General features: G+C 45.6%; 7 protein-coding genes across 8 annotated transcripts; 2 read left to right on the top strand and 5 right to left on the bottom strand.

Annotated features, from left to right (window-relative positions):
- Window positions 1-28,608: 28,608 nt before the first annotated feature.
- On the bottom strand, window positions 28,609-66,491 carry lrrc49 (leucine rich repeat containing 49; the record flags this gene model as incomplete). Its single annotated transcript, XM_079997980.1, has 14 exons — window positions 28,609-28,824; window positions 29,059-29,212; window positions 31,807-31,916; window positions 32,478-32,663; window positions 33,075-33,309; window positions 42,127-42,222; window positions 43,616-43,791; window positions 45,339-45,422; window positions 48,611-48,758; window positions 51,458-51,519; window positions 61,329-61,472; window positions 64,294-64,360; window positions 65,100-65,303; window positions 66,316-66,491. The coding sequence occupies 14 exons, from the start codon at window positions 66,489-66,491 to the stop codon at window positions 28,609-28,611; spliced, it is 2,058 nt and encodes a 685-aa protein (XP_079854106.1).
- Window positions 66,492-74,752: 8,261 nt separating this feature from the next.
- larp6a (La ribonucleoprotein 6, translational regulator a) lies at window positions 74,753-80,518 on the top strand. The gene is made up of 3 exons (XM_079997564.1): window positions 74,753-75,170; window positions 76,603-76,801; window positions 78,522-80,518. Exons 1-3 carry the CDS (start codon window positions 74,926-74,928, stop codon window positions 79,626-79,628), a joined length of 1,551 nt encoding a protein of 516 aa, XP_079853690.1. The 5' UTR covers window positions 74,753-74,925; the 3' UTR covers window positions 79,629-80,518.
- Window positions 80,519-82,210: 1,692 nt separating this feature from the next.
- Window positions 82,211-87,743, bottom strand: tm2d3 (TM2 domain containing 3). The gene is made up of 6 exons (XM_079997043.1): window positions 87,599-87,743; window positions 87,118-87,219; window positions 86,273-86,433; window positions 85,832-86,006; window positions 85,441-85,516; window positions 82,211-83,673 (listed from the first exon to the last, which is right to left on the bottom strand). Exons 1-6 carry the CDS (start codon window positions 87,702-87,704, stop codon window positions 83,508-83,510), a joined length of 786 nt encoding a protein of 261 aa, XP_079853169.1. The 5' UTR covers window positions 87,705-87,743; the 3' UTR covers window positions 82,211-83,507.
- Window positions 87,744-89,055: 1,312 nt separating this feature from the next.
- On the bottom strand, window positions 89,056-106,494 carry tars3 (threonyl-tRNA synthetase 3; the record flags this gene model as incomplete). The annotated part of the gene is made up of 19 exons (XM_079997005.1): window positions 89,056-89,663; window positions 90,983-91,097; window positions 91,387-91,459; window positions 92,668-92,772; window positions 94,069-94,169; window positions 94,266-94,343; window positions 94,940-95,077; window positions 95,431-95,593; window positions 96,441-96,607; window positions 98,941-99,039; window positions 100,118-100,264; window positions 101,372-101,450; window positions 101,635-101,699; window positions 101,855-101,972; window positions 102,085-102,209; window positions 102,529-102,652; window positions 104,083-104,270; window positions 105,117-105,212; window positions 106,159-106,494. 19 exons carry the CDS (start codon window positions 106,492-106,494, stop codon window positions 89,515-89,517), a joined length of 2,466 nt encoding a protein of 821 aa, XP_079853131.1. The 3' UTR covers window positions 89,056-89,514.
- A 751-nt stretch (window positions 106,495-107,245) lies between these two features.
- ulk3 (unc-51 like kinase 3) lies at window positions 107,246-122,280 on the top strand. Of its 2 annotated transcripts, XM_079998054.1 has the most exons (17): window positions 107,246-107,356; window positions 107,906-108,032; window positions 108,594-108,734; window positions 108,964-109,084; window positions 109,676-109,771; window positions 109,965-110,108; window positions 110,655-110,737; window positions 111,549-111,704; window positions 112,020-112,125; window positions 112,260-112,300; window positions 112,524-112,626; window positions 113,084-113,148; window positions 113,310-113,388; window positions 116,528-116,568; window positions 118,234-118,281; window positions 118,389-118,452; window positions 120,822-122,280. In XM_079998054.1, the coding sequence occupies exons 2-17, from the start codon at window positions 107,928-107,930 to the stop codon at window positions 120,836-120,838; spliced, it is 1,410 nt and encodes a 469-aa protein (XP_079854180.1). In that variant the 5' UTR covers window positions 107,246-107,356; window positions 107,906-107,927; the 3' UTR covers window positions 120,839-122,280. The 2 variants fall into 2 exon arrangements, with proteins under 2 accessions (XP_079854180.1, XP_079854181.1); XM_079998055.1 differs by lacking the exons at window positions 116,528-116,568; window positions 118,234-118,281; window positions 118,389-118,452; window positions 120,822-122,280 and adding exons at window positions 113,633-113,709; window positions 115,996-116,042.
- Window positions 122,281-125,246: 2,966 nt separating this feature from the next.
- On the bottom strand, window positions 125,247-128,384 carry LOC307227786 (growth arrest-specific protein 1). Its single transcript, XM_079997223.1, has one exon. The coding sequence runs from the start codon at window positions 127,920-127,922 to the stop codon at window positions 127,140-127,142; it is 783 nt and encodes a 260-aa protein (XP_079853349.1). The 5' UTR covers window positions 127,923-128,384; the 3' UTR covers window positions 125,247-127,139.
- A 5,265-nt stretch (window positions 128,385-133,649) lies between these two features.
- On the bottom strand, window positions 133,650-139,330 carry cplx3b (complexin 3b; the record flags this gene model as incomplete). Its single annotated transcript, XM_079997606.1, has 3 exons — window positions 133,650-133,874; window positions 135,013-135,100; window positions 139,173-139,330. 3 exons carry the CDS (start codon window positions 139,328-139,330, stop codon window positions 133,650-133,652), a joined length of 471 nt encoding a protein of 156 aa, XP_079853732.1.
- Window positions 139,331-144,179: the final 4,849 nt, after the last annotated feature.

Genomic DNA, 144,179 nt, shown 5'->3' with positions numbered 1-144,179 from the left:
ACACACACACACACACACACACACACACACAGTATAGGCAACTATTTACCTGTTTTTCTAGTTTCAAGGAGTTTCCTGATCCCTGTTTTCCACTTTGAATCCGTTCATCTGCATCCTTTTCAATGTCTTTTTTCTTTTATTCCTTATATTCCTCTTCACACACACACACACACACACACACACACACACACACACACACACACACACACACACACACACACACACACACACACACACACACACACACACACACACACTCTTAAAGAAGCGCTGACAGCGAGGGGCTGAGTGGCAACAGCCCCCGCTCAGAGCCGAGCGGCTGCAGACCCGTGGTGGAGAAGGGCTCTTTTCAGCAGCCCATCCGTCACGTCACCTCAAACATTTATCTCCAACTGCCTTGATTTGCGTCTGATCTGGACAGATCTCATTATGGAGGCGGTCCGCAGCGCCCGGAGGTCAGGCGGGGCCCTCAGGACAGAGCCCAGGCGCTTTCCTCGGAGCCCAGGTCCGCCCCAGGTTCAGGGCCCGCCCCGGCCAGACTGAAGACTCCAGGATGCCCCGGGAGCATTCTCCCTGAACAAGTGGGTCAGCTCCGTGCCGACCGAGGCTCCAGCCTTCAACTCCCACACGTCAGAGTCATGCTCTACAGCGGGAGGCCACACAATTACTCTGCACTGTCTGGATCTGGTGCACAGGCCGAACAAAGAGGTATTCAGTTGGTAATTGTTATGTATGCCATTTGGGGAACATGTTTATGCAAAGATTATTGCATTAGCATTATTGCACAACGAAATTGACAAACAAGCCATAGTGCCATGCTCTACCCTGTTAAGCTACTCTGGGAATTGAACCATAACCCTAACAGTGTTAGTACCATGGTGTACCCTGTAGATTTACAGTGTTAGTGCCATGCTCATTGTGCTAGGCCATAAGCTCCACGAGGGTGTACCCGTCCCATCGAAAAAACCCAAATGAAACACCCAATCTGAGCCAGGCCTCGCGTAAAGACTTCCTGGAGCGCTTCAATTTGGGGTCAGGCCCAATTTTACTGCCTTGGGTCATGGATCCATGTAAACACAGAGTTCTGATTGGAACAGACAGGACCCTATGAACAGTCTGAGAGACAAACGAAATGCAACAAATAAATGGCCCCCCCAGTCCGATATACTTATATATATACTACATTTAGCCTGTTATAAGTAATAGGAATTACCACTGAAACTTTTTGAATCCACCCATGCGTTCATAAAATGTACTTGGCTTTCACGCAAGGGCCTCAAATAAATTGGAGGCAGTGCTTCAACAAACAAAGCACTTTTTCCTCAATTTGGTTCCATTGGAACAGCTGGACCTGAACAAATTTGTATAGAATGAACCATGTTGTTTTTTTGTTTTTTTTGTTTGTTTTTATAAATGGGTGCCACTTTCTTAGGGTTTAGTTTGAATTGGTTCCATTCGTTCTTGGGTCAATTCAGGTGCAGCCTAGGCTTTGTTTGGTACCGCTTATTTACCGGGTTATATTAAGATGCTTGTAATAAGAATTAATAGTTAATAAGGTCCTTATAAGAAGCTTACCCGCAGGGCCTGTTGTGTTTGCTCGGATTTTTATTATTATTATTATTCTCCTTGGCATTTTCCGGGCAAAAAGTGTCTGGAACACCACGAGTCACATTAGAACGCCTCAGACATCTCGTGGTTCAAGTTTGATCCATAATCGATCTACATTCCGAGGAAGAATATGTGAAAAACCCACTAAAACATTGCCATACCTTGATTCGTTTGTGGCACGGGTGCTTTGTGACATCATTATCCAATTTGTTATATTTGCAGGGCTGCACGATCAATCGTATTTTCATCGTCATCGCGATATGAACATGCGTGATAAACACATCGCAAAAGGCTGCCCGAAACGCTGAAAGGATGAATGATAAAAATCATTGTATTAAATAAATCTATTTTTATCCATCTGAGACAGCGCCGCCATCCGCGATCTATTTAATAGTGGACCCGCTCTGTGTGGAGACTCGGACACGGGGCCGACGCGCGGCTCTCCGGTTGAAAAATCAATGGAACTCGGATAACTGTAACTGATAACTTTTTTATTTAAAAGAGTTGTTTTTTGTTGAGTTTAGAAAATAATTGTGTGGTTAGTTGTGTAATGAAATGATTGAATTTTTCTGTGTGTTTTCATGTCACAGATGCCAAAGAGAAGCTGAAAGTCTAAGACAAAGAAGCAGTGGGCAGAACGTCCACACTGTGTTCCATGTCAACTCGGAAATTTGTAATTTGGTGTCAGTAGGATGTGATGCTGCGTTTCAAGGGAACTCTGAAAACTGTAATCCACTAAGATGACTAAGATGGACCCTGCATATTGCTAGCTGCAGCTATATTTAACATTATTGTGTTTATAAGACTATATAAGTGTTAATAATAGCATTCATTAGCAGTTAACTATGCACCTATTAACTGTTAACAATGCTTTTATTATGTGTTAATAAGACTATATAAGTGTTAATTGCAGCATTTATTAGCAGTGAATAATAGCATATATATTAGCAGTTAACTATGCACTTATTAACAGTTAACTATGCTTTTAGAATGTGTTAATAAGATGTGTTAATTACAGTATTTATTAACAGTAAACTACGCTTTTTGGAGCTCCCCCATCTGGAATGAGCACTACATGCAGTCAAGGCTGATAAAATGTGAATATAAAATACATATGTAAATATAATATTTTCGCGGCGAAGCACAAAAATCCACTTAAGACATCTCTTTTGAAAAACTGGTTTAGTGTTTGGTTGTCATCACTTTCAGGTAAATGGCAGCCGCATGCTGCCACAAAGCGAACGTTCTCTAAAACATCACCTCAAACAGGCCTTTGAAAAAAGAAAAAGCGCAATCGTTAGTAAAATTACAACTTCTTTCAACATTGAGGTCAATTGTAAAATACATTCTGAAAACATTTTATAAAACAACACTGATCACATCAGCACAAGTTGGAAACAGCAACGGCGCTTCACTTCCGCGGTGTGACGTCAACACGCGACGGCGACCAAGATCAATGGAAAGCAAACATCAGCATGTGAGTCACAATGTTCAGCTCACATGAGAAACAATACAATACACACAAACACGCGCAGAATCCAAGGCGCTTATTACGGGCCTTCCTGATTGGTAGGCGTCGCCGTCACTTGTTGATGACGTCACACCGCAGAAGTGAAGCGCTGTCCACCTGCTCTGCTCTGTGGAAAACAACTTCATTAAACCGTTCTTCTTCTTGTTATAATTATTATAATTATTATTATTATTATTATTATTATTATTATTATTATCATATTTTGGTATCAAACTGGTTGTTGGTGGCGGTTCCAACTTGTGATCAGTGTTGTTTTATTTTACATTTTCAGAATAACTTTTACACTTTAGCTCAATGTTGAAAGATACTGTCACTGTACTAATAATTGCAGTATTTATTTTAAAAGGCCTGTTTGAGGTGATGTTTTAGAGAACGGTCTCTTTGTGGCAGCATGCCGCTGCCATTTACCTGACAGTGATGACAACTAAAAACTAAAAGGGTCTTTCAAAATAGATGTCTTAAATGGATTTTTGTGCTTCACCGCTTAAAATATTGTATTTATATATTTATTTTTTATTCACATTTTATCAGCCACATGCAGTGCTCATTCCAAATGGGGGTTTATTAACCTTAATACTGTTCCCGCTATAGATTCGGTAGCTGCAAAAAGCATAGTTAACTTCATAGTTAACTGCTAATACATACTGTAATTAACACTTATAGTCTTATTAACACACTATTAAAGATAGTTAATTGTTAATAATGTAAGTGCATAGTAAACTGCTAATAAATGCTATGAGTAAAACTTAGTCTTATTAACGCAATAATAATGTCAATATGCATCTTATAAGGACCTTATTAACTAACACTTGTTAAAAGCACCTTAATATAAAGCGTTACCCTTTGCTTTAAACGGACGGGTCCAACACAGGTCTGCGTAGGAAAGTCACATTTTGGAATGGTGAAACCCTCTTTCACACAGGTAATGGAAATCCGTAGCAACCATTATTTGAACGGATAAGGCTTTTCCACCTCAATTAAGAGACTAAAGGGGGCAGGAGGATTAACAAAAAAAAAAAAAAAAAAAATGGCTAGAATTGTCTCAGCAGAGGCAGGACTTGTAGCACCACACCTAAGCTGCTACCTTTAACATCTCTGCCAAACACTACTGTATTTGTGTTTCCAGTCTTATTTCCTGTTTCCATAACCATTTACTCTTAGCTTCCCCTGCCAACACTTTTAGAACGTGTTGGATAACTGGATCAGCAATAGTAGAGCGCGTCGAGCATGGCGCGCGGGGGGGGGGGCAGAAGAAATAATGATTTCTCTGCATCTGGGATAGATATTTGCTAGCAAAGCCAGGCAAGGCCGGGCTTGCAGGTCCCAAGATTGTTTCCTTACTGTAATGAATTTGACTGTGGAAGGCAGGGCCGAGGCAGAGGAGAGCTGGGTTAATGAACAAAGCAGGTGTCTGTGTGGGGAGGTGCGGTGGGGTGGGGTGGGGGGCGTATGTGGAGCTATTTGTCTTTGGTCTGTTTCACTCATAAAGCCAGTTTACCATGAATGACAGACTCACCCTGCAGATTGGGAAGAGACTATGTTATCAGCGCACTTCCAAAACTTCAGGGGCCTCGAGGTCGCACTCGAGGTCCCGGTTGAGGATGCGAGGCCGGCGCGCGAAGCCTGCGGAGGTGTTATTCAGCAGGAAGGCTTCGGTTACTAGTGAAAGGAGGTGTGCGGAGGGGTTGATTAGATGCCTGTGACCGAATTGAGCTGCGCGTAGCGGCGGGATAATCCCTTCCTCTCTGCGTTTGAGTGCAAGTAGGACAAAGTGCAGCCTCTACAGTGGCATCAGCAGGGATGATGTAAGACGATAGCGGATACAAATAGGAGCTAGAGTCCCTGTGGTCTACGCACTATTTTTTGCCATCATCTGTTATTGTGAAGCGCGGCGCTTTGTCCGACGGACCGGCGGGGGCGGAGGATAGAGCAGATAGGTTTTATGTGAACTAATTTTTTTGTTTATCTCTTTATACACCTGCCTGCTGATAAAGCCGTTGGAGGCAGAGAGATAAGAAGCCAATTTATGAAGGGGGTCGACTCCGGCCAGCAGGCCACCAGGCTCAACGGCCCTACGTCACGCACTCGGAAACACAGAAACGCACGCGTTCCTACGCGTAAAGATGCACGCGCAGAGACACTTTTCAAACCGTGACGATGTGCAAAAATATGGAAAAACACAGTCAATGCCAAAATATAATAATAACCATTTCAAATATTCGCACGCAGCCGCAGATACCCACCAGCATGCAAACGCATTCAGCAACACGTATAAAAACAAGACGGGGTGAAATGTGGTCTAGACAACATGTCGCTTGCTTTCCCTCCCTTATCTCACTCCCAATTAGCCATAAATTCCGGGCGCCAGGCGAGAGCTGACCACACAGCGAGCGCGACATTCCAAACAAACCATTTCGGTGTAAAATGTTCTCAACTATCTCTGCAATTGACAGCCACCCAGATGGCAACCGATCAATGTAAACAGCACCCCCCCACCCCCCAAAATCCGAGGAAGGCTCGTCTGACTGCAGAAGGCTAAAAATACAACCTTGCAGCCGTGCAGTATCCCCTCATAAATCTGCCTCTACGACAGACACTCTGCATCCTGGACCCGCGCTGCATAACTCACAACCCGCTGCGTTTCAGCCTCGGCGCTGCACGAGCGAGGTCCCAACGGGCAACGGCTTCGCAGGCTCCCGTCCATTCATAAGTCTATTACCACGTCAGTTCACCTCCAAATTCAGATTTACACACACATTTCTCCCGTCAAACGTCTTTTGCCATCCCGGACAGAGATCTGCTGAGGCGGAACTCCGAGACGTCGGCGATCGCGCGTTAAGGTCCATTAAAGCAAGACGCGCCGAAACCCCCCAATATTTCTGTATTCACCGGGGGAAACTTTTTAACGCAAACAACCCTCTTTTGAACGCGCTCTGATCAGGGCTCTCTGCGGCAGCCGCCCAGAACTGAAACCTCAGCGATAAAATATGAAAATCGCAAGCGTCTCAGCGTGCAAACGGTTTCTCTTTTCAGTGCTGACTCCGACATTCAGACTGCCAGCTCAGCTCGCAGTGTGAAAACGGACGGAATACTAACAGGAAATGGAAACTTCAAAACACGGAGCCAAACACAAGTATTTTTCTGTGATTTGGTTGCGATTACGCAGGAATAATCGAATGAAACAAAGTCAAAGCTGCCAGGAACTGAGAGGCGGCCGCTTAATTTGCCCATTTATGTCCTAGATCTGGAAATCAGAGTACTCTTAAAAATGCATCACAAAAGGTTATCCTCCAGTTTCAATTCGAGAGTAAAGAGTACACACGGCTGCAGCCATGGTATTCATTCTGACTTGCAGTGTTCTGATGTCTGTCTTGAAATTTTAGCCCAATTGGTCTTGAGTTGGATTTGCCGCTGTAAAGTCTCAGCCTTGACTTGGACATGGACTTGACTCAGACTACTCCCTCCAAAGACTCTCAGCTGCCCGGTGTAAGAGCAAAACTCCATCATATAAACACCACACTCAGTGGAATATACATCGCGGGACGGTTTGTCATTTCGTTTGGCGCAGCGGGCAGGTTCCAAGGGCTCCATACGTCGCTCCGGGGATTCCTTCTGAGAAAATGCAGTTTTATTGAATACAACTTATTCTGAGGAAATTATGGGAATAAATGTAGAAGACAGAAGGCAGAGGGGCAGAAACAGCAGAGGGCTGGAAACACATCAAATGCGGATCCCGCTGAAAACCGACATGTTTCTCTCTCTCAGCATGAAGGAAGCAACATGGCCCCATTCAGAGGGTTAAACACTCCCCTGCCTCCCGGAGAGAGACTTTATGAGTTGTGGACTCCAGCCCAAAGAAGGGGCAGCAGGGCAGAACAAGTGTGCGGCCCCCAAATCCGGTGCACTCAAGCTTATGACAGCCGAAAAGGCGGAGCGGAGCTACCAGAGGCCGGTTTGGGTCAGAGTGGCCGGCGCAGGACAAAGTGCATCTGGTAGGGGCCACGGGGCCCGTCAAGACAACAAGCAGCTCTCATCCTCCTCTCCAGAAGCCAAAACTACAAACGGCGTCTCACGCTGGAATGTGCAACAGCAAACATCCTAAATAGTCTAACGGCTTGAGTTGAGGCTGACTACGAACACGTTCACCTCCTGCGGATCTATGGGGAAGCAAAAAGGAAAACCTCTTGAGCAGTCAATGAAGTGGCACAAAAAACAGGCTCTCTAGAGCTTACTGTGTTACTGTTGTGCTTTGCCCCATTCGTAAATAATAACGTTTACTTTTGTCACCGTTGCAGAAAATGTTCTTGTATCAGCTGAACAAGCAGCTCCAGTGTAGTAAGTTATACACTAAATCGGCTTCATGCTAAATTATAATAATAACAAATTACAATAGAATTCACTATACAATTTTTATGAGCTTCACTAACCCTGAATTTGTGGTGTGGTGCAGACAATCACCAACAAATCAATGAATGGCGACCTCGACTATGGAATCTACCCCGCACCATGAGACAGATACAGTAATAGGAACCCTGAGTGCAGCGGTGGTGTGAGTTTACATTCCTGCATGGCCACATTCAAAAGCACCTTATAGTGAAAGTGCAAAGGTCAGAAACACAGCACCTTTTGTCCGTAATTGGTCCGAGCATATGTCCTATATGTGCAATTACTGAAGGGCAGGTTCTGTTGACATGACTCGGTAATGATCTGTGGAGAATGGCGGAGGACACGCTGCGGGCCTGCAGCTCGCTGCTGTCAAAACAGAGACAGGGGGCCGGTGTGTGCCAGGTCAGCCATATATCAGAGCACTCATCCCCCTTTTAACAAGTTAGCTAATCCACCACGCCAAGGGAATGCATAAAACAGATGAAGCCATCAGAAGAGCTCAGCACGGCGCGCCCCTCGTCAGAGGAGCTCGGGTCTCGGAGCCGGACAGCGTCTCAGGCAGGAGATAACCGAGGGCAGGCGGCGGCTAATAGCCCAGCCCCGTACACGAGCCTGGGAAGACCCTCCGCATTAGCATCTTAAGCATCTTATTCATTTTCGCTCGTAGTAGATTATGTCATACAGTCGCGACACATTCCGAAATGTAATACCGCCTTTCCCACGAGTAAACCGATTGCTCACAGAATGTTAGATTCAGAGTATTTTAAATGACTGGTCCATTGGTTAGAAAGTTGGGATCTGTTTTATTACATTTATCAATCATGTCCCACCAACCCTGTGGCTCACATCAACGACAGTCGCCTTGAAAAAACAGAACAAATATACGAAAATAGGAACCTCAAAGGACAGCCAGACATATTATTGCACCAAAAAGTAATTGCAACTTCTTATCAAACGCTTCACGTCAATGTCATGATGAGCAACACGTTCACCTTCCTCATCTTGTTCTGAGGCACACGCTGTACTTTGTATACCAATGAGCAATTTAAAATTGTTTTTTTTCCCCTTCACTGCTTTGATTTGACAACTTCTCCATTAGAAAGACAGAATAACCAAAGCAATTAGACAGTGATGAATCACACATACTATAGGTTACGCACCTATTAGGGTTTGTGAGCAGATGGCACTGTAGTGCACGTGTAAAATAACAATGTGAGCGAACACGGACGCATTCATAAAAATGGCAAAGCAAGGCTTCGGTAGCTGCAGATAGTGAAGATTTGACAGTTCGCCAGTAAAAAGCGGCTGCGTCGAGTGGAGGCTTGTATCTTAATTATCTCCAGAGCACTTAAAAAAGGCTCCGAAGCCGGCGATCGGGTCTGGAACAGCATGGGCTGGATTAATTTCACCCTCGCCCGGGACCACCACCGCCAGCGGAGAAGTGCGTGTGGTCAGTGGTCGCCCTTTAAAAATACACACACCCTTCTCAAATGCACTTCCTTGGCATAAAGGGGGAAAACACACAGTTGAGTGAAGCCCGGGCCATAAAGGAGGCTTTCTCTTGGAATCCACCTGAAATGAGCAACCATGTTTAAAAAGTGCGCTTTTTTTTCATGGCTCAGATCGGGGGGTTTTCTCCTGAACATAAAGGCTGACCCACATACGAGAGAGCGAGGACCCTCCGGACTGACGGGGGAGTCCATGATTTAGCTTTTACTGCTTAAAAATGGTGGACCACCGCTACCACACTGTTATGTAAACTTCTTAAACAAAGACTTAGATTACAGTAGAACGTAACATTTATCGTGCCATTTTAATGAAGAAACATCATGGACAAAATATGATTCATGATTCTGGGGCGATAATATACATAATATTGTCATTTCGGTAAATTGGTATAGTAATTTCCTTCTGGATTTGAAATATAATATGGTATTATAAATCCTAATCTGGCATAAATCCCATGGAATTCAAAAGGCACAACTATAACTAAAAATGACCCTTAACAACCGATCAGTACCGTAGTGTGGTGTGTGTGTGTGTGTGTGTGTGGGGGGGGTGGGGGGGTGATACCTGAAGACCTGGGAGCCCACAATGCTGCATTGTCAAACTATGACCAATAAAAAAATGAAACAAATAAAAAGATAGATTTAAATAAAACATTTAAAACAATATATAGGAAAAGTTGATCCTATAGCCGTCCACAAGGACAGAATCATTTGAGAGGTCAATTTTCAGTAGGTTAGAATTGTAGGCCACGACGCAGTTACATAATAAAAATTTACATTTGTGAGATAGATAGATAGATAGATAGATAGATAGATAGATAGATAGATAGATAGATAGATAGACAGACAGACAGACAGATAGATGATAGACGGATAGACGGACAGATAGACGGATGGATAGATAGGTAGATAGATAGACAGATAGACAGAGAAATAGACAGATAGATAGACAGACAGATACTGTTTACATCACCAGGCCTTCTGCAGCGTACAGTGAAACTAAACACATTAGGGCTAAATGCAGGTGTTGTGATTGTAGCGTCGACTTTTAGCATTGTAATAACATAAATATGTTATTACAATATGTATACAAAGTTATTATTATGTCATCACAATATGATATATCGAGTAACAGTAAAGCCAGAAGGGTCTTTGAAGAATTTTGCTCTCCAATAAGCTCCGACAAACAGATAAACCGCTGCACGATTCTGACAGTTGGATCAACATGTGATAGTCTCGCTTCCCCCAGCCCCCAATCAAGCCCCCGGTGCCGCTCAGCGGTTCTGAATCAGCTCCTTGGACTCTTTTTTTTTTCATGCTCTGCTGAAGGAGGGCAAGTTGTGAGGGGAAGAAAAGTCGCACATGCGCACGCACGCGCACGCACACGCACACACACGCACGCACGCACGCACACGCACACACACGCACACGCACGCACACACACACACACACACACACACACACACACACACACACACAGAGCGCTGAGCGTGGAGAACAGTGAGGGACTGTTCGACCGCCGAGCGAGAAAATAAGCACCGGGCCTCGGAAATGGAGCGTTTGTCAAACAAGCAGAACCAAGTGGATATGTAGAAGGTTCCCTCTACTGTATTTGTTTTCTTCTATCATTATTATTTCCAGGTAGTTTGGGTTTAGTCCAACGTTTGGACAAAGTTGGAAAGCTGAATCCCCCCCCCCCCCCCCCACGCTCTGAGGGACCACACAACAGCGTGAGGCTCCGCGAAGGAGAGGAGACAGAAGCGGGTTCTCTTGTCAAGACTGACGACCACCGTTTCCCCGCTCACGTTTGAAACACATTCAATACAGCATCACGGTCCGACCTGATCCGGGAACCTACGCTGAGCCCGCACCGCCGTAATGAGAGCGTAATAAAAACAACAGTTCTGCGGTTTCCCCCGTGACTTAGGACCTCTGAAGAAATTTTGAAAACATGGGAGTTGCAACAAAAAACTGTGCTCTTGTCATCCCACAGGTGGTCCACAGGACAGAGTTATTGCAGCAGTTCTTGATGATTTAAGAATTAATAAAGAGCTGCATTGCAGGTTGAGAACTTGAACTCCACTTGCAGACTCAAACTCTGTCCTGGATATAATGGCATACAAACACTCTGTGTTGTATGCCCAGCATGCTGACAGCACAGGTTAAAAAAAAAAAAATAAATAAAAAAAGAAAACATGGGAGTTGCAAGTAAAATGATATTGCGGCGAGAAGGCGCAGAGGCACAGGGAGAGACTTTTCAGGTACTTTTCAGGTACTATGTCTCTGGCAAGATTTACAGCAGCATCCCACAGGATGGGACCTGACCTGCAGGATTCCCTCTGTGGAAATGAAAGCAGAAGTTATGTTGCCTCTGGTGTTTCCTCCGGGGGGGGGTTGAGGTTCATTTTACCCTCACTTAAGTATTCATAACATTATGTAATCCACTTTCACAATCGTGAACTGCGACAGAGTAGAATCAGAATTTTATCCAAATATTTCATCTAAATTAATTTATTGTACTAAGGTGGTGGTAGATCAGGCAACTGGGCCCCAATCATATTGGATTTATTATATTATTTTTCTTTTTTTTCTTTACACAAGTAGTTCTATCTGCAGTTTACAAAAGGAAATTCAAGGACTTTTAAGTACTTTTTCACAACTTCAAAATATAATTAATTTTCAATGTGATCCTTATTAATTAAAGTATAATATAATGTAATTATAATATATAGTAATATATTAGTATATGTACAACGCCTGCATATATGTATGGAAGTATGTATATGTATGTGACAAATAAACCTCTTGGATATCTATGTATATATCTATTATTTATCTAATTGTAATCTACCATTATCTCTATTTCCAACCAGGCTGGATTAAATGTACATTTCCTCTTGCACATATTATTGTAATAGCAATTCTGGAAAAAATGACATCACGATTTGAATCACAAAACCAGAGGGAAAATCACATGTTTGGTCGCGTTTTATTTTCAAGGGCTTTAGCACAAAAGGGGCTATTTTCAAGGAATTCAAGTACTGACATTTCTGAGTACGACATTCGAGCACTACAAGCCCCTCCAGGACCTAGTTAGGACCCTGAGTTGAGTACAATTTCAGTAATGCAACAGTTTTAACTTGAGTAGTTTTCAGTGCTGACTATGAAGCACCGTGATAGAATGCCTCCCGCTCCCACCATCCCTCCATCCCATCATTCCACAGGCACCCGCGGTGCTTCCACAGGCCGCTGCCCGCAGCAGCCGCAGAGCGGAGTGGAAACCCACTGGGTCCACATCAAAGCCCACCACGCCCCGAGCGCGGTCATCGCTCCTCCACGCGGTCGCCCCTGGCAACCGTAGGGAAGCCAACGCTGTTTTTATTAAAATAATACAACTTTTATTCCCTTGGATTTTTCATAAATGACTTTTATGTGATGTACACTTTGACGATGTCTGACAGTATGTGAGTAACGTCTTCCTAAATTACTGGCCCAAATTGATTTCTTAACGACCAGCAGCCTTATCAGGTTGACGCTGGTAATTGATTAATTTATCATTCAGTGTGAATAAAGGTGTGTGGGCTGCAGATCCTTTGTGAGGCGGCGTTAATTCATCACGTTCAACAAATTTTACCGATCGCTGTCGGAACATCGGCACGCTGGAGGACTTAAACATTTTATTTGATGTAATAGAACGATAGGATCTGCAAGAGGTCTCAAAGATGTCTTCCATGTCTCCCATAATAGCGACTACAACCTCAACACATAAAAACAGCAACCTTTGTAATTTTAGCTTTGATCGTGCAGCGGGGACTCCTCTGATTAATTGCCATGTCCCCCTTGTTAAAAAGTGGAAATTACACCGAGGCTGAAAATAGGACTCAGAGGGCTTTCTGTCTTGATAAATTCTTAATATGATAAAAAAAATAATAATAAATGTGGCCGGACTGCAGCGCCTGGGAAGCAGAGGCGGCGGGCGGAGCGAGCCCAGCGTGACCCGCCGTGATGGAGCGAGGCCGGAGACACGAGTCCCAGAGAGCACATTTTTTGGCTCAAGTTCATTCGGACTCGGGGCTTTGAGTCACGCTGGAGACGCTGACTTATTCCTTATTTCTAATTAAGTCCTGATCAAAGCAGGGCCAAAACGAGTTCAGAAAACTGAATGAAGATCCAGTCGGAGGACGGTTACACACGCACGCACGCACGCACGCACGCACGCACGCACGCACGCACGTGTTTAACGCAGGCCTCATGAACGCCTAGGTGCGATCAGTTTATGTATCAATCTGAAGGTGATCGATCCAAATAGGTCCTTTGTTGATGTGCAACATCTCCCACTTCAGCAGAGGATTTACTGCTGGGGAATATACTGTTGGTGCTCTGCTGCCACCTGCTGTTGCAGACCATAATGCCATGATGCAGTTGATGAAAATACAAAAGGGAGCAGCGCCAAGCCTTTCTACACCGCCAGTGAATCGACAAGAAAAAAAAAAAAAATCACCAGCTTCAGTAATCAATGAGCTCCTATGGTAAAATGAACTTTCAATGAAGAAAAGCAAACATGTACTCCGCAAAAATACTTTTAAAAGACAGCATCACACTTTTAAAGACCCCCAACAGATCACAAGAGTTTTCGCCTCAAACCAAACAACTGCCGGTGACGACCCTCAAGACAAGACATTTCTTCATGAATCTTGACCTTGAATTTCTTAAATTAAGGTTCCTGAGTCCCAGTGTTTTAACAGAGCATAACTTCATGGAGAATGTTCTAGATATTTTAAATATCGTTGAAGGTTTTTGCGGCGGTGCATCACGCAAAAACGTGATTTTCAGCCGAGGGAGACCCGTGCAACCCGAGAGCGCCGCCACATACGATCGAGAGCTCAGCAACGAGGAGCGAGGTCGACAACATTAGAAGACGCGTCTCACCGTGCACCGCCCCGCCACGCACACCGACGTCTCGTTCTGTCCGCACGGCGTCCCGTCGATCACCCGGTCCGACTTCCGCAGGAAGAACCTGAATCCCGCGGCGCGGCAGTTGAGCTTGCAGTGATGCTCGGCGGGAACTAGACCGGGGGGGAGGAGGGGGTTGAGAGAATCACAATCAAAACCTTTTACCGAGAACAGGACGCGTACTAGTTCATACTAATATCAGCCCTTTCACGTTCCGTTTAAAAAAGCCTTGACCTTTCCATGAATCGTTACACAGCCTTAAAAAGGGTTGAGCTACAAAAGCTGCGACTTTTTGTCGATGTTGCCAAGTGCATCCTCGTGTCCTAAACCAGGATATTGAAAAATCAGGATATTGGAAAAAAAAACCTTGAGTTCCTTAAGCCAGCTGTTTCTCAACGCAGCTCAGAGGGAGCGCCCGTCCTGCAGGCTGGAGCCTCGACTCGCACATTTCTACACCTGATTCAAATCGGGGCCAGATCCCTGATCGGGAGGAGGCGCGCAAGACGCCGCCCTCGTCTTTGGCCTTTCAGACTCCGATAACACCTTCTTCTCTGGACACGCCCCTACGGTGAAGCAGGCACGGCGAAAAGTGAGATATATACGTGACGTATAATGATGAAAACACACGCGAGATACAAGCCCTTAGCGAGACGAGAGACGGACAAGTCTGTTCATCATTTTTGTGTTTTAATCAAAAATATTTGACAATGTAACGTTCATTGCTCTGATATACGATTGTATAGCCGTGATGAAGAAATGTCACTGTGCCCAGGGTAAAGTAGCTGCTTATAAAACGGTGTGTGTTGAAACTTGCCTGAAGTATGATGTGGGCGCAGTTTGCTGCGTCAGCACAATTTATATCACGTCGGCTAAGCCGTCAATCACGGAGAATCGCATCTATACATCTGTCTGTTGCTATGGTTGTCTGGAATCTGACTTTGCCGTAACGTCTCATCCGGTGAGCCTTTCTAAACCGAAACGGAACAAAAACAAACCAAAAAAAAATAAAATAAATAAAACACGTTTCCAAACGACACGTGACCCAAGTCTGTTTTTAAGGTTCTTCTTTTGTTTTTCCCCTCGTCCGGCGGCTGCCAATGCCGATGCAGAAACCCCTCTTTTGTTGGTTGGGTTCAGATGCTCCATGGATTAGGTATAATATGAGCCCCAACGGCAGACATCACTTTAACAGATGTACGATTGTTTAGCCGACGCGCTGTTCAGGACGGGTGTTGGAGCAGCCCCGGACCCGGAGCCGTTCGGTCTTTGACGTACATCTGCATCACGTGTGGAGGATGACGAGAGGTGAAAAAACCCATGCTCGTTTTCGACAGGGCGTTCCGTCGAAACGCCAACTGTTATGTTCATCAGCGCTCTTCACGAAACGGCATTTTAGGCTGTGTTTTGACGGTTGCTAGGATACCTCAGGTGAGCGAGGGCGATCTGTTTGTAGGAGCGTACGCCGGGGTTTTGAGGGATAGCTCGGTTCTATAAGCCTTGCATCACACTTCAGTTGGTATATTCCATCGGAATGAGGTCGAAAAGACAATAGAGAGACACTAAGTTGTGCCTTTGGTGTTTATTTCACACTGATCTTTGTTTTTCATGTTTATTTCACTTTTCCATTTTGCTTTTCAGATCCCACTATCTATTCAATCTATTTTAAATCTATCTATCTATTAATCTATTAAATCTCTCATATGCCAAATTGAACCTATCTTTAGGATGGAATAACAAAGTAGGACTCTTTTTTTTAACTTACAGACAAAATACACTGTATATTGCCATTTGAAAAATATATATATTTCAAAGACTCATGTAATAAAGAGTCTGAATTCTGAGATAAATTCCAGAATTCATATGAGATTATGCTCAGGATCCTGAGAATAATAACATTTGAAAAGGGTTTATTTCTCATACCTTCGGTGAAGGGCTCCCACTCGTAGAGTCGGCCCATGAAAGGCTGGTTGTTGTATGAGGCACATTCAACGGCTCTGATGTGTTTACTGGACGGAGGGCAGGCCTGGGGAACGAGCACACACACACACACACACACACACACACACACACACACACACACACACACACACACACACACACACACACACACACACACACACACACACACACACACACACACACACACACACACACACACACACAGAGAGAGAGAGATTGAGAAGACACGACAAGTAACTTCTCACTTATTGCTTAATCTTAACCTGGACGTCAACCGATTGGGAGTTGAGACCTGCTTATCTATTTTAACCTGCTGGGCGTAGTCCAGACCAGACTACATTCTTAACGTCGACAAATTACATTCCAAAGATTCCAAATTTTACGAAGGCCGGCCAATAAAAGTCAACCTCTGACATCATTTCATACACTCCTCTGTCCTAACAAGCCCCTCGTCCGCTTCCGCTTGGTCTAAACATCTGTTAGTGGACACCTGAGATCCAGACCATAGTTAAACAGAGAAATGCAAAATGAGAAACAAGTCTATTAATAAGCACAAAGCTCATCGTGGCTTCTTTACTGATACGGAAGAAGGGTTATTGGGCTTGTTTGGATTATAGTGATCATGTGATCCACCAAATTATAGTCTGCAGCCTGGAGTGACTAGCACGTGTCTATGTAATAATATTATGATAAGCTATTGAATAAAGTAATGAATTCAGATTGTGGGTTCATTGTAGGGCTAGGTGACAAAATCAACAATCACCATATTTTACACCTCAATGTCGATAATCTGATGATATTTTGGGGATGACGAAAGGTGGTTTCATAAGATGTTTATATGGCAGAGTTATTTGAGGAAGAATCATTGGTAATGTGGATATTATGACCAAGCAGGTAGTAGGGATGTAACGGTATACTGTTTTTAAGGTATACTACGGAATCAAGCAACCATGGTTCTAAACCATAAGCCTTTCCCTGTAATACTTGTGGGGATTGTAAACTTTAATTCACCCTCATTTTATGTTGCCACCGCACGGTAGCAGACGGCCAAATGTTGTTATAATCCATCCAATGAGTCATTTTGCCAAGTACATGTTCAGCCAGAACTGCTTTACGCCAATATTTTACGACACGGTGCTTGACGTTGTAAAGTGTAAACAAAGATGGCGGAACGCGACGCTTGGCGAAATTACTCATTGGATGGATTATTACAACATTTGGCCGTCTCCTACCGCGCAACGGCAATGTAATGTGATGTGAATTAAAGCTTACATCTTCAACTTTTCAAATAAGTCGGATTTTGATATACACGGATCAGCCACAACATTAAAACCAGTGACAGGTGAAGTGAATAACATTGATCATCTTGTTCCAGTGGCACCTGTCAAGGGGTGGGATATATTAGGCAGCAAGTGAACAGTCAGTTCTTGAAGTTGATGTGTTGGAAGCAGGAAAAATGGTCAAGCGTAAGGTTCTGAGCCACTTTGACAAGAACCACATTGTGATGCTAGACGACTGGGTCAGAGCATCTCCAAGACGACAGGTCTTGTGGGGTGTTCCTGGTATACAGTGGTTACTAACTACCAAAAGAGGTCCAAGGAAGGACAACCGTTGAACAGGCGACAGGGTCATGGGCGCCCATGGCTCAGTGACTGACATGGGGAGCAAAGTCTAGCCCGACTGGTTCCATCCCACAGAAGAGCTACTGTAGAACAAATTGCTAAAAAGGTTAATGCTGCTGTGATAGAAAGGTGTCAGAACACACAGTGCATCACAGTTTGCTGCGTATGGGGCTGTGTAGCTGCAGACCAGTCCATGCAGAGTGTCCATGCTGACCCCTGTCCACCACCCAAAGCACCTACAATGGGCACGTGAGCGTCAAAACTGGACCATGGAGCAATGGAAGAAGGTGGCCTGGTCTGATGAGTCACGTTTTCTTCTACATCATGTGGATGGGCGGGGTTAGGGTCCAATCCCATCGAGCATCTTTGGGATGTTCTGGAACAACAAGCCCGATCCATGGGGGCCCCACCTCACAACTTCCAGGACTTAAGGGATCTGCTGCTAACATCTTGGTGCCAGATACCACAAGACACCTTCAGAGGTCGTGTGGAGTCCGTGCCTCAACGAGTCAGAGCTGTTTTGTCGGAACAAGGAGGAGCTACACAATATTAGTGATTATGAGTGGCGTTTTGTGGTTGATCAGTGTATATGTTGGTTATTTTGCCTCTCCGTGAATTTGAGGGCCCTGACAAGCACCTTCCTGTACTGTGCCATGTCAGAGGCTTTAATATGTATTAATTGAATATACGGAAAACTATGGGGGGGGGGGGGGGGGGGGGTTAATATTGTGAAATACCGTACACCGCAGTGTTTTGGTAGATACTGTACTGTGTCATACTGTTACATCCCTAGCAGGTAGATACTTGATTAGAATAGCTAGAACAGTCTATGAAGTTCTGAAAATTGCATTACTTTACTATAATACAGCCTCAAAGACAGCATTTAACTAGTTCATATATTACGATCGCCAAAATCCAAGACAATATCTAGTCTCATATCACAATATTATACTTATATATCCCCCAGGCTCTAGCTCATTGACAGCACAAATGGATAAAGTTGGGGTGACAAAGTACAGTGCTTAATTGGGCAATACCCCACTGACCTGCATGATAATTCACATTTATCTTTTCTGTGCCTATTTCCTGGGCGTACAAATTAGTCCCTCATTTGATGCAACATGTCTTACATTGCTGTTGCACATCTTGTAGCGGGCGTGTTCCCCTGCACAGGCAGAGGTGGGAAGGGGGTCATATGGTCTTTCTTGGTGCTGCTGGGGTCCAGGGGGTTTGACGGCAGAATAAAGCTCCGGTCGCGGCTGTGGCTGCACCTGGGGCTGGTTGGCCGAGCCAGGCTGGTAGAGGGATGCCCAGACTGGGTTTGTTATGGGCGCCCTGGGCTGCTGGTAGAGTCTGTTGTAGGGATGGGGGCTGTTGGAGACGTCCCAGTTGTTTGACCTGTGGCCCCCGTGGCCTCTCGTGGCAGGCTGGTAGGCCTCTGCCGCAGGGGAGCGCCTCTGTCTCTTGCCCTGAGTTGGCCCCGACCTCTGTCCTGACTCGGCCTCGGGCTGAGCAACAAAAGGTGTCCCCCCATAGCCGTATTTCCCTGGAGTGATGTGGCCCGTCCTCCTGAAAGCACCCAAATGGACACGTCAAAATTCAAACCGGCTGTGGCTTAGCAAATGAGATGCAGATGGAGAACAGAACAGAACACATATAATTCAACTTTTAAACAAAGGTAAATGTGTTGGCAGTTGAAAATAAGAAAAGTGGGTTATGCAACCGCCACAGCAGACGTGTAATCAAATGACAGGTGATATTTGAAAACAGAATAGCCTGTCAATTTAGATCTCTTTCAAAGTCATTTTTTTTTTTTTTTTGATCCGAGTGCAATCTTTGACGAAGGAAATGTCAAAGCAATCTGAATCAGACCCGCTGTGCACGGACTACTGATAAGCATTTAGCTCCAAGAGAGGAAGCTGGGAGCTTCTGTTGCTGTTTGGCTCCTCAGATTTCAATCCCACCATCCCCATTACTCAACTGTCAGCGTTATTTGTTTAAAGTCTTCTTAGACAAGACACGCAGGGAGGGGACTGCAAACCTGCCAAACGCAAGCCGGGCCTTTGAATCCATTCATGGAAGACTAGCTTAGTAGCTTTCCACTGAAGGGGCTGCAAACGGACCGCAGTGCGAGAGCCAGAGTCACTTCTAGATGAGGCTGCTCAGCATGCAGTGCAGCCGTGCAGGCTCTCCAAGGGTCATAGACACCCCACAAAAAAATAGCACTGCATATATCTTTAAAAGGAAAGATAATGGATTTTTTGGAAGGATTGTCATTGCGTAATCATCAAAGTTGTTTGTGATATTATAGTATTAAATGGATTTGTGTGTGACAGTTTAATCTAGTTCCAATAAAGTTTTCTAATTGGTTTGATGTTCTGAGAAGTTCCCGAATTGCTTGGTAAGGAAACTAATCTAGTTAAAACTGAAAATTGAACATGAATGAATTATCGATTTGGAACGTGCACTAGTCCATGTTTCACCGTCTACATTTTCTCCCAAAATTCGTTCTTCAAGCCCCGGCACGAGTCCCTTCGCCGGTCTAGAGCTTTCCAGTACCTGTGGACACCGGGCCTGGGCTCCCTCTGCAGAGCCCTCAGTTCCCCACGGCTGCTCCCGTTGGGGTAAGGGTGTCCACCCGTGTCTCGGAGCAGGGGAACCATCACAACCTGCCCCTGTTGTGGAGGGCGCCCGCTAGGTTCCCTGGAAGGAAATTTAGGCGCGGGCGGAGTATACACCGGCAGGCACGGTCGGGTCTGCTCCTGTACTCCTCCGCCGCAGCTCCGGGAGCAGGAGGTCCAGGGTCCCCAGGCCCCCCAGGAACCCTGAGCGCCTCCATGACCCGCCATGGCTTCCTGTTGGGCCTCTGCCTTCTGAGGGACCTTCATGGAGACACAGCACACCGGATTAGCCATACAGTACCACAACACAGACAGGAAGGAGGGAATGCAACACAGACAATGGATATGCAAAGGACAGTTTGAAAAGCTCCGTCAGGAAGGCCTTAAACTGTCAAGAGGCTGCCCTTCTGAAAAGCCCCAAGTCGGTGACCTCATCTCATCAACATGATTCCCCTGCCCTCTCTGTCACCGTTTATGAAACAGACCTCTGTTCATGGTTATAAAGCTCTGATTTGGCAGATTAGTGGACGCCTTTTAGTGCCCTATCCCCTATTGGCTACCTGCATTTCCCACTGTTGACTCTATCCCTCTGTGTGACTGTGCCAGGGACGTATTAGTGGTAATCACTGCGCTCTCTATCGAAGGAGGCTGCCAGGGCCGGTCCGGTGCCAGCCGCTCCATGCCAAGCCGGCTTTAGACGCCGAGCTGCATGGAAATCCCGTTTTTCAAGGAACACTTTGTCTCCATTCAGCGCGACCTCTCCGAGCAAACACATGGCAGTAGTAAAAGCTCAGCTGCCTTTGACTTTTGGAGGATGGAAAGAGAATACAGAAGCAGTGGGCAGATTTGGCAGCCAGCACCTCTCCTGTCAGTCACCAGCATGCAGCTATTCAGAGAGGCCTCAACCACCCCCCACCGCACCTTCACAACCCCCCTACGACTCCAGTCTTTGTAAGGCAACACCACTGTCATTACCGGGGTCAGCCACAGGTCACACAGCTGGACCCCCATTGGAACCACAGGGGGGCTCCTACAACCCACGCTGACACCTCCAGGCAGCCCGAGCGCCCCCACCAGCCTGCGCCTCTTGATTGTGCGGCTGACATGGCCGTTGGGCTCATCCACAGGCTACGGTTGTAAATCTTGGTTCATCATTCCTTTCACTGCGTCTGTCCAAACACACTCCTCTCTTTCTTTATTGCTCGAGAGGGGATTTGCAGACAGCAGACGTGGCCTCTTGGTGTTCCGGGCGGATTTTCACTTTGCCTTTTCACAAGTGCACAGATTAACACCGGGGTCAGTTTCGCCCCGCGGCATTCCCGCCAGCTGATTGCAGGTTGACACATTCGCACCAGGACAGATGTGGCGGGGATAAAATGACTTTAAAAGTTGGAACACTTTCCGCTACCGCTTCAGACACCATAAACCGAAGATGAGAGGTCTGTACATCCTGTAAGTGTTTATGCCGGGATCCCAAGACACGACCGTGCATGCCATCTTCGTGGATTTGCATTCCACAAGGCTGTGCCAACCGCAGGACAAAACGAAAAAAAACAAGAAGCAAATCCATCGCCTGCAAACATCCAAGGGAGGTCTCTCGGTTGCGAGGCTGAGGATGCTAAACAGACCACATCAACCGGAACACAAATAGCTCCCCCGCTCCCCCACAGCAACTCACCTTCCTGTGGTCTGTCGGGAGCTGGCAGTCCAGAGGCTCGGACCACAACAGCAGAAGTGAACAGGCTCTGCGGAGGAACAGACGGAAGCAACCGTGGCTTTACTCTTTCACACCGCTTATTCTTAATAGAAAAAATTAAGGGACACACATCACAGAGAACAATGTCTGTGATGGCGGGGGGGATCCCTTTCCATGGATAGATAAACAGCATGAGTATCGGGCCTCTCCAATACCTCAGAATCCAGACCCAGGCTTCCCTCATAGTTCCTGGACTGCTGCGGCCGGACTGTGGGAAAGATGAGAAGTTTCACGTGGACGCCGTCGCATTTTAAAAACGCCAACGCTGTCCCAGGGACCACACGGGCGGGCGGCGAGCGTCTGACTCGGGGAAAGTACAAGCGGCTGCTCACTTCACTTGACCATGTGTGTTGTTGACCTATGACCCCCAGCGCCCCCACCCCTCAAAAGAGACGCTCCCCCCTTACAAAGCCTGAATCCACTTCCAGTGCACTGTGCGTCCCCAACACAAAACCCTGTCTCATATTAACATATATAACATAATTACGATTTAAATTAATGTAAGACAAAGAGATATAGCAACACCTGAAGGTAACGCGTTTGAAAGACAGAGGAGATAACTGAATAACTGAGATTGTAGATAGATATGTAGACAGACAGACAGACAGGTAGACAGATAGATAGACAGATCGATAGACAGATAGATAGACAGATAGATAGACAAAAATACGATCAATGAAGGGGGCTGTTCATCATGTTAAAAGAAATAAAAACAACAGGATCAGTTTCACTTACTGTTTCGTCAAAGCCACCGAAACACATGGCTGTGATTTAATGTCTCTCAGTCCGTTTTTAATTCTCTTACCTTCCGTCTGCTGACGCCCTCGGATCAGGTGAAGATTCCTCGTTTTGTTGTTTTGTTTTGGGTTTTTTTTTTTTAATCTCCTCGCAACAAACGCCTCTATGTTTCAGCCGCAGCTTCCCTCATGGTCCAGGTGCGAGAGCAGCGCACGATCCACCCACGGCCCCGACGACCAGGTCAACGCGCGCGTTTCAGAGTGCCCGAGTACATCCCATAATAACACGAGCTGGGCGCGTTGACCGGACCATAATTACACGTTCGCCGTGGGAACAGCCGGTGGCAGTGACACAGCTCCGCTCCAAGTGTGGGTCGGGAAAGTTTGGGAGGTGGGAGAGAGAGAGAGAGAGAGAAGACAGAAAGAGACTTAATGCTGCCCCCTGTCGCACCTCTGTGTGTGTGTGTGTGTGTGTGTGTGTGTGTGTGTGTGTGTGTGTGTGTGTGTGTGTGTGTGTGTGTGTGTGTGTGTGTGTGTGTGTGTGCGTGCGTGCGATACCATCATAAGATGGGGGGGGGGGGGGGGGGGTGATTGATGGTACTTCAGGCTGAGTGCAAGAGACGTGCGGATATAGACAGATAGACCAACGATGTACGGCGTACTCTGCCTTTGTTTGCATACTATTGTACTACTATATTACTACTATATTGTATGTTTTGTGCATATTCCATGTGTACGGAGGAAAATGTTGACCAAACGTTTCCCGAAACAGATTCCGAAATGGATCTCGCGGACACACAGAATTGGTCGCAGTCGCCAAAATGTGCAAATACGAATGATGCATGTAATATATGATGAATATAATCTATTACAAATAAAGGCATATAATATGTACAATATACAGTATCATGTCCAGTGTTATCATTTGCGTCAGTGTACAGAAAGGCAAAGACAACGATGCCCGATCGACATCACTTGTTTAATTCAATTTAAAGTGATTGGAGATGCGGGGTGGGGTGTATATAATAAGATATTTGATTTGAGCGGGAACCTGATGCTAAGTGTGTACATAAGTAGTACATAAGTAGTACATAAGTAGCACATAAGTAGTAGTACAAAAGGCTGCTCCTTTATTACGCTGCTGCTAAATTCTTTTCGTTATTCCTGTTCAGGGCAAACTGTGATGTAAGGGGTTTCTGTGTGTAGCCCCCTAATTATCACCTGAGGGATTTAAAACCAGATCCAGTGTATTATTGTATGTATCTATTGTGTGTGTGTGTGTGTGTCTGTGTGTGTGTGTGCACGCGTGTGTGTGTGCGTGCGTGTGGCTGCTGCTCAGGAATTCACCTTTAACCCCGGTGTTTCCAAACCTCACGGTCACGGGTGAACGGACCCAGAAGCGTCCCGGGCAGGAGGGGTGTCCGTCAAACTGATCGTGCGTCGCACTCACCTCACACACGCACACACACATACACATACACACACACACACACACATACACACACACACACACACACACACACACAGAGCGCATCACAAAACGATCGAGTCTTTCTTGGGCAAACTATAAAAAAAGAGTGACTTGTTGGCGATACAGTTTTGGGTGAACACTGGATCACTTCACTGGCGGGAACATTTGTTTACTCCATCCACGATTCCACCTCCATCTATTTGATTTGCATTCGTAGCAAGTGCAAATATCTGTGCTGAGGATTTAAGGATTTAAAAGGGGGGAAAAAAGTGTTGTCTTTTGGAACACGCCGCCTCAGCGGACGGCGTGCACGTGCGCTGCGCACCTACAGCCTCCTCTTTTGACCTCGCAGGTCTCATCGTTTCCCCCCCACCATCGAAAGTTTGCGTTTCGCTCCGCGAGGCGGCGTGGCCCCTCGTCGCTCCTCGGGCTCCGGCATCGCCCGCGAAAACCCGCTGGTGCGGCGCGGCGCGGCCTCGCACACATCCCAGCAGCAGGCCCCGTTACCAGCCGCTGGATGCCCAGGGGGCCGTCGCTCCAAACCCGCGGCTCCGCCCCACAACCGGGGGGATTTGCGGAGGGCTCTCCAGCAGGGTCAGCGCCCGGCGTCCGACTGTCAAACATTATTAACGTACGACTGTGCAGCCGCGAAGGAGCCAACGGCGGCGTACAAAAGAGGGCCTTCCTGAAAACAGAATACACGGGGGAGAAAAACGGTTGAACAGAAATAGTATTTACAAAAAGAAGATAGAGATGTGCAAATAGCAGAGAGAACATGCTTGCTGTGATTTGGTTTTCAATAGTGGAGAGCTTGTCGGCCTCTGCTTATGGAGCCGGCGCCTTTTTGGGTACGGAGCGATGGCTTTTTGGCAGCACGGAACAGCGCCGGCTACTTTGATTTACGACTTAATAAACCGACTTCACACATCCGAAGAGGCTGGTTCAAAAAAAAGAAAAAAAAAAAAAAAAAAAAAGAATTAAGCCACAACTTTAAACGTGGTTTCTGCAGGTTTCAGCAAGTTCAGCTTAAGACCATTATGAATGCAATTTAACACCCATTACACGTCAATGCTGGCAACAAAAAAAAAAAAGTACAAAGTATATGAAGGAAAATGGGTTTCCCACAAGTTGGAAATACATGCAGTGGTAGCTGGGGGGGGGGTAAAATGGGTTAAATGGGTTAAAAGGGTGTGCCCCCTACCCTCCTCCCCCACAACAAAAACCTCTTTGGGTCTGGACGATTCACACATGCACCCAAATTGACGCGAAGAAAGCGAAATTCGCCAGAAAAGCAAGTTTTTTTCATCCCTGAAATTCATAATCCAATCAATTTTGGGGTCCGGTCAAAATCATATTTAAGACATTTTAACACTTTTTTAAGGACCGCGGAAACCCTGTTAAAAAGATGGGCAACTATTGTTGTGGGGGTTTTTTTTTGTTTTTTTTCCTTGTTATAAAGATGCAAGAGGTATCGTTTGAATAAGTCAGCTCCTGAAATGCCCAGAAGCTGCATTCCCCTCATTTCACAGGAGCTAGGCTAGCTGATCCCCTCTGCGCCCATGCATTGAGCTAACTCGGTTAGCGTGCTGCCCGGCTCCATACCGGACGCACTGGGAAGAAAACTGGTCTTGCTGTTTAATTTTGAGTAAGGTGCAAAGTGAATTTCCTGAGGAGGAAAAAAAAATAATCACTCTTAAGCTTCCAATATAAGCAGAGAAATGCATGACTTCATGCAATTAATTTCTCATGTGTCAACCCACATCAGCGTTGCAGGTTCTGCCCTTGTTTTGCTGGAAACACAAGTGTGTGTGTGTGTGTGTGTGTGTGTGTGGGGGGGGGGGGGGTTCATCAAGATACCAGTGCAAAGCCTTACACAGCCCTTTCTTTCATTTGTGGTTATTAATGGCGGTGGGATTATGGCTTCGTGCTAATGTTGTGCTAACCCCTCACGGATAGCGAGGCCCCTGTTTCTCTGTTTAGTTACTGTCAGGGTCCCTCCCTGCTTCACCTCCACAATGACTTATTGCTCTCGCACTCGCCTTGTCGTGGGGATGGGGAGGTTCGTGGGGCGTTTGAATCCGGCCGGAGTTATATCCACAACCTTCCCCGAGTGCCACATCACACTGCACGTCAAGATTAAGCACAATTTATTAAAGTTTCCGAGGAAGGGAAACTTGGCTTGCGCCGATGTTTTTCGGCGGGATTATCGAAATGTGCATGTTTCTGTGACAGCTTTCGGATTTGTTTGTTGGAGATTTCTTTTCTTATGAGGAATACAGAAAAACACCACTGTGAAGTACACGCACAGGACAAGTACGCACAGCGGCATAGTTTCCATCCTGACTTGCTTATCGTGTTGTTTCTGGAAATGAGTGAAAATGCAGGTATCAACAGGCTGAGTTCAATTGATTGAAAGACTGGCACACGCTGATGAATATTGTTAATATTAAATGTGAAGCCCGCGATTATCGGCCTTATCATTGACACATTTGTTTGTGAAGCTGCGTGAACATCTACACTCATATATATTTTGGATTCCTGCGATTTGACATCACTCGCCGCCACAGCTGCGCCATTTCCCTTTCACCACTCCACCGCAGGTGCCTGCTGTTGACATTGGCTACCATTGAGTGCGGCCCATTGACTGCGCATGGCAATGCCGCACAGTGACCCTCTGTCATCGGATATTGCAATTCCAAAACCTTTCAAATAACACTGGTACAATAATTCTTGCATATCAGAAAATAAAGTATTATTGGTATACGGTTCTGTTAAATATATTTTATGTGGTCTAATTTGGAATATAATACGTTTCCCCACAAATCATCAAAATATCCATGACTACTCATCATGATTACATAGATACATAGATAGATAGATAGATAGATAGATAGATAGATTAAATATGAAATTAAAGTTATTTGTTGACTCAGGGATAATTTGTGTAGAATAATAAATTGAAAAATAAAAACAATAATCAATAGTGTTGAGAGGCACCCAGTGCACAAGCTTACACTCCACCCTCCTTCACCCTAAGCGTCTCGGTTGGCCAGGTAGTGGATCCCGGGTGTAGGTGGTTTGTGTGCTCCCCTACCTCCTGTACGCTGCCGTACTCAGAGGGTCCGATCCAATGAGGGTTTAAAAATAGTGTTTTGTTCCCCCCAACCCCCGGCTGTACGGTTAAAGCGAGGCGAGCTCAGCCGGGCGGGGCGGTGCCTTCAGGGACATTCCTGGTTCATACCGACCCCAGAGGTCCCCCCCCGACCGTCTTTTGTCCTCGCCGGGGCCTCGCTGTCTCGCAAGACGATTCCTGACGAGACCGGTGTTCTGTGAGGTGTTAATAAAAAACTTCCATTCAATGTGACATCCTGTCAAAGGAAATTTGGTTAAGAGGGCGGAAGGAAAGAAGTTGATCATTTGTGTGAATCCACCTTGAGTGCTGGGTACGTTCATAGCTGCCCGGAGTGAGGGAATTGCAGTTTTAAAAGTAATTACATAAAAAAAAAAAATACAGCATCCACACTTCTAAAGCTTGTATTTAAAGGTTCATTTGTATGGAGTATATAAGAGCAAGAATGAACTAAGCCCAAATTGAACGATTTAAGCAATCTTAATTTCCCCATATTTTTGGGCCATGGATGAGGGGTTACGAGTCGAGCTAATCTTTCCACCTCCGGCGCTCATGGAAGCTGTGTTCCTGCCACCGGCGCGCACATCTTTGGACGAAAAAAAACAAAACAAAACAAAACAAAAAAAAAAACGAGCAGCCACGCACCGAGACTGAGAGTTGAACAGGGAATATTTTAATAGTAAGTAAAATACAGAAAATCAGTGGTCATTAGAGACAAGGAAAACAAAACGTGTCTTGTGTGCACCGTCTTGTCCGGTCAGGCAGGAGAGAGTGAGAAAGCAACACGTGAAACATGAGTTAAGACACAGAGGAGTCCTGTCGGTCGGTCGCTTGGAGCTGAGGAAGGTGACGGCGAAGGAGGTGTTTTTTTCTCAGAAGGTTTCTAAAGTGCAGAGGACGTGCCACGGGGACCCGATGCCAATAAGTCCCTTTGACTGCGTGAACAACGGGACGGCATCAAAACATTTCGCGGGAAACAAAAGCAACTATTATGGTCCTTTTCAGTGAAAATGTACCTTCGGTCGACACACACGTGTCACGTCCCTGCCGCGACAGGGATCTAGAACATTCTATTACTTCCATCTTCAGGATGAGGCTACAGACGGTTGAGAGGAAATGCCCAACTGGTTCTGAACCAATTTGATTGGATCAGTTGCCAAGAGATGACATGTTTGGTCTAGATGACATTTACGAGCCTGTGTGTGTGTGTGTGTGTGTGTGTGTGTGTGTGTGTGTGTGTGTGTGTGTGTGTGTGTGTGTGTGTGTGTGTGTGTGTGTGTGTGTGTGTGTGCATGCACGTGTGCGACACTGATCCTTTGGTCCCCCTCACTTGGTCTGGGAGAGCCTGGAGAGGCAGGCCTGGCGGTAGGCCACTCGGTCCCTCATATCCAGCACGCAGTCTCTGACCATCTCGACAAACATGGAGGGCCACAGTCTGTGCAGGGCCTCGCCCTTGAGGTTGGTGTCGGACGCCCTCTGGACCAAATCCTGCAGGTACTGCTCCGTCATGGCGGCCCGCTCGGACGACTCAGCGGCGCCCTCCTGAGGAGGAAGGAGAAGAGCCAATCGCAGTCTAATTATCACTATGATATGCATATTGATTAATTCAAATTTTATACATCCATGATCTAATTCACGAAGTTACACATGTACATGACAATAAAAGTTGTGGGAATTTGCGCGATCATGCTATCACGAAGCCTGCCGGTGGCCATGCGGCGGCGGGCCAACGGATGCCGTGGCGGATCGGCAGACACGGCGGCAGCGGGTACGGACCTCCGGGCTATCGGCGCTGCCGTCCCTGCAGGGGTAGTTGAAAAGGGCCCTGCTCAGCCCCTCCCCCAGCAGCTTGCCGTTCTCCCGAAGCTCCTCGGGGCTGAGCCCTGCCCGCCGCCCACGTCCGTCCAGCAGGAACTGCAGCTGGCGCTTCCTGCGGCGATGGGACGGAAGGAAGAAATGTGGAGACAGATGGCACGATGCAAGGAAAGAGAGAGAGAGAGAGAGAGAGAGAGTCGGAAGGCGAGAGGTTAAAATGGAGAAGATAATGGAAATACAGGGACAGATACAGGAAAGATACAATGAGAGATAAATGGTTTAGGAGACAGAACAAGCTTCAGTAGGTAATAGTGTTCAATAAGGCTCAAGTTATACATTTGCCTCTGACAATTTGGCAAAAAAAAATGCTTAGTTTCAAAACAAAAATGCTTAATTCCTTTCTTAAATGTCATATACAGGGATGCGGTTTTTATACATCATTCCGCATGCTTTCATACCAGGTGTGAAAACTCATTCCCGTGCGGCCCGGTCGTACTACGATAAATGGCCGCATGCGAGCGTCTATAAATGGGTCCTCTCGGGCCACATCTAAACCCGGCGCCATTCAGCTTCTCCAGAAATAACTTTAATTGCGCTCGTTCCTTTTTCCTTTTTTTTTTCTTTTCTGCGCTTATCTAGTCCGTCAAGAACGATCGCGGGGCACAGCGCTGGAAGCACCGCCAGCGAAAACCAAAACAAAACATCATGTGTGCAGATGGAGCGACTCTCATCAACTCAAACCTTTACACCGGGTTTATTGACTTTATATCCACACGTCTGCTGTAGTTTTCAGCAGCAGGATGGAGTGAGCTGAAGACACCCGATAGCGGACGTAACATCAGATACGAGTGTCGATAGGTATTAAATCTCTGTACAATGCTGCACCGACACGTCTCACATCACCATGCCAGAACTTTGGAATACTCCTTGCGTGCGGCTGGAGGCAACGTTACAACAATAAGGACACAGATTTTAAATGGATGGATTTGGAATCTGAATGCGCACGGAAGAGTGTATGTCTATGTGTGTGTGTGTGTGCGTGCGCGTGTGTGCGCACTCGGGTGGGGGGGGCGTTGGCATAAACCGACACGAGTCATTAAATCATCTTTCTAAGTAACTATGTGGTAAGCGTGAATAAGTTAAGTGAATAATGTGTTTGTATGTACAGTTTATACGAGTATGTGCATATCTGTGGGGGCATTTTCTACCAGTGCTATGTATCCATCAAATCAATGAATAAAGAACAGAGTATTTCACTCTAACCTGATCCTGGGATTATTTACGTCTACGGAGCCAAATGACATCTTTTGGAGACATAGGATATTCATAATCTCCTGTGAAATGACCTGTAGAGGAGGTAGGGTACGCCTGGCAAGAAGGGAACAACCGGTGGACTACTCCAAGGCACGCCCTCCGACGGCTCCTCTCAGCCGAGGAACATGGAACACCGAACGAAAAACCTCTTCCAAGTGTCCACAATTTGTGCGACTCCAGACGTTATGAAGCCAACTATTTACTGATCTCTGCCGCGCTCTCGCTGATGAGATACAAACAGAGAAGAATCCCTTCTCCGCAGCGGTATCATACTGGCCCAGCTTCAAAAGGCCCAGAAGGAACGTTGAACACTCCAGTAATCCCCTTAAGATGGAAAATGTAAACACTAGTCCAAACAGTTAATAATTTGACTCTTTTTTTTTTTTTCCCCCACAACGTCCAGTGTTTTTCCACTGTTTTAACAATTTTGGAGAAATAAATTAAAAGGAAAAACATGCCTGAATATGCCCCTTTGAAAAGACCCTCCTTTGGAAACGTGGCGAGGGCTCATCATTCTGACTAGTGAAGAGAAATAAAAGTACCAAATACAGGTGACAGTAATGACAATTTCAACACTGATGGGAAACTAATGTTCATCCTTGTGGCTAGTGCGTATTTTCCATCCAAAGTAGGAAATGGAGGTCACGGGGAAGTTCAACAACGTGATGGAACAGCAATGGAGTGCACTTAGACTCCATTAGAGAGTTGTATTTATACTAAAAGCCGGCATCAATTACAGCCCTATTAACTATTGTTTGTAATTATCCATTTGTAGTTTTTGTGACATTTAATTACATCTGTGAGCTGTCCAAAACAGACACTTTTTTTTACTGAGTATCTCTGAGCAGGCAATGAGGATTTAAGAACATTTATTTAAGGTAGACCCACTCGATGGGAGTTTTTGACTTTCATTGAGCTTAGAGGACATTAGGTATGTTTTTATAAGCTATAAGTTTTTTAAGCAATAATACTGTGAAGTTTTTTAGCAGTACAGTGACAGGAAAGGTGTATACATCTAAGAAGGAAAACATATCTAAAGGATGCACACAGCAGAGTGGTTTGCTTTGTGCTGCTGTGCGTACCTTGGGTCTTGAGTGACACAGCCTAAGTGCTTTTGGCTTTGCAGAGGAATGTGTGTGTTATCCCAGCACTAGCAACCTTCCATGACACACAGCATCCAAATCCCCTCGGTGCCATCATTGTCTCGCTGTTTTAACATACACACTTGGAAGCAAAACATATGAACTTGCATTTGTTTAGATATAGACTCATTTTTAAGTTGTCAACACACGTGCGAGTGGATGGCAATACACGCACGCATGCACACACCTCTGAATGAAGCACACCTGTATTTCAGCTAGTGCTCATGTTACAGGTATGGTTCTGTGTGCTCACCTGGACTCTTCCAGCAGCAGAAGCAGGCGACATCGTGGAGTTTCGGTGGCTGCAATGTGACCCAATGTCCCGAATACGCGCTCTGCAGCGATCACATCATTCATAGTCACCTGGAGAGACAGATGGACGTTAAAATTTGATATGATGACACACAGTTAGAGATATACTGTATCAATCCATACAGGCAATGTGCTGTAGGTATTTATGGGAGAACAGTAATGATGTTTTTTTATGTTATTTCTCAGAGGTATGCCGCATGGAGGCAGAGGTGTGGAGAGCACTCAGATTTGCTAATTGTTTCACTTTTTTTCACAGTGGAGAGAGAAACGCACCTATCAGGCCAATGATACGCCATGTCTCACCACAATGATGGAAGGGCATTCATTTAAAAACAATACCAACATATGACGCATTGCTTTTCCATTCCATGTCAAATTTCTGGAACAAAGAGAGTTTCATGTAAGAGCTGATTTTATTCAAACAAAGCAGTGAATAAATCTATAACGAGAATGAATAAACATGATGAGTCTTCAAAGCCATCGATCCCACTATTATTGGGTCCTGTCCTCATTAAAAGAAATGGCATAAAATATGTTACTGTCTATTTAATTTATCCTGTGTTTCTCCAGCGAACAGAACCTGAGGACCCACTACTGAGCGATGGTTCACACCTCCAGAGCATTGATCCTCTGCAGGTTAAGGTGGTGCAGGCGGTAGATGAGGAAGGAGCGCCACAGGGACAGGCCGACCACGGTGTTGCCCTCTGGGTGGATGGTCAGCTGGTCCAGGCGTCTCACCTGGGCCAGGGCTGCCAGTTGAGGCAGGCGGCTGATGCTGGTCTCCTTGAAGATCAGGTGCTGCGAGAGCAACGAGAGCGTAGGGTAACTGAGGTGATCAACACATAGGTGAGTTTCTGCTTTAAAAAATAAATACATTTCAAAAAGTCCTTAACAAATGTATTTAGAAAAATGTTGTGTAAGGGCTGAAATGCAGCCTCTCTTCTCCTGAATGCTTTTTATGTTTTGTTTTTTTTACTGCTCGTAATAATTTTTTATATGTATAATCATTCGATTGATTCTATAAAATAAAATGTATGATTGCATTTTTTTTTTAATTTCCACTGTACATTTCCACTGTGGTATATTTCCCTATATGTTGCTGTATGGTATACTAAATTATTCATAATCCTTCGGAAATTCTAATAATACTTCAGAATTCGATTAATACGTCAGAGTACTCCATTCTTCAGGGGGGGGGTGGACTCTCACCGATAGATTTGGGAACTTTACTCTTATGCGTGGCAGTGTTGGCACAATGGTGTCAAAGTGGATGTAGCGGAAGGTGATGGTGGTGACGACGCCAGCGGTCTGCACGCCCCAGCTCCTCTCCAGAGCCTCCAGGGCCCCTGGGCCAAATAGACGCAGGGTGTCCCCATCCAGCTCCGCCAGGTGGTTGTCTGACAGGGACAGGCTCTGCAAGCTACCGGCCCCCGCCTCCAGCAGCCTGAAACACAAACACAACTCAACCTGTTTGCATTGCTAGACTCCCTGGAGATGACCAGCGATGCATATTGTGCCAGCTTTCCTCCTCTGAGACTGCACTACCATCTGGTTTACAAGGATACCCCTGCGCCCAAACTGCTTCCCTTTAACATAGTATAGAAAGCCAGCACTCAGCCAGGGGGAGAAAAGAGAATGGCTACGTCGCTGGAGAACAAATTGGTGGGGTCCTGTCAATGTCTTACTTGTCTTCCATGGCTGCTTAATTGCTTTCCATTTCTTGGCACGGCAGAGGAGGTGCCCTTCTCTGATAAGGGAGCCGTGAGAGTGGGGAATCTGGGCGAGTCTCAGGGAGCCTTCGAGGTCTGCTGACGCTCAGGGGACTGCCTGGCATACCACAGGATCAAATGGCCGTCGGGGCAGCCGCTACTCGACACAGATCATTGTGGTCCAACCTTCCGACAAACTAATCACCCCTATTCATATTTCACACCATCTAAATCTCCCACCAAGAAGAGAAGAACATACTGTGGGCAGAGGATAATCCTTTAAATATGGAGCTCTAATCCCAAAAAATCTTTTTGAGCATGATTTCTTTTTTATGAAACTGTGAGAGACAGAAACAAAGGCGCAGAGAGGGAAGGGCAGAAAGAGAGAAAAAAGTGGATGAGCTCTGCTGTATACAGTGATACACAGAGGTAGGGACACAGCACTGTAACTGAGACCTGTCTGAAAGCAGGAACATTTCTGGCACACTTTCTAAGCCCCGTCCACAAATGTAAATCCTCTCTGCACTTTCGGGGAACAGTTTCTTCTACTGTCTGAGCGGCAGGGTTTTTGCTGAACTCAGGGGCATTTTGTGTGATAAACTAGATCAGAGGATTAGTTCAGATAGATTGGGTTTTACAAGGAAGGAGAGAGGGGGAAGACGGAAAGAAAGGGAAAGCCGCTTTTCTGACAAGTCATTCAGAGGAAAAGCATTCCGTTTTAATGGGAAGGTCTTAAATGCTAACGATGCACCAACAACATAAGTCTGTGACATCAAAACTGGACATCATCATCACCATACCAATGAGTTCATATGCTGAAGAAAACAAAACAATCTTGCTTTCATGTTCACTCTTGCCTTGAAGATTGTAATGTAAACATTATCTATCATCTAATATTGTATAGACCAGTGCATGCCTGGTCAAAATTAAAGACTTTATAATGCATGCCCGTTCAAAAATGTAATGGCACAGTTTAACAAAATGTCAATGATTCAGTCCTGTGATCCACAACGGAAGATGAAACTGCCAGTTAACGTTATACGCACTCTTTGTGACTCAGTCGCTGTCAGTTCTTGAGGTTGATGAATTGGAAGCAGGAAAAATGAAGCATGAAAAATGGACAAGCGTAAGGATCTGAGCCACTTTGACAAGGGCCAAATTGTGATGGCTAGAGGACTGGGTCAGAGCAACTCCAAAACAGCAGGTCTTGTGGGGCAGTTCCCAGTATGCAATGGTAAGTACCTACCAAAAGTGGTCCAAGGAAGGACAACTGGTGAACCGGCGACAGGGTCATGGGCGTCCATGGCTCATTGATGCACATGGGGAGCGAAGTCTAGCCTGTCTGGTTCGATCCCACAGAAGAGCTGCTGTAGCACAAAGTGCTTAAAAATGTAGTAGTGGTTATGATAGAAAAGTGTCAGAACACACAGTGCATCACAGCTTGCTGTGTATGGGGCTGTGTAGCCGCAGACCGGTCAGAGTGTCCATGCTGACCCCTGTCCACCGCCCAAAGCGCCTACAATGGACATGTGAGAGTCAGAACTGGTCCATGGAGCAATGGAAGAAGGTGGCCTGGTCAGATGAATCACCTTTTCTTTTACATCATGTAGATGACCAGGTGCGTGTGCATTGTTTACCTGCGGAAGGGATGGCAGGATGCACTATGGGAAGAAGGCAAGCCGGCAGAGGCAGTGTGACGCTCTGGGCAATGTTCTGCTGGGAAACCTTGGGTCCTGGCAGTCATGTGGATGTTACGTTGACATGTACCACCTACCTAAACATTGTTACAGGCCAAGTACACCCCTTCATGGCAACAGTATTCCCTGATGACAGTGACCTCTTTCAGCAGGATAATGCATCCTGCCACACTGCAAAAATTGTTCAGGAATGGTTTGAGGAACATTACAGAGAGCTCAAGGTGCTGACTTGGTCTCCAAATTCCCCAGATCTTAATCTAATCCAGCATCTGTGGGATGAGATGGAACAACAAGCCAGATCCATGGGGGCCTCACCTCACAACTTACAGGACACATAGGATCTGGTGCTAACGTCTTGGTGCCAGATACCACAGGACACCTACAGAGGTCTTGTAGAGTCCATGTCTCAACGTGTCCGAGCTGTTTTGGCGACAAGAGGGGGAGCTACACAATATTAGTGGTTATTAGTGGTGGTTTTAATGTTGTGGCTGATCGGTGTATATACAGACAGACAGACAGATTCTTGCCTTTATGGTTAGATGATTTCCCATACAGAGATGGAGTCTTCACAATCTTTTTGCTCAGGAGTGTTACCGCCATAGCACCCAGGTGAACCATCTTCCCTTAAAGTGGACGTATTATGCTCTTTTTCACCAAGTTAATATATGGTCTCTGAGGTCCCCAAAACTGCTGAAAATACCACTCAGATTATGCATTCGAGCCATTCAAACATGTTGGCTGTTTCAGTGGGTGCAGAAACCCTCCAAGTGAGCCAAGGGGGTTTGAGCTTTACTTGGGATTCCATTGCATTTCTCTGTAAACTTTCACTTATTTCAACTTATCAGTTGGAAAATCATTTAAAATCTGTTTCTGAACAAATTTGAGGCAAGACATTTGCATTACAGTGGCTGAATCTTCACTCATATTAGATCTACAAGGCATAATTTAAAAGTTTGTTGCAACTTTCACCACGGTGTCTGGAGCAGTGCGGAGCTTGGAGCACCGTGGGATATGGCGGGGCTTGGGGCTCGTTCAGTTATGGAAACTGAAAATAGGAAAATAAAATAAACTAAATATATCTCTGGTTTTGTTTGGAGAAGCGCGCCACAGCCTGCAGTACAGTCAACCTACCGTGGACACAAACACACACACACACAGAAAAAAAACCCACAGCAAATAAAAGGAAACAAATAGAGAAAACAGCTTCTACCGGCTTGTGATAGCATGGTGTCGTTCGCGAACGATTCAAATGTTTTGGCCGAAATGGAGGATTCACTCACTCACTGAGTGAGCGCGAGTGAAGGTGATTCCAAATCACGTTCGCTCGCAACTGACTGAGAGCTCAACTGAACTGACTGATGAACGGATCGATTCAGGAAGTGATTCAGTTCAGCTCATTCACACAAAAGATTCGAATTGTTCGCGAACGACACCACGCTATAACAGAGCCGGTAGAAGCTGTTTTCTCTGGAATATCGCACATAAATGGCTGAAATAAAAATGTAGATTGATGTACAATTTTTTTTTTTTTCCAAAACTGTCTGGGTTGTCTTTTTTCACAGTTTGTGTGTTAGTAGGCCCAACAGACACCCAAATGCCTGTGCACAAGTACTGAAAAAGGGAGTTTTGCATAATAGCTCCCTTTAAAAGTGACTTTGGTGTATCTCTAATCTCCCTAATAAACAGAACACCAGATTACCTCTAATGTAAAGACATTTTCTGAAGAAGGATTTTACTGAGAGTTTTGGCTGACTCTGGATACACACTTAGGATTATATTTAGAAAAAGAGGTGATATGTAACTTTGAGGACTCTGATTCTAGACATTCAAGTTGGGCAAACCCTGGTGTGTGACTGCTATGGACTGACGTCCCATTCAGGGTGTCTCCTTGGTATATTCATGTAGAAATCTAGGATAGGCTTCAGAAATCAGGAATAAGAAAACAGGGGAATTGAAATATAATTATTATTAAAAATCGGTTCAAATGATCCACAGCTGTACTTAGTCCCATTTACTGTAAAGATTTTGGGAGACCCCGGACAGGAGGTTATGGCTAGTGTTAGACAGATAGGCGCCAGTTCCTGAGTGACAGCTTAATTGTGGAGAGAAAAAAAAATAAAAAATAAAAAATAAAATACCACACCCCAAGGCCTGACTTTGCCAAAGGCTTGTGGATCAGGACACGTTGAGCAGTAAGGCAGGGGATGAAGCATAACATGCAGATACGCGAGTCAAATAAAGCCCAAACACGAGCCTCTGCGAGCCTGGAAGCGTGCCACAAACACGCTTTGAGCTGCGTCACGTATCGTTCCCCCGTAATCACGCTTGAAAGACGGCCAGGTGGCCCCACACTACCCTCCTGACATTGGCTCCAAAACAGAAAATATAAATCTCTGATACGAGAACTGAGGAGACAGGGAAGACAGGGGAGACAGGAGAGACAGATAGATAAACAGATAGATAGATAGACCGATAGATACAGACAGACAGACAGACAGACAGACAGACAGATAGATAGACAGATAGACAGACAGATAGACGGATAGACAGATAGACAGATTTACCGCTTGTTGATCCAACAGGAGCTTCAAAAAACACAACTGAACGGAACCTAACATACACATGTCTTCAATTCCCTAAATTCTGTGTGATAGCGACATATGGGAGACATAAGAGCAAACTGGACTGTGCTTTTGGGAATAACTTTCATCATTTTTTTTTGTTGAAAAGCGAAAACAAGTTGCTTGAGTGGCACTTCTTGGCATGATGCAGGTGTTAGTCCTATTAAGCAGTCAGTCTGGTGGATTACTTAAGTGTCCTCTCATATTGCAACTGTCTAATTCACAAGGCAGCTTTGGGTCTTTCTCTCTAGAAAACGGTTTGTCTGATTTGTCTGCTAGTGTGTAGGCCACACACACACACAGACAGACAGACAGACAGACAGACAGACAGACAGACAGACAGACAGACAGACAGACAGACAGACAGACAGACAGACACACAGTTCTCCTTAATTGCTATCATGATTATTATTTTCCGTCACATTCATATCTTTAACCTTTCTGAAAATGTAGAATTTGTTAGAGACATTGGCACAACTAGTTGATTCAACTCATAAACATATCAGTTGTAAATCTTTAGGAGGTTCATACCTCACTGTGTGTGCCATTTGGGCCTTGCAGGGGCTGTGGAATTATGAAGTTTGTGACTTTGACTTGACAAATACCAGCAGTGCTTCAATCAGCCAGTTCTCTAAAAAAAAAAGGGATTGATTTTAATATTTTGTACATATTAGGCAAACATATCTCTTTCTGCTTCGGACTTTCTGACTATGATCAATGAAAGAGAGTCGTTTACATTAAAAGTAATATTCCAATTCTGCCCATATTGCTGGGCTGTGCAGTTATTAACAACACAAACTAAAATAAAGACATTGTGATGTAAAAGATATGTTGTCAACGGCAACAGTCAATTTCTGAATTGAATGACTTGGTCACTTCTTGCCTGGTGTTGGCAAATTTAGTCCATTGGCCACTGGGACTGTCTTATAGACCATACCTGAACTTAGTCAATATACCATCAACAATCCAATCAGCATTTAAGCGTATCTGCAATATAACTAAACACACGTCAAGACCAAGACAACCAACGGTCTTCCCTTTTTCATTTCACTTTGCGCCGTCCATTTCTGTCCACTCAAACCTTATGAATATGAAACATAATATACATTCCCATACTTGTCGACGTCTATGAGCCTACACAGCAGTTGGATATGCTCTCAACACCGGGGCTCCACTTCAGCTTGTGCCCGTCATCTGCAGTTTCAGTAGAAGCGATTCGGTGCACAGAGAGGGGCCCAAACCATCTTTCAGAACAAAGCAAAAACAATCACCGGGGGGCCTCCCACAAATCGTGGATCATAGTCTCTTCAGGGGCAAGGAGGGAAGAAAATGAGCAATTGCGAAATTTCACGGGAGCTCTCACGTCCCCTGGAAGAACCGAATCCCTGATGCTGTGGGATGGTCGTTCAAAAGTGTTGAGTCTCAGACACATAAATCAGAGGCAAGTTTGTCAGTCCTCTGCCTTCTTCCTCACAGCAGGGGTTGTTTTTATGCCAAGTTGGAGTAGTAGGAGTCCTCCAACCGTCTGAGCTAAAGAGCTTAAATGTTTAGCCATAGTAACCCTTACCTAGCCAGGTAATTAGACTAAGTACATATTCTTTGGTTAAAAAAAAGTGCTGGCCAATATTGACAAAATCAAATGTCACCATATTCTTTGGATGAAGACCTCGGTATCAATAATTTGACATTATTTTGGATTTGATGATTTTGGATGACAATTCCTTTCATGAGGTATTTGAGAAACTAGAGTTTTTGAGAAAGAAAAAATTGAGAAACAATGATTGGTAATGTGGAATATAATACGGAGGCATTGGTAAGAACAGCCTGAATACAGTTCAGATAAAAGGCTGCGTCACTTTACCGTAACGCAGCCTTAAAGACAACGTACAACGACATCACGATAACAAGAATCCCGGATAATATCTGGTCTGATTTCCCGATAATGATGTCATACTAATGTATCGCACGGCCCTAGGACAATGTTAGAGTAAGCAAGCAGAAGCATGCTTTGAGAAATCATAAATTGTGACCAGACGGAAGAGCATACTCACTGTAAGTCGTACTGTAGTACTTTGTAGGCCAAAAGCATCCTGATCAGAAGCCCTCTTCTATGACCTATATTCAATCTCAGCCTTACTCTTTTTTCCATCCTCCATCTCTTAATTTAGGAGATCGCTGTCATTTTGTCCGACAGTGAATGTATAAAATGCATGAGTAATGCATATCCCTCCCAATCTAACAGTGAGGATGATTGACAGAAGTATGAGTGCCGACCCTGACCGTGGCCTGTTTAGTCACACAACAGAGGCGGTGTAAAAGAATGCCACGGCCAATGAGCGATGGGTGCTTCGGGGACACTTTCACATCCCGGAGCAGGAAGGAAATGCTGTATTTAAAATGTGTGACAATAGTCCTTGACACAGCCTCCATGTTCGTCCAAGAGCCTCCCCCTCATAACTTAACCCGGGACCGGGCCGCGTCTCCCTCCTCTACCACGACCCCTTCCCGGTTCAGCCAGAGAGCACATAACACCGCGGTTGACATATTATACCGAGTGCATTCAGGGAGGTCTGTCCCTGGTATTCCTCTTTTGAGAACCATGTGAACATCGCACCAACCAGGCCTGGGCGGAGTGAAGGCAGTGGCCAGGACGAGGTTAGAGTTTCAGTCTGCATCTCAGACATATTTTTGACAACATTTGGACACAACGGCTGGTGCATAGATCAAATCTGTTACTTTGCTAAACCCGGACAACTGCACTACAAAAAAATGAATACAACACAAAGAAATATAGTGAGTGAATGATGTCCAACACTGCTGGACTTCAGCATTTCCTGAGTGAAGATAGACACTCACCCTGGGTGAGGGATGCTTGTCTGAGATAGAGCTGTCACAGTTATTACAGAATCTCACGATCGCAATTATTTTAATAATTTTGCAATCTTGTTCGATTCTGCAATCATATGTTTCCATCCAAATTTAAGGGATATTTCAAGCCAATAAGAAAGTTAGAAACGTTGCAAAGCAGAAAAATACAAATTATACCGTTTTTACAACAAAATTAGCGGGAATATCCGGGTGTTTTAAACGCGGGTAAACCCGGTAAAATAGTTGTTTGACACCTTGCCCATTGCCAGGAGAAATGCTGAGGTCATGAACGCGGCGGAAAAGGGGCGTGTCATGTTTCCCGTGTGATTGGGAAAAAAAATAATAGAGGAGACAGCAATTTAAACAAACAACATTTAAATGTACAAATTCGCAAAAAAACCCCAAAAAACCCTGATCACCCAGCGAGACTGGGTTCTCTCCGTTCCTACAAAAGATTTATAATCGTTGGTATATCTATACTGGATCACTGAAGAACCGGTGCGCGCACCCGGAGACCGGCTTGGGGCGGTGCTGGAGCCCGGCGGGGAGCTCCACTGTGGTCTGTGGGACAGTTCATGGTCCCCCGTGCGGGAAAAAAGTCAACAACTTCTGATTTTGATTTGGGATTCTAAATGGGATATGAAATGATGGAATGATACAGCGATATTCCTGTCTATTTACGCGACAACGTCCGGGAACGTCAGTGCGTGTCGCATCGCGCAGGTAAAGGGGCCAAAATTAGCGCGACGACCCGGGTGTCGTGTTTACATCAGAGCAGATCGGAGCCGGAGCCGATAAAAACCTGTGTGGATTGCAGGGTCATTGGACCGGGGACTGAAACACAGATGTTACTGTACCTTTCCCACTAATGATAAAAGCCAGATGTTGGTGTGCGGGTGTTACCGGGTTTTTGGTGCAGTGGGAAAGTGGTATTATGCAAGTTACCATCAGTCATTGACGGAAGCAAATTAAATGACCCAATTTTTTGGGTTAGCTCTTCTTCATAAGATGGGTGTGTATTGTTACTATTATAAGCTTTTACTATGACAGTGTCATAAAGTGAACAAAATCAAACAAATGTATTTTACAAGACAATTCATCAGCCACCTTATTAGAGTTTTGTGTGAGTTAGTCAGAGCTGGCTCCTCCCTCATACCTCATGCAGATACAGATGGCACTCAGCGAAAAAATAAAAAGAACCTACATTTGTCTGGAACTGGATGGTTATAGATGGGTTTGACTACAACTCGTTGTTCCGTGAAAGAAGGTGTCAAAATGATAAAGAGTGCAGTGTCACACCTCGTATATCAATGACATTCTTTCACATATTGTCCTGTAACAAAATACTGTTGGTGCTCTTACTTACTTGGGGTCTCGTGGGCTGTTTGGGCGGCTGTTGGCACGAAATCTGTTCTCGCTGGCACCTGTTGGTCGCTCAGGTCCTGACACTGGACTCACCCTTCTGTTAAAACAATAAGCACATGTTCGTTACACCAGAAACTCCACTTTCTACAATAATTTCAGGCTCAAAGACACACTGAAATGCAGGGTTGAATGGCAAACAGCACAAAATAACTCGGTAAGCTTGTACATTTATACCAAAGGTTTTGGTAAATGGACTGCGTTTGATATAGTGCCTTTGTCGACAGATACAAAGGAACTTCACAATGGTTGCCTCCCATTCACACACACATTCATTCATTCATTCATTCATTCCAATGGGGAAGGCAGGAGGACAAGGCACCAACCTGCTCATCAAGAACAGCCAGGAGTTACTACAAACTGTTGCATTTAATTCAAAAATGAACAAATAAGAGTGTTTTTTATTTACATACATATATACATACAGTAAACATATATACATACAGTGTATAGACTTATATATACACACATACAGTATATACATATATATTATATTTTCGATTTTAAAATCTAAAAGAAGTGTCATAATACTGAGAGCTTTATATTACATTATTTTATATTATTGAGAGTAAATTCAGAGTCTAGACGAGACAGAGTCAAAATGAGGACTTGAGACCAGAGGACAGCACTGTGGTCAATTGTGCTTGTACCTGTAATGTCTTCCCACCAAAGCTTCAGAACTGTAAGTGACCTAAGCACAATATTAGCTTTGTATTTATGTTTTTAATAAACCACGCTACAGTAAGTAGTTCGATTGACCCAGTCAGCGGCATCGGTGGGCATCCGGTGCTTCAGCCCCGAATGTTTTATGATTATCCCAGGATATAGTGATTTAAAAAAAGAGTAATAAAAAAATAGCCCCAGATATATGAATGTCATTCCGATCATGCATTAAAGCCTTTGAAAATGTAAAACGTTTTGTGTCTGTGTCTTTCAAGCAGCAGATCTACTCCACACGCACGCATTTTGAGCGAGAGAGAGAGAGAGAGCGAGAGATAAACAGAGAGACAGAGAGAGGGAGAGAGAGATAAACAGAGAGACAGAGAGGGAGAGAGAGAGAGAGATAAACAGAGAGACAGAGAGAGGGAGAGAGAGAGAGAGATAAACAGAGAGGGAGAGGGAGAGAGAGAGAGAGAAAGAGAGAGAGAGAGAGATAAACAGAGAGAGATAAACAGAGAGACAGAGAGAGAGAACCAGTTACAGGGCTTGTCATTTTGGGAACTGGTCAGGGCTTCCTATAGGCGACATCTTTGAACGCTAGAAACATCCCTGGACACAGCATCCAACTTCATATCTTGTGTGTGAACCAATATTGGTTGTAATCTTAAGAGAAGCAGGTCGCAACCCTCATCCGATTCAATCCAACGCTATAGTATGATGTCCGCGATCCTATAGATAGCGACATAAATACTTGACCCAGACGTGGGCCTCACCTCGATTCATCTGGAGAAGGCTCCTGCGTGAGGCCGTTGGTCTGGGCGGGGCTGTGGGCGGGGCTGTTCTCCGGACTGACCTCTTCCTTTGCTCCATTCTGAGGAGGAAGCTCCTGGCCGGCGCGAACGCCCTCCCACTGCTGGGCGGCATTACGGATGGCCAGGCGCCTCTTCTCCTACGCGCACGCGAGCACGCGCACACGCACACACGCACACACACACACACACACACACACACACAGACACACACACACACACACACACAGGTTCAGGTGATGACTCTCCTGGGCCCTCTGCGAGCACGCCGATCATGCCATGGCTCTCCTTTCTTTCTCGTCACCACAGACAGAAGCAGCGAGTGTGTCCCTTCGTTAAACAGTTTTAATTATTTTAAAATGAAGACTTTGCTGAACCGCGAGCGTGCATTTGTTTTTGAATTTCTTGGTGACAGCTATGACCCAACTCTTCAGTGTCAATGAATGTCAATAATGAGTGTCAATAATTTGTACTTCCAATTCATATATCTAATCTATGTTGCAACATTCTGCTTGTCAATACATTGTCGGGTGTGGTAACTACCACCTGTCCAAAATAATTACAAAGTCTTACGCTTCTCACCAAAAACCCGGACCTGAGTCGAATTGACTTTTTTTTCCTGCAAACATTGCTACTGAAGCTCCTGCTGCTCTGCACCAATGAAGAATGTTTTTTTTATGCTTTGGTTTTTTTTTAAGACCGTATTCAGTTTCGATACACTCAGGTGTGGAATGTGCCACTCCCAGATGTGGAGCTGAGCCAGTAGTCATCCTCATTGAATACTTTGCTCACATTACAGCCTTGAACATATCATTTTCTCAACCACACGGATTACGGGGTGGGGGGGGATTACTGAGGTAATCAGTGCCCGTGCAGAGGGACCTCTTTTAGCAAGAGCCAGCACTAAAGTTCAGATGCAGCGAGACGCATCGTGCACACACTGCATGCACGCATGGACATATGAGTGTATTTGAGCTCATTGAGCTGTGTGAATGTAAAAACTCTCTCACACACACACACACACACACACACACTCCAAAGGGCCCTTCAGGACACTCTGGATCTGGGCCTTATTGTTTCGTTCGTGACCAAAAGCCCATGGGCATACAATCTGACAATAGAGCAAACCAAAATCTGCAGGGGAACAACCACAAAAATGCTCTTAATAAAGCACAGTCCTTATAATTGCACTTTGACACATATGGCAACAGTGCGCCGCCACCGCCACCGCCACCGAAGGGAATAGTGTATCAGGGACAAACTAGCTCAACACACACAGCATCATTAAAAACAGCCTAATCACGGTGCTTCCAAAGGTAAAATGATTCAGAGAGCATGTCAGCACGGCCCCGGAGGTCAAAGTGAGTGATTACAATTCAAATCCTAAATTCAATTTAATAATAATCATCATGACATTTTTGGGCTAAACTGTAGAGCGCAATTAAAAAACAAATATATAAAATATTCTGCGAACGCGCTACACTCCAAAACCAATTGTGTCACCAACACTCACCAGTGACCTCCGTGTGACGGAGCTACAGTATGTTATGAGAGCCCTGTCTACCAAATTGTGTTCACCATCTGCGGTTACTTCACACCAAGCTCGACACATGCTACAGAGCGACACCGGCACACGCGTGGATTTGCATTCAAACAAAGACACCGAACCAGGTCATGTGAGCGGTACCTTATGAATGGCCTGCTTGTGGGTCTCCTTTCTCTTCTCTTCGTCTTTTCGGGCCTGCACGCCAGCCATGCGCCGGTCCTCGTCCTGAAAGACACAGCCGGTACAATCAGGGTGTCGCTCCATTCACAGCCTCTGAATTATTAAAGAGAATCGGGGGTGGGGGGGGGGGGTCACAACAGACCATATTTTGGACTGGAGTGGTGCAGAGAGGAGGATGTGCAGAGAATCTCACACCAGCCGGCTCTATCACAGGATTATCTGTCTGACTTTCAGTCTGGGATCAGTCGAGCACAGCTGTTGGGCACAGCCCATGCATCCCACAATGCAATGCTGCCAATATACTGAGCACCAGCTGATAGATGCAGGATTTCCAGCTCTTTGTGGCCAGCGCACAGGGGAGCTGCCTCGGTGTGATCAATACATGTAAACTGCCTGTCTGGCTCTGGAACAAGTAGCATCCCCTTTATGGAATTTTTATTGGATTAAACAAGAACAGTTTTGATGCCATAGGCCACTTGTTTTGTTGCTCATTAAAAAAAAATGTTGAGAAAGATTGGTATATTTAGCGAGGTATATGGTATTTTTCTCACTCTGTGATGAATGATCAATATGTTATTCATTACCAAGAGTCATTATTGTAAATATAAAAAATATGTCCTTCTCTACATCTTTGTTAGTCTGTCCTCACAATCCTGGTGAACAAGGCTGAAAAGATATTAGATCATAATTATTTTCAGTTGATAAGTCAGTTTCAATGTTTTTAGTCTGTCATCTCTAGCAGGTGAGTAATACTTACAAATATGTAATCAGTTCAAGTCAGCAAAATTGTATGTATGAAGTTGAGAATAAAATATTAGAACATGTTGCTGGGGAACCAGCAGAGACGAGCAGCGCTGCTGTTTGTTCCCATTTGTCTATCATCATTTCAAAGAAGTGATCCATATTGCATTAACAGTTTGCTCCTATTGGCAGCATGGTGAGTCAGGGGTGAATTTTCCATGTCAGACAATACAGTGGAAAATCTTGATGTGTAATGGCTGCCAAGTTTCCCTACAGAAGTGTTACACTACAGATTGAGTGGATTCAACAGTGCCTGTCAGCTGAAAACATAAATCTAAAGTAGTTTTATGAAAAAAATAAATAAAATGTTCTTTTTTCAGCGTGCTGCCTCTGAAGTTATTTTTTATTATTATTTATTTATTTGTTTATTTATTTTATCCTCCCACGGCAACATTTATGACCTAAAATAAAAAATAAAAATCAATAACATAATATTATTCAATTGACTGCAGCTTTATGTTCTGGGGGCAAGGTGTGTGGTATCTGCACGTTATTTTAACAAGTTCAAGCTCAGACTTGTCGCACTCCCTGCCTACACCACAGCCACTAAACACATTCGGATTCCCTAAAGTGCCATGTTGGCATATGGTGGGAATACAATGACATCATGTTATCAGAGCAGGATGTGGAATAAACTCATAGGTCTGTTTTATACATACTGTATATTGAGTTCTGGTTTTACCTGTAACACAAAGATATCAAACAGGGAAATTACAAATGTTGCAGAAAAAGCCACTGCAGCAATCTGTAGATTTGAACTAGGACCTGGAGCTCGGGGCTTGCGGCCGGGTGGGGCGTCTAGCTGGTTGCAGTATGACGGGCCTCGCCTTTACATGGGGCGTTGGTGGGCCTGCCTGCTCGCCTGTGGGGCGGGCAGTTCTAGTGGGTAGTGGTCTGTCGTCGCGGGACCTGGCTCCAGGCGTGTGGTCCGTGCCTGGAGTCCACGGCCCGAGTTCTGCGCCTTGTGCCTGCGCGTGGGGGTGGGTTGTTTGTGTGCACCTCATCGGTGCAGGGTCTCCTCGTGCTCTCTGGGACTGGTTTATGCTCCTGGGGGCCATGCGTGGGTGTTTGCTCGCAGGCTCCTGGCTTCCCTGGGCGCTGGGGGCTCTTCTGTGGCTGCAGGGGGGGGGGTGCTTGGGGCTTTCCTGCGGTCGTGGAGTGTCTGTACGGCTGCTGGACTCACTAGAGGGCTTCAGGGCCTTTTCAGCTGCTTTGAGGCGCTACGATATAATTCCAACCTCAAAGACCAGAACCATTTGGGCAAGTCCTGTGCACTAACACACACACCACCAGCACCTGCTTTGAACACATCCCCGAACACCCTCCTGATTACACCCTTCTCCTTTCCTCCCTCTTTACCGCCATAACTATGACAGGAAGAGGCCACGTGCTGAATTGCTGTTCCAGTTTTCATGGACTTAATTAACTTTGCTTTTGCAATACATTCTGTCTTCTGATATTTCTATGTTTACTTTTAAATGTACATGTTGTTGTTTGGCTCTATGTTTATTTGTCTCACCTGTGGTGATTCCCCCCCTGTTTAAAGACCAAAACATGGTAAGATGGTTCTCCAAAGAGGGGGATTGGCGGTGGTTCTGTGTAACAAAAAGCTGTGCTCTCATCATCCCACAGGTCGTCCACAGGACAGAGTTGTCGAAGCAGTTGATGATTAAAGAATGAATAAAGATTGGTATTGCAGGTTGAGAAGTTGAACTCCGCTTCCAGACTAACTCTGTCCTAGATGCAATGGCATACATATACTCTGTTGTATGCCAAGCATGCTGACAGCACAGGTTAAATAATATTTTTTTAAATAACTATGACCTGGAGCTGCTTCATGAACTGTGAATGATTGACTGCTTTTATGGACAAATAAAAAGTTAAAAGCTTAAAATAAGATGTGGATCAGTGAAGCAGTAGTTAGAGATTCTATGACAAATTAAATAATACCGTTATTGAGTATACTATCTTTGATTAGCAACTATAATTTCTTATTATCAAGAGTTTCATTTAAGATTTCAAAACTCCATATTACATGTTAAAACACTTGACCCTGTTTTAAGGTTCTGAAATTCTTGTGACAACAGCAATTAGAGTGTGACAATTTTCTTCTTCTTTATTTAAATGTATTATATTTATTATAATTTTGCAGCCAGTTTCTGAAATGCTATGCTTTACAATTCACAACTATTGCTAATATTATTATAAAGTACATCATAGAGCAAGGAAGGAGCACAAAAAGATTATAAAGAAATTATGATGCATTCCAAACCCATTTAACACAATTTTATAAGAAATGTCCTGTGATCCCAACACCCTGTGTGCATATTCAGTAACCCCACGTGGGATTGTGAGCCCAAGCTTGAGAATGTGGGGACAATAAAGTAGCACCAGCAATAAAGACTTAGCAGCGTTTGTTAGGTGACACTCACTGTGATGCGCTTCATGTCCAGCTGTTTCAGATGAAGCACACAGCGCAGGACGGCCTGCTTGTACCATGTCTCCAGGGCTACAGGATTCCCATCCAGGGTGAGCTCGGAAAGGGAGCAGGACTCTCCAAGGCCGGCGAGCTCAGAGGAACTAGACGGACAGAGGACATTGTAAACATTCCAGTTATGTTTGAATCTACAGTCTCATACAATCAGTCGTGGAAAGATATTGTACTCAACTGCAAGTACAACTACTGCCGTACAGAAAAATGCTTAAGTTAAAGTAAAAATTATTATCCTCACGAACTTTTTGAACCTTTTGCACAGCATATATTACTCCAATAACAACATTTATGAATGGATCCATGAACAAAAGCAATTATGATTTTTTTATAAATAAACAAAAATACAAATACAAAAAACCCACAGACGCAGATAAAGCCGCACACTAAAATGTGTACTCGGTATAAACTTCTTCCAATGCAAACAAATGACCAGAGGAGGTTTGGGAAATGATTGGGACCAGCTGACTGACAACCATGACCTTAGTGGATGAAAGGTTTGGATAAATGTCAAACTGTACTCTGTTGCAACTACCGATTGAAGAGATTACATAGTATAATGAATGCTTAAATAAGGGTAAAATTACAGATTTTAAAAGATACTCATAAAAGTACAAGTGTGCAAAAAACAACTTAATTACAGTAACATGAGTTGTTGCGATTTGATGCTTTCGACCCCGAAATACAAAAGCAATAAAATAAGGGCAAATGGAAGGAGTGTTTTAAAAACACACACAAGCAATTACACATGGAATAATCACAACTGCCGAGCAGCATCAAAAGTACAGAGCAGCATCAAAAGTAAAGCAGTTAAAAACCTGAGTCATCGGGAAGTCAAAACAGCTTCCCCGGGCGCACCTTTTGATGACTGAACCTTTAAACCCGGGCATGCATTTAGAGAACAAAGCCCGACTACACGAGGAACATGGTGAATGTGGTGCACAAGGGGCCACCAAGGCAGAACGGCTGCTCAGCTACCAGTGTGCCTGTAGCGACCAGAGACATGAAACAGCTGAGTGGAGCCGTGTGGGCTGGGGAAGAGCAGATTCTATCTTTACTAATTTGTGATAACGACCTCTGCTACGAGTGTTTTAGCCAAGGCGACTTCACGGAACGGCTTTAGTTTTTCCCTGAGGTACGGTTGCTTCAACCACGCAAACCGTAACAATGCAATGCGAATCCTGAATTCCCCCCTGGGGATCAGTAAAGTGTTACCTCATCTTAACTGACTGGTTTAACATGTTGATGCTGATGAGTCACTCGTATGGAAACCAGTGATTGCTGTATTGTACTGATGAATGATTTCTGTTGTATTTTCTGATTAAATTCTGTTCAGCCCTTTTATATTTTTAACCTTTTGCATTTGCAATAGTTTGCAGAAAACTGAGCAGGCGGTTGACTGTCATTACAGACAAAGCAAATGTTTTATAAATGGATTTCAAAAACCATGCAACATTTCTAATGACAGTTCGTCATCTATCTGCCACAAGTCTACGTTGTGGCTGTCTGTTAGCAAAATGACTGCTTCCACTTGAAAACAATTAAAGAAGAATCAATTCATTGATCCTGTGGAGAAATTAGTTCTCTGCATTGGACCCATCTTAACAAACCCTAAATCATGTTACTGTGAATAGAATGCACTTGTGAAAATGGAAAGTAAGTCTTTCCATTAGGGCTACATCTGCTAAACTACAGAAGTCATGTCACACGTGGTTGTTGGTATATAAATGGTGTGTAAAAATTTATATACATCATAACTGGCCATTTTAGTAGCACTGCCACTGTTATCCAATCAGAATTAGCAACCGCCCAGAGTTAGTTGTGATTTACCTACAATGGTAGGTAAATAGTGAACACAGTTCACACGAAAGGATAGTAAATAATGATAAATATGTTTTTTATATGTTAATATGTCCACAGATTGCAATATTAAGCAATACCAGTTCATGTTCAAAATAAATTACCTGATAAAAAAGTGTTTCTTTTTTTTTTGCCAAAGCCACAGAAAGATAAAGCCTCGCAATTCGATCAAAATAATATTAATTCTGAAAATGACAAAACTCGATTAAAGCGGTCAGACTAAAGACTGGCAATCCGAACTGAGGTTGTATTTCTCATATTCAGACACTGAGCGATGCTTTTGGACTGAGTTCCCATCAACACCAGCAGCAAGTGGAGGCATCAGATGTCAGGTCAGATCCGTCACAGCACAAGGTGACTGTGGCCCAGTGGTCCGACCATCCTCCGAATCCCCCTTCAGGCACCAGAACGTCGCCGGTCCTCACCAGTAAACTCTCTGAAACCTTGTGCCTCTAAACTTGGCACGGAGAGGAAAGAGGCACAGCTCACATTGTGGGTTTGAGGAGTGCAGGGTGGGGTTTGATGTTGCACACATCAAAACAGTCCACCCACTCTAGGCGGTCCACCTTCATCTAGCAACGCTGGCACAGTCCTTTCATCCGTTTCCTGTCATTTTCATTCCCTGCTCATTCTGATTGTCCATCCCTTCCCTCGTACAGAAATACTTTTGAATGGCACGCAAAAACTGGCATGCTAATTACTGACAAAAAAAAAAACAAGGTCTGTTTATCAGCTCCCCGGTTAATAAGTCACCTCGAGATGTGTGTGTGTGTGTGTGTGTGTGTGTGTGTGTGTGTGTGTGTGTGTGTGTGTGTGTGTGTGTGTGTGTGTGTGTGTGTGTGTGTGCGCGCGTGTTGCCCAGGGGTGTGGTCCGCGGCCCAGACCCTGCCCTGTGGGTAGGAGGGAGTTAAGCGACCGGAGCTCCTACCTGGTGATGCTGTTGCAGCTGAGGAAGAGGCGCTGCAGGCGGGGAAGACGCTCCAGCTCAGCCTAGAAGCAGAGAGGGCGGGAGAGACGGAGAGACGGGCGAGAGGAGGAGGACAAGAGAGAAGAGATGGAGGGATGAGGAGAGGACAAGGCGTCTGCGAAGCAGAGGCACGGCATCGTCACTGCTTGCGACGGGGGGGTGGGGGGGTGGATCGGAAAACTCCCCATCCCGGTCCATTCCCTCAGTCACCTTGCAGCTCCCAGCCACAGCGTAGCAGCCCCATCCGCCCTGCGCACGCACGCACGCACGCACACACACACACACACAGAGCGCACCTCGTCTGCACACGGGTGGGGAGGGGTAGGGGAAGGAGAGCGAGAGAGGAGAGAGGAAAGGGGGGATGGGAGGGAGTGGAGAGTGTGTGCTGCGCTAATGCAGAGATCCCCTACTGCAGGATCAACACTGGCTGTATTGAAAAGGTACACAACCACAGATAACTCACACACACGCACACACACACACACAGGACAAAGGACAAAAGACAGAAATAGGGGCTCGACTGAAAGCCACCTGAAATGCACATTCGACAAGAAGCAATTATTTATTTTTCTTTTTACAAACAACGCGACTGTTTTGTGTTCAGGCGGAATCTGCATCAGAAAATCAATAAGGTTAAGGAGGAGCAGCTGGCATCGTCACAACCACCGCGACAAGATAATGAGAGAGAGGGGGAGACGGCATGTTCAGCAGGGGGCAGAGTGGATGTGTGCGTGCGAGTGCGCGCGCGGGGCCGGGTCGTGCGCGGTGGTAACAGAGGGGAGTGCCTCAAGGAGCTGCGTCAGCGACAGCCCATATTGCAGACGTTGCCTCGCTGCCCGCCAGCCAGAAACCTCTTCAACCAGCGAGACACGAACCTCCTACATGCTGACTGTTTGCAGTGCAGCGCGATAGGTCCTTTACTGGAACCAGGGAAATCAAATAGGCAAAGAGAAATAAAACACGCGCACACGCACACACACACACACACACACACACACACACACACACACACACACACACACACACACACACACACACACACACACGAGTGTGTGATCCAAATGATCCACATCTCAACTAACTACAGATGATGTGTTTTTCTATAATTGACGCATGAATTTTGAAAGTTGGTTTATTTCATTGTTCCCTTGCAGTTTCTGTTGCAGGTGTCACATGCACTATTCATTCTAATTGCATGTTGTTTTTCCCACGCTGCCATACTATTGTTTGTGATGATCATTGCTCACTGTTCAAATTTACTTTTGGTGCTTGTGAATGAGTCAAGACTAATGACCAGTTACAAAAAAAAATCCTCAACAATAAGGATGGAGCCATCAACCATGATGCAGGAAGGGAAGATGTCACCTTCACGTGTCACACACGCACGCACACACACACACACACACACACACACACACACACACACACACACACACACACACACACACACACACACACACACACACACACACACACACACACACACACACACACACACACACACACTTTTGAATGTTGATGTCTGGATCAAATCACATGGTAAAACGCACCAGAATACAAGACGTGACATCTACATCCAAAATGTTCTGGGGGGAGGGACCACAGACCCCCCTCAAGCTCACATCCATTTTTAATGCTTAGCTCCATTCTGCAAATACCATTGTGTGTACAGATCGGAGGATGGTTTACATTCTGGGATTGTAAGAAGTCAGAAGGTAATCCTCCGAGCAAGGTCTGGTAATTGTTATTTTTGCTATAAATGTACATCATAAACAGCTAAGAATGATTCATCAAAAGGATATCTTGCACGTGCATGCTGGGAGTTTGCCCTGGGGCTCTGGCGGGCTGCTCAACCACCGGCTAATGAGGACAGAGCTAAAGGAAGTTAATATGGACAAGCAACCACCCGACCCAAGCAGGCGGAGAGAAGGGTGCAGCCGCCCCCCCACCCCAGGCGCCGCACACATGGAATGCAGCCGAACCACCGAGCGCGACCTCCATATGCCCCCCTCCGCACCATCACAGGGAAACTTTATTTGTAGAGTTAAGTTAAGCGGAATGCTCCCTTCATTTCCCTCGCTCGCTTCTTTGCTGTTCTATCATAAGTCGGCGAGGCGGGGGAATTGTCATTTCCGATATCAGATGTCAATCTTTCCGCTTTCTTTTTGGCTCGCTTTGAACACATGGCACCGCATCACCGATTGGAGAGGCTGGAGTGATCGCAATCAAAATGATATCTCGCTCTGTTGTTAAACTGTTTACCAGTGTTTGGTCACACTGCGGTGAGTCATCGTGTGGTTGGTAACACGTGTTTTTCCTTTGGAAGTAATGGCTGGGATCAGTGGTAACAGAGCTGGTCATGGCGCTGTGTTGTGTCACGCCACATGACTTGGCACCTCGACGCGTGTAAGTCCAGCTCCGTACAGCATTTTTTAACACTCCTACAACCTAATTTGCTGAAGCGTTTTGGTTTTTTTTTTTCCACACAATATGAATGCATAGGAATGCGTAGTAATCTTGTGCACTGAAACATAGATTAATCATTGGGGAGGGAACTTTCCTTGCAATTTTTCAAACCTTTTTTTTTTTTTTCTCTTCTCTTCACGGAAAGAAACCTCCAGGTTAATTGGCAATCTGCCAGAGTCAATGGTAGAAAAGATAAACTAATCAACCACAAGAAAAATGCGGCAGATTCTCGCGCTTAGCCGGTGTCGATTTTTTCCACTTTGTTATTCATGATAGATATAAATACACGGGTAAAAATTGATCTAGAAAAGAGGCAATATGCAGTAATATGATCAGAGCTTATTCAATTTGACGTCACTCGCTGCTTGAGAGCCAATGCTGCTCACAACAGCAACTTTGACTGCAGCCGCTCCTGCTTTACCACAATGCCATTTTAACCGTACACTACCAGCATGGTCTTAAGATGCTCATCTGTTGTAGGCGCTTTTGGGGTCATCGAGTTTCTATTTTGTACGCCCACTCAGTATTAGCTTTTTGAGTTTTATTTTCTCTAATTAAATTTAAAAAAAATTATATTATTCTATTTACTAACTGCATTACGTTTTAGGAATCAGTTCGTTTCAGTTAGTTGGTTTAGTAGTAATTAGGTTAGCTATTGTGTTCAGTTTAGAAACTATTGTGCATAATCTCCGGGTACGTTGCAATGACATTTCACTGCATATATGTATGAACGTATGTATATGTATGTGCCAAATAAACCTCTTCAATTTTGAATCTAATTGAGCCAACGCTGTTTCAACTGAGAGAGGAGTCAAACTGGCAACGCTGAAAAGAACCCTTCTTCAGTTCCCTCAGCTCTTACTTAAACCTTTTCTTGGCAGGTCTTGAATAATGGAATTTCCGTTTATTAGACTTCGGGTTGGGAAGAGATTAACTAAATATGAAGTAATATACAAGTATTATGTCAAATGAAATTCCTTCAAATATTAAAACCCCCTTCATATTATGAGAAGAGGTCATTATGTAGAGCACACAATTGCAGATGATAATTTCTTCCTTATGATTCAATACCGTTGAAGGACAATAAATGACAATATACAGTAGATGAGTCACCCAGCTGTATGGATTAGTCCAGTGACAAGGAATTAGGAAAGCTGAGCATGTGGATTCCACTCCAGCTGGAGGAAGACCTGTCGGTATTCCAGAGCGCAGTGATGCTCCTGTGGTGCTGCCAGAAGACCCTGACATCTTTGCGCACCAGAGGGTGCATAGGAGAAAACAGGAATCGATGGATAGATAGGACAATTTAAAAAAGACTTGCTTCACTATCGGTGTTTTTTGTTTTTTTAAATCATGCAATTATTTTAGATGTTCAAACCTCTGCACTATTTCCAATTCAGTCACTTCAATTTAAAAAACAATACAAGGGGTTGAGTCCTCACATGTGACTTGGCGAGCAGACTATTATAAGCATGTTTTCATGCTTGCTGAAAAGTGTTGAAAAGTCTGGTCCATCTATCTTGCGACCAAAACACAGACTGTGCAACCCTGTGCATGAATTTGACTTCAAGCCACGTCCAACACTCATTCCGCCAGGAATGAATGGAATCAGCCTGGTTTAAGCCTTAAGCCTGGTTTATTGTCGCCGCAGCCGTAGCGTCGTTTTGCGCGCGCCCGCCATAAATGGCGTCGTCGCGGCGCACGCCTAAGCGCCGCTAGCGATTTTACCCCGAGGGCGCACACCTGTGCCGTTTGCTTCAGGTATTTCATGATGGAGGACGTGTCTGAAGGAAGGTTGTGCGAAGAGGTTTGCATGTACAATCTGTACAATCCATCTGTGCGTGAACACACAAACAACCAGATGGCGTTGAATTCAAGGAAGTAGATAGCGCCGTCTCTAGCCAAAGACTTGAACTATTTTAATACCTCTGGACTTCTTTGTAATGGTTACACCAACAATTTGCAAAAAAACCCGCGATTATATACGTATATTTCTAATTTAATTGTACTGCCCTTTTGTAGTTATTCAGATCCTTCCCTCAGGACTTCTTTGTCAAAAAAAAAAAAAAAGCAACTGTGATTGTGAATGAATATTTGATGAATGGTTGTGCAAAAAAGCAGGATCTCTACACACCGTGAGTATTTTTATTTTGTCTTTGCTGAGAAAATGCAAGTCATGCTGCACGACAGAACCCGCAGAAACCGCCCATCCACCTGTCTGTGGGAGTCTGTCTCCTTTTCACTGTCGGCGTGGCAGCAGCGCCAGCATCATGTCGGAATCTAAATTTAGCAGCATTGTCTCAGACAGAGTGATGTCATCGTCGGGCTGATGTGCTACATAACAAGATTTCGCCGATGCTGTCGCTCTTCTGACATAAAAAAATTAGAATAGAGTCGATCCGCCGACAGAATTCTGATTGTGTGTATATGCATTCAAGAAGGCGGTGGTGTGGTGTGTGTGTGTGTGTGTGTGTGTGTGTGTGTGTGTGTGTGTGTGTGTGTGTGTGTTGTACCCACACTTTTAATCCTTCTCTAATCTTCCATCTCTTGACTGTCAGCTTGCGTGTGTTCATCTGTTCATTTTTTACACTTAAACTGGGCTCCAAAACACGCATTAATCTGCAGAGACAGCGCCTCCTCTCATCGCCGCCATCTCCACTGTACCCAGCAGCCCATTCAACAAAAGAGCGTGAAAGGTGCCAAAGTAAACACATCAGCCAATGGGAGGGGGCTCCAAAGATAGAGCTAAAGCTACTGGCTTTAAAAGGCTTCAGTGCATGAGAGGCCCAGACTGCACTGAACGTCACAGGTCGCGCTTTCAATTCTCAACGTTCATTCTCCAAGTGTCACCTCCCTGTGGTACTACACTCTCTGAATACACATTTTCTAAGGAAGCAGACAATACCTGTATTTCACATTGACAATTAAGTTAATGTATACAAACAAATGAACATATTTATACAGCTAGACCGAGCCTGGAATCAAGTAGGAAATGGGCTTTGAATGAAAGGGAAAACCTGGCAAACGTGGAGGAGAAAGCATGTTTACCTCCGTGCACAGAAAAAGCACCAGACAGCAAACAGCTCTAACGACAGCAACTGGAGAAACTGCTGAAATTAAGGATTTGCTCTTCTCTTCTGCTTCCAATAAAACATTACTTCCAATAATTATAAGAGATGAGTGCCAGTGAGGGGTTGCAGTTGATAAGATATTCTATGTTTTTTTTCTGCTTCTTGAAGCAGGATTGGGTTGAGGATTTACATATAAATGAAGGGGCCATGTTGAGGCATGTACTGTCCTGTTCATCTGATTCAAACAATAGAATCCTAGGGGATGTAATTGTTATTTTTACAGAGTATCCTTTTTCTCTCCCACTGAGGGTGGTTGTGGCCACGAAGATACATCTCCCTGTTCAGGGGCAACAAGATAAACCACGACCATTAAAGGAATACTTCCAGTTTTTGAGGAAATTTGTCAATACCAATTTTGTCCGTGTGTACCCAGTACTGAAACAGTGAAAGGCTTCACGCAGTGTTAGCTCAATGCAATGCTGCCGAGTGAATTAACTAGCCTAGCTAGTTGTTTTTGCTGTCTCATTAAACTAGAAAAAAAGAGATACTTTGAGATCCCAAACAATGTTGGTATCTAAAAAGGTATGTGTGATACAGAAACATACAAAAAACTATGAGTGCACGTGTGTGTGTCTTTATGCATACAAGTGTGATAATATGTGGATGTGAGTCCATAGTATAAGTGTTTATGTGTATGGAGTGTCATGTATGTGTGCCTTCCATGCTTGGCCATCTTGGCAGTGCGGGGTTACACAGTACACGATTAAACAGACTCCCTCCACTGGAGGGATATTAGACCCCTGACCATCATCAGCTATTAGAGATGACAGGGCAGCTGAAGTGTTTACGATCAGGGATCAGATTTAAATCACTAAAACCCCGAGCCGTTACATCTGTACAGTGCATTAGCATGAGCCCAGATAAGACAAGACCCAGCTGCCTCACCACACGCATGCATGCATGCACGCACGCAAGCAACCCCCTCCCTTGCTCCCTCCGGAGTACAAAGCAACCCTGGTAACAGCCCTCTGTCCCAACAAACACATCTAGATCCCCTTTCCCACATGGAATCCATAACATTGCTGGATAAAAAAAATATGCGGCAAAGGCAGTAAGTAGTCATTCACACATTGGCCTCCTTCATGGAGAATCTTCGTATGGAGTCTGTTCCCACATTAGATGACTGTAATGGATACAGTATGTAATGGGTTAAGGTTATTATGTTATGTCCAGTGCAGATGTTTGTACAACCTGTGGGCAACGGACGTACAAACTTAATCGGTTGCCTATCGCAGCTACTGTGATCAATTACACAGGGGACTGATCGCCAGATCATGTAATCCAAACGAAACGCTCTGCATTGACGCCTGAAAGGCAGAGGAAGTGACAACGTTGCGCTTCCATCCCGCTCCCCTAGGTATATATATCGCCGCTCAACTTCTGCTTCCTCCTCTTTTCTTACTTTGCGTAAGAAGAATCCACACAACATCTCATATTTCCACGCCTGCTTCACCTCTCGGATCCCACTTGTGTGAGTCGGTGTAAATCTCCGGCCCGAGTACCATTCGGTGAGGCAGTATATTCTAACATTCATTCTTTATATCTCAGTAGCTCTCTTTTTTTCCCTCTGTGACAAAAAATTGAGTTATGGCGTTGAGGAGGTCGTATCCGGACTGCGGACACCGCAGGGAGAAAGGCGCCCACCGTCTGTCCTGGAGGACACCGTAGAGTGCTCGGACTGCTTCCAGCTCTCTCTGGCTACCGTCAGGAGACGAACGGCACGCTGGCGTGAGGAGGCCGACAGAGGAGCCCCAGCTAGCATTAGTGCAGGAGCTGGTCCCGTTAGCGCCGCCACTAATCCTGGTGCTAGGCCGGCCCCCACCCCGCCCCCGCGGTCTCCTTTCTGAGTTATATCCCGGAGGAACCGCAGCGGGGGATATGCTTCAGCGCTGAGACAGAGTCATCGGAGTCGGACGAGTCAGGCGAGGAGGAGAGCCTCCCCAGCTCCCCAGGCCGGGCTCCTGAGGGTGTCAGCAAGTGTGGCCTCCCCACCGATGCAGTCCCAGACACGACTGTGTCTGGGCTGCCAGACCTTCCCACGGGTGGAAAGACCTGTGGACGGCTGCCTCGGACAGGGCCCGCGGACAGGGCTTTGACCTGGGGAAGAAGCCCACACTCCTGACCAAGGCTCCCAAAGAGCTGGTGGAGGTGGCCGAAAAGGGCTACTTGGTGTCGAGGCAGGTGGCCTGCGCCATCAACACGCAGAACCTAGTCAAGCGCTATCAGGCCAAACTGCTGGCAGAGTTCACCGGCTTGGCTGTGACGGACAAGGGAACCCTGGTAGGGCTGCGGAGCTCTCCCTCCGCCTCCCTGATGCATGGTTCAAGCTACAGTTTGCACATGCACTACGAGTCCTTAGATCCAGAGGACAGTCACCAAGGGCTACGTCATCCAGTTGACCCGTCACCCACTTTCAGGGGAAATGTTGAATCGGTGGTCTCGGATGGTCAAGAAGAGGTTCTCGCAAGAGAAATAGATAAAGATGCTAGAAAGATAATAAGATAATAGGAAAGAGACTTTATGGTCCCTAAAAAAGGATGGGAATTTTTGCCAAATACTAAACCTGCGGATATTGAACAAGCATCTGATGAAAATGAAATTCCAGATGCTGACCACACGTCAATGGTGAGGTTTGTTCGACCCAACAACTGGTTTGTGAAGTTAGATCTGAAAGACGCACACTTTCAGATCTCCATTCACCCCCGGTACAGGAAGTACCTACGCTTTGCCTTTCAGGGTGGAGCCTACGAGTTCCTTGCACTCCCGTTTGGTCTCCAGAGTGTACAACTACCTGGACGATTGGCTGTTCTGCAGCCACTCCCAAGAAGGAGTCAGACAGGCGGCCAGATTAACCCTTTCTCACCTGGGGTGTCTGGGCTTCGCTGTCAACATAGAGATATACTGTATGTCGGGCAGTGTCTTGGAGCTCCACTCATACATGTGTGCATTTTTACATGTTGGAGGTTACTAGGCCTGCTCTGCCAAATGCTATGTTTGCCACACATACCTGAGTATGCAGGTGTTAGAGAAAGTATCCTATAAGCATTTTTCCTCACACATCTACTGACACTACAGTGGGGGGTACGTTATTACGTGAACCTCGTTCAGGTGATCACAATACTATCACATGATGATATACGGTCCCATGAGTTGGGAGATTGATATTGCAGTCCTTGCAATAGGGAACGTCTAGGTTGCATAGGGAACCACGGTTCCCTGTGGAGGGACCGGTCTATTACTGTGCTGCGATACGGTGCCCTTCTGAGGCGCTCAGCAGCAAAAAGAGAAGGAAGCGGAAGTTGAACCACAATATATATATCCACGGAGGCAGGGCGGAAAACTAACGCTAACCCAATGTTATTAAATCAGTATGAGCATTTTCAACCTTTCTACACCCGTTCTAACTCTCCTTGTCCACTCATTCCCTCTCCAGCTCCGCGCTCCAGTGCAGCCGGCGGGCAAGTGAAGCACCGATGTCACTGCACTCTAAGCACTTCCTGAACTGACATACACCATGTAGTCGAGGGTCTGAGTGGCATTTTTAAGAAACAAAGACCTGCCTCCTTAGAAAACGGTCATGTTTCAGTTTCTTGTCTCTGCAGCCCAGTGCCACGGCTCGGATCTGACTCACCTTTTTTTCCCAAAAACATCAATTTTCTTCCTGAAAACAAATCATTTTTGAAATATTTGTACTAAATAAATATTCGTAAAAACCAACTAGTTGTGCTTAGCCGGTATTCGGATTTGTCTCCACCCCTACTTTACGTGCTTGTCCTGGCAATGTTACTGCTTCCATTCACACAAGAATGGAATAGTCAAGAGTGGGGAAATTTTAGGTATGACTTTTACGGAACATCGACACCGGCTACTTTTCCCACATTGCACCAATATGGAGCATATACAGTGGTTTTACGGCTTTCAGTGCAAGTGGGAAAAGCACTTAGGCGGTCATCCCCTACATTGGCAGGCATCACAAAAGGTCTACATTCTAGACTGAAAACATCCACTACCCCTTCATAGTCTATGTCAAACATAAAATCCCTATACTTCCATGTAAAGATCTCAGATGCTCTTTCTAAAAAACATATAGGAAGCAAAGATATCTTGTTTTCTAACAATTGCTCTGAGATGTTGATCGATAGTGAAACACGTCACAGAAAAACACCAATACTACATACAATATGACCATTGTATGTGCCATGTTTGCGGTCAGAAGTTAGAAATAGGCCACTCACCACCACAGAGATGCAGTTGCATTGCAGGTTGAGTTCAGTCAGTGAATCCAGGCCGTGCAGATTTTCCACCCTCAAGATGTGGTTGCCTGCTAGGTTCAAAACCCGCAGCTTGCTCAGGTGAGAAATGTTCTCTATCTTGGAGATCTGGACAACACCACACACAACAAAAAAGAGGTGTTGAGACATATTCTTCTTCTTCCTAGTGGATGTCTCATTAACCATTGCCCTGGGGAACAGGATCTACTCCAAACATCCTTATAGAAATACTAACCCTACGATGGAGGAATGGTACAAAAAGCACGGTGGCGGGAGCCTCTCATTACAGTTTGACTGATTAGTGTAGGACGAAGGTCACTTCTTCTGGGAATATCCATGCCACCCCACCACCAGATGCACTGCACATTACCAGCAGGAGCTCAAAGATATAAAAAAAACAAAAAAGAAAAAAAAAAAAAAAAAAAAACCTGCCCTGTGACCAGAAGAACCCCTTCATCAACAACGACCTTCAACAAGGTGAGCGGCCATCAACCATGCATGCACTGCACTGCACAGTGAATAAAGCACGACTATGTAATGGGCAGCTGCTGGGCTTCAGTGTCTCCAGATATATGAATATGAAACAGGGAATTGGTGAAATGGAGACCATGCACTCAGCGTAGGTAAACAAATCATGGATAACATTATCTCAAATCCAGACATGGCCAGGCAAGATGACCTCACTGAGGCAAACGTCCACATTGAAACATGGCATTTCCATCACCGCACAGAAACACTATCTCGTCTATCAGCAGTCCATCCTTCACCAAATTAGATTGGATAATCTCATTTGAAAATATTTAAAGATCTAGTGTTCCCAAATGCGACGGTGTGCTTTCCGTAGGTGCGGGTCAGGCATCTAAAATATGTCCAGATGGTATTTAAGCTAATCAACCCGTGGTTTTGTAAATAACCGCTGCATTCTGGGTAGGATATGAAAAATATCTTGCTTGTAGAAGCTTAATTAATGAGTTTTACTGAGCGCATTTGGGAACAGGAGCTTGCCATGGCTTGAATGTCTGAATGAACACTACACACCAAAATTCACAGGTTATACCAGAATAAAAGGTTTTAATGTTAATACATCCACAGAAATGCAATTATCTTGTATTCAAAATATACTGTTTAAGGGGGAGAAGATGGAGGAGATAAACATGGTATTGCCTCCTGCTGCTTTTGTTTTCTACCAAAACGGTGCGGAGCGTTCTTCACAATCGGAAAGGAACAAGAGTTTTATGAATAACTAGGACCAAAGCTTTTTTTGAAGCAAGTGTTCGAATTGGTTGCAAACCCGAATTAGCAAAGAGCATGCTCTTAGCCTGGACAAAGGCCCCTTATATATATACACAGTCTTCTTCTTCTTTGTCAAGAGGTGGGATATATTAGGCAGCAAGTGAACATTCAGTTCTTGAAGTTGATGTGTTGGAAGCAGGAAAAATGGTCAAGCGTAAGGATCTGAGCCACTTTGACAAGGACCAAATTGTGATGGATAGACCACTGGGTCAGAGCATCTCCAAAATGGCAGGACTTGTAGGGTGTTCCCAGTATGCTAATACTAATATATCCCACCACTATATATACATACAGTGGTACCTCGATTTAAGACTGCATCTACTTACGACTAATCCAAGATACGAGAAGCGACAGTCGCGCAAATTTGTATCGACTTGCGACCGACTGCTCCAAGATACGACCGTGGAAATTTGCATTTGGCGCATCCAGCCAGTCAGCAGTCAGTCAGCGGGCGACCTACATCGTGTGTGCGCATAGTTTGTGGCTTATCGATATTTTTTTCATATTTACTGTGTATTTTGTTTATTTTCACCCTTCACGTATGTGTATGTATATATATATGTGTATATATGTGTGTATATATATATATATATATATATATATATATATATATATATATATATATATATATATATATATAAATAAAAAACTGAATCTAACTGACTGGAAAGCCGCCTTGTACTGGTTACTGGCGGAACAACTTTGTGCAGCTATTGTGTGTAAGTTGTGTAGTAAGTTGGATTCCAGCTCAAGTAAAGAGCAGCCAACCAGAGAGGGCGGGAGACATCAGAGTTCTGGAATCGCAGTCAAAGGAGCAGTGTAGGCGGCATGCTGGCAGAACACTAATGTGGATAAATGGATGGCTTTTTGATTCTATTCACCCGACACCAGTGAGAACCTTTAAGACATTGTGCTTTTAAAATCACTGCTAGTCTGGGGTGTTCTACAGTAGAAGGCGGGGTAATTACAGATTTACACTCAGATAAACAGATAAAATTACACCACTATCCCCCAGGGAATTTATCTTTAACCAAATTGTTTTAAAACAGAGAGCTGTGCTGGTCTGCCGAATGTATTAAGGAGGGTGGATGGAGGAGGAAAGTCCTAAGAAGAGGTTAAAGAGCCTCATGTGTTTGACTTTTTTGTTTCCCAACAATGGTGGAAAGTCAAGAGTATTATAGAAGCACGTTAGACTGAATATACTGAACAAAGTTAAGTAAAGGATGCGATCTCACAGCGCGACACTATAAAACACCGCAGGTCGCCAACATACCGTGTTTCCCAAATAATAGATACTGAACTGACAAATATCAAATGCAGACAGGGGAGCTACGTCGAACAGTCAACTTAGAATAGCTGATAGATGCATAGAGTATTTATGCGTCTTCATCTAGACAGATGAGAGGAAATCTCAACCGACAACATGTGATGCAGTAAACAGCCAGTAAGCAGCAGCTTAGGTGTGTGGAGACGTTTCCCTTCCCAGTCATCTTCACAGCTTGATATCACAGTTGACTCTCAGACACAGTATGGACCGATATAGCAACACAAACTACTTCCATGCTGCAGGTGGACGATGCATGGGTGTAGGAGACGAGTGCTGAATGAGCAAATTTTATATTGTGAAATACATTACCTGATTGGCATGCAGATCCAGGACGTCCAGTTTGGACATATTTTCCAAACAGCATATTCTATGGATTCTGAAATATAAATTGGATACAATCAGAAATAGAGTATAACCAACCAGATAGGATCAATTTTTGAATTAAATAAGGATTTCAATGTGTACATATCAGCAAATAATTATTTATTTATTTATATTTATATAATTTTAGAAAAGGGGGGGGGGGGGGGTCCTATCATTGAGGCACCTGTGTTATTTTTAGCAGCCAAAAAAATGTATATTTGCTTCAACAATTACCAATAAAATCCCTAATATGGTAATTTCATCCTATCGGTGAGTGCTACCATATCAATCAGCAAACAATGGCCGCCATTTAAAAAGACAGGGGACAGAGAACACACAGGGGGGCGGGCAGTATTAGGAAGTATTTATTTCCTGCTGAGATTTAGCATGTTGTACAGTAGCTCCTTGTTCAGGACTGCCTATATGGCCTTTCAGATTCTGAAGGTTTTGAGGTTACCACCTCTTGAAAATGTCAACGGCAACATAAATCTGTGAAATTCCCTCCATTGAAAGGAACCACGATGTGTGAAAAATAACAAATGTCACATCGTGCAAGTACCTGGGACAGACGAAGACTGTTTCTATGGGATCATTTTTGGCTTCAATCTCCCTCCTGCAGAGCATTTTAAACTAAAATGGCATTAAACCTCATACTTTGTTCTAAAATTGCACAGTAGCACAAATAGACAGGAGGTACTGAATACACCAAAGGGAAAAAAAACAAAAACTCCCTGTAACTGATCTCAACTCACCGGTTCTTCCCCAGCATAAGCACCCTAAGCGAGCTCAGAGCTTCAATACCAGCCATTTCAGAGATGTGATTGTGGTACAGATTTAGGAAGACCAGCTGATGAAGGTGTGACAGATGCCGGATCGTTGTGATTAGATTGTGCTGCAGGTTGAGCTGCTGCAGCCTCTCCATTGTGCCCAACTGTGGACAGTCTCTCAGGGAATGCCTAGAAAAAAAGTAAAAAAAAACAAACAAACAAAAAAAACCCATTTAGCCCTAATGTAGACAGATGCAATCGTCTGGTTAAAGGTTAACAGGATCATGGATAGCGATATACAGATGTTGATTATTGGTTTAAGCCATACATTTAATACATTAAATTATTTAGGACATTTTTACAAAAACATATTTGGCTACCAAATGATTATTCCATATTCGCAATTTGGTAAATAAAATTGGAAACTATTGCTTTATACATTGTAAAGGTGACTGTTTTTTTTAGTTTTTTTTTTTTACAAAAAAATAAAATCTAAGAATGTCCATGGAAGCCTGGGGATTTACAGAATGAGGCGCTCTGCTGCCCCCTGGTGGCAATTTGCAGCACTTGCCAATTCTAACCCATCCTAGCTGTAAAATCATTTAAACTACACTAAACCGATTGGAAACAGCATATTGCAGTTAAAGCTAACATATACCAGCAAACTGAAACATTGAGATTTTAATTAAGTTAATATACCATGAAGGAGCATAATAACGAGGACACAATCAAGAGTGGAGCATTCATAACCTTAAAATCATTCATGAAATCATCAATTTGAAACTAAAAGTGAAATATAAGCACACAAATGAGTTACTACACTTAGTTTACTTGGGAAAAATTGATTATCTATTGTTTTTCCCGTTCTATAAAAGTAACATACAATATAACATGCAAACTATCAACTCAGCAGCGTATAGGCTTACTAATGCAAAAATAGTCGGTGCAGCAGAAAGAAATTTAGACCCCACACAGGCCATTTTAGGATACAGACACATATTTAAATATTCGTATATGATATACTAAATGACTTTAAAAGAGAGAGAGACGCACAGAGATTCATTCATTTAAAAAAACAAACAAACACCGGCGGAGCCATTGGAGACACATTCTTGTTGTGGGCAACGAGGTGGGTCGCCAGGACTACGCGGCAGCGGCCGCTGTTCACTTCCGGCTCCGCCTGGACGGCCCCGACGCGCACCTCCGTCGCCGGCTGGAGGAGAAGGCTGACGTGCACGTCCCGACGCGCGATCCAAGCGGCGGACGTGCAGGTGTCACCTCGACAATGGTCCTGGAGTGACAGTGTAGACGCGCTAGCTCTTCCATGTTCTCCAATGATTCAAAGTCCAAGGACGTGGCCTGGGTCGCTTGCGTCATGGACTTCCGGTCGCCGTTTTTGGAGGGTGGACTCCGTCCCGGTGCTTAGAGAGACGGCAGAACTATACCAAATGTACAAACATGGGGGAACTGAAGGGGGAGGAAAAAGAAGGGTCCCAGACAAGGCGGCCGAAGGCTCTTCTGCGGCAGCATTCTCACCTAAACGACGCTTCCGAGCCGTCTCTCAGCTCAAAGGTTTGCCTTCTTCTTTCGTATATCATCAGATGGCCAACTCAGTGTCATATAGCCACGCCCTCGTCTCCAGTCCTAGGTCAAAAAGGCCAGCTTCTGAGGGTGGGCTGTATAGTGGGTAGCTGGTGATTATGTGCTCGGCAGTCTGTTCAGGTTCGCCACACTCGCATGACGCACTGTCGGATAGGCCCCACTTCTTTAGAGAGGACTTGAAGCGCCCGACGCCAGTACGCAGGCGGTTCAGCGAGGTCCATAGGTGGCGTGGCATGTCTTCTCCTTTTACACCTCCTCCTGGGTCCCGGATGTATCGTTGGATGCGGGAGGGCGCAGCTGACTCCCACGATTGTCTCCAGGATGCTGCCAGCCAGGCGTCCTTGGACAAGTCGTCAGGGATCGACTGTAGCATCTCTTGTGCTGCCTTGTTGTAGGGATGGCGAGACTTGAGCCTGCATGGTGGTGCCGGTGTTGTTGTGGCTTTGTGTAGGATGTGCCAGTCGTTCTTCTGGGCTTTCCTTGCCAGGGTGAGGGTAGCTGCTTCCCGTCGGAGACTGGGTGGGGCGATACCAGCTAGGACTGGCAGGTAGGACACAGGGGTGGGTTTCAGACAACCAGTTACTGTCCGGAGGGCGCTGTTGATGACAGTATCCACCTTGTTCGCATGTGGACTTCTGCTCCAGGCAGGGGCACAGTATTCCGCTACGGGTAGGACCAGGGCTTGCGTGGATATGCGTAGGGTCTGGGGGGAAGCTCCCCAAGTCGAGCCTGCAAGGCGGCGGATGAGCGAGACCCTTGCGGTTGTCTTGGCCTTCACTTCATCCAGGTGCTGCTTGTAGGACAGCGTCCAGTCCAAGCATATGCCGAGGTACTTGGGGGCTTGCTGGAACTCCAGGCGGATGTTGCCAACATGCACGTCCAGTTCCCTTCTTGCCTCCCGGTTGTAGAGGTGGTAAGCTGCAGACACTGTTTTGCCCATGCTGAGCTGAAGGTGCCACTTCTGGAGGTAGTCTGCCAGGATGCCCATGTCTCGGTTGAGGCCTTCTTCCATAGTGTTCCATGTTGGGCATCGAAGCATGATGGCCAGGTCGTCCGCATAGCCGTACTTCTTGGATGTTGTGTCTGGCAGGTCGTGAATATAGATGTTAAATAACATTGGTGAGAGGACAGAGCCTTGCGGGACACCGTTCTTCAGCCTTCTGAGCCTGCTGGTCTGGCCATCGCTGGTTTGTAGGATGAAGCTATGGTTAGATAGCATCTCCATAATAAATCTCACCATGTGCCGGTCCGGGATTGTTCTCAACAGTTTCAGGTGTAGTCCACGGTGCCACATGGTGTCATAAGCGGATGTCAGGTCCAGGAATACTACTCCAGCTTTCTCATTATCTTGGAAGCTGTCCTCGATGTCCTGGGTGAGTAGCGTTACCTGGTCCACCGTTGACCTGCCTCTGCGGAAGCCGGCTTGTTCCGGTGGGAGTTGAGGGTCCACCACTGGCTCAATGCGGCTGTGGATCAGCCTCTCCAGAATCTTGTACGGGACACAGAGCAGGGATATGGGCCTGTAGGACTTCGGGTCTTCGGCGGGTTTGTTCGGCTTTGGCAAGGCTATGATGGAAGCACGGCGCCAGGTCTTCGGGAGCTTGGACCTCCGGAAGCATGATGAGAAGAATGTGCGTAGCCATTGAGATGTTCTTTCACTTTGGTGCATAACAAACTCTGGGTGGATATTGTCTCGACCTGGTGATTTGCCCAGCTTCGGTTTTTTAATTGCTGCCTTTAGCTCGGCTGCTGTGAAGTCTCCTGAGAGATTAGCATCAGCGCTGGCTGCTCTGGAGAGGGATGATACCTCACACGATGTCAGTCGTGCGAAGTTTTTGTCCGCATCAGGGAAGCGACCATTTTTCAGGAGCTGGGAAGCAATAGCATCTGCAGTCACTGGACACCTACGAGGTGTTGTTTTTCTCCCTGAGAGCAAGTTGATGGTCTGCCACGCCTTCCGGCTGGAGTGGGTGAAGTCGATGGATTCCGCTACTTCCGTCCACCTAGCCCTTCGGGTGTCATCCAGCTTCTGCAGTAGGGTTGTTGCTGTTGCGTCCATTTCTTCCCTGGTGATCGCCTGCTGGTGTTGGCGCAACAGGCAGCTGCACTCCTCATCCCAGCCCGGGATATAGTTTTTATTGTAGCCACGTGGGATGTTGTGCTTTGCTGCCCTTAGGAGGACTTCACAGTAGGCACTGTATGCAGCATCCACGTCTTCTGCTTCTGGGTCCATGAGACCAGCAGTTCTTCTTTCTGTTTCCACCGTAAACGACTGCCAGTTCGCCTTCCTGAAGTTCCATCTCCTGACCGGTTTGCCAGCTACCGGCTGTACTAGGGATGGTACTTTGATGATGGATGGCCGGTGGTGTGAGCGAGGGAACCTGTCCAAGACACGTCTCTCCGGTTTCAGGTCGTTACTGCGGCATATGACGAAGGCCAGATCTGGGTTGGTATAAGAGTTCCAACGTGCAGAGCAGAAGCTTGGGGGCTCCTTTGGGTCGTACAGCAGTAGTGCCTCAACGTTAGAGGCCCACTCACTCAGTGCTTCTCCATCCTGTGATGTGTGTTGGTAACCCCAATCCGTATGTTGGCAGTTGAAGTCACCTGCATAGATGGCAGGAGCAGTCACGGATGGAAGTGATGATGCAGTCAGCGCTGTTGGTGGGGGCTTATATACGTTCACGACAGATGTTTCTTGGATTTTAGTGGCCAGCCACTCGATGTTGCAGCCAGGTGGAGATTGGCTGGTGGCTGCCCAGCTCAAACCATCTCGGACGAAGGTTGCCATTCCATGCTTCTTGCTGTGGATGGATCCAGCGAGGGAGAACCCAGGAAGCTTGAGGTTTTCATCTGACACCCAGTGTGTCTCTTGCAGGAGGACCGCTGCCACTTTGTTGGAATCGGCGAGATGCCTGATGACTTCGAGTTTTGCGATGGTAAGGCCCTCGACATTGAGTTGGAGCACCGGCAGACCTTGGTTTTCGACGGTGGGGGTGTCCGCCAGTCCTAAAGAGGATGTTCTCTGCCTTGGTTTTGGCATTGGCTTGTACCTTGGTCTGCCAGCTCGATGATTCTTTGGCGACATTAGTTTCGTGAGTTGGTCTTGCACCATTTCTCACTACTCACAGGAGAGGCCTCGTGAAGGCTGTCGTCTTCTCCCCCCAAGGTTTGCCGACTGCCATTCACAGTCAATGCGGGTGATCCCCCCCAAATATGGCCGCCTGCTCCATGCACCGGCCATTTTCATTTTTATTTTTTAAATTAACCAGCGTATTTTATTTTCTGTTTCCTTTGTGCTCTCGATTCCAATTGTCAGGGGTCAATTCCCAAACCTTTACGACACTGTATGGTTGACTCCACTGTCATCATTTTCATTATGTCATTTACTAGACGCAGACTCCTCCTGCTAGCATGCTGTAGTGTCCTTGAGCAAGACACTTAACCCCTAATTGCTCCTGATGGCTGCGTCCGTCGGTGATTGAACAATTGTAAGTCGCTTTGGATAAAAGCGTCTGCTAAATGTAATGTAATGTAATGTACTAGAGCAGGGGTGGCCAACCAGTCAGAGACTAAGAGCCACTTTTTTTACTGTGTTACTGCTAAGAGCCACATCATACACATGGGCACACATGAACATCACCCCATCCCTTCCTCACACACACACACACACACACACACACACACACACACACACACACACACACACACACACACACACACACACACACACACACACACACACACACACACACAGACCTCTGCTCCAGCCAGATTCATTGTAAATGTCACACACCAACATGATAATGACAGAAATTGACTCCTAGCCCCCGCGACCCGACTAAGGATAATCGGTTGAAGATAGATGGATGGATGGAGTACTAAGACCACAGGCCAGTTATTTTCACCAATTAACATTGTGTGCACTGTCTCACACACACAAACTCTCAGTTCAAAAAGTACTGCTGTTTATTTATTCATAGAGGGGGGAATTGGACTTCGAGTTTAATGATAAGGATGTATTTTTTTCATGTTGGGTCAATTTATTCAATAGTGTCCCTTAAACCCTAACCTTTAAGAATCAGTTTTGGCTCTTGCCGACCATACACGATCCGATGCTTTGGCCATCCACATATACCTGGGACTAGGTGTTCCGGAGCCCTGGCCACATTTTTGAAAATGTGTGGTTACGAGGATCGAACCCGCTATCGGAGCTCGATATGAAATGAAAGTACTGCGTTTCCGCGGTATACCTCTCAGTTCAACCATGTCCACAAACAAAAATATAATAATTAACAGTAGCGTTTTTCTCTTCCTATGCATGTTGCTTAGTGGGACTTCTGGCATTCCTTGTCTTGAACAATCCTCTTCAAATCTGGCTTGTATTCCGTTGTTGCCACTCGAAGCAATTCTTTCACATGGGTGTCAGTCAGAACAGATCGATGCTTTGGTTTCACATGTTTTTGGGCAGAAAACACAGACTCGCAGACGTATGTTGACCCAAACATTGACAGTATCTTAAGCGCAGCCCGTTTGACATTGGGGTATTTTTCCATTGGCACACTTTTCCAGAACTCAATGGTCCCTTCCCTTAAAGCAGCTTTCAGTCGGTCCTCCTCCTGCAGCTCGCGAGTCGCGACACACACACACACACACACACACACACACACACACACACACACACACACACACACACACACACACACACACACACACACACACACACACACACACACACACACACACACCCCTCCAGCCTTCACAGTTCTCCATCGGAGACGTCCGATACGCAACGCAATTCACCGGCCGATCCATCTTATATGTTGACTACTAACCATGTCAATAGTGTTGAAAATAAACTTCCAAAGCTTTTCGAATGTTATTTGGTGTTTTATTAGTCCTAATGCCGCGTTGACTTTGTATGGAGGCGCGCCGCCCCGGCGCTTTTGGTGTAAACGCGGCATTAGGACTAATAAAACAGGCGTTAATGGGACATGACTCCTGCTGCTGTCCGCTTTGAGTAAATGAAGTGATCCGCGGTGGAAAACGAGTGATACATCATAGCGATTTTATAATCATAATAGGGAATGAATGGCTGCGCTTTTTTCTGAGTTTTTGACGCTGTCATGTGAAAGCCCCTTAAGAGCCGCATGAAACCAGCCAAAGAGCCGCATGAGGCTCGCGAGCCGCGGGTTGGCCAGGACTGTACTAGAGTATGCATGTTGTGAAAACATTCATGTTACCAGTAATGTGGCGTATTATTCTCACCGGTTCACTGTAATAAACTGTATCAAATAAAACACCAGAGTGTACGTGGTGTATGGTATTTTGCTAATGCATTATGCTTACTAATACGTTGATCAATTATTTATTCCCATTTTATTTAATTTTCAAGTTGAAGTTCAAGAGATTATTTGTCACATACATAACCATACGTTTTCTTAACTCACTGCAAGGTACAGAACAGAGCATCCTCGAGGCTTTTGGCCACTGCGTGTGTTGTTGAAGGACACAAAGCAGCGCGTATGATGTCTGACGTAACGGCTTTCACCCCAATTTACCTGCAGAAAGTAAACCCATTCACTCGTGTTTCCAATTGTTTTCACTGGCATCACAAGTGTTGCAACCCCCATTTTCATAGGATGGCTGCGTGCCATTTCGTCCACCCAATTAGTCTTAATATCTGTGTTTAACCCGCAGCACTTGACATTTTGATTGCAGTAAAGCATGTTATGTAGCACATTTTCAGCTCTTAAGCTGGCAGGAGCGAGTGCTTGCTGGTTGAGAACTCTACGTTGGATTCATCAATACGACGTCCTACGTGATGCCTGTCAACATCTATTCATAAAGCCCAAATAGACTGTCATTCTGGGAGGTAATCATCATCCGCTTCAATGACAGGCACACAATGGAATATGGCAAAACTCAATGTAAATCTGAGCCATGTAAAACTCAATGTAAATTTAACATTCATTTGAAATAAAGGCTTCACTTGCCACATTGAATAGATAATGCCCAAAAACAGAATAATTACGAGTCCTCTTTTTTTCCCCACTATTGTCCCAACCCCCAACCTCTCTAACGGCATAATTTGGCTAAATGTTTCCATCCATGTTCCTCGTGGTAAGCCCACAGCGTGCTACTGGTGGAACACAGGGAGACACTGAGTGCAACTGAATGGGATTCAGTTGCAAATGTACACAAGAAAATCGTGCTTTACCTCATTGAAGGAAAAAACAAAACAAAGTATTAAATTAGAAGGCCTACAAGTAGTAAAAGACAAAACATGTACGTCACATTGAATGAATCAGCCAACCATTTGTTTTGAACCCTGTAGCCATTCTTAAAAAAAAAAAAAACTGGTCTACAAGTAGACAAAAACATGCAGCAATGGCAGCTGCAGTGTAACAGCCTCCAGTAAAGGTTTTCGGTCATCGACAAAAGGTGTAAATGCAGCATTATGGTCACACTGTTGTGGCTCATCAAATTAAATTGCAATGATCCGACGTTGGAAATGTTGTAAAGCATTTAGGTCTGTATGTAAAAAAAGGATATGTGTGAACATCTAAAATGTGTAACAGGAATTATACGAATACAAACCACATGGTACTTGTGTGTCCACCTTCTTGTGCATGACCCGCTCGTGCATCCTCTGAAGCTGCAAGGGAGTATTTGCTCGGGAGGGTATGAGTTCAACATTGCAGCTGTGGAATGCATTGCTTAGGCAAATGCTCAGCAAATAAGACATGGCTGTTCATTCATCCCCTCCCCCTGTGCATCCACTGGGATGCTGCATGGCATGTGGTGCAGGGAGTGAGTCAGACGGTCCGGCAGCTGCGAGCCCGGCCTGCCAACACGCAGACGTAGAGCTCTCTGGTGCAGGATGGGCAGCAGCCAGAAGCACTGGCGTGGGAGACTATCACGTTCCGAGCGGCAGGATAAAATTGGGAGCGGATGTGGGGCTGGAGTCCTACCCGTGGGACTAATCTGGCCATGCATGTGGTCTAATGATGAAACATCATTGTGGTTATGTGCATGGGTCAAATTAGTGACCGGTGTGCAAACAGCGTGTGTATCATGTTAACTGTTACATAAAACAAAGAAAGACATATTTCAGCGCCTGTCATATTGAATGATTTCATTATATTGCTCTACTGGTGTAGGTGATCTCTGGTTCAAACCAGCAGAAAAAAAATGTGTGTAGGTTAGTGGAGGACTGACTTGACAAGTAGCCGAATGACGAACGGTCTTTAAATCCACAAGCATGGTCAAATTCGTCCGGACGCAAATGTCGTGCGTGTGTCGTCAACGACGACCCACGTCCTCTTCACAAGAATGCAAAACAAAAACGGAGAGATTCAGCGTGGCTCAAAACGTGTCACGTTTAACGCTTTAATTAGGTGGCTCCACCTGCAGGTCCCTGGAGGCAGAAACCCTAATTATCCAATTAGAGGGGGTTAAGCAAGGCCTCGAACCCTGCACGCTCCCTTCCCAATTAAGCGGCTGAGCGGCACGTCGCCCTGCTTCGGCCCTTCTATTATTTAGACACGTGTGCGGCGGTCGCCATTTCTCAATAGGAAAAGGGGGAATAAAGAAAAGAAAAGAAAAAACTGAAACAGAAATGCACGCGTTGGTGAACACGTTCGTGCGCTGCCTGTCCCTGCTCCTGCCCCCCTCCTGGCTCTGTGTCAGCTTCTGCTTCTGGGTTGGGAGTGGAGGCGAGGAGGTGCCCAACCCCCGAGCTCGCTGCCGACGCACAAAGCCTCTTACACACCAGGAAGTGGAGCAGGGAGGCTCCGCTCCCTCCTCCGCCCCAGGTCCAGCTCCGGCTCCGGCTCCGGCTCCAGCTCCGGCACCGGGCTCCGTCCCCTCGCGTCGAGGTCCAGGCTGCGTCTCGCCGACCCCCGCAAGCCCCGCGGCACCCCAGGGTCCTCCGGGGGGCGGTAGTCGAGGCTCTCTCCGGGGTGGTCGGGGTCTCTGGCGGGCTGCGGAGCGCCTCCTCGGGGCTCCCTTGGCCCTTTACCGCCGCCGGTGCGAAGAGGCGGAGAAGAAGCGGCGTCTCGGTCCGCGCTGCGCCCCGTTAAACGTCGCGGTCGATCCGGGCGAGGTGAGCGGCTTCCTCGGGGGCGCCGGTGCTCTCCCGGAGGACCGGGACCAGAACCAGGACCGGGGTGATTGTTATCGTTGTTATTATAAGGCGGTTACGGGTGATATGAGCGCTGCCACGGAACTCTGCTGCCCCAGCCCGGTGGAGTCGATCCCGCTCGACGATGCGGTGATCGCCGCGGCCGATCAGCAGCACCTGCAGGAGATGGGCACCGTCACCATCACGGTGGCGATCCAAGCCGCGGAGGACGAGGACCCGGAGGAGGAGGAGGAACCGTCCCCCAACCACATGGACCTTCTCCTCGGTGGGAGCTGCAGTGAAGATGAGCTGGGGAGACATGACAAATCAAGGTGTGTGTGTGTGTGTGTGTGTGTGTGTGTGCGCGCCTTCATTGCAACTCCAGAGCTCCTTATTTCTGCAGCTTTATTTGCCCCGTCGGTGCGTTTGGTTTTAGGCTGCTCCACCTGTGGGCTCCCCGGCATTACTCTCTAATCCAATTCCCCTGCGTCACGGAGCTATTTTTACATCGTGTCCTGTGAGTCCCCCCCGTGTCCAGGATCCAGGCACGGTCAGTCAGTCAGTCCCAGGGTGCGGATGAATCCTCGTTCCTGCCTGGAATTCTTACACAGGGCGCCCCAGTGTGTGCCTGGAGACTCTGATTTGCTGTGTGTGTGTGTGTGTTAAATTGGGGCTGGACGATATTGCCCATATTTATTCCTCCAATGTCAATATTTCGGGAGTTACTAGGGGGCTCTCGTGAGATATTCACACACAGAGGAAAAACAATCCTCATTCAGTCAGATGTTATCATCTGAAGTAGAGACACTGATAAGAACAGCCTGAAGTTCAGGAATTTGCTTGACTTCACCGTGACGCAGCCTCAAAGACAACATTTGACTGTCACGAGATTACAATAACCAAAATCCCAGACATTAGTCTTGACGTGGTGTCCAATGATGTGACGTCGATCACGGTGTCGTGACCTTCTACGTGGTCTTGCGTTCCCGGCGACTCAGCCGTCTCCCTCGTCATGTTGTGCTTGTGCAGCCTGTGTGAACGCCTGTTGAACGTGTTGTCATTGCGACCGCGGTCCTCTGCTCTGGAGTGGCGTCTGTGTGGGTGCTTTGAAAACGCTCTCTTATACCCCCGCGCCGGCTTTATGGGGGAAGCCGTGGGCTCAGCGCGCACACACACAAGCACAATAACTATACGGTGGGTGTAGATGAGTCATCCGCCTCATTTCATTGACCTTAATTCTGCTCCGTATACCTTTCCTGCTCCGATGCCAATTCAACGGACGGTCGGGAGTGCAATCGATGTGGCGTCATCGGCGGTGCCGTGTCCGTGCGCCATTCTTGTGATCCGTCCACATCTGAGTCGTCGGGCGGTCACGTCCTGGGTGGGACACGGAGCGCGCCCTGTGACATCGCTGCCGTCGTAAGACTGGGAGGTCTTGGCGGTGTTCCCGAGTTTTGGCGGGGGCACGCTGTAGTGTGGCGGTTCTGGGCGGGACAGCGACCCCCGGGGGGGGGCGTGCCGGCGCCAGAAAGAGTCAGAAAGGAGGGGGTCGTCCCAGTGGCGGGTTTCCACGCTGGTTCCAGCGTGCAGCCAAGGGTAATGCAGGGCGAGGCTGCGTCCACGGCTGCCAGAGCCCGTTAAGCTCCGGGCGTGTTCGACCGCCGGTCGCCGTAGTGAACCCTCGGCGTGTTCTATTGTTGTAACCATGGTGAGGCGTTTCTGACGATGTAAACTGTGATGTTTCCCCGTTTTACTTGCACGCAGTGGCGCTGGAACAAGTGGAGGGGAACTGGAGGAGGAGAGCTGGCAGGCGCCGGACCCGGAGCTCATCCAGAAGCTGGTGGCCCAGATCGAGCACTACCTGTCGGACGAGAACCTGGAGCACGACGCCTTCCTCCTCAAGCACGTCCGGCGCAACAAGATGGGCTTCGTCAGTGTCAAGCTGCTCACCTCGTTCAAAAAGGTAACCCTGGTTCTGAGACGACGATATCTGGGAGAGTATAGGACACAAATGCGCACGTCCAGGCCTTAAGGCTTTGGGGCTATTTGGGGGGAGCCAAGCCACCATGCATAACAATCATATGGAAAATTTATGATTATGGTAAATGGGTGGAAGATGGGCTGCCTGGAGACGGAGTGCGTTCGGGTACATTTCAGATGCCTCCTGTACTCCAACCGTAGCTGGTGAGGGGCAGCGTGTAGTTCTCACATCAGTTCTCGTGTGTGTGTGTGTGTGTGTGTGTGTGTGTGTGTGTGTGTGTGTGTGTGTGTGTGTGTGTGTGTGTGTGTGTGTGTGTGTGTGTGTGTGTGTGTGTGTGTGTGTGTGTGTGTGTGTGTGTGTGTGTGTGTGTGTGTGTGTGTGTGTGTGTGTGTGTGTGTCCGCCCGCTTGACCATTACAATTACGCCACGATTGAAATGTATGAGTGCAGGTTGCTCAGTCCTCCATGAGTCACCATTGTGACTCAATCTGTGCGGTTACTTCTTCAGAATGTGATTTTTGAAAACAAGGCGGTTGTTAAACCATGCCAGTGTTCACTTCTTGGCTTTAGACTTGGGGCTGTTTAAAGTGTCGCCGTGATAAAGAAGGCCCGGTCATGACAGGGCCTCCAACCTGTAACCCTTTCGTATAAGTGATCAGATTTTCTCTCTTGCTGAATATATAATTTTTTTTTCAGTGAGAGAAAATCTGATGCGCATTGGAATGTATGCGCATTTCACATGTAACTCATTTTAAAGGAGTGCTGTACGATTCTAGTGCATTTAGCTGTTTGTACAGTGAGCGAACGTCCTTCAATTGCAGTAAATATGCCAGTTGGCCTTCCCTGTAGGTGAATGAGGCGAACCTTAAGTCCTGCACATGGACCGCATGCGTTTGTTTCGGTGCTTAGTAAGACGGACGATGAATGGAGAAATGTGTTTCTGTTTAAGGTGAACGCGCTGTGTGAACCGCTGGAGTTGCAACACTGGAATCTTTCAGTTTTGCTTTTCTTCCCCCATCTTAAAATAGGTTTATTTTGAGAGGGAATTCAGATGGAATTTTAACTATTGCAATGGTGAGTTATGTACAAAAAAGTCATGATCCAAATTCATGGACAGTACCTTTTTTAGGAATGACTCAATAGTATATAAATGATTGGGCATTTTAATGCGAAACCACAAAAGATGGAAATATTGGTGGAAAATGTATGGGGGGAAAAAAACAAGTTGTTGCTGAATGGTGATACTCCATACATGCAAGTTTCGATATCAGTCTGATTATAAATCATGTGGTCTTGGGTATTGCTCTCACTCGCCAAGAGAGCCGGCGCTGCCATATCTATATTTGGCCGCTCTCAATCACTTGGCGAGCAGTGAGGGATGGTTTATGCTCCTAGTAATTTGAACCAGGATGAGTTTGTGGCACACGCGGTCGCCCCAGTGGAATCACTTTTCGAGCAACACGGCGTTGCTTTTGTGTAGATTTCACAGTTGTGTGTGTGATTTCACATCACCATTCAATCGTCCGTTGCTTTAAATTAAATGCAGTGGCGTCTATAAGGGTTTTCTGAAATGTAACATTGAGCTCTGCGTGAATTCTTTTTGGCGCGTTTTCAGCACCACACCGTAAAATGAAACATAGCCGTGTGAAATTCAATTCTGACGCGGGTCACTTAAAAAAAAATATATATATTTTTTTTTTTAGGTGAAACACTTGACTCGGGACTGGAGAACAACTGCCCACGCCCTGAGACAGTCGACGAAACTGGAGCTGAACGATGAGGGGCGCAAGGTGCGGCGCCGGTCCACGGTGCCAGTCTTCGCCAGCGAGTCCCTGCCCAGCCGCATGCTGCTGCTCAGCGATCTGCAGAGCTGGTCCGAGCTGGCCGCCATCAAAGAAAACGACGAGAACAACGGCGGTGGGGAAGGGGGCTCCACCCAGCAGGAGCAGCTAATGAAGCTCCTGCTGAAGGCGTTCGGCGCGTATGGAGCCATCGCCTCGGTTCGAGTCCTGAAGCCTGGGAAGGACCTGCCCGCCGACCTGAAGAGGCTGTGCGGGCGCTACACGCAGCTGGGCACGGAGGAGTGCGCCATCGTCGAGTTCGAGGAGGTGGAAGCCGCCGTCAAGGCCAACGAGACCGTGGGCAGCGAGGACGGAGGGGCGGGGTCGCTGGGGCTGAAGGTGGTCCTGATCGGGACCAAGCCCCCCAAGAAGAAAGTGCCCAAAGAGCGGCCGCGTGAGGAGGGGGGAATGAGGAAGAGCCGTTCCCTCAACAGCCGGGTGCGGGAGCTCCAGTACCACGGGGAGGACTCGGCCTGCAGCTCCTCAGAGACTGAGAGCAACCCCACCTCCCCTCGTCTGGCCCGCAAGTCCCGCTCCTGCAACAAGCTCAGCCCCACGACAGCGGGCATCGGCTTCCAAAACAATCACCTCAGCCCGGCCGTGTCGCCGCGGAACAGTCCGTGGTCCAGTCCCCGCGCCAGCCCCTGCCCCCAGCGCAAGTCTCTCCACTCGCAAAAGTCTCCCCTGGCCACCGAGGGCGGGCTGAGCCCGGAACCCGGGCGCCGTTGGGCCGACTACTCCTCGGACAGCAGCCTCACCCCTTCCGGAAGCCCCTGGGTCCAGAGGCGCAGGCAGGTGGCCTCCCAGGAGAGCAGCCCGGTCGGCAGCCCGATGATGGGCAGGAAGATGCAGAATGCGGACGGCCTGCCCCCGGGCGTGACGAGGCTGCCGCGGGGGCCCGACGGCACCCGGGGCTTTCACTGCGTCACCATCGGCGAGAGGGGTAAGAGCGCCGCCACACAGACCTGAAGTGTGGCGCCGCCCCTCGCACCCCATTCCCCAGATTTAAACGGTGCATTGGAGATTCGACCACATCCTTTGCCACATTGTTTTGCGCCCCCCCCCAACCTGCATTTGAATGACTGTATTTTTATTTTGTTTAGCTTATTAGTTTTGCCTCTTATATTTTTATATGACTTTAGTTACAATGGTGACAGCCTATTAATTTACATAATATAAATTGGAGTTGCTGTAAATAGATATTTCTCCAAGGGAAGACTGAAGAGAAACTCTTACGACTTCCTCCTCAGACGCTATCGTTATGGACATTGTCACCATTGCCGTTTGAACTTGTTCTACATGGAGTGGGGAGAGGAATTTCTACATCTTTTTATTTAATGGAAAGTGTCTTCTGTCTTGACGTATAAGGCGTAAAAAGGTCACACGTAGTTGATGGTGTACAAGTGTATAAGTGGCATGGGCGCACACTCAATGTTAACATGGCAACCTCAGCTTGTCTGTCGTGTCATTTTTACTCGTCTAAAAGAGGCCATAACCTCCCCTGCCATTTAAAAAAAAAAAAAAAAGAGAAAAAAAGTTTGAACCTTTTTTCCATTGACTATAATTTTAGTTGTATATTTTTTTATTTGCCTTTTTAATTTCTTTTGTTTTCTGTATGCCTGTGGCAGTCAGTAAACTTAAGCTTCCAAAGCGGAGGAGAGGGGGAATCCAGCCCGGGAAATATTAATAGTTGGCAGGTGCAGGTACATCTTCTTAATTCTGCTTCTAACAGGATTTGTTTTGTGGGGAGACGAGGTCGGAGGGACTAGACGCCGTCGTGTTCTTGCCTTTACACCTAAGCTGGGTATTGTACAGTGCATTTCCTATTGTACAATAAAGCACTAAAATTGCTGCCGTGATTGATTTCGATTGACTTTTCTGTCCTCGATTATGCAGAGTTAGACATGATTACCTAAAACAATCTTGACCTACATGAAAGTGTTTTTTGGGGTTTTTTTTTTTTTTTTTTTTTTTTTTAATATAGAGGCAGATTTTCGTAGCAGTCTGTACTAAACACTCCAGACTTTGGAGAGCGGAATTGGACGATATTCCGTTGTGAAGTGGCACAAAGTCTGTAACTGACTCCAGATGGAGGTTGACGAAACCCGAGAAAAGGGTGTTAACGGTTTCTCCTAATTTCTTCGCGGAGCGGCTCCTCGGGCGTATTTCAGAATGATCTCTGTTTCTAATAATCCTTAACCACTCGAGCCCCAGGATGAACCTCTGCATGGCTACGTGCGGGCGGATGTTGGCTCCGAGTTGATGGCTGCGTCAAATTGCTGAGTTTTAAGCGCATAGTAAGGCTGCCCATCATGTGAGCAGAACCAGCGCTGACCTGTTTTGTCCGAAAGGCCGGCGCCGCAGCACGCCTGAATATTCAGTGCGGCGAGACTAAGTGTGTCTGCGTAAGACCGGAATGAATAGCCTCTTGTTATCTTCATCAATTACCATTTCCAAATTGCCACGCTTTGGCTCACCTCACTGGAAGTAGTGAATTTATCTATCATCAGTAGACAATGCTGGAAGCAAATGGCTCGGCTCCTGATGGATATTTAATTCCAAGTGACAGAATTACATTCTGAAACGGCCATCATCCAATTCAACCATTTACTAATTTTATCAAACTGCACAGGGTGAGGTCTTTATTGCCATTAGGGCTCCATGGTAATGGCGGCGGTGAATAACAAAGGTAGATATTAACAATCGCATCCAGGCCATTTTGGTCATTTTCATGAAAGATATGAAGTCACAAGAACGCATTCAATTCAGGAATGAGGTTTGATGTTTCTCAGAAGCAATTAAATATTTTGTGATAATGACTTGTTAGGGTGCTCATCAGCATTTGAAGACGGGAATTTTAAAATTGGGATGTCTCAAATGAATCCTGTCAGCCATTAACATTAGACGAATTAGTCTGTGAGAGAACAGTGCTGAGGGCGGTGTCAGATTTGAGGAACTAGAAATGAACTTTTTTTTTTTGCTTTTGTGTATCATTAGGGGATTCTCTCCAGGAACTAGTTACACAAGCCAACCTGAAAGCCCCTATTTTGGAGGTTGCTGTAACATGAGAACAAAATCAATGGTTAAACAATGCAAGTGACTGTTGCATTATAGTAAATGTTAAACTGAATATTATATGGAATTCTGCAGATTGGAAGACTGCTGATGGCCAGACATTATTTTAATAAAAACCAATCCTTTAGTGTGTAGATCAGATTGACATGAATTTTATTTACATTACCTTTTGTTTCTGAACCTAGTAAACCCAGCTCAATACATTTTTTTAAATGTTACCTGTTTAGCTTGTTTATCCAACATTTGGTCTAAATACACTGCTCTACTTGGGTGAAATGTAACCGGCACCCATGAAAACAGGAGCAGCTGTGAAATACAGGCTACTGGGGAGGGGCGACAGGCTAACCAGATAACTAGGATACCAGGGCTCATCACTACCCGAAGAATCTACCACAACAGCTTGTGATTTTGTAAACTAAGCCACTGTCATGCTTAAAATCAGAGATCATGTTTTCAATCAAGAGGCAACTAGCAGCTTGTGACCGACTTCCAAATTTTTATAAATCTTTACATAGATACGTACAAATCAATTATTTCATGATTTTAATTTACATGACATCTCTTTACAAACAAATGACCAGACTTCAAAATGTATCAAATTTACAGGTGAAACAAACCAAAAAAAAAAAAGTTACATGTTCATACCAGCTGTCTGGCACTAAGCAGTATGGAACCAGTGCATAACAGTACGAAAAATACAAACCACAAACCTTTGAATGTGTCAGCTTCTCTGGAAACAGCAGATAAGAGAGAGCCTAACTTCACCTACAGCAAAGCTGTGTGATATGACTCTGTATATGTAAGTTTGCATTATGTACATATATCCAAAATGATAGTTGTCTCATGAGTTTCCTACAAAATGTTCTAAGATATCAGTGGGCTGTGAGAGTGGATGTGTTCACATCCTTACTCCTACACCTACTTAGTAACGTCAGTCCAGGGCCGAGTACAGCAGCATGCTCTCTCCTGGATATTGAAATATAATTAAATATCTATTTTATTTGGTTAAAAAGAAAATATTTTTTCAATTAATTGGGAAGCCAATTGTGAATACCTTTCGGACAAAATGATGCATCTCTCAGCCTCTGTAATAAGCATTAATTTCATCTACTGCAGTGATTATCATGATCATAAGCCATTTAACCACAAATACTAGAAGGGAATAACAAACGGCCTGCAAAGCACCTCCATACACCGTGCAGTCCCCATGCTTTCTAGCAGGATGGACAGGTTACCTTTTCAGTGCACCTATGATTCCCCAGTCCCACAGATGTTGGGTAGCCATGGTAACCGTTTTACGCTCCAGTTTTTTTTTCCCTCCCCTCTTCTTCCTTTCTTGCGCTTTGGGAGCAGCACCATGGGGTTCCAAGGTGACAGGATTCTTCCTTTCGACAGGAAACCAAATCTATCAGCGCCGCCTCACCTAACCGTCGATGAGCACAGGCCTCTCCAACACGTTCATCCGCTCAGGCAACTTGCAAAAATAATTAACAGGCCCACACCTCTGAGCACAGTTTATTCGACAGGATCTTGACAGTAGACAAGTGGAGGCTGAAGAGGATTGATCCGACATGCGTGTGGGTAGCGCCATCGTGGTTGTGATGCGGGAAAACACATTCTGCCTGCTAGCAGATGGGATCCGCTGTGGAGGGAGTTTGGACAGGCTGACGTGCTGAGTAGACGAGCTTGAATCTCTGATAATCTTGGGGGGGGGGCAGGGGTGAAGCGAAGGAGGGTGCAAACCACCCTGTCGGTCCCCCATAGTCTTCCATCTTAGATGTAGAGAGAACCGTCGGCAGGCCCCACGTATCCCACCCCGATGAGAAGCACGTCGATCAAGGTCCAGATGCCCAGACCTCCGAAGCTAAACAACTTCCCTAATCCCTCCCTCCACTGGCCCAGATAGAAGCGGTCTGCCCCGAAACCACCAAGCGTGATGCTGCAGAGAGAGAAAAGGGGGGGTTGGGTGGAAAAGGGAAGGTGGGTGGTCGGGGAGGGGGGTAATGGAGTAGGCACGGATTTGTGTGATAATCTAATTAGTTTTATCAGTGCGTTGACATGCACTTGAACAAGCTGATCACAATCGGGTTGAGGCAATTCTCTGAATATTGCAGCCGTCGTGTAAACACCTTACCCAAACGATCCTCATCAATAAACTCCAAAGAGGCGCAAACCGAATAACGGACCTGGAATTCTCCTTAATCACTCCATTTGTTGTGCCATGTAAAGCACAGACGGACGCCGTGGCAACCGCTGGTAAACACGCACACTTTTGGCCGGAAAGTGAGAGCGTTTCTGTATTGAGTGTGAAGAGGGAGCTTAATATAGTGAGATATTTGGGTGGGCACAAGAACCGAAACGGGACAAGAAAGCAACCGAGAAAATTGTAGACAAAGGTTTTTTTTCCTGGATGGTAGAGCAGGTTCTTCCTGTAACCCAACTACTCCACTTGCCATGTGAACTAAGGTTTTTCGGTAATAGCATTATTCCAAACGCATGTAAACACTAGGCTTGGGCGATCGTGCAAACATCCAATGGGCAGCAATCAGCGATATATGATTTTATTGGGGGCGTGCGTATAGAACGTAAGGTAACGTGGCAAATGCGGTCTCCTCGTTCCAAAAGTGCAGGATTTTTTATATACAAGTAAAGCACTTACACAAAAACATCCAGTTTTTACTAAATTAAGTCCCCTAGCAACGGAAAGCAACGGGGAGACGTGCGTTCCGACAGTGGGGACACACATTTTTTTTTTTGGAACAGGACTTGGGCGGTCCCTTTACTCAGTTCTGTTTAAAAATGTAGTTTCATACACGTAGGAAACAAATGGAAATAAAAAGATGTAAAATAAAAAGACAAGCAGGGGAGCCAGTGCACACCAGTTACATTTACATTTTTAATTTTCCATCCAAGTAAGAAACTAAGGAAACAAAATATATCTAAATCTTTCTCCATGAGATAATGTTATATATTATCATCATAAGATTTGCACATGTAGCAGCAGGTACATGTGGCGGGGGGGCACGTGCGCCATGGACCCCACGGTGCTCTTCTTATCAGGCACGCTTTTTATTTATTTATTTATTTATTTATTTATAGGTGTCGAGGTAGCGGACTGTCTGGGAAAGATTTATTCATGAGGAACTCCTCATGAACCTCGCACCTTGGCCCACCTGCAATGTACACACAGTGGCTCCACCGTTCTGCTCTGTTTGCCCAGAGCGTCAAGATGCCGGAGCTGGCCATGTGCCCTTTCTTTTTTTTTTTGAGCACCTGCCCCTAAAAGTCTCTGTACGGGTCTCACTTCCCTATGTGGAGGGTAATGACACCTGATCACCAGTGGTTAGTGGAGGGTTCTGAGTGGAGATGGGGAGAGCCTCCACGCCCTCTTTCCCTCTTCCCCCTCTTCTCCCTCTCTCCGCTCCACTCCAGTTTCAGAACGTGGTTAACTGCACTCATGCCGTTTAAATTCTCAGATTTTTCCTGGCGGATAAAAAAACCCCACGTCTGTCAGTAATGTAAATCGCGATCCATGGAGTCGATCGCCGATAAGACGTTTAAATCGTAAATCGGCCCAAGCCTAGTTGCACCTTAACCACATTATTACCTTCACACAACTATTGAGCTGAATCGGGGTATTGCATGCATGTAAACGCACTGATTGATTTAAAAACAGGTTTAGCTCAGTTGGTCATGGTGAGATTACCTGAGAGCCAACGCTGTCGACCACTTGTACCCTCCAGTCCAGTTACAGAACAAACGTTTATTAAAGACTCTTCTGCCTGAGGAAGGAAACAAAAATTACTGGACAACATCAGTTGGTCAATTTTCACTTATATTGGGTAGGTGACGACTTATAGCAAATTCTAACAAAATCAAAGATTAAAAAAGGCTATGAACCAGACCGATGTTGGTTTGAACACCAAGAATGTCAGGGAAAATGTAGACTGTGTGAGCGTCATTTTCTCACTAAACACAATGACAAAAGATCGAGAAACCGTTCTATCCTGTACCTATGAAAACGCCAGTGACCCTTGACTAGGTTTAAATTGGGGTATTAATTGGGGGTTTAACAAAGAGCATTTTAAGGGATGTACCTAGACAGTGCACGTAGTCCAGCACTTCACAGGTGGCATTATAGCGTCTGCGCGGGCAGGAGACAGTCATACAGTCAGTGGAGTTTGTGCACGAGTACTGGGACGGGTCGAGTTGCCAGCAAAATTGACAGGGGACCGAGAGGGAGAAGTTGGTTTGCTGCTGTCCTGAATCTCCCTGCAAAAATAAAGTAAAATAAAACATATTTCATAAATGTTCCATATTTCTTAACCGCATAGTGATTCCTAAATCAAAACAACTATAATACTAAATGTACAGAAATTGGTCACGTTATGATTTGTGGAAAAAGCAGAAAACCTTTACAAAGTTCAACAATTAAATGATTCACACACATGCAATGGAAACATCACCACACAGTTCTACCGTCTTGTAAACGACATAACATCCTCCCAAGAATACATTTCCCTTTAAATATAACTCACTAAACAGTGAACTCCTTTCTTGGGTTTACAGGTGAAGGGGGTTGGCTTTCCGTAGCTACAGTTGTGGTGATAGTTGCAGTTGATGCAGTTCGCTGGCAGCCGACTGCACAGACCCCCGCTGGGACATTTAGCGGTGTAGCTCTCCTCATCTGTAGGCGGGGCTGCAATGACACCCAACACATAGAGAACGGACACATGGTTTAATTTCCGTTGCACTGGGAAGAGATTCAGTGGAAATCTAACTCAAACGGCCTATTAATAGCAACAGAGGACAAAACAATACAAACAAGTGAGAAGGTTGTCCATCTCACTCCAGTTGTCACCACAGGGCTCAGATATTAGGAATTACATGAAATGTTTCAGCCTTTACTCAAAGGCACAACACATAATTAACACATAATTATTTAGGGGCAAAATTACAATAAATAAAAAAATCACCCTCAAGTCACACTGCTTGGCCAGTCGCTGCAAGTCATATTTTCAGCAAGTAGAGTGTATGGGCTACAATACATTAACTGATGACATTTAAATCAATTTGCCTCCAAATACTTGAGCGAAAACGGAACGCAGGCTTTCAAAATTGGCGAGTTCAAACGCTAAACGCTGATTCCTTTAAGCCACTGGGGCCCTTGACACGTCAGATATTTTGACATGCCATGTAACTGTAAACCCAGTTGAAACCCATCCCATAAATTTAGGGTCTTTTTCGTTGTAAGTGATGGCTGACGGTGAGAGACCAATGAAACAGATCCACATTGCACTGCATGCGTTTGCTGTGAACAGCGACCGTTTTTGGGTTGTTTTTTTTGAACATAAACACGTTGGCTGCTGGTTGGACGCTCTACCGGAGGCTGCGGCAGGGAGCACCGGGCTGGTGTTGACGGGGCCGTGCTGAGCATCGCGGCTGTAGGGTGGATCCTGACCCACGTGGGGGGAGCTGAGGTAACCTGAGACACGGGCAAGGAAAAGAGCAACATGAAGAACGCTGTCCCGCCATGAGCCCAGCGGTGCAAGAGATACTGGGACCCTCTTCGTAAAAAAAACAACAACACAAAAAACGAACACTCTCACACGGAATGACTCTAGAAATAGTGAACGTAGCACATTGGCACCGTCTACTGTACCGTTTCCCTGTAGATCAGTGTTTATGCAGGTGTGCGTCTGTAAATAACCCAGTTTCCATCCATATTAAATCTCTGTCTAGATTCTCACTACACAGCTAACCAACAACCACCCCCCCTTGTTTTTAGCATAGAGCTAAGGTTAGCTAGCGCCGCCACCCAGCGCCAAACAGGTTTAAAGGTGTCGCTGAATCCGCCCACATACCGCCGACGCACTGCAGGAGCAGCTCCGTCAGCAGGAGAACGATGACTCCGTGCGCCCTCTGACACCGCGACCGGCCCGGTTTACACAGCTCACAGGAAGCGGCCATTGTTGTCGGCTCAGCATCGCCAGCGGCTAGCGTCGCGTAGCCTAGCTTCGACGGAGCTTCCGGGGTTCTCCCTTTGGCCACGCCCGCCGCGGTCCGTCGCAGTGGCGTACGTTCCGTCGCGCTCGGAAAACGGGGGATTCGCGTCCGGGCGCCATGTGTTCTGTATTCTGTGAATTCTAGTTCTTGAATTGCATCTCAACGCGACGACAAAAAACACAAGAGTGGGTCGAGTTAAAGTCAGACGTGTTCGCAAATCAAAAACAAAATCCGAGTTATCGGTCCGTCACGTCAGTGTACTCGGGCCAGAGCGACCTGCCAGGAAATTCCGGCTTAAATAGCCGTTCCGCTGCACTTTTCCCAGCGGGAAGGCGAATTTGTCCCGAGCTGTGACTGTGACGGAACGCAGCATTTAGGGTGGCGCTTCCGGGTTTTCTTTTTAGCCACGCCCACCACTTTCCAATCACAGTGCTGCTTGAGAGGGAGTGGTGTGGCAAGCCTTTATGCTCCCTTGTAGGCGTTTTTTAAATGACATGACCTTTTATTTGTAATTATTTATTGCACTTCCCTAAAAAAAAATATATATATATATACATATTAATAACAATTAATATATTTATATGTTACACTTTATCCTCCGCCAAAATCAATAATCCCTGTTGCATTCCTTTGCGTGCTTCCAGTGCCAGGTTTCGGAAATTTGCTCAGAACTATAATCTTTGACAGAAATGATGCAAATTTTTATTGAAAGTTGAAATCAAATCTTTCACATTTATCTCTACATTTCGAACAGAAGGTATTGGGGGCAGGTGGTCCGCTGTGGCGACCCCTAACGGGAGCAGCCGAAAGGGGGAGATTTCTACATTTCGAAGGTCTCCGTTTCGAAAAGCGGTAATTGCAGATGTGTTTTGGGGCCTAACTTCATCAGTTGTCCCCCCAGTCAGTTGGTAGTTACTGACCGAGCGTCCATGGGCCTGGTCCCTGCTGGGTGATGGGGAAACACGTCACTAACTGCGCCGCTTGCCATTCCAACACACGGCGGCAAAGTCGCCGTAGACGCCCAGTTCTTAATACTCTGACGCCAGGGCCTCCATCAGTGGGCCGTCGGCTCAATCACCTGTGTAACCTCTTTCGGCAATGGCGACGTAACAGGCAGTTGTTTAAATGAAAATCTGAGATTGGCACTTTCAACATTTAATATGTTGTAAGGGGCGGAAATAAAAAGAGGATCCGTTGTTGGGCGGATCATTTACTTTGAGTTGCAAACGCAAATGAAAAAAATAAAAAGGAGGCACAACTAGTATCTTTCGAATTGAAAGAGGTTCTTCTTAATTATAATAATCCACAAAAAGGGTTTGCCAGAAAGATTTACTTTATTTCAGTTATGCCATTTGACATAATTAAACAAATGAAGTCAATGCCAGTGTCACAATGATGTACTTTTACACAATACCATTATTACGACTTTTCCCACCCCATCATTTACTCTGGTGTTACCTTAGCACCCTTCAGACGAGGAAAACCCGTTGTCCAGAGCAAACCAGACCCAAATCCCATTCAGACCCATCCACGCGACCGCGGGGGGTCAGACCTGCAGCGCCGCAGCGTTGGTTCACACCCCGACCCTTTTTCCTCAACTTACAGCGTGTTCATTCATCCGTTTCATTTTTGAGATACTTATTACACTTCCCCAGCACCATCTCCAGTGTGCGCCGCCCCATCTCCTCCGACTATTCTCCCGACTCCGTTTCTGGGAGGCTCAAGGTCTACGAGCACCAGCGTATGACGGGCAGTGAGAGTCACCCCCGCCCCCTCAGAAGTCCTCCTCAGCGGAGCGACAGCGGGAGCGACTGAGCAGGGTCAGGCGGGCAAGCGCCTCGCCGACCGACAGCTCTCCGTGGACTTTGTTGTCCCTCGTGCGCACATTGACGCTGTTAGTCATCCTCTCCTTCTCGCCGACCACTGCCAAGACACAAAGAGACACGACAGTTGGACACGGCCAAGTCACAGCGACAACAGCTACCCTAACACATCCCACCCCCCCAAACCCTTTTCATGCCAGCCGTCAATTGTTGTAGGAACCGAGAGGAATTATCAGGCCTCTCAGGCAGAGTGTCCGCTCCATTCAACCAGTTCAGAAAGTTGGTTTGTTTTCAAGTGTTGGAATATTAAGGACTACGTACCCACCCTTTACAGTCAGTACTCACCGATCAGCCTCAAGATTAATTCCATCACTAATAATCTCTAATATTGTGTATCTCCCCTTCTTGTCTCAAAAACAGCTCTGACCTGTGGGGGCATGGACTCCACAAGACCTCTGAAGGTGTCCTCTGGTATCTGGCACCAAGACGTTAGCAGCAGATCCTTTAAGTCCTGGAAGTTGCAGTGTGGGGCCCCCATTGATCGGGTTTGTTGTTCCAGCCCATCCCACAGATGCTCCATCGAATCTGCCCCTTACCCCGACCATCCACATGATGTAGAAGAAAACGTGATTCATCAGACCAGGCCACCTTCTTCCATTGCTCCATGGTCCAGGTCTGATGCTCACGTGTCCATTGTAGGCGCTTCAGGTGGTGGACAGGGGTCAGCATGGACACTGATCACTCCCATACGCAGCAAGCTGTGATGCACTGTGTGTTCTGACACCTTTCTATCACAGCAGCATTAACTTTTTCACCAATTTGTGCTGCAGAAGCTCTTCTGTGGGATCGAACCAGACGGGCTGGACTTCACTCCCCACGTGCATCAATGAGCCTTGGGCGCCCATGACCCTGTCGCCGGTTCACCGGTTCACCGGTTGTCCTTCCTTCGACCACTTTTGGTTGGTACTAACCACTGCATACCGGGAACACCCCACAAGAGCTGTCGTCTTGGAGATGCTCTGACCCAGTCATCTAGCATCACAATGTGCTCCTTGTCAAAGTCTCTCAGATCCTTACGCTTGCCCATTTTTCCTGCTTCCAACACATCAACTTCAAGAACTGACTGTTCACTTGCTGCCTAATATATCCCACCTCTTGACAGGTGCCACTGGAACAAGATGATCAATGTTATTCACTTCACCTGTGACTGGTTTCAATGTTGTGGCTGATCCGTGTATATCGGCTTGATACTCATGATGCTGCCATTACTGGATGCAAAACATTAGTTGTTTTAAAAGTATTAGTTTAAAAGTAATACTAACTCTTTTTCACCTCTGTTAGTTACTGACAAGAAGGAAACAAAAGAAATCTGACATTTTAGCATTTTCAGTGCTCATGATGTGTGGTAATAACCCTTACCCAGTATGAAGTTATACTGGGCCAACTGGGCATTGCGGATTTTCTTATTGAGAAGGCAGCTGGAGTCCAAGTCAGCATCGGCCATGAAGCCAGCTTCAACAAACTGCTTACAAACCTGAAATACATCATTCATGAACACACATTACCACAGAGTGTGCAATGACAACTGAAAGGGAAATGGCACTCAGTTGAAATAACCTGTTTTAAATTACTTTACATTTGAAATAATCAGAATCAATACATCCAACATGTTGAGGCGTTACAGGTTCAACACGCAATAAATATCACATGGAAACGACAGCTCAGCAGCATTGTGCTACACACAACAGTCTACAAGGAAAGAAATAATTAACAACCATACACTTTATTAATGTGCATCCTTTTCGATGCACATAATAACTTACCTTCCTGGCGTATTCCTCGCAGGAGGGGTTGACGGGCACAATCATCACCTGATGTGGAGAGATCCACAGAGGCCTGGGAGGGAGGGTCAGCACAGAGGACGGTTTAGGAAGGTTTTGTTCTGGAATAAAGCCTGGCACTCCATGGTTTGTGGAGTCGTGTCATTGCCTCCTCTTCACACAAAAAACATCGGGCATATTGCCCGATGGAAAAAAATCTAAAACAAAAAAATGTAATTGCAATAATTTGAATTCCTAAGTGAGATAAGGAAAGAAATTGATAGGGTTTGACAAAAAAAACACTATTTTAATAGGACCAACTGACCGTTTGAGGCTGAACACAGTAGGTATTTGTTTGTTTAGAATATCCGTCCCGTCGTGTTAAATCAACAGCAGGGGCAATGACACCGAGTGCGACGGCTATCTCAGGAAACCCTGGAAGACCCTCTCCCTAACAGTGGGGGGTGGGCAGCTCTGCACGAAGATGGCTTCCGTTGTCGAAGGTTTTGTCGAGATATTTTTAACTTTTAACTATTTCATAGACCGCTTTCTCGTTGAGAGGATACTGGGTATGCGAGAACATGGAAAACTCATCTGGAACACGTGCATAATGTCACCGTCATGGAAAACCTACGGATGTTCTCAGCTTTTAGAAACACTGAGACGTGTGTGGAATAACAATAACATACACTGCAGATGTGTTTGTTGCAATTTAAAAAATGTAACTTTTTAGATTCAAATTAAAAATCTCTCTTGGCTTACTTTTGTCTTGATTAAGTGTAAACTGTGAAACTGAGAATTGCTGGACGTAAGCAAACAAAGCATTCTGATTAGATTACACAACTGACTACATATTAAAAGTAATCTGAGCCAATCTGCTGAGATACACAACACAACAATCATTATTAGATAACAGTGCAGTATTTCATGACACTGAACTAAAATGGAGGATAGTATCAGATCAAAAAAACTATTTTCTGGACCATTTTTTTTCTTCTAACTAACAGACCTAATAATAAAGATGCTTTATTAATCCCCAAAGGGAAATTTCAGAGTTGCAGCAGCAGTGACATACAGGACAAAACACACGCACACACACACACACACACACACAAGAATCGTTAAGTCCCATCTTCTAATAATCTTGAATCTAGACATATTGTCTACAATTTGAAAATATTTCAATTTCATGACAATATGATTACCACTAATTTGCCCGACACTACTAATCACAAACTAAATAACTTTTACAAACTGTCGAGTAGCAAGCTGAAAACACTTTACCATTTTCCTGCATAGTTTTCAGTCAGAATGGCAATCATCCTCTCAACTGAACCCAAGATGGCACGATGGATGATGACTGGTCTGGCTCTGTCATCACCATCCTTCCTGTAGAAAAAAAAAAACAACAAAAAAGGCCAGTGAGCACAGTTTTCAATATCAATGCTGTGCGCAAACGAGTGAACATCCTTAAAATGGTAAATTGACTGCACTTAATACACTGCCCTTTCTAGTCAAGGGGACCCCAAGTGTGTCTGCACGCGCACGCACGCACGCACGCACGCACGCACGCACGCACGCACGCACGCACGCACGCACGCACGCACGCACGCACGCACGCACGCACGCACACACTCCACCTCCTGAGCCGCAGCCCTCCTCCCCTGAAAGGGTTAGGGTTTGTTTTGTTGCAACTCAATGCCTCATTAAAACAGTGTTAGGCAGGAAAAAGATGTTTGCGAGTGTCGCACAAGCGAGGGTGTTAAAACAGCACCGACCCTTTCATTGGGTCAGGTGGGCCCAAAAGCAAAAATGATTTAGTCCTCGGAGAACCATTGACAATATTTATTTTAGAAAAAGGGTTCGGTACAGTGAAATATATTGTTCTAAAATGAATCATCGGAGCTTATCCGGCACATTCTCTTCAATCACCGCCAGCGCATCACAAAAGCAGAAAAGTGCTGTAGTGTGTGGGAGTCTCGTAGTGGAGTTATCCTGAGGCTATTCCTAAAACAAGCTTTGCATGAGATATTTATTATATTTAAAACAGAAACTGTGGGGTTATCACTGAACATTTTTCACAATGTTTCATGTTTTCTGAGGGGATCTTAAGGGTTGCATTTAAAAGGCTAAAGTGTTTGAAGCTCGGTGAAAAAAAACAACAACAAAAACAAATCTATCTGTTACAAAAAAAAACTAAAACTGTAGTATTCTCTTTGTACAAGCTTTCTTTTCTTTATCTTATTGTGCTGTAGATGACACTGCATTGATCAGAGGAATTAAATATGATTTTCTATGTTCACAAGTGCGTACGTCTCATGTTCGTCCATTTGATGCGGGGAACATTGTTCTAATACCTTCCCAAGCGCATTTCCTGGCTGACCTGACCCAAAGCTATAAATCACCCTGTGGCACATGACATCAACTAAACTATATATTTGATGCCGTACAGGGTTTTGTTTATTTATATATATATCTATATATATATATATATATTTATTTATTTTTTAAATCGCGATGTATCCACACGTATCCTCGACTCCAGCACAACATGTTTCCAAATGCGTCCCTGTGTCCTGCGCGGCATGCATGCAGAGATTCATGAGAGGGATTACTATGTAATCCCGGGTTCAATAAGGAACACAGGCCTCAGAGCCGCGTCAGTGCTTTCACCAGGTGACTCACCCCACGAAGGTCAGGTTGAAACGGATCGGCAGCTGGAAGTCCAGCTGAACGGTCGCACACTGGTGATAGCGTCCAATCGCATCTTTGATCTTGATGTCAATCTAAAATATCACAGACGGCGCTGAGTCATTTCCCGGGACTACAGAGAATTGAGACGATCTTCGGCTTTTGCAGGAAACGTCAAAAACCGGACGAACCTTGGGTCCGTAGAAAGCGCCGTCTCCTGGGTTGAGTTTCCATGGCTCCCCAAACTCATTCAGGCTGTTCTCTAATTGCTGCCAGAAAGGAGGGAAATGTGATCATTGAAATGAAATGTAATCTAGTGTATGATGGCCTGCTCATCAATAGTCATTAGTCAAGAGTCATTTCCTTGTTGCAATTTAAATTTGAGACCTTGAAAAAATATAATTTCAAAAATTGTACATCAACAACATCTAAATATTTATTTATATTATTTATAATAGTTTTTATTTCTGTAAAGAGACAAAAAAAAGAATAATTCTCTGATATAAAATCATAACTCATACACGAAGCAAATAAACATGCTGTAATTTCACAATATTTTCATGTTTTGTTTTTTTTTCTGTCTTCTATCATATTTTTGTTTGGCCTAGAACATACACCTGTACCACAACAAGGCTTTCTAGTGTGTTTGACCATTGGGGCAGACCGTTAAAACAATTTCACCCAAAGAAGAAAAAAAATACAATTAGATTTAAAAAATAAACAAGAAAAAATATATATACTAAAAAAAATGTAACAATTCCACCAATCCACTGAGCACACGGTAGAACAGGCAAAAAGCTAAAGGACAAAAAAATGTAATAATTGCCGGCGGTCACTTCGTGATCGTTCTTCGGCCAAAATTTACCTTCTCTGCCTGGTTCCACACCGCGATGTCGCCCAGGTACTTCTCGGGGCGGGTGGAGAGGTGAAGCTGGAAGGAGAACCCAAACACATCGTAGACGCAGCGGAGGAAATCCAGACAGCCCTTCATCTCAGACTCAATCTGCAAGATGATTCAGAAGCATTCACAAAGTTTATTCACACAGATAAGACATAATAAAATGCCCCCCCCCCCCCCAGCTTGTCTATCTTAAGCCTATATACACACGATTTATTTATGGTGTAAAAGAGACTTGAAAGAATCTCACTTCGCCCATTTTTCAATTGCAAGGGCTTTCCTTGACACATTCCACCCTTTTTTCCACTACATGATCCACTACAGGCCCGTTATATTCGTTTTATAACGTGTCCTGGCTTTGCACCCTTTGAAGAAGGCTTAGCAACTCTCCAAATGTTTGACATCACTCTCACACCTTCATAGCGACCCTGGAAAATAGCGATAGATGAGGTCATCACCTGTTCCATGGTGCAGAAGATGTGGGCATCGTCCTGCTGGAAACGCCGCACTCTGGTCAGGCCCGTGAGCGTCCCGGACAGCTCGTTCCTGTGCAGGACCCCGAAATCAGCCAGCCTCAGAGGCAGCTCCCTCCAGGACCTCGGCCTGTGGCTGAACATCAGACTGACAGAAGAAAGAGAATACAATGACATAAGTGGGCTCAAGCCCTCTAATCCATGCTTTAAAATAAGGCAGTTTTACATATATTTATTTCATAAAACTTTTTTTTTCTTTTATAAATATAACTGGGTTTTATAATAATACAATTCATTTTAGTGTCGTGGGACCTAATCTGCAAAATCATACAGGGCATAAAACCGCTAAGTTAACCTAATGTGTCATTCACCATGTTGGGAATTCAAGTGTAATTTTCACACTGAAACCCTGCACACCCAACAGGATGAAGAAATTCCTTATTTATATCTTCTTTTGTTGCTTTCTTTTTCCAAATATTGCATCACTGAGTTTATACGGCAGGCTTTCATAATGTCTCCGGGCTAAGGACTGATACAACAACACTATGTCATTTCTAAGGTTGAGGGAAGAATGTGGAGATCTCTCTCACAAATAATAAATGGTAGAATGGACCGTACACCGCAGTCTTCAGACTCTTCATCAGTAAAGCGTTCAACTGGATCTAGAACCTTTGTCTAATGTTCCATTGTTTCCCCCATTTTCCGTTGCTCAGCACAGGGGTCTCCGTCGCAGTTGGCCCTAAACGTCGAGGTGATCTTGGAGGCTCCTATTACGCGACGTAGGCCAGCCGACTGTCTAATGTGTGACATTATTTCATGGAGGCAGGCAGAATCGCTTGAGCACTCATTTTCACATGTGGTATTTCGCCAGGTACAAGAACGCTCCGAATACTTCTCTCACACACTAAATGGCTTCTCTGGTTTGGAGAATAGAAACACAGGTATTTAATACCCATTTTATTCTAGTATTTTACAGTTGTCTTTGTGTTAATTACCAGTGCCCGGGGCAGTTCATAGGTTTGAGTGCAAAGATGTCGTCCTCCACGGGGAAGGAGAACATGTTGTCGCTGTAGTGCTGCCAGTGTCCTGACGTCTCCCACAGCTTGCTGTTGTAGATGTTGGGGGAGGCTACTTCCTGGAAACCTCTTCTCCAGTACTCCTCCTGTAGGACAGTACAGAGGGAGGATTTGAAAACAAGAGAATGGTTTAAGTTTTTTTTTTCAATGCTCTGTGTCCAATAGACATCATTTGGACAACATGTTTTTTTTGTCTATTGAACTGAGGTGAATAATGTCCTATGGCAATGATTATTTAGCTGGCTTGGTTGCCTTTGCATATTACAAATATAGATTGTGTCTAACTATAAGGAAGCTCTGGAATAGTTGCAATAACCTGCAGAAATAAAGTTTTTATTTTTTGCAGTTTGATGGACAAGCATATCTCCGTCTATGCAATTCAGGTTTTGCTGGTATTGGTGGAGTAACGCCATTATCCTCCATGTTCCATTTGGAGCAGAGCCTTTAATTATGCACGAACATGTGGAGGCAGAGCAGAAAAGTGTACCATTAAACCTGGCAGCATGAATAACACCCCCATCGTTCAAACAATTGAGCTACTCAGGACTGAAAATCAGGGACCCTATGAGAAAATAATTGGGCTGGAACCAGCTTTTCAAAAAGAAAAAAAAAAAGTTAGCGGACATTTTGATTGCTTTGTTTTGAAATATTGAACACGTCCACCCTGAACCTGCCGCTTAAGTGACAATCACCAGAATCATTTCAGCAATGTTATTATAAAAGATATTGGTTCTGGCAGGGACACACTTAGCCTTGATTATTTGTCTTCCTTCACTCCACAGATATAAAAAAAAAAAAAAAAAAATCAACCATGGTATTGTTTGAGAGAGGTTTAATATTTTATTTTTCATTTTTAAAACTATGTTTTAAAAAATATATGAAATATATATTAAATTAATAAATCGAATTAATTAGTATATAAAAAAACCCCCCCAAAAAACCCCACATCTATCAGTCCAGCTGCAAGTTCCTACAGAAACAACAACTACACATTATTTCCTTTAGATGTAGGGAAAGTAGCCAACACTGTAAGTGGCTCCCAGTGGACGTGTAACTTTAGACGAGGGCCACACTTTGTAGTAGGGATGCACCGATCCAAGTCTCAGTATCGGCCCTGTACTGGCCAAAATCACTGGATCGAAGTATAATACGATCAATTAGCCTAAATTATCACGTGAAAGCTTAACGAAACTTTGAGGAACATGCAGTAAAGAGAGATGCGCCACGGCCAGCGCAAAGTCCTCCACTGAACGGGGGGAAAGCAGTGGAGATGTGAGACGCCGTGCTTCCATGTCAACCTGGTGAAGTCCGTCATCGCTGCGGACCCACACCCCCCCACCTGTTGTATCTACACACTACAGCTAATAAAAAACAATACCCGTCACCAAAATACATTCAAAACAGAAAGAAAGATGGAAAAAAATTTGAAAGTCACAATCTGTAGATACACGTACCCATGCCCCGAGAGAAAGAGAGAGAGAGAGAGAGAGTTCAAAGTGCCTTACATAAAATAGATAAAAAGGAAAGAACATAGAAAAACATAGAAAAAGAAAGAATTTAAAAAATATAAAAAGACAAAAACCACGACATGAAAAGTCAATGTTTTAAGTAATGTTTGCATGTTACATCCGAGGTACTTTGACCCTGCATAACTGAAGCTGCTTTCACACATGCAGTGCAAGTCCGCAATCTTGGATGTGCTAAAACGCCGTAGCATCATTGCGTCACGTCCTGCCTCCTGCACGCTCTACCCAGGCTCCGCCCCTCGTCTAAACCAAACAGAGTATTTCCAGGTTGTGTAAACGCATCTGACACAGGCAGATGTGGTTGTGTTGTGTTGTGTTGTGTTACATGTGTGAAAGGACAACTCCGGACAATGTCCGGACCTGATTATCCGGACATTGTCTGGACTTCATGTGTGAAAGCAGCTTGAGTTACGTTCTGGGTTAAGTATTTCTTTCTTCAGGGGATTAGAATATTTGTTTCACAGTTTGAGCAGGATGGTTTTTAGATGACTAAGTTAAACAAAGTGCATCCAGTCAAATGTATTATTCACATCTTAGTTGTTTAAGAGAGGGAAAAAGAGCGGTATCAGATTGGTAATGGTAGATACTCAAGGTTGCTGTGTCGGACTTGAAAAAGTAGCATCAAGCCATCCCTACCCTGTAGCGTGTGCTGCCCCTGTGGTAATAGAGACTTTCATTCCTGCTGGCGTTTCATACACCCATAAAGCCGGATGGAGCCCATGAGGCTCACTCAGTAATGCTGTACTGGTCGGAGTGGGTGGTGTAAATGAAATACGTTTTTGGCTTTCGATCCCGGGAACACCATTCGCCCGCTGTTTTCAACACAGGAACCAGCATCTTCCTTCAGACAGAACGAGATTTGGTCAGAGGGAGTTGCGGCTCCGCACGCTCACCCTGATGAACTCGGTGAGGGTGTTGTAGATGTAGGCACCGCGGGGGAGGAAGAAGCAGCTGCCAGGGCTGAGCTCATGGAAGAAGAACAGCTCCTGGTCCTGTGGAGTGACAGCGGAGACGTTTTTAATGACTTCACAGACTCTCGCTCACCACGGTTACAACAGGCCAGAGTGGGTCGGTGCGCGGCGAGGACACATTCCGTCTTCACACATTATCCAATAAGCTCCCATGTGGCAAAAGCAGAAGGCTTGATGGAGTGAGGCAGGAGGGGGAAAGAAAAAATCAGTGTGTGCGGTGTCCTGGTGGTGTGATTGAGGCCAAATCATGCTTCCCGACTAAGACCTCCAGCATGTCAAACTGTCTTTCTCTCATTACTTTTGCCGTCTAAAAAAATGATTCACCTGTTCACTTTCATTTGGACAGTTAAGGACCATACAAATCTCAAATTTTAGACTGTTTACTAGTCATACATTATATTACATTACATTTTGCATCATCCCTGACCATTATTCTGATGATAACTCACATTTTTCCGCCTTGAATATTTTTGGGTTTTGGAATATTCGACTGATATAGTTAGAAAACCTACCTTATAATTATATCTCTTAAAAACCCAAGTTGACTGTATTGTCCTTCAAGCCTCCATTTCTATACCCAACTCTGTTTATCCCCTATAAATGGAAACAGTCGTTTTCATTGATGCAGAGTAGTCTTTAAATCAACATGGTGCTTTTCCCACCCCACCCCCATTGGCTTTCACAGTGATGAAAATAAAAGCTTGAGTCTTAGGTTAAATATGGAGGTCGGAATGCTAATAAGAGTTTGGACGGGGGAGAGAGGGGGGGCGACTGCTGTCTAGGCCCCCCACAGTGACAGCAGTGTCATGGGAAACCAACTGGGGCGCTCAGATGACTCACAGTTACATATGTGGTCAAAAATAGAAGAACAACACCCCCAACTGGTTTAAAGCTCCAATGCATGCCACTTTGTAAGGGGGGGAAAAAAACAAACAAACAAGAAAAACCCTTCCATTTTCAGTGTACAAAGGATGCCTCTCTTACTTTTAAATCAGTTAGCTCTGGATGCACTGTAGCCATCGCATCAAAAGATAACGGTACAAATCATTTATGACTAAGCTGAGCTCGGAGATCACAGGGAACGGCAGCAACGGCTTACTTTGCCGATCTTGCGATGGTCCCTGTTCTTGGCCTCCTCCTGGAAGCGCTCCCACTCCTTCAGCATCTTGGAGTCGGGGAAGGAGATGCCGTAGATCCTCTGCAGGGTCTCCATATCGGAGCGCCCCTCCCAGTAGGTCGAAGAATTCTGTCAGGAAAAATTAATTACTCGACTGCAGTTGCCTTTTTCATAGATCTCAAAATGAAAATTGCTTTTCATAAGTTACAATAACAATATAGAAATGAGAGTATTTCATGAAATTATAAATAAACTTTTAAATCACACAATAATGATCCTGAAAAAAGACTGATTCTACATTTAATTTATTGTTATTATTATTTTTTTTTTTTTAAAGAAGATTGTTGTAAATTCCCCGTTACTTGTGTTATATTGGGTGAGATATTGTTTCTCCAGTCAGGCACTTTGGACAGCCCAGGTTGCGTCATGGGGTCGTAGAATTGGTTAGGTGCGTGCGGGGATTACTTTAAAACTGGTTAAGCCGCGGCTGCATATCCCCTCACGTATTTAGATTACATTCGTGAAGAAAGTAAGTGATTGATTTTTAACATATATTTTTATAGTGGCCGTGACTTGGGTGTGTTTTCTGAGCTGCCGCGCTGCTGTGTTAGCTGTTGGACTGTGTTTACATGTGTGTGTATGGGGGATATTAGTTAAGCTATTCAATTAGCCATTTAAGTTTATATAGCACTTTAGTAATTATTTGTATAACTTTATTCTGTCTTAAAGAAACCATTCATTCATTGAATCATTCAACTTTATATATAAAAACAACAAACATTCCCTGTGTCTGCATCTGCTCTCTGACTGGAGTTGCTGTAGTGGATAAAGCGTTCCCAGCATAATATCACAAACTCATTATTTACAAAAAAAAGGCAATCTGTTACAATGAAAATCTCCACAGGAATTGTCAAAAATAACCAATTTCTCATTTCCACTTTGGGGCCTGTTGATTTCTCAAGTGCTGACATGGCCAGTAAGGAAACACAAACTACCAATGGACATTCATGGCATTCACCTTTTGTAAATTCAATGAGTTGCTATTAACATTACAAAAATGTAAGTGCTCATTTAAAGTCCTTGGTCCATGAAATAAGATGATCCAATGTATGTTAAGTGTGCAGTGAAACATTGTTTGATGCTTTCAAGAGATGATGCTAAGCTTGATAAAAATAACAAGTGCATGAATTATGCTGTACTGGTATTCTACTGGACGCTGGATGCCGCTCTACAGACCTTGTAGATTTTCAGAGCTTTGATCTTGCCAGTGTGTCTCACATGGGGGCCTCTGCACAGGTCAATTAGGGGCCCACATCTGAAGAGGATTTTAGTAAACTACATGTCAAGTAGGCCATTAGGAAACAATGTTAGATTGTTAGATAAATAAAAACAAAATATATAAAAACAAAGGAAAACAGCTAATACCTCTTAAAACTAAATGTTGTTAGCACCCATTATTAAATAGATTCTTAATTCTCAAATTAAATCATGCAACTTGCCTGTAGACCGTAGTAGTGGGGGTGGTGACTTTCTCATTCAAAATACGGCACTTGAACTTGTTGTACTGGAACAGAAACACAATATACATACACAGTATATATTTATTTATTTTGTTGGTGTTGCTGGCTAAATTAAAAGCTGTTACTGTGCCTTGTGTATAACTAGCCAATACTGTATGTCTGTACATGTTTACATACACACATGGGACTGCGCTCTCACCTTAAACATCTTCAGCAGAGTTTCCTTGCTGACCTCCAGCCTCTCAAAGGGCTGTTTATCCTTCACCACAGCCTTACACAGCGTCTCCAGGGCCCCAAACTCAGTGCTGGACACACCCCTGGAAATGACAAAAGATGCACTCCATAAAGTGACACGGCATTCAGGACCTCTGTCTGAAATGCACCATTAACAAGTAAAACATCAATATACTCTGGTGTTATCGTACTCACTTCTGTCCTTCTAGGTGCATGTCATAATAGAAGCCGTTCTCAATGGGAGGTCCGTAACACAGGCAGCCTCCATAAAAACGCTCCATCGCCTCCCCAAGGATGTGGGCGCTGGAGTGCCAGTAAACCTGAAAGACACGGTGAGCTGTTAGGGTTAAATGGGAGGGAAAACGTGTCACTTCTATAGGGTCGATTGAATCTGAGTGAAACCCTGGATCGGAGCGTCAGCTGAAAAATCTGATGGTTTTTAGCTGAGCAAGGATGTACAGCTACTGAATACATATTCCAATCATGTCATGCACGAAAAGGTGATTTGTTGTTTTTTTTCCCCTGTCATAGGGGAAAAAAATTGCGAATTGAAAATCAAATGTTTAAACTTTGGCTAATTGGACTACTTTTGTAAATGCTGATTTGAATCTTTAATAAGGCAATTGTCAAAACACTCACAGCTTGAGCATCGTCGTTGTCAAATCGCAGGACCTCCAGACAGCAGTCCTTCTCCAGGGGTCTGTCCAGGTCCCAGAGCTCCCCGTTCACCCGGGAGATCACAGCGTTGTCAGCCAGCCCCTGACTGAGACACCAAGCACAAGACAGCATTACCAATACAACAACCACTGGACTGGCTACCAGATAGTCTCCACAAATGGTCACTCAAAGCAAAGGCCATGGTTAGTTATCTATATTTTATTTACAAAGGGTGGAGGCTTATTTTTCCATACAGAGTGCATTGAGCTCCTCAGGAAACACATCGTGGGTAAGACTTTCAATTGTAATGGTGTCAATCCAAATGCCGAAATATTTATTATTTGAAGGACTAAATATCAGAGCTATTGCAGTAATTTTTTCTTGCTCTTATAAAGACGATCCATTAAGTATTTAAACCATTAAGGACTAATTTAAGAGTCATTACTTGAAGCTAGCCGTACAATTTCAATGGTGGGTTGTATTGAGGTTTATGGAAAAACTTCAGTTTTTTTGCAGTTTATAAAAACAATTTCACAATTGCACTCTGATGGGCCTACGAACAAATAAACAGCGAAATAAGACAACCCAGTCATTTTTTTGTGAGCTGCCTATTACAGAAAATATATAACATGTGATTCAACAAGATTTGGGTTCAGATTTGGGACCCTTTACTTATAGCAGTTTGACTACTATAAGTACAGATCTAGATTGACCTAGACCTAAAAAATAAAAAAAATTCAGAGGAATTTGAATGCACCATGAAAACAGGTGCTGAATATCAGCTGCTCACTTCAGCGTTAAGTTGAATGAGAAGCTGTGAATCGGAAGATAACTTAACTTTCCCCTTAACCACTGAATCAGAACCTAGCCTCAGCATCGTTTGTGTTATTTCTGTGCCTTGCAATTACTATGTCACTGCTTCTTTTTTTCCGACGGATCGCTGGATCTCAAGCGCATTACTTAATCGCACACTTGAGTGGATTTGACTCAACATGGTAATGAGCTTTTGTGGAATACTTTTTTTTTTTCCGTATTTTTCATTAATCCAACAAAGTCATGGGGCCCATGGAGATAAAATATCAATGGAACCAATCCACAGACATCTATATTTTCATTTATTTGTTTATTTATTTATTTAATAGGGACAACCTGAACAGTGACTGTCCCAGAAAAGCGCATTTTGGCCTAATAACTGCAGGCAATGCAGATCTATTTGATTTTGTCACTACCATAGTTAAAATTACATTGTTTAAGGGCTATTTAAATTTTATTTGACTCAATTCAACTGTCACAAGTCAGAAAGAGGGCGGAAATAACTTCAAAGCCATGTTTTGGGGACCTCAGAGATCTATATTTACCTGTTGAAAAGGAGTATAACGGGTCCCCTTTAACACACTGATATGCGTATAGTAGGGGACAGATATCAGATCCAGCATCAATATGCCTCTACCTTAAAACAGCTTTCCTAATGTTCTCAGCTTCCTCCGTGCCGCGGGGCACTGATAAGGGGCAGCTTAACAGCGCAGAGAATCTAACCTGACGCCGCAGGCCAGCTGGTATGGGGTGGTGACCCAGGCCTTGCCCTCCACTTTACGCCCATCTGGCAGCTGCACGGTGATGGGCAGGCCGTCCACAGCTCTCTGGGCGAGCAGGGCATCGCTCTCCTTCTTCAGCTCCTCGTAGAGACTCAGTCGCTCTGAGATGAACGCAGGCCCGGACTGCAGCTAAAACGGTAGAATAGAAAAAGAAAAACCCAGTGTTTAACGCATGAACGTTCAACGTGGGAGGATGTGAATGGGAATGTTAGGAGAATGATTCCCGATTTCCAGTGGTTCGTTAGAGGCACGTGTAACCCAGGTTAAATAACCTATGAAGAAGTACAGGAAATAACCTGCCAGTATAAAAATAACTCGGAAATGAAGATGGGTGATTTATGCATATTGGGTAAAGATAATTAGGTGATTGATGCATTTTGAGGAAAAATAATTTGATAAATAAAAACTTAAAACCATAATAAAAATGTAAGCTAAAAAGATACAGTGCGGTAGGACAAGCAATTGCCACTTCCACAGTGGATCAAGCAGAACCATTCTAGTTCTGGGTGACGTGTGACATTTTGCTTTTCTTTTTTTACTATCCCGGGTAATAGTTGTGTTTTCTCTACAAATGTTTTTTTTTTCCCTACTTTTTCGTTGACATCGTGTTATTAAAAGGAAAGGTGTTGTTTTGTTTTTTTGCAAAGGGAGATATTGTGTCAGTGTTGATTCTGGCGTATGGTTTAATACATCCAGGCTCCGAAGTCGACCCTAGTAACTTCAGATTTTCTGGCCCAGAGTACATATTACACTTACACTCATTTCACAATTCTTATTAATGAGGGTTACACAATGAGTAATAATGGGGACGCTAAATAGTTGAAAAAGTAAATTGAAGGATAATAGGGGAAACGAGCAGGATACACACAGTATACACTTTATTTCAGTACTCCATGGATATGTGTTGCAAATGTGTAGGAGACGCCTTAAGGATTACATCCAGGGTGCCAACCAGAGGAGCTCCTGGCTGATTACCTCTTTCAAACCGCCGTCTCCCCGCTCCTTTTCCTGCTTCTCCTTCTTGTTGTTCTTCTCCTTCTTCTCACTGGGCTTCGTATCCGCGGATGAAACCTTCAACGGGCAGAAGGCAGACGTCAACATTGCTCATAAACGGCAATACCCTGGACCTGACGTCAAAACCTTCGCGCCGACGTCAGGAGGAGGACAGCGCCACCGGCGGCGCGATCACAAAATCGCAATGAACTGGCACCAAAGTCACGGCCACGGAGGTTTACAACTGGGCACCGACTTTCACGTACAGTCCTGGGCACCGCTGAGTTCCGGCGTCACAGAACCACCCGCCTGAACATAAGGTCCATCTGCAAACCAACGTTTAAAGTGGTAATCCATGAGATTGTCTGTGTCGGATGGGGCTCACTGATGAGCAGTTGTTTGTTTTCCCTCCCTCTCTTTAGGTCACTTTAGGCGGTGGGGATGTTTTTCCATCCAAAAGGCGCTGTTCTTTTTAGCGACCGTTCACCCATATCAGTATATTTGGGGGGGTCACTCCCATTGACTGTGAATGGAGGTCGACATTTCTGAGTTAAAAGAAGAGGCTTGGGGGTCTCGCTAGGCGGAAGAAAAAAAAAATAACAACTGCCACAGAAAATCTTACAACCACCTTGTGTGAGACCTCCACCCTTCTTTTTCCTCCCCTTCTCGTTTTAGCCGTTTCTCTGTGCGGCTGAATGGAAGTGATTCCCCAGAAACGGCGACCGGAGCCCAATGGTGGACCCCGCCACCAAACAGCGGAGACGGCACAAAAAGGAGCACATGCACAACGCGGAGGGGCTGTTTCTAATAAGCTGCCAGCTAGAGTAAATACATATCTGACTTTTATTTAAATACCACTGACATGAGCAATCAAACAGAAAGGGACAGTGCGGGTGGACACAGGTCTATTTATGGAAGGTGGTGTCATCGGCCACAGGTCGACCCAGGCCCGCCATAACACCGGTAACCATCCCTATAACACACACATTTCCACAGAGCTGAATAGGGTTCTTTGGGGAACCACCTGATTGTTTGGCCGGTTGTTTGGCTGACGTTGGTTGTTTTTATCGGCCCTGGGGGCGTCAGGGGCTCCATGCGGCCCCTGGCTCCCGGTGCTCCCGGTGCTCCGAGCCTCCCGCTCCCGCTCCCGCTCCGCCCGCAGCCCCCTCCGGAGGTGCAGCAGCCGGTACTGCAGCTTCTCGTTCTCGGCCCTCAGGCTCTCCAGCTCCGGGGAAACGGCGGCGGCGGACGTGGCGTTCGCGCCCCCGTTGAGCCCATCGCGGAGGCGTGTGATTTCCTCGGTGAGGAGCTGGATCTGCTGCTCCTGGACGGACAAGCGTGCCGCCAGGCACTCCGCCATCTTTAAACGACGGGGGTCGTTCGTCGGCGGCCGTATGTGGGATCCGTCCGGGGATCTAGCGCCCCCCTGTGGATTGTAGGTGCAAGTACGCTACGCTTTATTTACGTAGCATCTTTTAAAACACAACGTTAGAAATTGCGTCGTAAACGCACAATAAACGGACACAAAATAAATGCAGCGGAATATAAATGAAAACAAACAGAATGGCCATAAAAACAAAGGTAAAAATGTCTATAACTAGTCAATTTTTAATTAGAATATATGTAAAATGGCCATTCAAGCTTGCATTATAATAATCAATGGCCGCCTATGTGTGGTGGAATGGAAATGTAACTTCAATAAAAAACAATTTGCATGTCCCACTTTACACCACGAAACTCTTAAGGTCAACGTCATTTGACAAACTTTAAACCAGCGTTTCACCAGCTTTGTTTTCTGCCACCGCACACGCTTTCCAATGAGTTGATCCCAGGCGCAACACTATGCTCTTCACCGCTAAAAGCGTCACAAACGTGTAGCACTGTGCTCATGAATTGCAGTGGTTGTGTCACAACTTCCATATAAATAGCATTCATATCGCATAAATATAAAATATCCAATTCATAAATATATGTGTCTAACATATTTAAAAACATGCACCATATAGTTTGCTTGGACGCAAGCGCTGGTTGGCGTGCAGTGACGCAGAGCCGCCGCGAGGGGCGGTGTGTTTTTACCGCCACACACCCCGGAACAGGAAGTCAGCCGGCCCGTCAGTGCGCCGCAGCGTGGACCCGCACGTCTCACTGTAGGGATGTAAACAACGGCTCGAAACGTCGCTGTCCACACGACAACCCACAGGCCAGTACATTCAAACCCGCAGGTCAGTACATTCAAACCAGCGACTCGCTATAAAAGGACACAGACCCACCGAGCACCGCTTTGCTAGCGGGATGCAGCCGATTTTCCCCACACATTTATCCAAAGCCAGTTGCGTCCCACCGCGTTGAGTTGACTTGACGCTGCGGCGAGCATGTGTGAAGTAAAGCCGGGAGATGCTAAAGAGCCTGGTTCTCTCTCTCTCTGTCTGTCTGTCTGTCTGTCTGTCTGTCTCTATCTCTTGGGGTGTCGGGGAGGTGCTGTGCTCTGTCCGGGTTGAATCCCTCATTATTAACCTGTGATTGTCCTGTGGTTTGTCTCTATATTTGGGAGGTTTATTGTTTCCTTAATAATCAAGCTTCTGCTGTTGTGACATGACTTACTGCAAATAAAGGCACCTTAAAAGTCAAAGTCTTTCTCTATCTATCTATCTATCTATCTATCTGTCTATCTATCCATCCCTCTCTCTGTCTCTCTCTCTATCTATCTGTCTCTCTCTCTCTCTCTCTATCTCTGTCTCTCTCTCTCTCTCCCTCTCTCCCTCTCCCTCCAGGACCCCCGATGAAGTTGTTGCCATGGCGTCCAGCTCGAGCTTCGCCCCCCCGAAACTGTCGGAATTCATCCTCACCGAGCGGCTGGGCAGCGGCACGTATGCCACCGTGTACAAAGCCTACAGGAAGGTGCGCCGGGGAGAGCCACCGCGGCCTCCCGTTGTTCATATCGGAAGGAAAAAAGAAAATGTCACGTGCGACAGTGGACGCCGGCAGCGCTCCGCGTTCTCCTTCGTCTCTTTCACTGGTGGAAGATGCGCTCGGAGATAAAACGACTAGAGTAAAAGTCAAAGTATCAGATTGACATTTCAACTTTGGGGACAGGACAAACACTCGACACAAAATGACTCCAGTAAATGTGAAAGTGACATACTCTTGCACTTGCTCTTCAACTATTAAAATCACCAAGTGACTACTGTACCTTTTGCATTGGTTTGTTTTGGACACAAATGATGCAACTGCCTTAGATACTTGCTTTGAAGTGTAGTGGAGTAAAGTCGGAAATCTCCAAAACTGATTCGGTATCTGTTGAAAGTAACAAAGTACAAGTACTGTGATACTTCTAACCACCATAGTCCCCCTCCATATAACAGCGAGCGTCAATAATACGAAGCTGCATGGACTCGAAAAAGTGAAAAGTGTCATTTTGATTTGAGGTGAAAGCGGAAGTTAAATCCCATGCACTTTCAGGGAGACAGTCGAGAGGCTGTGGCGGTGAAGGTGGTTGGGAAGAAGACTTTGAACAAGACGTCTATGGAGAACCTGCTCACGGAGATTGAAATCCTGAAGACTGTGCGTCACCCTCACATAGTCCAACTAAAGGACTTCCAGGTACACCCATCAGAATGTAGCGTCGCTGAGAGGCATAAATCAGAAGCATCACTCGGTTAGGTCAGAGTAGGTGGTTCTTTTTTAATTCATTTGTCATCTTCTCTGAAATGAATTTGGTGTAGTTGGGCTACATTGCCGCCATAACTGTGAATCTGAAAGCAGTATTCTCTGATGAAAGAAAAATAAGAATTGTGTCCGTTTAATGTGAAACTCTTCTCTTCACCTGCAGTGGGACAGTGAGAACATCTATCTTATTCTGGAATGGTGTTCTGGTGGAGATCTGTCCCGCTTCATCCGCAGTCGCAGGCTGTTACCAGAGAGGGTGGCGCGGTGCTTCCTGCAGCAGATGGGTGAGTGACTGCTTGATCTGGGATGGAGGGAAATGTTTATATTTCAATATGAATAATCTATATTAGCCTGTTTGGATCCTCAGGTCAGTGGGGTTTATTATTATTTAAGATAGACGCAGCCATGTGTGTTTTCTGTTATAAAGGTTTACTAGCTCTCATTTGATATATCCTATTAGATGTGTGTAACTTGAATTGACTGATTTGTTTTCCTGTCAACCTTCTCAACTGAGGTAGTAATCCAGATTCCTCTTTTTATATAATTGTTGTTGCCCTGCTATGTCACCATAACTGTTAAGAGACATTGCTACAGGTTCAATACCAACCCAAGTTTTGCAAATCAATTAATAGTCAAATGTTTTGAGCTTGAATAGAGCAAATATAAAAGAGCCAATTATAGTATGAATATCAGCTACTACGCATGCCATTTGGACAAATAATTTCAGGCTTTGAGTTATCATGTGTCTATCAGTGTGATAGACTTAGTTTGACTTTTTTACATTTTTATATTGCTATGCGTGCTTAAAATATTCTTTATGTGTTTGTGTGGTTATATGCACATTTGTATACAACATTCCACATGTCTGCAAACAGCCTGTGCACTCCAGTTCCTTCATGAAAAAAACATCTCACATCTGGACCTGAAACCCCAAAATATTCTGCTGAGTGGCTCCGTCCTCAAACTAGCAGGTAAACACACATGCACCCCCCCACCCACCCATGACCACCCAAAAAGTGACAAATGTTCTGACAAACTTGGAAGATCGCAATTTGTGAAATTGCGAATCACAATTTATTTGTCTTTACTTTATAAGTAGTCCTTGTTCTGCTTATTGAAATTGTCCCCCGTGGATTAAGAAATGTACACATTTACTGCTTTCAGATTTCGGCTTTGCCCAGTATATGTCTCCGTGGGACGAACAGAGCGCTTTGAGAGGCTCGCCACTCTACATGGCCCCTGAGATGGTGTGCAGGCGTCAGTATGACTCCAGGGTGGATCTGTGGTCTGTTGGAGTCATTCTCTATGGTGAGATGTGACCTTTAAAAAAAAAAAAAAAAATCCTTCAATGTAATGCTGCTAGAGAACTGTAATCACATTGATTAGATTGTTGAAGTTGCATGAAAGAGATGATTTGAATTTTGTTACATGCTCTACAATTACCTTGAGAATATTTCCATTTTCCTGTATGCATGGTGCACTTCCAATACAGAACAGAAGATATTTCTCTTTATGGGGGGCAGTAGCTCATAAGGTAGAGCGGGTCGTCTAGTAAGCGAAAAAATTAGATCCCAGGCTCCTCCTGGTAGCATGCTGATGTGTCTTTGAGCAAGACACTTAACCTCCCCCGGGGCCTCCACATGGCAGCCCACTGCTCCTAGATACGTAAGATGCTAGGATGGGTAAATGCAGAGAAATTGCGAATTTCCCCGTTGTGGGACTGATAAGGGTTTATAAAAAAAAATATCCACAAGATATGTGAAGTAGTTATCAATAACTTGTTACTGGTATTATGGTTAATTTTAATCATTGTGACAGTAAACTATCCAACACTGTCTGTGTGCTGTGCTGTAGAGGCTTTGTTTGGACGTGCGCCATTTGCATCCAGATCCTACACTGAGCTGGAGGAGAAGATTCGCAGCGACAAGCCCATTGAGGTAAGATGTGTTTAATGGACCGTCCCCTAATTAACAAATCTGCTGGACCAGACACTCACTCAGCTGTCATGCTGAAATATGTGACAAACTACTTCCTTTGTTGCTGGAAAATAATTGCCATGCTGTCCTGTTTAACTCAATGGGAGCGTAAAGCAGCCATTTCTACCAGGGTTAAGGGTTCCATGGGTTGGGGGACCCACACCTGCCTTATCTATTTCAGTATGATTGGAATTGTTTTCTCAGTCTTATCATCACTTAGGTGTGTGAGCAATTATTTATGTGAAGGTACTGTCATTTATTTATATTATTCCTTGACCGATAGCTACCAGGATAAATATGCGAATTTGGTGGATCAGTCATATGGTGTTTGCTCTTCTGAGGGAATGTTTACTTTGATACCACTAGGTGGCATAGTTGCTTACTATTAATTTGATGTAGCGTTCTAATCAAATGTTATCCCTATTAATGTGAGTGTTGGCAGCCGCCCACCTCAGGAAAAATAAGATATTTGTCACAGGACTTTCTAGTAAATCATTTGCTCTTACATAACTAATCAAAGCATACATTGAGCCCTTATTATCAAGAAGTAGGAGAAAAGTAGGAGAGCTGTACCGGCTGTACAGCTCTCCTACTTTTCCCCGTCTGACTCTCATATTGTTCAGCTGCAGGATAACAAGAGCGTTTTTATACAGTGAATGGTAGCCTTGGCAGCGATATGCTTGTTTTGTCAAAAACAACTCAGAGCGAACGTTCTCACTGCAAACAACCGTTTTCACACCTGTTGTAACACGGTTGTGCTTTTTCGCCACAGCTCCCTCCAGGCATCAGGGTGTCCAGGGATTGCAGGGACCTCCTGCTGAGGCTGCTGGAGAGGAACCCTGACATCCGGATCACCTTCACCCAGTTCTTCTCCCACCCCTTCGTGGACCTGGAGCACATGCCCAGCGCTGAGAGCCTCAGCAAAGCGGTACAAGAATGGAGAAAGAGCATCAATAATACTATTTAAAAAAAAAAAAAAGAAAATGCACATTCCCTCTGTATCTAGTGCTGGGAAGGAAAACATACAAAGCTGTGATGTATCTGTTTCTGAGTGAGGGTGAGACAGTTATCATTTCTGTACTTGCACCTGTTTCTATACATGTGCACATTCGTGCTCATAGGTTTGTGTTCTTGCCTGGCCTACATGTCCCCTCATGCATGAGTGCACTGCATGCATGCGTACACAGAGGGGGGAACGCGGTGCTTTGCAGTCAGTGATGCCAGTTCCTGTTTCCTCTTGCAGAAGGACTTGGTTCTGCGGGCGGTTCAGAAGGACCAGGAGGGCCAATGGGCCGCTGCGTTGTCTCTCTACTGCGGCGCCCTGGAGCACTTTGTCCCCGCCATTCACTGTAAGAGAAACAACCAGTGACATGCCAGCCCCCCATGACAAACTGCCACCTCGGCTCAACCACGCCGAACCAGCAGCATAAACTCTTTTAACATTTAAAACAAAAACATCTCATCTCTCTTTTTCCCTTCCCAGATGAAACCGACAAGCCACGCAAGGACGCCCTCCGGCAGAAGGTAAGCTGAATAAACAGTCCCACCTTTCTCATTTAAGGTACTTTCTATTTTCAGTTGGGGTTTTTTTGGTGGGTTGATTTTTTTTTTCCTTCTTTTTTTCTGTTTTCACTCGGATGGACTTGATTTGCAATTAATTCTCTATGGACGCCATATGGTTTGGATGTCGAGCATATGGCACAGTTGATGTGATTCAGTTAAGTCAATGTTGGAGAACTCCCTGCAGGTCAGTCAGTATGTGTCCAGAGCCGAGGAGCTGAAAGCCCTGGTGGCTTCTGACAACAGAGCCAGCTTTGAGGAGGCCAGGACCGCCAGGGACGTCCTGCGAGGTAACCAACGCAGCTCGTTGCTACACGCTACCATGAGATTAGCATTACAGGGTTGGCAGTGCTCAATGTTTTGCTTTATTTATTTATCTTTTGCAAATAAAGAATAATGTCTCAGCAATGTTCACATTTGTTACGCTAATGCAATAGAAGAAAATACAGGCTCTGTCTCTTTTTCCAAATATGTGATGCAATATTTCATGCAAGAGAATAGTTAACTCACCATTGTTGGTTTATCTTCTGTGGATCTTGGCGATAGATCTACTTTTATCTACTCCCTAAGATCACACATATACTGTATATACACAAGCAACAAGTACATAATCCCTCCCACATGCACTAAAGCAAGGGAAGCTGGGTGCAAACCCAGCAGTAGCACAACGCCACGCACAGTACCTAATATATCCATATGTCATTGTTGGTGGAATCAAATTCTCTTATTTTCTCCCTCTTCCTGCAGAGATGTCACGTGACCAACCGCGGCTCCTGGCGGCCATAGAGCTGGCCTCTACCGCCATAGTCAAGGTACACTGGGGTCATGGGGGGGGGGGTCTATGCTGAATAAAGCACAGTCTTATGCAGTCTTATAGTAAGACTGTGTCAAACCTACACATTTTGTGATATAGAGTGAAGCTACAGTCACTCGTCCTCATTTCCATCCCTTTTTTTTTTTTTTTTTTTTGCAGGAGGAGAGTGGATCGGATGTCCACGATGCACTGGATCTGTACCAGCAGAGCTTAGGGGAGCTGCTGCTCGCTCTGGCAGGTACAAACAGAGCCTTGAAAATGTATTTAGCCTACCTCTCACAGCTATTTCAGTCAGTAGTCTCTGTGTAGTGTGTAGAACCTATTGGTATGTAGCTGTGAAGTTGCAGACTGCAACAAACCAAATCCCCCCACCCTCCCTTTCCAAAGCCATAGGAGAACCTATGGTGGCCTTCAGGTGTCAGTCTCTAGCAAAGTCTCTCTCTAGAGCCAGTGTTTGGTTTGTCCGTTCTGGGCTACTGTAGGAACATGGCGGTGCAACATGGTGGCCTCCATGGAAGCGTACCCCCTCCATATGTAGATACAAGGGGCTTATTCCAAGGTAACGTAAACACAATGATTCTTATTTTCATGGGATTATACACTTATTAAAACATACCGCCGCCCGTTCCATAAATTCTACACACTGTACCTTTTAAGGCTCTATCTAATAACACAACATGATGGAGCCAGATTTGCCCATTCCTCCTTACAAAATTGCTCAAGGTTTTTTTTTGTTTTTTTTCGCCAGCCAGCGCTTCTTCCAAGCGACTCTTTCATAAAGACCCTTTTTGTGAGTTGCCTTTGAGATTGTTGGTCCATGAACATGATGTTCAATCTTAGACACTGATTTCTGCAGCTCAGAGGGACAGTTGCCATGCCAGTGGCCTCTCTCAAACACAACAAACATTCGAGTTTGGCTAACTTTAGAGGGGCGACCTATACTGGGGTTGCCGTAGATTCATAATTTTTCCACTTCTTTATGAGCTCCAAGGTACGTTCAGTGCATTTGAGATGGTCTTGTACCCTTCCCCACATCTGTGCTTCTCTATAAATATATCCCAGACTTGTTTTGAATGATCTTCTTTTCTCCAATTTGGTTTGTTTTCTGGAAAATCTCTACTCTCTACTCTTGGACCTCACAGAGCGAAGGGGTATGTATGTTCATGAATTAATGGAAAACAGGCGATTCACCAATTTTCTAAAGGGGTAGAGATCCTCAACGAGTTGGGTGAGTTGTCCAGTAATATTGCACCTGATAAAACTCTGAATTTATTTTTTAAATTTCAGTACCTTTTTGAAAGGTTTTGGACTTCTCATTTTCATTTGGCACGATGCACACACAATCAGCTGGAAAAAAATCTTCTTTAATATATTTTAAAATGAGAATTGGAAAACTTCATGTGAAAACAGTTTTGGGGCTGAATACTTCATGTCAAAGCACTGTACATCCTATTATTTGCATACAGGACTTGGTTCTTGATCCTATTGAAAGTGTGAGCCACTTAGAGATCAGATAATATGGGAAGCCACTTGTTTTACCTACTTTAATTGTTTCTTTTTTTAACGGATTGCACACAGATAAATATCTCATGATATGCAATGTCAGATGCCTACTTTCAACTCTACATCGTTACCATAGGTGTATGTTTGTGTTTATGTTGATATGAATTACAATGGCAGATGCCAATATGGAGCCAGCAAAGAAATGTGATATTTTTGTGATAAATGTACTTTTTCTATCAATATTTAAACCACAAACACAATTGAAACAGTCAAAAGAATTTATCAAAACAATATAAAATTTTGAAATTGTTTGGACTTCTGATTTACTGGCTGAGAGTTACCAGCAGTTCACAAGGTTTGTGTTGGAGACCACTGCACTAAACAATTCCACAATATATCGTTTCATTGTTTTAGCCTCTTATTCACCCAGGGAAACATTTCACAGCGCTCACATCCTTTCTCAACAAGACACTATATTTCCTACACATTCACACCTGGGAGCTGCCCAGTACTAAAACGTATTTGTCCTTTTTTTTTTTTTTTTACTGTTGACTGCTGAGCAGCTCGACTGGGCCAAACCGCATTGTTGTGCCTGTTTAGGGAGCAGAGAGGGCTGCGTATCCCCCTCACTAAATCTCCCTTATTTCCATAGTTATTCAGGGACACAAACCCGAGACCTTCCAGTTGCAAACCAGCTACTAATCGCTAAGGCTGCCAGTAGTTCATAGCACCCTGCCAGAACGAGAGGCAGTTAATTGTGATCATAGCATGCAGAGACCATTACATCAGGCAGTAATGGCTGCATGTGTGCGCTGGAAGATGGGAAGAAGGCGACGTTGTGCCTCGGTGTGGGAGAATGTAATGGGATGATAGAGTCCGTGGCCATTTTATGGTTTCCACTCTCCCCTGAGCCAGGATATCTGCTCAATTGACTGTTTCTGAGAGGGGAAATTGAGAAGAATGAGACGAACAGAAAGAGGCCAATTGACTCTGCGAGAGCAACCCAGAGGAGGACAGAGACCTAGCATAGTGGGACGAGCAGGCAGATAGAGGGGCTTCCAGAGGGAGAGACACCCACACGCAGACAGAGATTGACTCTGCCTGCGGCCTGGCGTCTATTAAGCCCAGCTCTGTCATGAGCTCATCTGGGAGATGGTCCTAATGGAGGAGGCAGGATGGAGCGTGCCAGATGTGGCTTTGAGCTTTGGGTACAAGAGCCGCTGCCAGCGCCCTGTGTGTGGTAGAGAAACACTGCCATCTGGTTCCCATTCAGGGAGCGCAGATCATTTCTCTATGTTATTACACACTGGAAACAAAATAAAAACTATTATCTCTCTAATAGGGGACGGCTCCAATCACCCCCCACCTCCCACTCCGCCGGCCCACCGCCCCCACCCTTCCTCCATCCCTGGGATCAGGGGCCTGGCTCAGTGGCACTGCAGACAACACCAGGGTGATTGTGGGAGAAAACATTGCTCCTTTGTTTGGCTGGAGGTCTTTTGTTACTTCCCGACATGCCTTGCTAGAAGAGAACCCCCCCCCGACCCATACACTCCCTCCCGCTCTCAGTCTCTGTCTCTCCCCCTAATTCGGCTTCTCCCCTCCAGGATGGCTGACTAATTGAGAGAATACTGGCCCACTTTAGAGCTGTGGAGCTATTTCCCCCCTGAGCAATACGTCTGCATGCGAGCCGACTAAACCAGTTGTGTAAATGACCTCTTCTTGCACAAACGCCATGATGAGGGGGACAAATGACCCAAGTATTCCAATATCTCTGTTTTTTTTGGAGGGGGGGGGTTTTTCCCCATCTCCATCTATTCCAACTTCCTGTCATTATTGTCCCTCTCCCTATTTTCTGTGTCTATGTTTTCCAGCTGAGCCACAGGGACGCAGGAGGGAGCTGCTCCACAAGGAGGTGAGTTTGGGTTTGGCCGCTCACTCGCTGTAGGAACAACCGTACGAGTCTCACCTCTTCCGAGAGCCCCGAGGGCTGGAAGCCCAGTTGCTGTGTGTTTTCCAAATGGTGCCCATTAGCCCCCTTCACATAAGAATGGTTTCTACAGTGGAGACCTAATGACTTAATCCATCATTCATACACAGCGCCTCCCACCCAACAAGCCTGAAATTGTGGCAGCACAGCGTCCCCCTCGTAACCATTTATATCCACAAGGACTGGTTGCAAAATAATTCACTAATTTTCTACATTATTTTCTCTTCCGTTGTTTAATACTGGAACATGTGACATCTATTGACGAACTAGTATCTAAGTATCCAAAGCAATTTCCTTCATACGTACAGTGTTTATTAGTACTATCTTAAAGTAATTATATCATTTAGTTTGGACGTAGACTGGCATCATGATTTCTTGAATGAGTTCCAAAAACAACCCAGAGGTAATGCTCGTGGGTGAAGCGTCTACTTTAATACGGCCCAAATTGAGATAAACAAATGTTTTTGTTGAGTCTTCCTTTCAGCAATCAAGTAAGCGGAGATCTGCAGGCAATTTGTGTTTTGACCAACACAAGGCCTCATGTACGCCTAACCGTAAAGCTCAAGGTCCTTTTTCTGTTGCTTTTTTTCCTCGCAGTGTTCAGTCAGCCACTAAGCTCACAACAGACTTTCAGCAACAAAACCCGGGAGACGTTTGGGTGGGAGTGTTTTTTGGGGGGTTAGGGACCTCCCTATTTGAAGTTTTATAAGCGCTTGTCTTAAGTAAATTCAGATGCGGCTGTAATAATCGACGCATTCTGTGTGTGCGTGCGCGGTGGGGGGGGCTGATTGAAAACACATGTGTATAGGACGCATAGAGGAGGCATATACGGAGCACGCTGCCATGCCTGGCGTCCATGTGTATTCATATCTGCTTTGGAGAACATTTAAACCCCTCTCCGCTCTGTAGCTGCTCTTCCATAACCTGGCTTATCATGTGAAGAACCGCGACCTTGATCTGTCCCGTAGGTTTGTAGGTTCCTACTGTTTCAATATGGCCGCGATCTTTCGGGGATTAACTTTTCTCCGTGAAGCCGTCTTGCCTTTTTGGCTGATGAAACCGGGCCATGCTCAGCAGCAACCGGTAAATTCTCTGTGCTTTTTGAATAAAAAAAAAAAAAATCAAACTAACGTGGCCTATGAGACAGCGTCTCTCCTGGTCTTCTGTCAGTATTGCACGGTGTAGTTGTACTACAGCAGAACTTCCCCAAAATGTGTTTATTACGATGCAGTGGTAATGTGTAATACTGATGTTTTCTTTAAAATGGTCAATTTTAACAGAAACAAAACAAGATATTTTGCTAATAATCTTTCTTGTGCACCACAAGTGTAGGCACCACAAACCGTAACGCATGCATACGGTATGTTTGCTGTTTTGGAATTATGGCCACAGACCTCACTGACCAGTCAAATTACATCTCCTAGACTGCTATTTTTTGAATGGCATCATTTATTTGTTGCCAGGGCTGCATTCTGCACGCAAAACCCAATTCACTTTGGTTTAGATTAGAGACACAAGCTAAAACACACAAAAATAAACGCACTCCGTGACTCCCTAAAAGGGGAAAACTGACAATGTCATTCTCACCAGATTAAAAGTCTCATGACCAGAGCTGAATACCTCAAAGAGAACCTCAAGGTAAGAGGCCTTATGTAGCTACTGAAAAGTTTAAATTCCTCAGCACAAGTATCCATTGTTCTGCTTTTTTTGGTTGTTACTCTGAGGACTTTGTGTTAATGTTCCAGATGCAGGAGACTCAGAGGGACGTGTCCCTGGACCGAGAACCGCTCTCAGAGTGCGTCAGAAGCTGTAAGTGTCTCAGGGTTGTGCCAACCCTTCTACATGCGCGGCGGTGGGGTGGAGGGGGGGTTATTTGTGTGTTGAAGGCCGCTGATTAGCGGCTCTGTATTTGTGTGTGGTTCGGGTGCTGAGCTGGGGGTTATTGAGAAATGGCTTCCCATGGTCGTAATGAAATTTCCCCCTCGGTGACGGTTTTTCCACTAGTAAAATATGAGCCTTTCTATTACCGTGCCGGCCACCCCCGCGGGACTGTCTGGCGCTTTGATTTCATCCCTGCACAGCGCTTAGACTGGCTGTCCTCTGCCCTCTTGTAAAACCTACCTTGTGAAAGTGAGACTTGGTTCTAGCCAAGAGCAATCCTCCTTCCACACACACACACACACACACACACCAAACACACACACACACAGACACACACACACACACACACACACACACACACACACACACAGGCGTACACTTGAAAATCCATTTACACACTACCACGTACATAGACGTACAGGCATGCGTGGACACACACTTAATCCCTGTCCTTCTGCCCTATCTTTCTCCTGCGAACGAGAACCATATACAGTAATCATATGCCTCGGAGAGAGGTATTTAAAAATCTTTATCTAATCTGTGTGGTTATTACATATTTCATATATATATATATATATATATATATATATATATATATATATATATATATATATATATATATATATATATAGCCTCCCCCCCTACCTCCAAACTAAAATACGAACCCTAACTCCCAGTATTTGCCTAGCTCAGCCGTTGGACGAATAGTGGGTACATAAAGCCGGACAATATCCTGTTTTCAGCGAGAAAATTCCAGGGGAATTATGGATTTAAAAAAAACCAAAACGTGGTAGTGGTGGGACTCCGGTGACTCCAGAGGAGGGCTCAGGTTTCACGAAGAACGTGGCTTCTTCTTCTGCTGCTGTTATTTTAACACAGCCATGCCGCAGTCGGCCGTGTTGAGCTGGCCGCGCTCCAAGAGCAGCTGTACTACGGAGTCAGAGCAACGCCCAGGCAGCCTGGTGACCTCAAAACTACAGCAAACACAACACTCGAGTCGAGCTGAGAACATGTTAACTACTTTTCCCAGCTCTGGAGAAGTTTAGCCGATTGTCTTTTATTCAGAGGCAGAGTGAGTGTTCGAGTGAGATGGAACCTGTGTCCTTCAGTTAAATTTCAGTCTTTAGGCTTTTCGATGTGTACTAACCCCCCTGCTCTCCCAATAAAAAAACAAAGCTCCTCTAGTCAAAAATGAACATGTAGGAGGAGAATGTACGTTGATGTAACTGTTGATCCTGTTTTTTACCACAAAAAAAGAGGCAGTGTTTTTGCTCCCACCCCGAAAGGCATGCAGGTTTAGCTTCTCGGAGACTCCACATTGCATCAAGGTGTGAATGGACTGGCCGAGAAAATGGAAGGATTGATGGATGAATTTAAAAGGGAGTCATAACGTTCTAGTCGTTGCAATTTTATCAGTTTGGCTTTCAGTCCTCTTCCTCATATGATCAAGGTGTTTCTGTGGCTTACTGGCTGGTTTTTACCCACTAAATTGCCTCAATATTTTTTTTAACACATCACTCCATCTCCTCTCCACTTTTTTATTATAATTATAATTATAATAATAATAATAATAATAATAATAATAATAATATTATAATAATATCCTTATTTATTATGAACTTGAATGTTGTATTTCAACAACACTCCTATCGGTTGGGACCAAATTTCACACAAATCTGCCTGAAGTTTCCGTGGTAACCAAGCTCTGTTACTGTAACAGTTCTTACAATTTACAGTGGGGACTTCAGGCCTAAATAGTGTAATATAATATGTAATGTGTAGTATATTACATATATAATTCTTTGGGAAAACTCTTCTTCAGTTCCGCTGCACAACCTGCAATGATGCTATAGAAGAGCGATTGTTTATTTTAGGTTTGAGAACACTAAGGCACGCATCATACACATAGGGCCGGGGTGCAATCATCAAATTTGCCACTGAGCCGCAGGCGGTTCACTGAGTTTGTTGTTTTGTTTTGTATTTTTGGGACATTGGAAGAATAGTAAGTAAGACGTGAGAAAGAAAGCGAAAAAACAGTTTAGTATTTCAGTATTCTTCAGCAAGAAACTAAATCATTCCTTGTAGACTGCACTGGCGAGACGGAAAATACTCCTTTAATGGATAAAGTTTCACAACTATGAGTATGAGTGTAACATAAAATTTACTCTTGAAAACCAATATGGCGATGATTCAAAGCCCTTTTCTGTGAAAGAGTATGTCATTTGAAATTCCAAATTTTGAGCAGCCGACCCCCGACTAAGACCCGTTAGTAATCACTGCCAGTTTTCCCCCCTCAGCTTGCTGTCTGCAGTGAGACCAACGCGGCACAGACTCCCACTGAGCAGCAAACCTTACATCTGTCTTCAGCTGGGGCTGAGGGTCCTCCACGGGACCGGGGCCGGGGCCGAGTCATCACCACCTCCGGCTCCGGCCCCTGCCCGGAGCGGCGGCCGGCCGGCCAGGCGACCCGGCGGCACGCTCCGCATAACGCCAACACCTCCATCCGAACACTGATACACTTTTTGGGTTGAGCTGGGATGTTTGTCGTTTGTCGACCCAGCCAGAAGACGACATGGATTCTATTCTAGAAGGCAACGTCAGCTGGTAAATTATGAAGTGCCCGTCGGGTAAATAAGAAAGTTGTATTTTTTTTCCCCCTGTACACACTGCGGTTCTTCTACTGTTCACCAATTGCCACTAAGACAGAGAGGACCAGAAGTACGACAAAACAGTATTGCCACAGAAAACAGATTTTGCTCTCTCTACTGTAACATTCACCTCGAACATAAATGTGATTGGACGTTGTGCAATTTCTTAAAATGAAATAGGAACCGTGATGTTTGGATTATGGCATTCCCACCTGGAAATGTTTAGATGATAATGCTGTTCTGACATGATGATGAGGCTTCCCTCCATGTACGCTCGCACACACACAATCAATCTCTCTTTTCGTACACATACAACTCCTGCCCTCTCCATTTTCTCCTCCCCCTCCTCCCGCCGTTGCCTTTGCTGTGGGCCAACCACAGGCTCACCATGCTCTCTCCGCTGATTGAGCCCTCTCCACCGCTAAGAGGGAAAAACTAGAGAGGTGCGGCTTCTGCCTTATTTACACTGGACTTGCATTTTCTTAGGTTTGGCACCGTCGGCGTTTTGAGGCGTACGGTGAGTAGCCCCTGAAGCAAAGACTTCATAACTGTGAGCCGGATTAAAAAACAAAAACTCCCCTAAAAAAACACTCCTAGGCAGGCCAACACTACGCGCTGTTGTAGGTCTGCCCCTTGCTGTTTGCTGTGATACAGGTAGAATTCACGATTTTCCTCTCCTGAAAGGGAGCTTTAAGCACTTCGATTTTTGCGAAGATCACTGTGAGGCAACTTTGAGAAGCACCTGAAACTGAGGCCTGGAGAACTATAAAGGTTTTAACGTGTATTGTGTTGCTGCTGCTCTTTAAAGTGATGTGGAGGAGTTTTAGGACGCAATATAAGTGCGTATACTATCACTTTTACCGGTAAAGTCTGGATCTTTTGTTCTGAGGAGAAAAAAAAAAAAAGAAAATCTTGATCCCGTCAACGCAGAAGTTACTGGTGAAAACTGAGTGGCAGTATCTGCACTTATATAGAGTCAAGAAATGTATACAGCCAAATATTCGACTGAATTTCCATTGTACTTTGATATATCAAACTGCTGTATTTTTTCTTTATTTAATTTATTAAACAAATACCGATGGAAAAATAAAATCCCTCTTGCCATCTCTGCAGTGCGTAGATGTGATGAATTCCAGTGCACGCACTTCCCGTCAAATTGGAAGCAAGCAGACGTACTGGCTCCCGCGCGAACGTATGGAAAGATTTGGGTGTCGCGGCGGGAGCGCTGCAGCTGGTCGGCTACCACGGTCGCTCGGGAATGCCGCCCTGCAGGAGCAGCTGGCTCGTCTCCACCAGGAGGGGAGGACTGAGGACGTTTTATGCTTCGGGGTCCTTGCGCAGGTCTGGAAAAATATGGCAAGTGACTTTTGAAGGTTTCCAGGTCTGAAAGGAAGTTTGAAGTGTTTACGCAGTGGGTTGGGGGGGTGTATTCCTCGCAGCTCTCATACGTGATCTCTTCAGGGTCACAGGGTTGTTGTTTTTTTTTTTGTTTTTGTCTGTTTGTTAATTCTGCTTTTAAGACACTCACCATAGTTGATTTTAATGTATCCAGACTAGAAAAAGTTCACCTTGTGTGTTTTTGTTATCGTAGAGCTCCTTGGTGGGCCTCGGTGGTCATAGTGGGCGGGTCCACGCTGGGGAAGGCTGAAGACGTGGGAACAGGGTTATACTCGGAATATTCACCGTCCTCCAGATGCATGAGAAAAAAATGCCATGAGATCTTTGAGATCCGTCTTTTACGGGAAAATGAAGAGCCGTCTCCCCAGGTAACGCTTGGGCTGCAGGGTCTTCACTCCTTTTACCCCCCCAAAAAAGCCCTCCGACAATGTTTTTTTGTTCTTATTGAAGCTTTCAATGACAAAGACGGAACAACAGTCTGACTACTTATGGCGATGGTGACTGCTAAATGGCGTAGTGTTAAAAATACACTTTTGGGCAACTCCAGTTGGATAGTCTTGTCCATGAAAATGCCTTCATCCGTGTTTTTTTTTTTTTTCCTTGCAGAAAGTATGAATACCTTCCTTGGACATTCGGTTTGACTCTTTTGCTCCTTCAGTGGGACATTTCCCGTGGCCGGTGCTTACAAAAACACCAGTAGTACACCGCCATATTGTAACGCGGAGCAGAGGGAGCTATCATAATCTCCACCCCACCCCCAGTTTCCCCCCACCATTCCCAAACCACAACTTACAGCGTTGTGGTTTTAATGGGCCTGCATTTTGCCGGGGCTCCGCTGGAGCCACTGATTGCCCTTTCAGCCTTGGAGGCTGCGTCTCTCTCTTGGGCTCTGGTCATACTGCTGACGGGACGCCGGTTCTGCGTCGCCAGCCGCGATGAGACCCGGCGTTCTCGACTCCGACCACCCCGTCGTGCACGTCGGCCATTTTTGGGTGCGTGTGGACCCGGTGCCCTGAATGGAACATTGTGCCCAGGGGAGACAACGCTGGCCCCCAAATCCCTGTGTCACTCCCACTTCGGGCAGGGAGGGAGGGAGGGAGGGTTTGTTTCAGCCAAACGTTGAATAAAGATAATTTAGAAAATGGGCTCCAGCACAGAGCTGCCTCTGTAATCACCCCCACCCCGTCCTCCCCTCACACTCCCACTCGACTCCCCCACTCACCCGAGGCCGCTCTGCTTATGTTTGTTTTGATTTTGTTCCCAGAAGCTGGGTGGGGGTATCTGGGGGGAGGGGGAGGGGTGAAGGGGGGGGGGGGGGGTGGAAGGAGTTTGGGTTTGTACGGTAAGGTTTAGCTCAAACTGGACCCAGGAGGTTCTCCCAAAAAACTGGAGCAGACGGACCGGGCCGTGCTCTGCTCTCGCTGCGAGACGATTGAAACTCCAAAAAGGCAGCGGGGAGCGTTCCGTCATTTACCATTAAAATACGGCCCGTCACAAAAAAAGCGTTTCCGTTCTTGACGGAATACATTTTGGAAATGAATTGTGGAAGTCTGTCGTTCAGGGCGGGAGCGGCCGACTCCTGCAACGCGCGGCTGGTGGGTTTGAAAAGTAGCTTCTTGTCGAACCTCATCCTCATCATCATCATCATCCTCATCATCATCATGCGTGCGTGTCAAAATATTCATTGATTTTATTCTATCGAGAGAGAGACAATGACTTCTTCATTACATTCAAGTTTGTTTTTTTAATCTGTTAAATCGCCGAACTGGCTTTTCAGTCATGTTGTTCAAGTCTAATGTGTATTTTAATAAAAAATGCATTCAAAAAAAAATGCACCTTTAAAGCCGAAGCCAACTCCTGACAAAATGGTAATGGTGTTTAATTACCTTCTCATCTCTTCCATCCACCATTTGACTTGTACTCATCATGGGATGGCCTGTGGTGTTAAAGTGCGCGGGGGGTGGCAAAGCAGGTGTTAACTTTGCACCTGGTGCTAAACCCTAATGCTTCCCACCCAGCGCTTCCCCCTTTTACAGTTCGCTAATGACTTGTAAATACTTCGGCAAATAAGGACTAAAACCTCAGCCCCGGTCCTGTATTCCTTGGAAGACATTTTGAAAATGTGTTGGAGAAAAACAAGCAGCTCTCCTGAAACCAGTGGTTTGTGACAGCCGAGTCGTTTTATTTTATTGAGTGGTTGGCTGCTAAATTGTCAAAGAGACACAAATTAGAGGCTGCAATCTGGCGGGAACTACTGACTCGCCCGTTTGCCTCAGCGAGGAGGCGTTTCGCGGCGACTTGACAATTCAAATCCCTGCCTGGGTTTCAGTTACACAGACTTAAGCCCTTAAGTATATGACACAATGGCGGCATTATGGAAGATACTTTTGAGTTTAAGAGAGTATCGCCACAGTGGATTCTGGAGCAGCTTGGTTGATTTAAGGATACGCTGCTCAAATGAAGACACTGCTCGTCTCAGAGTGACTTGTACAACTGCCACTTATGTATTCATAAGAGTTTACAGGAATGTGAATTTCTGTCCTACTGTAAGGCCATCAAGGTTGATCTAATGGGATACAATTTTAAATACAATTTTTTATTTAAAAAATATATATATACTTTCTATATGATGCCGTCTCAATTAAAGGTCGGAACTCGGAAGAAAATAGATAAGAATTGAACTCATAAACATTTTATTACAAAAAAGCCCAATACAGAAGATACTGCTATGAGATGTTATTCCAACAGTTGCTGAAAAAAAAAAGTTGTTAAAGTTGTTTCTGACTCTGTGGACAATGCATGATCTTTGACCTACACGTATTTCCTCTGTATAAACTGCAATTGAGCAACATTGGCTGAACACTGGCCTATTGTACTGCATATCACTGAAATATATACATTCCTCATCCTCTAGCTTCATAATTTAAAAGATAACATTTTCCTTCAGCAACAGCCGTGTGATCACACAGAATAAAACATTCATAATCTCCTCCACGAAACAAAGATTCGTTTAAAACAATTTCAAGTGGCATAGATGAGAGCGAACGTCATCAAATCAACAACAGCACTATTCTTCAATTCCCTTTTCTTTTTTCTTCCTCTCCTTTTTTTTTTGTTTTTTTTTGTTTTTACCGAAAAACACTCACTGAGGGGAGGGGTAACCCAACCTCAAGAAAATCCAAAGAGGCTGGATTGAGCGGAATTCGAAAATCTCCGTCGGTAAAATCTTGAGAAGGGAAAGTAAATGAGAAACCCCCTCCACAAGTACTGCTGAGGTTCCCTTGGGCAAGGCACTTCACCACTAAACTGCGCCGCGGAGCCGCTCAGTGGTCGATGGTGGAAGACTGTGGTGTAAAAATACGTCCGACTGTATAAATAAGAATCTGAAATGTTGGGGTCAGCTTTCCTTGGGCTGAATGAACGCCACACTAAGGCTGGTCCCCTCACACCCGCCAGACCCCAAAAAAAGATAAAACTAATGCCGCGAGTGAGAAGCCAGGCCCGCGAAACAGTCCCCAACCAAGATCAACCGGGTTTTAGCGGGAACCGGTCGTCCAGCCGACCCGGCCCGCTTTTCAAGTTCTCGATCCAAAAACAAGACGCCGGCGAAATTGGGGAAACCCCCGACGGGGCTCGGGGAGAACGGTTTGCTCTCGTGAAACCAAAACTCAATTTTGGATTTTCCCGAGTTAAAATCCAAACGTTGTTTCTCCGGCCCCGTCGGGGATGTCTTCTCTGAATGCACGTTTCAGAACGACTTCATCACAGACTTCTGCTTTCGACACGACCTCAAAATGCAAAAACATTGTGGGATAAAGCCCTTTGAAAGCACATTCACCCTGCAGGGACACGTGTGAGGTACCTTTCTAATCCTGGTTTTGATCTCCCTTCGATTTGTGTGCCTTTTTTCAACCCCCCTTATAGCTAAATTAAGAGCTGTGAGGATAATCTTGAATGCAAATGACATGCACCCGATATGCTTTGTCTGTGCGGGGGTCGCATCTCTTTGAAAAGCAGGGGGTCTATAAGAGGTGTGAATGGGGAGGGGTGGCTGAGGAAAAGGAGGACATAAGCTCAATAAAAACAAACTCAAAGGGGAGGGGGTTCCAGACAGACGACCGGAGAGGCGCTTAAGTTAATTTTGCTACTTGATCCCAAACCGTAGTCTGTTCCTGCACAAATATTTGAAGTGTGGTTGCTGTTACAAAGCGGTGGCCCCTGAAAAGGAGAGCAGAGCAAACAGAGACTGGACGGGGCCCAGTGTTTGTCTTTAGTCTTAATAAAGCCACACTCCAAGGGCCATTGAGACCAAACCAAACAAACAGGAGCAGTTTGGGCAATGCCCGGTGACAAATAACACTTGCCACAATTAAGTTTCCTTCAACTCCTCTTAGGACATCACCGGGAGGAGGGTTTATTTTTTTGGGGGGGGGTGGGGGTGGGTGGGGGTTCGGACCCCCATTCCATGGTCAACTGGTGCAAAAGATGTGTTTCAAAAAAACAGCATTATCCAGTAAACTGAGAGTCAAGAGTTCAAACTCGTGGTGTTGAGCACACGTTGTTCTCCCTTCAGTTTAAAAGTGTTGCAGTCAGCAGCAATGTCAAACTAATATCCAAACAGCAGCCAGAGAAGCTCCAGGACCCAGAGTGAACATCTGGGTTCATCTCCTCTTCCCTTCTTGGGTCATAGTCTTCATCCTCGTACACATCGTCCACGTCGGGCTGGTCCGAGACCACGCTGTGGTCCCCGATGGAACACAGTTTGCTCATGTTCTCCTTCACCACCTCGCAGAACGGCCTCTCCACGCCGTCGCACACGCACCGGTTGAGGAGCGCCCCGTTGGGGATGAAGAGCATCTGCTGGATGGTGGCCCGGCACCGGGAGGAGCATCTCCTCCCGTTGAACAGCTGACCGCAGTAGGACAGGTAGGCGGTCAGGGAGGAGTGGCAACCCGGGTCCTCCTCGCACCGCTGCCGGGCCTCGGTGCACCCGATGCCCCCCGCCGCGTCCCCGCCCGGGTGCCGACGCGGCAGGCACGGCTCGATGGCGCGCTTGGCGCCGGCGCACTCCGCGTCCTGCGCGCAGTCGCAGGTCTCCAGGTCCGGCCCGCTGCGGGTGTGGTTGAGGCGGATCAGGGCACCGATGCAGTGGCTGGGACACTGCCTCCTGGTCCCGCGGAGGTTGCCCTCGCACGCCGCCAGGTACTGTCCGTAGGCCAGCTCGCAGTCCGGCTCGTCGTGGCACCGCAGCAGGGCCTTCCAGCAGATGAGCTGCGCGTCCAGGGCCACGAGGACCCAGGAGAGGAAGACCCAGGACAGGAGCGCCAGCCGGGCGCCGCACCCCGGGTTCATGCTCGGATCGGGGTGGGGGGCGGTGTTAGACCGGGGACGCGCACCTTCTCCCTCGGAGTGAAAGGTCCATTTGGTCAGACGGAGCTCGGCGGGTGACCCGTGTCCATTTGGTCGCTCAGCGGAGACGGTGGGCGCAGATCCCCCCAAAAGATCACTGGCGTGGCTCGGCGTGGAAACAAGTTTTTTTCCAAGCGCGAAACTTGGACCGGAACCCGGCGGCGGCGGACGTCCACCCCGCGGTCCACGGTTCTCGGTCCTAGCGGGGAGTGGATCCGCTCCCGCCGAGCTCCGCAGCGCCCCGTCCGCCGTCGACGCGCGTTCGCCGCAGAGTCGCCGCCCGCGTCTCGGTGTGCACGGCCCAAATCATCCCCCGCCCCCCGCGGCCCCGCTCAACTTTTTCCCCGCTCCGCGTCCTTCTGGAGGAACCTCCATCCGCGTGTTCTGTGTTTCCTGTGCTCTCTGTCTGCTGGTTTCTCCCGCTTGGCGTCTTTGTCCTGCCTGCAGTTCCGCTTCACGCTCCGTGGAGCATCCCCCCCGCCACCCCCGCCCCCACCCCCCCGCTGCAAAAAGAAAGAAAGAGAGAAAGGAAACTTCTCCTCCTCCTCCTCCTCCTCCTCCTCCCCCTCTCTCTCATTTGCAACCCTGGCCTGTGATTGGCCGCCACCGAGGAGTCAGCCGTGGGACCCGTTTCCATAGAGACGCAGATTTTTGGCAAACGCACACAGTGTGACGACGATGATCATGATGATCATGTTTCCTTAATGGAGCTTAGTGTGTGTGTGTGTGTGTGTGTGTGTGTGTGTGTGTGTGTGTGTGTGTGTGTGTGTGTGTGTGTGTGTGTGTGTGTGTGTGTGTGTGTGTGTGTGTGTGTGTGTGTGTGTGTGTGTGTGCGTGTGTGGTCCTCTCTCTGCCGCAAACAGGAGTGAAGGGGCTGGCAGTCCTCAGTGCAAAGAGCTTGTGGATCAGCTTAAAACTGTTGCTTCACTTTGTTGAGCTCTCTCGGTAACCTCGATTATTATTAACCTGATAATTTTGAAATTGGGTGCATCTTTCAAGCGCTAGCGGTGATCCCCGAGAGTAAAGAATTGCACTTTATTTCCCTGGCACTTAATAAGAATCAGCGCTTCAAAGTGTTTGCGGTCTATGAGTGCTCCGCTCGTCGCCGTTCCCATTGTTGGTGGCGGGGTCCGCCTCTCCCGGCAAGAATGCACTCATATGGAAGGCCTCCACTTGGAACTTGATGAACCTCAATAGCTGGTAGTGGTCAGTAAACGGCGGATTTGGGTGGAACATTACTGTAACAGCAAATAACGAAAATATCTCCACGAAAAAAAAACGGACGAATTAATTGACCAGACTAAATATTACGGCGTGTAGCTGTAGCAAAGAAAGTGTCGACGAGGGTAAACCTGGGTGACCTTTGCGACGCGGGCAATCGTATGGATTTTCACTTTAAAGTTTATCCGGCGACTCAGATTCAATGATTTTTTTTTTTTTTTTTCAGTGCACATTCCTTTGCGAAAAGCTCACATCTGCAACTCACGGCTGCAAAACAAATCTGTTCCTTTTTAGCGGAGGAGGGGAAACCTCTGTGATAGCTGCAGTGGTGTGAGGCTCCCACTTAAAAGTTCTCCCTAATTGTTGCGCCTTTTCACTTTCTCCCGCCCGCTCTCCATTCTGCCGTGTTTTTAAGCCCCGATTGACAGAAGAGAATGGGAGAGAATAGTATTTTCTGGCCCGTTTCACCCCAATTGTGTCCGACTAGCCGTGCACTGGCCCAGTGTCTCTCCAGGTTGAGGATTGTTCACGCACCGGGGCCCATCAATGGAGAGAGGGTTCGGCATCAATGTATTTTACAGCTCCCTCCTTTCACGCCACACTTGAAAACTACCAATAGCTCAGGCTCTCCTGGCATTGAGATGGTAACTAACTTGATTTGGGGGTGGGGGTGGCTGGATGGAGGTTGGAGGCTCTAGTCTGGGTTTTTTTTTTTTTTTTTTTTTTTCTCCCCCAAAGCTGTTGCAGAGCTGTCACGGCGAAACTGGGCCAACTGTGCAGCCTCAACAAACAAGATGGATCACGGCTCCACAGTGCACTGAAATATTATGTTTCCACACATAAGTGTAGACGGATACAGTAGATATAGATAAATTATTTCCTCATTCCACAGTACAAACAGCATATCACAAAAAAGTAAGTATTACTCATACATATTTATAAAATAAACAAAATTTCCAAATCATAGGCCGAGATACATTCAACATAAAAAATCCGAAAAAGGGAACCTTTCACTGGTGGAAGGGGGTGGGGGCGTCCCCTCTCGGAGCTGAAGAAATTTTGATGTTGAATATCTGAGACATTTCCTGCAATCTTGAGCACCCAGACATTGACCATAACAATGAACCTCACCATAAAAATGGTATGGTCAACTTTGCACTTTACACCATTTTTTTTTTTTTCATTGTAGGGGCTCTCCAGAGGGCACTTTACAGTTTTGTTTACCATAGGGCAACACCCTTTCCACCAAAGGGGTATCAGGTTGGCATCATCTCAGCTGAGAAGCTGGAACCCGACAGGACCCTTTTTCCATCCAAGTCACCCCATTTTCCCTTAAATCAGGTGACCAGAGGAGACCATGCAACTCGGTAAGACTCGGTGGCTCAAAGAGATACGTTGTTGGACTTGAGGGTTCGATGCAAGTGAGTTTTTAAAAGGCGGCGACCCAGGGGCGCGTTTAAAAGCGCCCGGAGACGAGGGGTCGAGCGTGAAAGGGACCTGGTGGCATGATGGTTCAGACGCTGCCTTACAGCGCGGCTGTCACAGGTTCTGGTCTTAATTCTTGGGTGGAGGTTTCTTTAATCCGATGATTGCAGGAGGTGACCAAGCTCAGTGATGACCACGCTGAGAGTCATTGGCTCAAAGAGATAAGCCGCTGCCTCCCCCCTGCTGTGGGTCCTGAAGAAGCAAACGGTATTTGTTGGTAGTGTATTATAGGTGATATGTTGGCACCGCCTGACTGTACTTTACGAGTGGCAGGTTTACACCACTTAATCTAACAAAGCACATACTAGTCGCCCAGTGTCTGGCACAGAGGACTGTAACATCTGCGTATTGGCAAATTACACAAATAACATTTGAAAATATATGATACTCTACTTACGTACCTTTTTTTAAATGTAGTTAATATTTATTTCGTATTTATTTAATTGTAATTATCAAGTGTAATTTGCAAGACAAACCCATGGAGAAAAAAAGGGGGAGAACCCTTGGGAAGGGGCCACGGAAGGAGGGATCACCCTTCCAGGAGGACCAGGCTGCAGCGGATGCCGAGTGCGCAACATTAATAGGGCAATATGACAAATCATGGAGTATGTACTTTGCACGATGCAGTGTTTAAGCTAGACAGTATGAGAGTCTATTTTTTGCTGCTGCGTCACCGCAGGTAGATGCCTCCAGAAGGGAAGGGAAGTGGCGAGCATCAGGTCAGGTCCAGGTTGGTCGGAGTGGTGCGTAGGGTGACCACTGCCGGTTCTTTATTTAACTCCAGGAATCGCTTAAAGACCGGCATGTTGTGAGCCTAAAACCTCGAGATGGTGAGGTACCACTAAGTCAGCAAGATAGGAAGGTGCGACGCCCTGTAGTATTTTATAGGTGAGCAGCAGAAAACTTAAAAGTCACCACTGAGGTGAACCGGGAGCCAGTGCAAAGTGGCCAGTGTAGGGGTGAAATGGTCAAACTTTCTCGTCTTCCTGCTGCGGTGTTTTGTACTAACTGGAGGCTCTTAATACTCGTCATACTAATACTCTTAGCAATTTTGCGAAGATGAAAAAATGCAGTTGTGGTAATGTTCTTATAATGTCGTTTTAATAGAAATAGAGATAAATAGAAATTTTTGAGGGTTATTATAATAATGTTAAATAATACAGCACAATAAAATACTACAATGTAATACTATTTACAAAGTATGTGAATAGAGATAAAATAGAGATATGTATGAATATAGGTAAATGTAGATAGAGATAAAGAGACGGAGCTCTCGGATATTCTTACAGTAAGTTGTTGTCTTGCTTGTATTTCTGTCTCCACCTGGTGTTGGAGGCAATCAAACCTGTCCAACGGTTCAGAACAAATAGAAAAAAAAGTAATAATGCCAAGAAAACGGGGCATTATCATAAAAACTGGTTTATTATAGCTTTCAAAGGTCAACTCAAAGTCCTTGAGATCCCTTAAGAGACGGAGAACAACCAAAGAAAGGACTCAAGGAGGAAACAAGAGCAGAATAGCAAACAGTGTGTTATGGAATCCATTTCCTGAAACATCATCTCATAGGACGACAAAGGTTACACGGCCCTATTTGTACATATTCATACACAGCAGCGGTTGTGCTTCATGGTTTCAATTGCGGTTATTGATCTCCCATTGGGGGGGGCGCGCGCGCGCACACGCACACACACACACACACACACACACACACACACACACGCTCTAACAATGATGACTGATTGCAACTTAAGCCCGTCCTTTGTATTTCCCTAATAATACAAAATAATAGTCAGATCACGACACATGACGCCAAAGAATTGCGTTTTCACTGTATTTATCCAAAAAGTGATGTGGTGCAGAATGATCATATAAATAACCACTACTGCAAGGGAACATCCTTTAAATAATTCAACAGTGTAATTTAGCCCGTCGAGTTGGACCCGAAACTCCCAAAAAAAAAAAAAAGTAAATAAGGGCACCGCTGCCATGTAGGAGTCACAGAGAAAAAACAAAAGTGAATATCAGTGTAATACAAACAGCAACAGCATCCACTCTCCTCCGCCCAAGCACAGGTTTACTTTAGCACGCCGGAAGGAGGACTCAAGACCGAATAACGGGAACACGGCATGGCTACAAGGACCGTGTGTCGTCTAACACCGCGTTTTCCAGAGACAGCACTTTGACGTATCACACCGGCTAAACGACACGAAATAAACCACAGCACCACTGCCACACAGAGGTCGGCGGGAAACGAGGGGGGGGTCAGAGGTCACCACCTGGAGGGGTTCGGCATCGTATTCCGGAACCCAGCGGGTGGAGACGGGAGAGGAGCCACAACAGCTACGGTGACACTTACGCATGGTACGTTTTCATTTTCGATGGAAATACCTGCCTCACGAGTCGGTTACTCGCGGTATTTCGGAAAATCCCGTCCGGGTGCCGCCATTCTTACAGTTTTGACATAATTGTGCCATTTTATTTATCACACGTCGGTCGGAATGTTTTCAGCAGAGGCTTTGGCTTTCGACTTCTGAAGCAGTTATCCGTACCGCGCGCAACGGATACGCGCAAGTGTGTATTTATTCAGCGTATAACCATCGTACATACCTTATTTACACTGCAGTGGTTCAAGGATGCCCCGTGTCTGATCTCCACAACAAATACCCCAAACATCCATCCGAGAGCCTGGACCTACCAAGGCTTCAAATAAGACACTAAAGCCATTCTGAGAGGGACTTCCGTCTAAGACCCTGTAACATCTGCCCCTCTACATGTTCGTACTGCGGATCAGGCATTATAATATCAGTAGCGATGCGACGTACACAGAGCGGGAGGCGACAGGAGCGGGAGAGGAGGACAAGGAGGAGGAGGAGGAGGTAGGTACAGGAGAGAGAGAGACAAGGAGAAGCAGCAGGGTTCTCTTTTTTTTTTCCCCTCCCCATTTTTCTTTTCCTCCTGTTTAGATCACATGAGGCTGCAGTTCTCTGTCTGCTTCTTCAGGTCCTCCAGCGTGGCCTGGGCCTTGTCCTTGAGCTGGTCGATGTCCACGTTCTGGATGTTGGTCAGCTGGCCCAGCACCGACTGCTTGTGCTCCTCCTCCTGGTTGTCCTCGGCGATCATCTTGGCCAGCTCGGTGGGCAGCTCCACGTCGTCCCCCGCCTGCTGGATCTGGGTCTCGTCCAGCTCGTTCTGAGAGAGAGAGAGAGAGAGAGAGAGGACGGACGGACGGACGATGGGACAAACAGACCACAAGCACACGGATAATCAGAGCTGGAACCGGTGAATTCACACATGAGGCAGGATTGGCGCCGGTTAGGAAATCAGAAAGCTTGTGAGTCTCGGGCGGGGTCATATATACACACACGCACTCCACGTGGCCCCAAAGCTCCGTAGTTGAGCCGTCGCTCCTCGACGTTTCCACTTCACAATGACAGCGTACGGTCGACCGGGGCAGGTCCAGCAGGGCAGACAAACTGATTTGCTGGAAAGGTGGCATCCTATGACATCCTATGACAGCGCCATGTTGAAGGTCACCGAGCTCTTTAGTACGACTCATTCTACTGCAGATGTTTGTCCAAGAGGTTGAATGGCTGTATGCTTGATTTTATGCACCTGTTGGTAATGGGTGTGGCTGAAACATCCAAACCGGTTAATGAGAAGCCGTGTCCACATAGCTTTGGCTATTTAGTGTCTATCGATGCACTGAAAAATTGGGGTCATTGGATCATCTTGAAAAAAAAAAAAAAAATGGCTTAAATGTGTAAAATCTATATTTCTTAGGTCTTCTCTATTAGACATTTAGAAAAGAGGAAGCATATTTTAAATTGAAGAAACATAAAAAAATAGGTTTAACAAATGTAAGATCTTTGTTTTAAATTTGATCCAATTATTATTCCATTTGTTATTTTTGTAAAGTGGCTGAATTACAGTAAAGTGATGGCCTTTTCTAAACTTCATGGAGTGCTCTGGCTGTTGTAATCAACGGTCAGAATATCCACATTGCTCAGGATTGTTTCTTAAATATTTGTGTGTAAGTATCTTATAAGAACATCAATAGGCATCTCAAAAATATCACCCAATGATCGATAGAGGTATTTGTCGCGAAAGGATTCTGTTATTTGAGCTTGACAATATCGCCCGCAGCCCTATGTGAGTTGATTTAAAATCCAGCAGATTGCATAGAAATGTAATTGTTTTCCTGTGTGTTGGAAATTAAAGCAGTGAATACATGTTTGGTTAAAGTAGTGATTTCAGTACATTCCACAGAGCTGGAGCGTATTATCTATGAAGAAAAAAAAAACTAAGCCGGACTAAGCTCTCCTGTTACCTTTGGTAGTCTGTATTTTTCCCGGAAGTGACTCCGCACCGTGGCTCGTTCAGCCTTTTTCTGGGCGAAATTAGCCTCCCGCTCCTGCCTGGTGGGAAAAAGCAAAAGAAAAAAAAAAAAAGAAATATTAAAACTTAAAATATGCAAGAAGCCTCTAAGTATCCAAAGTTAGATAATCTGAGCTTGTGACCAAAGCCTCTTAGCGAATGCTTCTTTCTATCAGCTGTCCACCTCTTCAGTTAAGAAGGATTTAATTGTCAACACACTTGCGCCTTCAAGTTCCACACTCATTAAGTACGGTCACATCCCCGCAGCCGTCGTCGTCGAATATTAGACGACATCCATTCAGGTCTTCAAAATATGGAAGACTCCTTTGACTTTTAAGAATTTAAGTATTTCTGCGGGACTTCCCTCTACAAATAGTTCTCGTCTTCGTCGCCAGACACCTGCAGGAATTAGACCTCATTCAGTGTGAGCGATATAATAATTATACATCATTCTACTTGTTTTAAAGCATTAGAGTACTTGACATTAAATATAGTCAAGTCTCCAAAATTAATGACTTGTTCAAAATCGTGACATGGTTGTCGCAATTCCGCCAGTTCGGCCCTCCGACACAGAGAGACAGGCAAAGATGTTGCAAACACACCAGTTTATTGTAGAGAGTGGGCAGGGTGTAACAAGCCGGGAGCAGGTGGACACGTGTCATGACAAGGGCTCCTCTCCCTGTGTGTGTGTGTGTGTGTGTGTGTGTGTGTGTGTGTGTGTGTGTGTGGGGGGATGGGTGATTTACCTGTTGCGTGTTGATTGCTCTGATGAGCAACAGGCATACAGCCACTTCTGATCCCGGACCAAATTACCTTGAGCCAAGATAGGTGTGGCTGCTTAAAGCACACCACCCCCAAACCACAATCATATTTTAGTGTGACGACACATTCCATCCTGAATGCATTGACCTCCATTGGTTAAATCAATGGTGTTGATAGCCCAGATTTGGTTGTTCTAACGGTTTCGGCTTGAACTTAAAAAGTTAACCCATTTCATAAACTACACTTATCAAAAGTATCTTCTAAAATGGAATTACCAAAGTGAAGTGCAAATACCTGAGGATTGTGCTTATGCACAGTAGCTGAGTAAAAGTACTCAGTTAAATTCCACCTCTTCCCTTTGCCCTCGCCGCCCTTCCTCCAAAGCCAAGCGAGAAGCAACGATCGGCTCCGCTTCTATTTGCGAGACGTGGATGCAGCGGACTGACGGTCCAGATTCCTCCCAGAGGAACCTCGCATCATCTGGCGGAGCAGCAGGCCGACGCCTGGGTCTCACCCACCTCCACAGCTGCCTACATCTCATTCATGGAATCAAGTGTTCGCCGCTGGGTCGTGAAGACCCAAAAAGCTTCAGTAAAATGCATAATCCGTAAAGTATTATTTCTCCAGATTGGATGTCCGGGGGGCGAGGTGGTGCCTTCGAAAGTGTCTTACTAGTAATTTATCTTTATATAGTCCAAATGTAATCCAAATGGTCAACAGGTGTCCCCGATCACCATTTCGATTTCCATCAGGTATCGATGAGCTTTCATAGTGTTTCTATGGTAACCTATCGTTGTGGCCTGCGTGTGGGCTAGTGACTCCGTCTGCTCCATTGTTTTCTCATGCATGTCCACTACCAAGAAAACATTTCAGCCAGTAGACATCTCTTGGTGACTGCATTCCATTGACTTATTGATATTAAATGAAAAATATGAATTGCTACTCGCTCGTAGCGTGGCGTAATGCCCAACTCATTTGTACCAATATGACTGAGATTTTGATTAAAAAAAACATAAAATATGACTTAATCAAATTGTATTCATGATGAACCACATTTATTACCAAAATAAATATTATTTTTCTTCTTCGAGGTAACATATCTTAGTTGCCATATTTACCATATACCAGACCTTCTGCAATCCAATGTTACTCTAAAACCAGGTTCTTCAAATAAGGGTAATGCAGGATTTTCTTTATTATCTAACACCACACCAGGTGATTTTACTAACCGAGGACACACTAGAGAGAGGAAAAACATGTTTTTTTTTTGTTTTTTTTTTAAATCAGCTAAGCTTTTGCACATAGCACTGGTCTGGGTTAGATGCTCCCAGCAGAGGGCAGGCAATGGTCTCTTGGTGCTGTCATCTCAAACCAACAGAAATGAAATGTTTGCGGCTGTAATGCAGCCCTGAAATGTCATCTGGGTTTAATACATTTTCCCGAACTGCGGCCAACATTGTATGAGCTAATGAGATGGCATTTAGTGGCATGTTGAAAGAAGTAGTAGAATAGTAGAATCTCAGATGCTGAGATTCCACTATTGTATTATGGAATAATCATTCAGGAGGACAAATGAAAAAGCAAGTCGGATGACATAGTAATGTGTGGAACACGTTGCAGAGCATGAATAGAACTGTCAAATCATCAGTGCGATCTGAACAAGGCTTCAGGGGGCCCTGGGACTGCAGGCCTTTTGTTTTTGAACCCAATATGTCAGAGGAAGGTCACTTACTATTTGGAGATACGGCGTTCATAATGCTGTCTGTGCAAGTCGCAGCTCACTACACATTACCGCAAGCGTGCAGAATGGCCAGCGCCACGCAGATTGTGGCGGGGCTCGCCACCCACAGAGCTCCTCCTATAGGTTGCGGCCACAGGAGAGAGCAGCCTTCTGGCTTCTTCTCTCAAGGACATCAGAGGGCCAGGGTGCCACTGTGGCCGAGGTGTCCGGGGCTATAAAGTGACTGCATGCGTTATGTCAGTGTGAACACACAACCCCCAAAACTCTGCTCTCCTCTAAGCTCGGCGATGCTGTGGCACCTCTGCCTCATGATTCACATTCGGCTGAAGGTCAGTGTGATGCATCGAGGTCACAGTTTGCTGGGAGCAGCCCGGGCTCCGAGCAGAATGGAGACGCATCAGAATCCACAGCACTGTCTGAGTTAAAGGTTAAATTTTACCTTTTTACCACTCATACTAATGGCGGATGCTGTTCTCCACTTTAGATAAAAGTGCCGCCAAATTTGCATTATTATTGGCTATGTCTGGCCGTGGACCAGGAAACATGCAGCACAGATTAATTGTGTTTGCATCATTGAGCACATCATGTGCACAAAAAGCATCCTTCAATCAACATTTTATGCAATATGAATAATCTGATTAATTCCGGAAAGGGAAGCACAGACAATACAATGTGAATGAATTACAATGAATTGACTAAACTGAAATGCCACCTGACTCGACAACTAGAATCCATTATTTCCTGCAAAAACAAATTGTTATTACTACTTAATGTTTCATTTTTTTGGTGTTGTTGTGTTGTGCGCAACAAAACAGCATGGAAGCGGATATTGCTATGAAATTCTGGGGCTGAGGTCCCATGGGGCGCTGGAGAATGAACATCAAATGTGAGATTTGAGGGATCGTCACCCTAATAAGTTGTGAGCTGTCTCTTGTGTTGGCCAATCGACCTTGTAGCTGCAAATGCCACTTTTAATTGTGCTCCGCAAGGGACTTGCACAACACGGGGATATAAGAGATTCAGACAGCTCACTCATTTAAACAGAGTCTATCAAACACAGCAAAGACGTCTGACATGGGTTCCAGTTAAAAACGTTGCTTTAATTTGTAAAGCCTACATTTTTAAGTTTCTTTGATTTAAAATTGAAAAATCAAGAATAAGTGTTCCTCAAAAAAACCTCAAAAATACATTCAGGTTTAGCAAATTAAAGCAACATTTTTAGGTGGAACCAATGACTCAAATGTAATCGATTTTTTTTTCCCAAGAAGCTATTATTATCTCTTGTCCCTGCAAAGCAAACGAATCCATGTGCAGATTCCAGAATAATCCCCAATTGAACCCTCACTACAGTATGTGCCTAACAGAGAGGAGGGATGCTCCCTGGGCGAGAGCAGCAGCTGTGCGCTGTGCGTTATGGCACTGATGCGTAAAAGAGCGCACGGCGCACGGGGAGCTCACCGGGTCACACGCCAGTTGGCTCCCAATATGTATATGTTATGTGTATGAAATGTCATTATACATATATATTATATACATACATATGCAATAACAACGGCATTCCGACAAACATGCATTGTGCGGATATTGACATGCGTGATGGATTTCCTTACTTTTCCTCCTCTAACTGTTGCTGGTACTGTTCGAACTCCTCCTGGGTCATGCCTTGCGCAGCGGCTTCTGACTTCTCCGCTTCGGGTTTCTCCTCCGTCAGGCCGCCCGTCAGGTTCTTCAGCTGGCCCCCCACCATGTGCTTCACCATGAACGCCATCGCTTCTCCTCGGAGAGCCGGAGTCTGCTGCCGAACCGCTGGAAAGTTGAGGGACTGACGCGCTCCGTGCGCACGGCGGCGGAGCCCGACGGATATTCACCGAGCGTCGTCGTTCGGATTCAATCTCTGGGAAGCGTCGCGGTCGAACCTTTCGACACTCGGAATTCTTACAATGGGGGGAAATTGAAATGGGGAAAAGTGTGTTATTCCAGCGACGCGCCGCCCCCGTGGAGTTTCAGCACCGCCGGCGTGGAGAGCTCTGCGCGCCGACGAAGGACGGAGGAGAAGGATGGAGGAGAAGGACGGAGCTGCTCGGATCGAGTGAGTCAACAAGTTGGGAGTCGGAACTCCACCAATCCCGGATTCCCTGTGAGCTCCACTCCTCCTCCCCAATTCCACGCACCGTCGGAAACAGCGTGCGCTCGCAAGGTGCGCGCAAACACCGCGGCCGACGCGATTATGACCGAACAGGCACACGTGACGCGGGGCAGGGAGTCTGTTCCTGATGCTGCCGAATAAATCAAGGACTCCCGTTGGCATCCAATCCAAATGAAGCAGGACTCCTCCAGAGCCTGAATCGGCCTTGTTTTTTTCGTTTTTTTTTTATCCTAACCAACTATAACTGTGAGGTTTTGCATTTTCGCTCCTCAGTTTGGACATGCTCGTCTCCCTTCGAGTGTTCCCTGGACGAGCTGAAGCCTAGTTGCGTTGAATCGGATGCTTGGACCTCATTTTAAAGCGGTAATCCGTGAGAATATTTTGTTTATTTACAATTTTTTTTAAATCGAACTGCCACTTCACGGTAAACAGCCGTTCAATGTATTTGTACATATTTGTACAGTACATTTGTGCTGCTCCTCTACAGTATATGCTGCTTCCATTGTCGGTGGCGGGGTCCGCCTTTCCCGGCAGGAAGCGAGAGGCAGCCGGGGTGAATTTGACGGAGCGGCGTCGTCGTGCTCAGTAAACCGTCGACGCGGATGAACATTCGCAAAAAAAAAGCACGAAAAACTATACCCACCACCTCAAGCGACCGAGAAAAGAATTCCCAAATCCTTCAAACAGGAGGAAGGTAAAATTTGGAGAAAAGAGAGACCGGAGATGGGGGTAAAACCTGATGTTGAAAACAAACTGTTGAAGTTTCAAATGGAATTCTGGGAGCTGTAGTGTAACCCACCGATTAGAGGTGATCTTTAAAAGGCTGCCTATTTCCTGCACGGTCAGCCCCGTCTTAAAACATAAAATGTGCAATTTAAATGGCGCCCCACCCCAGTTTAGTTATCCCGCCGCCACCTACAGCGCACATACATCCGGCTGAATTGGGCTTCAGGTGGAAAGCCAGACTTACTGTAGTGAATATTTTAGCAAAAATGATTCCTCTCTCCCTCTCTCTCTCTCTCTCTCTCTCTGAGATTCAGAAATCCAGAAGGTGTGAAATGGAACTTTGATCAGTTCAAGTCAACAACCTGAGCGTCCTGATCCTCGCAGCGGCGCGGGGGCCTGGCCTACTTTCCCCCCGGTCCCCGTGGATCGGCGGCGGAGACGGGGCGCGTCTCGGCGTCCTCTGCGGAGGCTCAGTGGGGTCTTACAGCCTACCTGGCGCCCCCCAAACCCCGACTTCAAAGGCTCCTCTTCTCGACAGATTGAATCGCAGCCTGGCGGAGGACCACGGAAACGGAGAGCGGGACGCTGGGTGAGATCGGGGGGATATTAGCCGCGTGCGTTTCTTACGTTAACGTTACGAGACTCGCTCGACAGGATGAGGCGCATTACCCAGACGTAGACCTTAGATAAGTACGTGGAGCCAGCTGGGGGCGACGATGGTTCCGTTTTAAACACCCGTGACTCGGGCTCACATTCCTCGGGTCGCCCCAGGTGTCCGCAGATCCGAAGGTAAATGTCGATAATAACCGCGACGAAGAGAGCCATTATGACAGCAGTGTTGGTGGTGACGACCCCGATGATAGCGATTCGGTGAGAGTCGGGTCAGACGACGAGAGATAGAGGTGCCGTTACTTCTGCCCCCCGGTTTTCAAGCACATGAGAAACAAGCGAAATAAACTGTATTCGTCAAAAAGTTGTCCGTCTTTGCAGCCATCGAGACACCGTTTGTTTTGCTGATCTGAATATAACACCGTTGCGATACAGGGCCCCTCACATGCAAACCCTATCAACTGAGAAGAGGCGAGAATCTCTGCTAACACTTCCATGTGAGTTAATCACATGGAAGCAAAGTGGTTTGATATTAAAGTCTATAAACGCTGAATAAAAAAGGCAATATGCATGCATGCAAATAAGTGAATTACACTCTCATCGCCAAATTCTCATTTTGTTTACAGCAATTTAACTTTTTTTTTTTTGCAGATTTAAACACTATTGTATGATTAAAAAAACGAACAAACAACGCAGCTATTGAGCCTCATTCAAATTACACATGCATGCGTCCGGACACGCAAACACTTTAAACAGATGTTTATCTTCCCCGGCTGCGAAACATCCCACCACACAGGCGCCCCTGTTAGCACGCAACGCCCCGGTTGTTCATGCCACACGCATTATTTTTATCTTTCCGCTGACGATTCCACAGTCTTACCTCAGCTACCACTGTTTTTCAACGCTAACGAGCCCTTTTATGAGCTCTCCCTGTCGGGCGGGGCAGATCCCTAGATGAATGAAACGTGGCGCGATCCGCTCGCCTGGCGGTATTCTCACCACTACAAAGACATCGCTTCTATATGAATTTGTGTGAAACGGACGTGAGCAAAACACAGATGACCGAGCAGAGAACCGGAGGGACCAAAACGCCGGGGCGAAGCCGCCGACTGCGATTATGGCGTGAGTCAACGTGACAGCAGGCGTCATGTTGCCTCTCGCCCCGTCATGCTTCCTGGTTAGTCACTTGATCTTCCAGGATTAGGAACCTGGGAGCAAGTGAGAAAAGATGGATTTACATACACCATCCTCCCTGATCCCCAGCAGCTGGGTGTCACGCCTTTATGTCTTCAGACGAGGGATTAAAATCATCCCCAAAATACCATACACGCCCCGCGCCAGACAATGGGAACGGGTCGGCGGAATTTGTTGATGTTTTACAGTCGCATGGAAAACAAACCGTATGAAGTGAAGGAGGCAAGAAACCGTCAAGCCCCCGTGGCTCGTTCATTTCGCCGTTTCTACACCGCGTCGAGAATGTGGAGAAGCATCTGCTTACAATGGCTAAAATGATCAGATTCATCTCCGCGTCAACTTGTTTAATACAACACAGACAATTAATACTATTATATAATAATAGAACCCAGAATCGCGATTGTGGCGCCACCCCTTGCCGCCGGCCTGCGCGAGCGCCTTGTGTTGATTACGCACTTTTTAGTATTTTTAGAGCCTATCGTGCGTAATCACTGGGTGTCATGGCATTTCACTGCATAAATGTATGACCATAAGTATATGTATGTGACAAACAAACCTCTTGAATCTTGAAAAGCCGGCCTGTACCTTTAAGTAGGCAGTATACTACAGACAGAGAAAGAACCTTACAAAAAAGAACAACAGGAAACATGTCGCCGGTATACATAATATAGTAATATAAAATACTGTATATATTATGAAAGAACGTTGACCTCTGTCCACTAACAGTGAGGCGCTCAACCATCCGTTTGGCCCGTCACTGGTTTGTGCATTGGTCTCACACACACTTCTGCATGCAAACTCAAAGCGCCGCGTCGGTTTGTCCATTTCTTCTTCCTGATGCATCGGTTTGCTTGAAACGTTGTGTTTCACTTTTAGTATACTGGGACCTGAACTCCACAACAGGCTCTGGCTCTCTATCCAGGATGATAAACTAGTTAAGTACGCACAAAGTCATAGTTGCAGTTAGTATGTAAAAAGTATCTGGGTGACATACTACCTTTGGTGAAATATCCGACTATTCAAGCATCGCACCCTATGCTGGAAGTGGAAGGGATGTCCCATAATGCACTGCAACATGTCACGATGGCAACTGAAGTTGACAGATGTGGATGCAAACAACGGTTGTGGGCGAGTCACACCAGTGACATGGATGTACGACAACAGCTTTTGAACAAAAAGCAGTCAACCAAAAAAGCCATTTCTACTCACAGAAGAACTTCTAGAGTACTAAAGCATGCTGTACTACACACATGTAGTACCTAGTCTACCAGTAGCTATAGTATGCAGGACCTAGTATGCCAGTACCTATTGTATGCTGTACCTAGTACTCCAGTACCTATAGTATGTAGTGCCTAGTATGCCAGTACCTATAGTATGCCAGTACCTATACCTATAGTATGCCAGTACTGCCAGTGCCATTCGGGACGCAGCAGGGGATATGGGATGGACGGGGGAAGGGGGGACAGCACAAAGGTGCAGCAGCGAAGGCCAAATGTTTGATTTGTTTTGAATTGAGAGGATGTCTAATAAATATTCAGCGGCGAATTTCACCCGGTGGCACTTTCAAATGTCACAGGGCAAGGGGACGCATCGGGAAAAGGGCCGTGACGTCTTTACATCTCTCCCGGTCTGTGATGAAAGAGTGTTGCAACCGTCCCCTCGGAGGGCGGGGACCCTCCCATCGCCGTCTCATCCTCCATCGTCTTCATCAAAAAAGCCATGAAGGGGGTTTCCGCAGTGACCTTCTCTGACGCGCCGCTTACTCCCAGCACCAAGGTTTTTTTTGTTTTTTTTCCTTTTGTTTAAACACCAAAGATCAACGAGACCAGCGGGGCCGCAGCGCGACGACATCATATGGCGCCGGGCGAATCACCCCGTGAGCGGCACTCGGCTACGACCCGGGGCGCTAAACGGCGCCGCCCGTCCGCCCGTCCGCCCGCCC

The sequence above is a fragment of the Zeus faber genome, assembly GCF_960531495.2.
Source record: "Zeus faber genome assembly, chromosome: 3".
In the NCBI taxonomy this organism is placed as follows: domain Eukaryota; kingdom Metazoa; phylum Chordata; class Actinopteri; order Zeiformes; family Zeidae; genus Zeus; species Zeus faber.
The sequence above is the reverse complement of the archived record's forward strand: the minus strand, read 5'-3'. Positions and strand labels throughout refer to the sequence as shown.

Coding starts and splice junctions, on each gene's coding strand:
- tm2d3 (XM_079997043.1), bottom strand. CDS start 87,704: ATGGCCGCTTCCTGTGAGCTGTGTAAACCGGGCCGGTCGCGGTGTCAG. Junction 86,434..87,117: donor GCTCCCTGCCGCAGCCTCCG/GTAGAGCGTCCA, acceptor GTGTCATTGCAG/CCCCGCCTACAGATGAGGAG. Junction 83,674..85,440: donor TCGACAGCGTTGGCTCTCAG/GTAATCTCACCA, acceptor CTCTCTCTGCAG/CATCACGCTTGGTGGTTTCG.
- ulk3 (XM_079998054.1), top strand. CDS start 107,928: ATGGCGTCCAGCTCGAGCTTCGCCCCCCCGAAACTGTCGGAATTCATC. Junction 110,109..110,654: donor TGTTGGAGTCATTCTCTATG/GTGAGATGTGAC, acceptor GCTGTGCTGTAG/AGGCTTTGTTTGGACGTGCG. Junction 113,149..113,309: donor CCTCTACCGCCATAGTCAAG/GTACACTGGGGT, acceptor TTTTTTTTGCAG/GAGGAGAGTGGATCGGATGT.
- larp6a (XM_079997564.1), top strand. CDS start 74,926: ATGAGCGCTGCCACGGAACTCTGCTGCCCCAGCCCGGTGGAGTCGATC. Junction 75,171..76,602: donor GGGAGACATGACAAATCAAG/GTGTGTGTGTGT, acceptor ACTTGCACGCAG/TGGCGCTGGAACAAGTGGAG. Junction 76,802..78,521: donor TGCTCACCTCGTTCAAAAAG/GTAACCCTGGTT, acceptor TTTTTTTTTTAG/GTGAAACACTTGACTCGGGA.
- LOC307227786 (XM_079997223.1), bottom strand. CDS start 127,922: ATGAACCCGGGGTGCGGCGCCCGGCTGGCGCTCCTGTCCTGGGTCTTC.